The sequence below is a fragment of the Panthera tigris genome, chromosome B1 (genome assembly GCF_018350195.1).
Source record: "Panthera tigris isolate Pti1 chromosome B1, P.tigris_Pti1_mat1.1, whole genome shotgun sequence".
Taxonomy (NCBI): domain Eukaryota; kingdom Metazoa; phylum Chordata; class Mammalia; order Carnivora; family Felidae; genus Panthera; species Panthera tigris.
The window spans coordinates 44,714,096-44,853,245 of NC_056663.1; the positions used below are offsets into that span (position 1 = coordinate 44,714,096).

Here is a 139,150-nt window from a genome sequence, read left to right on the forward strand (position 1 = left end):
CAGAAGGACATCATTTGAATTTTCTGTCCCCACTACTAAAAGCTGCCGCCTGTTCCTCGGCACCGGGCACTTTTGGCTGAGTGTATGAGCAAGGTTCCTTCCTTGATCCCTCCACCCCAATCCCCCACCAGTTTCCTAGAGAGTGAAAGGTTCACTGTGGAGATGTGATTTGAATTCATATTGTGTTCACACTGCCCAAGATCTGGGAGCCAAATCCCTGGTTCAGTCAACTTGGTTTTTCCATTCCTGAATAGAGGGTACTGGGGAAGCACAGGGAATCTTCTCCTGAGCTCAGCTCTCCTGGAAGTCTGAGTCTTTCCTGATGAGGTGAGAGGTTGGCCTGCCTCCCAACCATAGTCCATGCTCCAAGGGCCCCGACCTCTTGAAAGGGAGGAGATGCTTTTTCTTGCCCTGTGATAAAAGTCACACTGTAGAGGGACAGAGGTGGGCCTGGTACAGGTACTGCCCTGTGAAGCCCCTCCGGGTGGGATGGGGGGGGCGGCCCTGAAGGCCTCCCTGGTTACCCCAACTAGTTGTCAGTGGTGGGGCCGCCATGTAAAGTGATATGAAAGCAACTTCTCTTAAACCACAGCTCTCCAGGTTCAATTTAAGAAAAACAAAAGGAAACAAAACCCTCTGGAAGGAGAGTCTTAGGGAAAGAAAGTTTCTTTATGCAAATGACCCTAACTTTTCCCTCTGAGGTCCTTCACTTTTTGTTTTGCAGTTGGTTCTGGCCCCCCGCTGTGGCCGCCAGACCCAGCCCTCAGGGGCAGGCTGCTGTGTCTTTCAAACTCCGGGCCTCGGAGGGACACAACTCTCTCCTTTCTCTGAAGTCTTCTTAGCTTAGCTGCTAATAACAAAAAACAAACAAACATAACAACAACAACCAGGAAAATACAGAGAACGATTGTAAGATATATGAACAGCATAAAGAGTGAAATTTCCCAAATCCAGGATTCTGAGCTGAAGGAAGTCAAGCCCCCCTGGACCCTGGGAGCTTGGGCGTCTGTCAGGCGGCTTCAGGTTCTCACCTTGGCTTCCCAGTTGGTGAAAAGCCCTCTCCTGTTCTCCCTCTGAAGGAGTGGTGTCTTTTCCTCTCCCCTACACTCCCTTGTCCACTCACTTGGCCTGTAGATTTTTCTAAGTAATGTCATACATGCTTACGCCCAGAACAAAAGAAATCCTAAGCTCCTCGCTACCAGGAGGTAACTAAACACTGTTATTTTGATTCTTTGTCCTGGCATTTTCCCTCTTATAGAAATAGATACACTTTATTTTTTTAAGAAATTTAATTTGTGATGGGTATTGAAGAGGGCATCTTTTGGGATGAGCACTGGGTGTTGTATGGAAACCAATTTGACAATAAATTTCATATATTAAAAAAATAAAAATAAAATGGCAGCATGACTTTCAAAAAAAAGAAATTTAATTTGGAGTTTTTTTTTTTTTTTTCCTTTCCTTAATTGAGGTGTAGTTGACCTACAATATTGTATTTGCTTCAGGTGTACAACTAGTGACGTGACATTTTATATACATTAGGAAGTGATCACCATGGTCCAGCTCTTACAGTATGCACTAGACTCCTGTTGCAACCTGGTGTCTTAATTATCTAGATACAATTTATTAACTTAAAAAAAATGTTTATTTTTGAGACAGCAAGAGAGAGAAGGGGGGGAGGGGCAGAGAGAGGGAGACACAGAATCTGAAGCAGGCTCCAGGCTCCGAGCTGTCAGCACAGAGCCCGACACGGGGCTTGCGCTCACAGGCTGCAAGATGATGACCTGAGCGGACGTTGGACGCTTAACCTACTGAGCCACCCAGGCGCCCCAGATACACTTTAAAATGAAGATGGGAGCAGGCAGTGCAGTAAGTACGGACTGCTTTGAACATTTCTGCGTGCCTTTGGATACTGTTCTGCAACCAGGACGGATAGTGATCCTGGGGGAGAACGTGCCCAGCTAACTAACCCCCCCTCCGCCCCCCTCCCCCGCGCCCCCTGAAACACACACGCACACGGAAGAACTGTGGTGGCCGCGGATACCATCCAGGTCACTTCCGGCTCCGCTTATCATCGGCCGCCTCTGGGCCAGAATAAACGCTTGCTGGGGAAGCACCCTGCCCCTCCGCTGCCCGTGGAAAGCAGTCATTTACCGGGTGTGGTTCTGACGCTTTAACCAGGGCCCAGACATCAGCAGCACAGGCTGCTGGAACCCAACGTCCACCAGCGAATGGATCCTGTTCCCATGGCTTCTCTCCAGGTGTTCTCTCTGGGGCTGTGCCCTCACTCTCAGGGGAAGGCGGATTCACATTCAAAACAGGCTTCCTGAGCTCTGTGAGCCAACGTGTCCCAAAGCCCCCAGATCTCGACAGGTTTACACAGAAACCTGTATCTGAGCCCTGGAAATAGTCCCCTTGGTGCCCTTGATAAGCCCTCAGAGGAGAGAGAAAGCTGTTGTCCTTGCCTATCAAGTGCCCTTCAGGCTAGCTTTGACTGCAACAGCATTTTTGCATTAAGCATTTGTATTCTTACTAGTCACTACACGCTGACAGGTACTATTTCTAATTCTCATCAAGGTAGATAATATCTCCATCATGCAGATGAGGAAACAGAGTCCTAGACATGGGGAGAGTTTTGGTTCCCCTGGGGTGGCACAGTGAGTAGTTAAGAACAGATTTCGGGCCACCTAGGTGGCTCAGTTGGTTGAGTGTCCAACTCTTGATTTAGCTCAGGTCGGTGAGATCAAGCCCCTCAACGGGCTCTGCACTGACAGTGTCGACCCTGCTTGGGATTCTCTCTCTCTGCCCCTCCTTCCCTCTCTGTCTCTCAAAAATACATAAACTTTAAAAAAAAGCAAAAAAAATTAAAAAAAGGAGAACAGATTTGAACTCCTTGTCTGTCTGACCTGGAGGTCTAGAACAGGGGTCAGTAAATACAGCCTGCTTCCTGTTTTTATATGGCCCTAGAGGCAAGAATGATTTTTGCTTTTTTTTTTTTTTAACATAAAATGAATAAGTCTGGAGATCTAATGTACAGAATGATGGGCATAGTCAACAGCACCACACCAAATACTGAAATTCTTACAATTAAAATAACAGTATTTCATGACACACGAACATTACATGAAATTCAAATGTCAGTGTCCACAAAGTTTTACTGGAATACAGCCATACTCATTTGTTCCCATAATTGTCTATGGCTGTTTCCACGTTATAAAAGCAGACTTGAGGGGTTGTAACAGAGACCTTACCATCTGCCAAACCTAAATATTTGCTATCTGGCCCTTTACAGAGTTTGCTAACCCCTAGTCTAGGATCACTTTGGGAGTCAAGGAGATCATGTTGTAATTCTCTTGGGATCCTGGAGGACTGGCCCAGGCGGGGAAACGGTATGACTTGATTCCCTCTCAAGATAAGGCCAGCTAAGCCACAGCCTCCCTGAGGAGGGACGTTCCAGGTAAGTAAGCTGACTGGTATTCATGCTCTCAGTCTGTGCAGCGAATGGTGGCCTGGGACCACCTTCTTAGAGTTATCAGATGCCTTTGTTCCTCGGAGTTCAAGAAATGGAACACATTAATCCTCAGCCCAGGAAAGGCGATGTGTGTAATGGGGATGGCATGAACAATGCAAAAGGAGAAGGCGGATATGAGCAAGGGGAGTTAGCTGGCACCAGGATTTAGGTAGTTCGTGCTGTAGGCCATAGCGGTCTCACCATGAGCGGTAGAGAAGATTGAGTTCCCACCAAAGAGCTGAGGTGATGGGAAGGCAATCCAGTCAGAAAGACTCCTCAGCCCGAGCCACCTGCCAGACTTAGTGTGACAGGAGAGTGTGTCCTCAGGGCTCCGAGTGAAACTGGCTCAGAGTGATAAGGTTTCCTTTCGGTCCAGTGAGCTGGGAGGAGCCCAGGGGTGAGGCCAAGATTAAGGAGCAGAGGCAGCCCAGCTCTCCCTGGTGATTTGTTCTAAATTAGAATCGTCTTGTCTCAGAGAAGTTTAGTCTTAGAAGCTGTTGCTTCTTACAGGCCCACCTGGGACAGGTGTTCATAGGAGTGGACTAGCTCCTCACTGAATGCCAGCCCTCAGTATAGAAGGTGGCCCCTGGACACCGAGATGACAAAGCCACATATTCCCACAAAGACTTGCAATCAGAGGGAGAGCTAGACGGGCAAACAACTAAGTAGAATACACACATCTAACTGAAGGAGGACGCGTGGGAGTTTCCTTCAACCCCCACAGCAGCAGTGTCTTCCTTTCCCCTCTCCTCTCTGGAAAGAACTGTGACTTGAGGTCTGTATTTCACATCTGGACCATGGTTGGGGCAGCCTTTCCAACAGCCTCCCCTCCCCAGTAGCTTTCTACTCAAATCCACACGTTCTGGGCGCTCTGCATTCCAGAAGCCCGTGTGCCAGGCACCACGTGGGCACTGGTTATACAGAGACAAGAAACATGGTTCCAGTTTCAGAGGCTGGGGTGGGGGTGGTGGTGGTGGCATGGGGGAGAGGGGTTTGAGGAGCATCTGGTAAACAGATCATCACTATCACTGAATGACGGTAACTCTCAGAAGAGTCTGTAACAGCAGGAAGGGCACTAGGAGGTTGTGTCGGTCCTAATTTCCAGAGAAAGGCAAATAAATGTACTTCTTCCTCAGAGAGTGGAGAACCCCAGACTTACAAGCCTTAAAATTGGTTTTTGTAAATCTTAAGTACAATCTACCCCCCAGTGGGGGGCCCAAACTCAGGACCCCAAGAGTTGCCGACCGAGTCAGCCAGGCGCCCCTGGACTTTCAAGTCTTACTAGAGAGCGCCATCTTCTGGTCTGGGTTCTGCCTACCTCCCAGCCTGTCTGGGGGCCTTGTGGTACCTTGGGGTATCACACACTTGTGACTGGAAAAGAGAACCACTCACTCCGCTACCCCTTATAGGCGCTGGTTGAAGGATCATAACACCGCTCTTCCATTTTACTAAGAGTAATGTTGGGAAAAGAAGAATTTTAAGGCGACTTTCATGGGCAGGGGACTCTAGTAAAATCCCACTTTTTTTTTTTTTTTTAAATGTAGTTAGGTTCAAGATCTGCACAAAATTGGGGGTGGGAGGAGTCTGATGCTGTTCTGTAGGGTAATGTAAAGAACCACTCCCGGTGCAATTATGTTGCTCTTGGGAACATATTTCCCCACCCCCGTAGGGATGTCGACTGTAGTGTCTAAAACTAATGGGTGGGGGCGCCTAGGTGGCTCAGTCGGTTAAGTGGCAGACTTCGGCTCAGGTCATGATCTCACGGTTTGTGAGTTCAAGCCCCGCGTCGGGCTCTGTGCTGACAGCTCAGAGCCTGAAGCCTGTTTCAGATTCTGTGTCCCCCTCTCTCTCTGACCCTCCCCCGTTCATGCTCTGTCTCTCTCTGTCTCAAAAATAAATAAACGTTAAAAAAATTAAAAAAAAATAAAACTAATGGATGTCTCTGAGGGGTGTTTTGTGCACACACAAGCATGCCGGTGTGTCTCAGAATTTATCTGCTGGACAGCCAGAAGTAAATCCTTATCACACACCTCGCACTAGTGGGCAAGTCTAGAGGAGACTTTGAATGCCAGTGCCCACCCAGAGCTATTGTGTTGAAGCCCCCTTGTGGTGTGGGGCTGGAGCGAGTAATTCAAAAGTAAGGGAATGAACTGTTGGGGATTACTGTATCTTGGGTTGGGGGAAGGAGGTGAATGCTCCAGTGTGATCCAGTCCTGGGGTAGTAGGTGGGACTTCTCTAAAAAGAAGAGGTCTGCATGCTCTGAGAAAGCAGTCTTTTGGGGATGGGGTGGTATATTTAAGTATGCACATCAAGGAAAGAAACTGGAAAAGAGGGGGGTGACAGCTTTTGAAGGTATTTTGGTTTGGTTGCTTTTTAAAATTTAGTTGTTATTATTATTATTTTCTCTTGAGAGAGATAGAGCGAGCCAGGGAGGGGCAGAGGGAGAGGTAGAGTCTTAAGCAGGCTCCATGGGTATGGGAGCCTGACACAGGTTCCATCTCATTGCCGTGAGATCATGACCGTGAGATTATGGCCGGAGTCAAAATCAAGAGTCAGAGGCTCGACTGACCGAGCCACCCAGGCACCCCTGGTTTGGTTGTTCTCTAAATGCTTACCTCTTGAACTGTGAGGAGAGTCTTAGGAAATTTCCCATTTTACAAACATACTTCTCATTTATGTTACAATCACCTTAAGTTCCTCCACCCTTCAGCAAGGTGCATGAACGGTCTCGTGATACTGGTGTGGAAAAGGAGAAAATGGAAGTCTGGCTGCTCTGTGCTCCCAGGTCAACTGACGATTGGTCAGTGGGAGAGCATGTGGCTAGCCCACAGAGATCCGAGGTGCAGGAAATTCTGTCGTGCGGTAGTAAGGGAGGGGAACAGCTGTGAGCAGAGGGGGAGGCGCTTGTGAGCCGGGGGGGCTTCCGTTGAACGGGCAATCCTTGTAAGGCACAGCACCTCCTTCCCAATTTATACTAAAGGTAAGCAACATTTGAAGCAGGGAAAGCTGATGCTTGGATTGCAGGTAATATGCAATCTTTGTGTCAGAGATGCCCTTGTTCCCCACTGTGGTCCAGGTAACTCACAGTCTCATTAGGCATACAGAGAGTCCTCTGTACCGACCACTGATTACAGCTCTTTCAAAAGAACCTACCGCCCTGTCTCCTCAGATCCCTTTCTTTTTTGAGGCCCCAATCCTTTGAGGTCTCTCTGGGTACATGGTCACTGTGTCGTCTGTCTCTTCAGGTTAGTAAGCACCATTTTTAATTTTGAAATCTTTTCAGTTCTAGGACGCAGAATTTATTAGTCTTCTAAGGAAGGCAGTTGTATCTTATCTTGTAACCTGTAACCTGTACCTTATTCCTCAAGGGAGTATCCCAATTTGTTAAGGGGCTGACAAAACATCCGTATTCCTCAATCCATTCTGCACAGGAGCTGTCCAAACATTTTCTGTTCTCAGGGAAAAGTGCTGATCTTACCTTCCGTCCCCAACCCCCAATGTAAGGTTGAAATTAAGCCCAGAACAGCTCCTAAAATCTGCTGATGCCAGGAGCCTAATTCTCCATTGTCGGCCCGAGAAACAGATTCCCCGCACACACTTTAGGCACGTGCTGTGATGACTCCCATCTGCGTTCTTGGAGTCATATGGACAGACTTTGGTGGTCCTTGTCATTTAACTCAACTTTCTTATTTTTCAGACACAATGGATTAAACCTTTCAGGCGTTAAAATCTTTATTCTTGAGTGTGATTACATGACTCTTTTGGCGACTTTTAATTTATATTCAAACATAACATACATAATTTTAAATTTGTAAGCTTGGTTTCTGTGATAGTATTACTAGAGGCACAATTTTGTTCAAGATTCTCTGAGTTATACTATAGCAAGCTAGGAACTTTGTAGCAGAATCTTGGAATATCTTAAAGCTCAGCTTAAGCTCAGTTTTAAAACATCTACATCTGCTTGAACCCTCCAGTTTGCCCAAAGCCTCATCATTCCATATTCTTTCACTATCAACTCCCTTGGATATTCCTTGCCTAGTCTCTGAAAGCATTTGAGTTTGCCACTCTGGATTTAAAAAAAAAAATTTTTTTTTAATGTTTATTTATTTTTGAGAGAGAGCGAGAGAGAGAGCGCGCAAGCGCTTGGAGGGGGGAAGGGCAGAGAGAGAGGGAGACACAGAATCTGAAGCAGGCTCCAAGCTCTGAGCGGTCAGCACAGAGCCCGAGGGGGAGCCTGAAGTCATGAATTGTGAGATCACGACCTGAGCTGAGGACGCTTAAACGACTGAGCCACCCAGGCGCCCCTTGTCACTCTGGATTTTAATTCAATTCCCTCATTCTATCGTTGAGAAAAATAGACTGCATAGACAGGAAACAACTTGCCTGGGAAAGCCACTCTGGAGAGTAGAACATAATTTCCTGCTTTCTCACCATACTTTGTACTATGGCCAAAATCAACATTTGTTACCAAAGAGTAACAGAGAATCTACGATTCCCCCAGCATTTCAGAAGTTAGACTTGTTTGGGAATGGCCACAATTTCTTGTCTGTTATGTGTGTCCACGTGAGAAGAAATCTCACCTAAATTCAACTCCCCCGCCCCGGTCTGGCCCACTTCAAACCGACCTCAGACGCCGGGGGAAGGCAAGGCGAAGACGCGGTCCACACCAGGAACCTTCTCTCCTAGCTCACGTTTCTACCCGAGCCCGCAGAGACCAGGACCGGAAGTGGCGCTCGGCCGGCGTACAGAACTGCCTATGTAAACCGCGTTTGCTCTGGCCGGAAGAGAAAGGTGCAGCGCTTAGAAGGCTCCCCTCCTAGTACCGGCTTCCGCGCTGCTGCTGTTGCGGACGTGCGAGTAGATATCTGAAAGCTTCCGAGACTCTGGGTTGTGACATGCCGGGCGGAGGCCACTGCCCCGATTGCGGCTCCACTGAGCTCGTGGAAGACTCTCACTATTCGCAGAGCCAGCTGGTGTGCTCAGACTGTGGCTGCGTCGTCACCGAGGGAGTCCTTACTACCACCTTCAGCGACGAGGGCAACCTCCGAGGTATTTGTGCCGGCCTTTCCAGGGCCGTGGGTATAGGCTGGGGTGGTGGAGGGATTGACATCAGATTCCTCTTATTCCTCTCACGCCCTCTCGTTGTCACGTGTACACTTAACTACGGGAGAAAGTGACCTAAAGTGAACGAGCGCTGCAGGAGGGCAGGGGCGGCCATTCCTCTGCGTTTTTCTAGCACCTGGTACGGTATCTGGCATGTATTAGGTCTCATAAACGTCGACCAAATGAAACAGAGAAACAGAGTTTCACTCAATTTATCTAGTTTGGGTGTGATGGACGGATGGAATTCTTTACAAGTGCGGAAAAAGTATGAGCCCGAAGGAGCCTTTAGCCGTAATTGACAAACACATCTTTTTTTTTCTTTCTTTCTGAGTCCCTGATCAGTGCAGCCCTCAAAATCAGCAGTCAAGAAAATTGCGTGGATTGGATATACAGGAGGGATGGCTGCAAATTTGGAACTCTTGAAGCCACTTTAGTGCAGTCTTAACCTTCCTCAGTCTCTGTATTTTTTTAAATTTTTTTTTAACGTTTATTTATTTTTGAGACAGAGAGAGACAGAGCATGAACGGGGGAGGGTCAGAAAGAGGGAGACACAGAATCTGAAACAGGCTCCAGGCTCTGAGCTGTCAGCACAGAGCCCGACGCGGGGCTCGAACTCACAGACCGTGAGATCATGATCTGAGCCGAAGTCGGCCGCTTAACCGACTGAGCCACCCAGGCGCGCCTTAGTCTGTGTATTTGATACTGCTTGTGAACGTAGAAAACCAGATGGACTTTTAATGTGCAAAAATGGGCACCTTCATGAGACAGGGAGCAGAGCCTAATGATATGAATTCTCCCTGGTTTTGTGTGGTGGGAGGCCAGGGGTCTGGTGGATAAAGGCTAAACAAAGCTATTTGTTGTCCCTTATCTTACAGAAGTAACATATTCCCGAAGCACAGGGGAAAACGATCAAGTTAGCCGCAGCCAGCAACGAGGTGAGACTCAACCTTTTATGATACAGTGGCCTTAAAGAAAATTCTTCTGATGGTCCAGCCCATCCTCTTGCTTTTCCTGATTTCAGCATTGCTATGTAAGGTAGAGTAGAAGAGAATGGTAGTCCGAAATAAAGAATGGAGATGGCCTAAGAGAGGTGGCAATTCAGTATACAGTGTGGGTATGTTAAAGGTTGATTTAAGCATCCCAGATCACACTTTGGCTTGGCTCTGAATCACACCAGCCCCTGAAGAGTGGTGGGTTGAAACGTGACTACTTTCCCCAGATTTCTTTGTGTCTTTAGAATGACCTCACCAAGCGTCACTTCTGTCATTGTAGAAAAGTACATCATTTGTGCAACTGGTATGGGAGGCAAGTGTAGCAGAAGTTGCTAGGAGCCACTCAGTAGTGCCTTTGACTCCTCTGACTCTGGCTGTGGGCTTTCTTAGGTCTCCGCCGAGTGAGAGACCTCTGTCGAGTCCTGCAGTTGCCATCAACATTTGAGGACACAGCAGTTGCCTACTACCAGCAGGCGTACCGACACTCTGGCATCCGTGCTGCCAGGCTGCAAAAGAAGGAGGTGCTAGTTGGGTGCTGTGTCTTGATTACCTGCCGACAGCATAACTGGCCCCTAACCATGGGAACCGTCTGCGCCCTGTTGTATGCAGATTTGGATGTGTTTTCTGGCACCTACATGCAGATAGTGAAGCTCCTGGGGCTGGATGTGCCCTCGCTGTGCTTGGCAGACCTGGTGAAGACGTACTGTAGCAGGTACCTGCCTACCGGGAACCCCCGGGACGGGATGGACCCTTAGCCCTCAATCTTTTTACCTTTCTGTCACTTTTTCACCAAAGCGCATCTAAAGGGATTTGGGAGGAAGATCTATGTTCTCCCTCCCTTGTGCTCTTGTAGTCTCTCTTCCTAGTACTTGGCGATAAAGCTGATTCCATTTCACATTTCTAAACTGTTTGGCATTTCCGAATCCCTTTGCCTTTATTGCATCCTGATGCCTGATGTAGGCAGCGCAGGTATCAGCCTTGTCACCGGGCCGCTGAGTTGCGGCTCTCACGTTGTGCGTGGCCTGCTTGGCTGTGTGCGACCGCCCTGCCTCAGCAGGATCATCTGCAAGTGGAGGTGACAAGATGTTAGTGACCGGGCCAGTGGTGGAAGCTACTGCTTTTTTTTTTTCATTTTATTTTTTTTAGGAGCCACGTTCTTCTCTTTTCTCTTCTCTTCTCTTCTTTTTCTTTTCTTTTTCTTTTCTTTTCTTTTCTTTTCTTTTCTTTTCTTTTCTTTTCTTTTCTTTTCTTTTCTTTTTTTTCTTTTCTGAAAATAGAGTAGAAGGCACAGGCTACCAGTGTCAAGTTGTGTTGGGTTTGCCTGGTTACTTCCTAGCTGGATGACTCTGGGCCAGATTTTTAACTATAAATGCACATAATGGGGCGTAGAGTGGATGATAGGAGAGCATGTGTAAAGCACGGAGAATACTGGCCGACAGGGTCGCTGACACATTAGCTTCCCCCCTGCATGCTCCTGCCCTTCACCTCACGGGTGGGAGAAGCAGCCTGTCTTCTCTCAGCACCTGTATAAACCCGCTGCCAGCAAGTTTGAGTATTTGTTCCAAGAGGACAGAACAGCCCACCTGGAGTGGACTGCTTTTCTTCACTTGGGAAGAGCAGTCCCCTCCCCCATGGGCATCGAGACCAGACTCTCCTTTTGGTCATTTCAGCTTCAGACTGTTCCAAGCCTCCCCGTCTGTGCCACCCAAATACGTGGAAGACAAAGAGAAGATGCTGTCGCGAACATTGCAGCTGGTGGAGCTGGCGGATGAGACGTGGCTGGTGACTGGGCGGCATCCCTTGCCTGTCATCACTGCTGCTACTTTTCTGGCATGGCAGTCGCTGCAGCCTTCGCATCGGCTGACGTGTTCCCTGGCCCGTTTCTGTAAACTGGCGAACGTGGACCTGCCCTATCCTGCTTCCTCCCGCTTGCAGGAGCTGCTCTCCGTGCTGCTGCGGATGGCCGAGCGGCTGGCCTGGCTGCAGGTTCTGAAGCTCGACAAGCGCTCTGTGGTGAAGCACATCGGTGACCTTCTCCAGCACCGCCACACGTTGGTCCGCAAGGCCTTTCGCGATGGAACGGCAGAGATGGAAGCTGGGGAGAAGGAGCTGCGGGAACGGTGTCAGGGGCCAGAGCAGGGAAAAGAGGAGGTGGCAAGTAGTTCCTTAGATTTGCCTGAGGGGAAGCGGCCAGCTAGTCCCACCCCTCTCCTCCCACCTTGCATGTTGAAGCCCCCAAAGCGGATCTGCCCCCCACCCCCAGTCTCCACAGTCACCGGAGATGAGAACATATCTGATAGTGAAATAGAGCAGTATTTGCGTACCCCTCAGGAAATTAAGGACTTTGAAAAAGCTCAAGCTGCAAGACAGGCTGCCAGGAGTGTTTCTAACCCTCCCTGATGTACATCCGGGGGAGCACTCACCACATTCTGACAGCAGCTTAATAATAATCCTGTCCTATCTGGAGAAATCAGCATATGTAAGTCCTTAGGTGTTTTCTTGTTTAAAGGAACCAAGGGACTCTGCAATTACCTGGACCCTGGGTCCTGGAATAGAAGTTGGGAGCAGTGCAGGGATGATTGGCTTGGAGAGAATTGGTCCTTTGGTGCCGGAGAAGTGGCCCATGTTTGTATTACGTGGGATGGCTTCCCTCCTAGACTGGTTGGAGGAGGTTAGGCTTCCTCCTGGTTTGAACCGGGTACAATGCTGCTGCTACAGGCCTGATGATGGGCCCTCACTGCTGGTGTGGAGCGGGTGGTATCTCGAACGGTATCAGCCCCCAGAGGACAGGAACCGGGCAGCTGTGGGCCCAGTGTCCACCTATAGGCATCGATGGGTTCTTGTGTATGAGGTCATGAAATCCTCCACTTCATAACAAAAGGACCGTGGGTGGACTAAGGTTATAGCTCAAGGGCTTTGCAAAATTTTAATATATTAAAACAAGAGGCATCTGCTAGAAAACATTCTATTGTATAAAACTCAAGCTTTTAAAAACATGTTTTCTTTGGCACTTTTCATCCCCTCCCTCCCTTTTTTCCCCAGCGTATTGCAAAAGCTCTCCAGTGCTAAGGCATTGGCAGGGTATGTAAACGGCAGCCAGCATATGTGGAAGAATAATACGAAGCTTTTTTTTTTTTTCTTTTTGTCTAATATTGTCTGTGCAGCAAGCATAAATAACAGGATTCATCCCAAGGTGTGTGGGTTTTCTCCCCTCCCTTATGTCTTTTGCCTTCGTGATCAGGCTGCAGTGACATGGACGCTGGGAGGGGACCTAGACCAGGTCTTGTTTTCCTGTTCTTCACCAGGCCCAGGTTTCCCTCCACCTTCACTGGGTCCTTTAGTAAAAGGCTGGTGGTGACTTTTTAGGTTGGGGGAAAATATGGGTGCTGGTGTTTAAAAGTAGTGAAGGCACAGGGCCCGGGTGAGCTGCAGGGACCCTACCTGATACCTTGAGGGATTCAGCTTGGGAGTCTGTGAGGCAGGAAGCCAGTTTGATGTTTGGGAGGTTTCTCCCTAACCTGACTTAGAGGTCAGTTCTTGGACTGGTCCTTCCATACGGCCTCATGGAGGCAGGGAAGTCTCTTCCTCAGCCCCATGGTGTTAGAAAGCTGAGACTAGGGGTGTGGGGCTTGCAACTGAACAATAAGTGCTTCCCCAACACTACCTGCAGCCTTGTGGTAGAGCCTCTCTTCGGAGCACTGTTTATAGGGCCAGGTTTAGGGCGTGACTGCCTTCAGCTCCAAATCTAAGCACTACGACTCTCTACTTCCCTCAGATCCTTCCCAGGCATCTGGCAGAGTCAGCTTCTCAGGTGTAGGGCCTTGGCTTTGTCCTGGGACGCCCCCTCTACAACCCTGCCATGTGGTGTGTGGACCACTCCTGTGGGAAGTGTCCCACCGTCCCTGATGGTGCAACCTTCCCACCTGCTCCCACCCCCTTCCCTAGAACTCCATCTCCAGAGCTGCTTTCACACGGTTCTACCTTCTCTTGCATAGTTTATCTTAAAAGCAGCACCTATAGGTCCTGGTCACCTGGTTCAACTGCTAGGCTGGCCCCCTGGTTGGCCAAGAGCAGGGTTGGGGAGAGGCCCTAGGATCTAGGCACAGAGGGCTGACTTCTGACGAGGGCAGTGAGGAGAGAACGCTGTTCTCAAGCTCCTGTCATCTGAGTCTTCCTGATCAGGCTGATGACCATCAGTGAGGCACGGTGGATAAGCTGTGGGGAGTACCTAAGGAGGAGCCCACCTGGGGGCTCTGGGGGGGGCAGTCTCCCACTCCACGGGCTGGCAGGACCTCCCCTGCTACCCTGGACGGCACCGATTTGACTGCCAAAACCAGCCTGGGCTGGGACGGAAATGTATCATGCCTGTGGTCCAGGGATTGTCCCTACCCCAGAGGGACTGCCCTCTTGGCGGTGGCAGGCCTCCCCCTGTCGTTTTCCCCAGCCTCCAGGACCAAAGCTGGTGTGCTGAGCCGCAGCCATGGGCGCCTCTACCTCAAACCCGTTGATGTACCGGTTGACGTCTTGAGGCCCCGCCCCCCCTCCCCCCCAGCAGCCTGGGTGACAGGGCCACATGGCCAGCCTGTCCTACAGCGTCGCCCACCCCCGCCCTAGACGGTGGTTTCGCTCTTCCACAGCCCCGTCTTCATGCAGGCGCCTCCGGCCGCCTCCGTGCCCGTCATGGTGATGTCGTCGTACTTGGCCCCCTTGGGCGCGCCGTTCAGACTGGCCGCGTTGAGCGGGTACGAGCGGCGCTTGCTCTCCCTCTCCAGCGCGCCGCCCCCGCCACCCTTGAGGTTGTCGCGACTGGCGCTGCGGCGCTGGCCTGGCCGGCCCGCCTCGGGGGGCGGCGCCGCACTCGTGTCGCTGCCCTCCGACGGCGTGAGCATGGGCTCGCCCTCGAGCTGGAGGCCCGGGCTGTTGCGGCTGCTGCCCGGGTAGCTGTCGGACGGGCTGTTGTGCAGGCTGCCGCTCTCGCTGGACAGCAGCTCCGGCGCCCCGGCCGCCGCGCCCCCGCGCAGCGCCTTGAGCCGGTTCTTGGCGCCGGCCTCCCCCGCGCGGTGCCCCTTGACCCGACTCTTGTGCACTCGGCGCCCGTGGTGCAAGTTGTTGGCGTGGCGGGGCGCGAGGCTCCCCCGGGAGCCCGTGGGCTCTGGCTCCCCTTCCCCGCGGGCCACCACCCCGGCCTCGCACACCTGACTCTGGGCCAGCTGCAGGTTGGTGAGCTTGCAGGGGCCCAGGGGCGGCGCGTGGCCGCTGCTGCCGCTCGGGGAGGACTTGAGGGAGGGAGGCCCCTCTCCGAACACGGGGGAACCGTCCTCTGAGGCAGCGGGCATGGCCCGGGGTGAGGCGCCGCGGGCGGAGGCGTGGGGGCAGCAGGCACGCCAGGAGGCCCTGACGTCTCTGCGCCTGGCACAGTGGTGGGTGAAGACGAAGAGTCCCAGGGCGGAGGCTGCCACCCCGTACAGGCAGCTGCACACCACCCGGGGCAGCCAGCGCTGGGACACGGCCAGAGCCCCACAGGCCCACATAGCCAGGTACAGGAAATGCGTGGTCACCAGCGCCCCCAGTTGGACTCCCGGAGAATAGAGGCCGTCACCATCCTCCGGGGGCCCGGGTGTCACCACCCCCGCGCTCCCAGTAGCCAGAAGGGAACCTGAGTCATTCAGGAAGGGGCCGCTGCTCCTGAGCCTGGTGGAAGCCCTGAGCTCCTCCCCTGGCTCCAGGGAGACCCTGCTGGTGCCCCCCTTTGGGCTCTGTGCCAGAGGACCCCTTAAGCGCAGCCCTGCACACAGGAAATAGATCCAGGTGATCAGCAGAATCAAAGCCACCGGGATGTAGAAGGCTCCTAGGCTTGGACGCCACACCAGCCAGCAGCTGAGGGGAGACACAGGCAGTGGATGAGGAGGGGGAGCACGTCTGAGGTGGCTGGGTGGCTGGGGTGATAGGACATGGTGAGTGGAAAAGCAGAGGTTGGCTGAGTCAACATGCATGGGTTTGGGGTGGGTCGCCGGCTGAGCGGGCCTGGCAGGTGCCCCTGCCAGGGAAGTAGAAGGTGTCCAGTGTCAGGGTGGGTGGGTTTGGGGCGGGCGGGCAGCGGCGCTCACTAGGGGCTGTGGTCCCGGTAGTTGTGGATGTTGACAGCAGCTGTGATGCCACAGATAATGAGTGGGATCCCTCCAGCGATCAGATAGAACCTGGGGAGGAATGGGGTTTGGGGGTCAGAGAGATGGGGAACCAAGGGAATTGGAACCAGGTGCTCGGAAACCTTGACTCAGGGTCTCTGTCCCATCCTCTTTCCCCTTTAAATTCTGTCAGAATTTTTTGCCTGGGACGCAAGGCCCCTATGGGGCAGGTTCAGTAGATTCCTAGGGGACTTGGCCAAGACTGTTCTAAGGGAGAGAGGCTAGAATTGCTCTCTCACCCTAAACACTGCAGAAATCAGGGTGCTGCTCACGTGGCCAGGATCCCTGTCCAATGCCCTTTGGAGTCTCTGCCTTCCCTGGCTTTGTCATGCGGGAAAAGCCCTAAGGGTGCACCCACCCCATGGCCTTGGGCAACCTGGTGCCACCTAGACCCTTCTCTCTTTGGAGCGTGATCTCCCAGGATCTTGGACCCACCCTGCATCCACCCTGGGAGGACAGAGCTTGGTGTTCTATACCCGCCTCTGAACCCTTCACCCTTGCAAAGCTGACAGTCGAGGCATGTACCGGAGCATGGGACGGGGAGCGGGCGGGGCAGAGTCCCCTTCTTGTGGAGGGGGTGCTCTCCAGGTGAGCTCCTTGTGGAGGACGCGGGCCTTCACACCCATCCAGAGCAGTGTGGACAGTGAAGAGTAGTGCAGAGTGACACCCACCTGCAGGGTGAGGCCACTGACGCTGGGGGACGGGGCCACTACGACTGGAGCCACCCCAGAGCCTCCGTGCGCAGCGTTCTCCCGCTCCTCCCAGGTTCCCATCCCCAGCTCTACCCAGATCCTCCTCAAGGTTCTGACCCCGTGGTCACCCTCTCAACTTCCAGCCCGGGGTTCTCTCCCACTCCGGAGACTTGACACCCCTGCTCTTGCTTTCTGGCTTGTCCCTGACCTCTCCTTGCAGACCCCATTCTCCACTTTGAAGACCCATCTCATAGTTTCTCTACTTCTTACCTCCCCTCCTCTCATGCCCCCGACCCCAGCAAGGTTGGACACAACAGTGGAGGTGGGGCCTGTTAGCATGAGTCCCCTTTTCCCCCTGCACCCACAGACTCTGTGCCTAGGCTGCCATCACTCATCTAGGAGCGCCCCCCGCCCCGCTCCAGCCCCTTCTCCTGCTTACTGCCTGGCAGACCGTCGGGTAGTTGGTGAGTGTGATGCCTCCTGCAAAGACGGCGGAGGTCATGGCCATGTGGAAGCACAAGTTCAGCAGCATGTGCCAGCCCTTCCGGGACACGTGGATGGAGCTGCCCCAGAAACAGTAATTAATGGGCCACTCAGCCCAAGATCAGGTCCATGGGGTCTCAAGGTAATTCATAAAGCAAGAGGGAAAGGCAGATATCTATGTGCATACATGTGTGTGAGTGTGATAGAGGCCCCAGGGCAGGAAGGGCTTAACCCCCAAGGTGTGTTTTCCAGCCCTAGACCCTGCAAATAAAATGCTAGGCAAGGGCCCAAGAAAGTCATGTGGCCCCACTGGGGAAAGGAACACTTGGCTAGTACTTGGTGAGACCCACAGCCCTCCCTCCTCGCCCACCCCTCCTGCAGGCGCTCCCACCTGTGGTTGAGGATGTAGGTGATGATGGTGGAGAAGAGGCAGAGCAGCAGCAGGGCGGTGCAGGGATACACGACAGGGTGCAGCCCTGCCCCTGAGCCCCCTACCTCCCTGGGGAAGGCACTCAGCTCCTAGAAAGAGTAGGAAAGAGGACGTATTAGGAAGCCAGGGGTAGAGGCCACCCCACGGAGTCCTGGCCAGCCCCCCAGGCCACTTTTCCTTTCCCCAAGCCCTGTCAGCTTTGGCCCCTAGTCCTTCCAGGTAGGTGAAGATGTAAGTGCTGCGAGTCCGCTCTTAGGAAGTCAGTCTTAGGCAGTGTTAATCATCTACTGCCTGCCTATTCCTCCCTCCTAGTCTCTTGCCCTTCCGGGAGCTTTTCTGAGCCTCAGCCTGAAAATCAGGGATGAGGAAAGAGCTGGAAGTTTCTATCATCCAGCTGATCTGGGAGAGCGGGCTGCAAAATGTGGTGAGGGAGTGGGGTGACCAGAAAGGAGAAATGTTCCCAGATTTTTTTTTTTTCCACTTTAACAATCTGGGTCTCAGAGAGTGCAGGATGTGAAGACCGGGGCTGGGGAGTTCCAGGTCCATCTCTTTCGATGAGCGGAGGCAGAACCTCCCTGTCTCCTGAAAGATGAAAAGGTGTGGGGAAGGCCAGAGGGACGTTTCCCCATGAGTCCTACAGTTACGAGGCCCGATAAGGCTGCTGTCCTCTCTGTAGTTCTCTGTGGCCCCAGGTGATCCGAACACCCCCATTCTCACCTCCCACACATTCCCCGGAGTTCTCCCAGCCTCCGGGCCCCTGTCGCACTCACCATGAGCACGGCCACGTTGCCCAAGTGCTGGCAGTGCAGGGAGCTGACGTTGGGCTGGCTGGAGCGGAGCTGGCAGCCCTCGGGGCTCCAAGCCCCGGGGCCGCCCGGCCCGTCCTGGCTCCATCGAGCTGCCATGGGTTCGGCCCCTTCAGCCCAATGCCGTAGCGAGACGGCCACTGGCTCAGTCAGGTTCCCCACACCACAGCCACCTGTGGGAGACAGGGAGGTCCACACGGGTGGAACCGGGCTGCGGGGAGGCTGGCTGTATGGAACTAGGTGGCAGCGAGTGAACAGCCCGAGCGTGCACTGAATGCCCGCGGGCCAGGCGCCGGCCGGACTTCGGGACATGGTTAGGTGCCAGTTCGGGCCCTGCCTTCCAGGTGGTCAGTCTCACCAGGGTGACACAGGGATGGATCAAAACAAAGCACCAGGGGGCGCCTGGGTGGCTCAGTCGGTTAAGCATCTGACTCTCAGTTTCGGCTCAGGTGGTGATCTTGCGGTTTCCTGGGTTCGAGCCCCGCATCAGGCTCTGCGCTGGCAATGCGGAGCCTGTGTGGAGTTCCCTCTCTCTCTCTCTCTGCCCCTCCCCTGCTCACGCTGTCTCTGTCTCTCTCAGAATAAATAAATAAACTTAAAAAAAATTTTTTTTAAAGAAAAATAAAGCACTGGGAGGTGGCCTGTTCCAAGTGCCGAATGAATGGTGGTGACCTACCTGAAAAGAGGGGACTCTGGGGCTGGGGTCAGGGACAGGAAAGTGGAAGGTACTTGTACTCAGGGAACAAAAGGTGAAGAGAGGACTCGGGGATGGAGGGAGTGGGGGCACCCGGAGAGGGAAAGTTGGCACCAGGTTAGGAGGTCGGAGGGAGGGAGGGAGGCCAAGGTGGGTCAAGGGTCTGTGTTTTTAACTCTTGCAATTTGACAAATCTGGGATATAAATCCCAATGTCTTCCTGAGGCTTTTCTCCAGAAACCCTTTACAGGATGTCTCTGTCCCCTATCCTCCTGGGAAATGGGGTGTGGTCACTCTCCTCTGCCACTCCCCCAGGCTCTTAGGGGGTGCTGTGGGTGAAGGAAGGGCAGGAAGAGGTGTGGGGAGTTCAGTGCCTTACTGGTTCCTGCAAAGATGACAGGGGTGGCCACGCCACGCCTCTTGCCAGGCCCAGGGGCTCCAGGACGTGAGGTGTTGCCGTGGCTGCGGAAGAGGCGGCCGTTTCGGAAGATGAGCAGTTGCAGGGTGCAGTCTGGGGGGACAGGGGGAGCCAGGGCAGCCGGAAGGGACGAGAACAGACTGGGCGGCAGCTGGATGGAGGCCAGGGCCACGCTGTTCTGGGGGGACATCGGAGTTCCTCAGAGACATCTAGGACCCCCTAGGACTCCAAGGCCTAACGGTTACCCCCTCCCCCCTCCCCTCTACCCCTTTTCTGGAGCAGCTTCCACTCACAGCACCCACTCCCACGAGGCACCTGCATCTGGGCACATCCCCTCTTAGCATCCGCCCCCACACGCCTCCCCCAGTGCCCACCTTGATGTGGAAGGACGACAGAGAAATGCTGGGCCTCCCCGTGGTACAGCGGAAGCGGAGCTGCTGATCGGCCAGGGGCTCTGGCTCCGGGGAGGGGTTCTGGCCGGGGCTTCCGGGCCGTATGCCCAGCACTCCCGCCTCCCTTCTCTGGAAGGCTGTGCAGGTCAGCCCCACGTAGCTGTGTGGCTTGATGAGGTAGGCCTCCAATGCCACGTTTCTTGAGTTCTAGGGACAGGGAACTTGTCACTCCCACCCCCCCCCGCCCCCATTTGAGATCTGGCGGCTCTCTCTTGGCTTCCTGCTGAGACCACACGGTCCCTCTCTACGGTCCCTCTCTGCGGGTTTGCTCAGGCTGTGTCCCCCTACGCATTCTTCCTTCCCATCTTCCCAAGGCTTGGCAGTCTTAGGTCTGCTGCCGAGTCTCCCCTACCCCTAGCGATGGCACCTTCTTCCTCCTAAGACCTTTCCTCCCACTCACACCCTACCTTGTATCTTGCTCACTTCTCAACAGATACTAGTTCTGCCACCCCAACTAAACCATGGAGCAGGGTCCACGTCCAGCCTCCTTGTACCTCCGGAAGTGCCTAGCACAGCATCTTGCTCCCCTGTGGTTGCTAATGGGTTCACAACCCACCCCTGGCGATGTCACCCTCTTTTCAGGGGACAGATGTCTCCATCACTCCTTGTTCCATCACAGTGCTGTCACCCTGATCCCAAGCCCCTCTAGTTCCTTGAGCTGGTGCTACGGTTCCATTCCCCACCGTGAAGTCTTGCACAACTTCTCCCTCTCACTGGCCCCCTCTCCTTTGCACTGCTCCTGACAGCTCGGAACTGAATTCCACTCCACTGAGTCATGCTCCGTGCTCTGGCTAGCTGGGCGCACGGCAGGTGCATACTTGGAGGACTTGCTGCCCGAAGAGAGGAGTGTGTCCGTCCTGGCTGGCGAGGGTTGGCCCCCGTTGATTCTAAGGCCCCTCCCAGTGCGAGGCTCCCCAAGGAGCTTCCTCCCAGCCGACCCATATTACCACAGAGATGTGCTGGGCATGGGGGCTGAGGGCAGCCCCCCCGATGCGCTCCAGGGCACCCACGATGCCGCTGCAGGCCTTGTCTTCACGCTGGGCCAGCCACAGCAGGTGCTCGTCTACCAGCATCAGGTTGCTGGCCATGTCCACCATCACCTCCACCAGCTGGCAGGGGGCAGGGAGTCACTGAGGGCAGGAGTCGGGTTTGGGGCCCAGGGGCTGGGACACAAGAGGCTTGAGCAAGGGAGGGGGTGGTTTCCAGGGGCCCCAGAGGCCGGGTTGAATCTCACCTCTTTGATCTGGTCGACATAACCCAAAAATTTTTGGATCATCTGAGCCACATAGACAACATCCATCATGTCCGAGAAGCTGGCCGCCTCAGCCGTGTACACCCGCAGCTGGTGGGCCAGGGTCAGCGCGTTGGAGGCGTTGATGGGCATCTGGGAGAATTGAGGGGAGAAAGGAGACCGTCCAGTTCTGCTCCTTCTCGCCGAGAACTGCCCCTAGGGGGCCCCCTTGTATGTGCTGATGCTCAGGGTGCCGGTGCCTGGGGAGAGGGGTCTAGCCCACCAGCTGGGTCTAATCAAGACAGGAGGCACAAGGAAGGAATGAACTCAGGACTCAAGGCTGTCCACTCCGAACACCACTGGCCTAAGGACGATGGGACCACCTCACGCTGTCCTTGTTTTCCCCCCTTAAGGCTGTCCTTGCTGTGTTTGGGACTAAAGATGCTCGGGGTGGCCCTGGGAGGGGGTGGTCTGAATTGCCTGGAAGAAGAAAATCGAGAGAACAAGAGCCCTTCACTGCGCACGCCCACAGAGAGGAGGGGCGGCGGAGTGGCCGTGAGGGGGCCTCCAGGCCCCGTGGGGCCAGCGGGCTTCTCCCCTTCCCGTTTCCCGACCCAGAGCAGACGGGATGCCCCCTGCCCCTCTCCTCTCCTGGCCTCACCAGCACAAAGGTGTAGAGCACGCGGGTGATGTCGTTGGTGTACAGACAGTGGGAGTAGTCCCCGGGCTCCCAGCGGCCAGCTCGGTCACACCGGCGGGAGGCTCGGGTGCCCGGGGCACCCCCGCTCAGGGGCACTGAGGTGAACGGGTACTGTAGGCAGGACTGGTAGGCTGTGATGCCGGCCAGGGTTCGAGGCCACCTGGGGGTAGAAGCAGGAGTGTGCTGTTGCCCCAGGCTCTTCCTTCCCTCAGAGCAAGGGTCCCTCCCCTGCCCTCAAGAACCTGGATGCTCGGGCCCCTTGGGACCTGGGGGAAGGCTTCAGAAGCGAGGGTTTGGACTGGCCTTCCAGGGGCTCCCGAGCCCCACCTTCTCTCTAACTCTGTGTGTGTTCAGAGTCGGAGCCCTGAGTTCAAGTCACTTAGCCTTGGCGCCCCTGAGTATTCTCAGCTGTACAACGGCGAGAACAGACCCGCCCTCGCTAACTGAGGGGGCCATTGGGATATTACGGCGTGTTTGTTGTGCGAGAGTTTTGTGTACTGTTAATGTAAGGAAGCAAACCAAAGAAACAAAAAAATCCACCCAAACTTCCTGTTCTGCACAGCACATCTCAGATGGGGAGTTCATACCAAAAGACAAGGGCTCTGTCAATACAGCAGCGGGACAGTGGCACTTGGAGCTGGACGACAAAAGTGCTGTCTGCATCTCAGAGCAGATGGGGAGACCCTGGTCACCGGTGTTGTCAGACGCAGGAGCGGGGGTGGGGGCTGGGAGGGGGTTCCTCTGGGGCAGCAGAGGCGGCCGCACCTGAAGTCCCCGCGGTTGTTGGCCACTCGCTCAGCCGGGCAGTAGGAGGCCGAGGTCTCCAGCACCACGATCTCCACCTTCTTGCTGGCGTTGCCCTGGGCCGTGGACACCGAGCACTCCCACTCCCCTGACGCCCACACGCCGATGTGAGACACCGTCAGCTCGCTGCAGGCGGGCAGGGGGAGGGCCGGCTCGGCGAGGTGCTCCAGGTGGCCGTGCCACTCTCCCTGAGCGCCCCGGCCCCGTCCACCCGCATCACCCTGGCCTAAGTGTGCAGGGCTTGAGCTTCGGGGTTCTTTTTCCTTTAACTGAGCGAGGGATATAAGTACATACTCCTTTCATTCCCATCGGCCTTAAGATATTGTTTTCCTGAGCTTCAATTTCCCTGTGCGTATCAGGGAGATAATAATACCTCTCTCGAAAGTCTATTGGAGAGATTAAGTCTGATAATAGAGTTTTTACATCATAAAGGCACTAAAGAAAAGTCAGATGTGATCCTTTTTTTTTTTTCTATCAGGCATTTAATCTGTATTCCCCTATCCAGACCGTGAGTCCTGGATTTCCAGGCACACACACAAGCACACTCTTAACGCCCATGAATGTACTCCCAAGGACATCTGGGCACAGGGCGTTGGGCGGGCGGGGGATGGGTACTGTGGCAGCAGGGCCTGTACCTGGTGATGAAGGTGCAGTCATGGATGAGGCTCTCGGCCAGGAGGATGCCCGCCTGCTCGTCACCCTCCAGGGGGGCCCGGTTGTGGTACCAGCGGATGCGGGTGTCTTCGCCCAGGTAGCTGGCAGAGCACTGGAAGGGCAGTCGGTCACCCTGGAAGACCACTTGGCGCAGGGACGGGATGAGGTGGTGCGTGTGCAGCTCCAGGGCCCCTTCTGTGGGGGGGGGACACCAGGGCAGTGAGGCCCGCGTGCAGCAGTGTGCGAGATGCCGGGGGCAGGGGCGTGGTGTGCAGAGCCAGGAGTGGAGCTGCACTGGAGCCCACTGTGGCTGGGGGGTGGGGGGGAAGGGGCAGGAGAAAGCCTCTGGAGATAAGAGCACAAGGAGGGGGCGGGAGGGTTTGGGGCAAGCAAAGAAAAGCACTCCTGTGGCAGCACATTTGTCACCCCAGGAGGTGGGACCAGGTGCAAACGCAAAGCAGCAGCCCCAAAGAAAGTTTAGGAACAGCTGATGGAGAAGGACCCCCAGGGGGTTCTGAGGGAGAGGATGCCCTGGAGAACGAGAGGCAGGGGGAGCCTCGAGCCAGTGGGGCCCTTCAGGAGCGCGTCTGCGCCAAGGGTGCAGGGTGAGGGCGTGCTTACCGCAGCGCAGCTGGGCCTCCTGGAGGCCGCCCAGGGCCTGGGCGTGGAGGGCACCGGGGTAGGCACAGAGCGTGTGCTCCGACAGCTGCAGGGAGCGATTCCGGGCCCAGGACAGCAGCCAGCGCAGGCGGCAGTCGCAGGTCAGGTACTCAGTGCCGAGATCCCTGCAGAATGGGTAGAGGGGCCACAGAGTAGAGCGGAGGGGGCGTGGGCTCAGGGGGCGGGGCTGGAGCCCTGGGAGGGAGACTGAGGCTGGGAAGGGCACATTTGGGTATGCGTTTGCCACCACCAGCCTGGCGATGGTGGGAAGGCAGGTATGATGCTTTCAGCCATTGCCTGTCCCGCCTATGCATAAGGCTGGCCACGGTGGTCATGATACTTGCATGTGTCCTTCCTGGGCAGAGAAAGGAAGCAGAGGTCTGAGTCCTTGGGCTGGAAATAGATACTCACACAACCTTAAGGGCTGGCAGCTCATCAAAGACCCCAGGTTGCAGACTGGAGAAGATGTTTCCAGATATGTTTCTGCAGGGGGGCAGGGAACAGTGAGCCCGGATCTCAGGGTCTCCCTGAGCCAGAGGAGGGAGGAGTGGGTGAAGGGAACACAGGGGACTCTGAGGGTCTGGTGCTGCCCTCCCTCCTCCCAGGCCCCTCCTCCCCACTAACTGCCCCTCACTTACAGTCGGAGAAGCCTGGGGAGGCCCTGGAAGGTCTCAGAGGTGAGACAGCCAATCCGGTTGTTGGAGAGATCTCTAGAGAGACACACACACAGCCTCAGCAAGCTGGCCGCGTAGCAACACGTGGATCCACTTGTGGGGGACACAAGTGTGTGGCCGGGGCTTGTGTGGGGAGTAGGATGAACAAGGAGATGGGCTTGAGGTGTCTCCTCCATCGGCGCCCCCCGCCCCAGCAATACAGCATGTTGGGGACAGGGGCGCTGTGAGAAGGGACCCAGGGGACCGGCCCCAGGGCTAGGGGAGCAGGACATGCCACTTACAAGCGCTTCAGCTCTCCCAGGCCCAGGAAGGCCCCGGGATGCACCGTGCTGATGACATTGTTCCTCAGGTCCCTGTGGGAGGCAAGTGGGAGTACTCACACCTCTGCCTGTCTGGGCCACATGCTCCCCTGGGGTGGAGAAGTTTCACTTTTACCAGACGAGAACTAGATTTCCTTCTAAATCTCCTCAGCGCTGGTTGGGAGGCTGGATGAAGGATCCCACCCCTTAGACGCGTCTCCGCGGCCCACCCCAGCAACCGTCAAGGGGTGCTGGTCAGAAAGGTGTCAGGAAGCATATGGAAGCCAAGAGATGGGGTGGGGCCACCTGGGACACAGAAGCAGCGCACGGTGGAAGCAAGGAGGGGAGCCGGCACTGAACTGGGAGCTGGGAGCCCTCGCTCCAGGTCGCTCCAATCTGAGCTGCCCAGGATCTCACAGGGGCTGCTGTGTGCACCACTTGAAAATGGATGTGAAAGTCTTTTGTAAATTGCTATCCAAAGGTAAGATCTCCTGGAGTGTGGCACTGGAGGAGGTATTTTCATAGCCATCCTGTCCATGTTGATCTCTCCATTTGACAGGTGTGGAAATGGGTCAAGCAGCTGATGACCACATGGGTGCTGACCTGGGTCTCTGATTCCAGGGCACAACCATTACCGTCCCCACCCCCACCCCGCCCAGCGATCCCTCATTCTTCAGGTGAGGAAGGCAAGGCTGAGGGGGTAAAGGTTTGTCCACCTGCCTTCCCCCCATGGTCTCCTAGGAGCCCACAGTACTGAGGGAAAGTGGCAAGGGAAACACCATCTCTGGGCTGAGCCCGAGCAGGTCCAGACAGAAGAAGGTGGTGCGCCCCCCCCCCACCTGCCCTCCAGGGCTCCACGGGGGCCAAAGGCCACCCACCGGGAGGAGCAAATTGTCTGTCCCAGGGTCTGGTTGCTCAAGCTCAACCGCACAGCCACACTCCAACCCTCCCTCCCTTTTATCACCTCCCCCAGTGGTGGCAGGGTAGAGCTGAAGGGGCAGTTCCTACCCACTGGGGACCCACCAGTGCCTACCTGGTCCCAGCTCAAAACCTGGCAGACTGGCAGCTATCTGGGACCACTGAGGACCAAAGTGAGCACTGGCCCACTGGCTACATCCCATCCTCTGCTTCCTGGGCACAGCCACTGGTGTCTAGACCACCAGCTGGCCACTCACCCAACTACTCAAGGACCACCGGAGTCTTTCCTGAGCCCGCCCAGCACGCGCGCAGCCTCACGGAGTAATGTGCCAGGAAACCTCCCTGCTCAGCCAGACTGCCTCCCCCTCCTGGGACCGTGGGCTGGGGGCTGCTGCCTCCTTGTTTGCTTCCTTCATTCCATGGTGCTCTCTGTGCATTCCCACCCCACCCCAGGCATCTAGGTAGATTATGAGGCAGAGGGCAAGGGTGGGGGATTCCTGGAGTAATCAACCTGTCAAGAAGGCCTGTGCAAGAAGGTTGAGATTGACAGAGATATCTGGGGCCAGCCTGCTTTCCAAGGCCCACCACCCTCCAGCCCAGAATGACACAGGGCACACTTGGCCCTGCCTGCCAAAGTCTCAGGGACATCTGTGGATTATGGGCACGAGGGGGTTAACTAGCCGCTCCCAGCTCTGGGAGAGGAAATGGGTGTCCAGGATGGAGGGGGGGGGGTGCCATCCCACCAGGGGGCCTGTTTTCACACAGACAGTCCCAGCTGGGGACAAAAACACCCAGAGAGAGAGAGAGAGAGAGAGGAGAAATAAAACATGCTGCTTAGTCCCGCCCATGGCCAAGGGTCCTCATACTGGAGCTCCCTCTCATACCGAGGACGTGGCCTCCATAACCCCGTGTCCCTTGAGAAAGAAGGGAAAGTCAGCAGAAGGGGCCAGCTTCCTCAAGAAGGGATGGCTTCCATACCCAGGCATGCTGGTAGTGCCCCAGTGGGGACTGTGCAAGTATGCAGACCCTAGATGCTCGCGCAGCATGGACACTGGAGAGGGACAGGAAAGGTGCCCCGCCTGGTCTGGGTTGCCCTTCCTGCCCGGCATCCCCCTTTTGGCTCCTTACTCTCACAGCACCCCCTCCAATGCTGTTCCAGCATGTGCCCCCTGGCCCCTGTTGGGGTCTGGCCATTCTCAGGGCTCTGCCTCCCACCCCCACGCGGGGGACGGGCAGAGGGAAACACATTCCTCATTGTGTCACTTCCCTTCATGGGCTGCCAAGGGGCTGAGGCCGCAGCCCCCCGCCCCTTCCCTCTCTGCTCACTGTGTTTATTCTCATTTCCTCCCCGGCCCCCCTTGAGAACCCCCACCCCGCCTGCCCCACTGATGCTCTGCAGATGGGAGCAAGGCGGCCACTCAGGCCCCAGCCCCTTCCTGCCCTGGGTTTCCTGCAGCCCAGAACCACGCGGGGGGGGGGGGGGGGGTGCTGAGAGGGGAGCTTCCCCCGGGCGCTGGCACTCCTTTTCCCTTGCCTCACACCCACAGAGTGGCTTTAGGGGTGACCAAGGCAGCCTTTCCAGAGCCCAGGCAGGCCAGGCCTGAGTCTTCTCCTGAGGAGCATAGGCCGGAGGCTGCTCACTGATGGGGCTGATGGGGTCACGGTCCCTAAGGCAGGGGAAGTGTGGCTCTGGGGCTGTACCCTCCCTAGCAGCAGGAGGAAATACTATCATAGAACTTGGATTTTTTTTTTTTTTTTTGGACCAGCAAGGTCCCTATAGGTTGCTTCTCGCTTTAGCACATCATTTTAAAAATCTGATGATGGCTATGGACTCCTGCTTCAGAAAAATGCACTACACCCAACACTGTATGATTTCTGAGGGCTTGTGGCACCCAGGTTACAACCCCCTGTTCGGGATTGTCTAAATCCGATCCCTTCATTTCTTAGCTGAGGTCATGAGGATGAACAGATGTTTCTGTGATGTGGAATCTCTCACTTTCTCCTTGCTTCCACAGAGCCCAGGTCTTGTAGGCTGGGAAAGTTGTGGTGTATGGATGGAGCCTCCCCTCCCCACCACCCCTCGCCCAACCCAGAGCAGGCTACCTTGACTCTAGGCAAACCCTTCTCCCTGTACCTGTGCCAATTTGGAGGAGAAGGACCCGATGGCAGAAATCAGGCATGGGGGGCGGGGGTGGGATTCCTGAGAGCAAAACATACCCTCTACCCTTCTTGGGAAAGCTGGAGCTCAGGAAGCTGAGTGTGTAAGAATGAGTGTGTGAGCATCAGCAATAAAGGGGCAGATTAATAAAGTGGACTTCATAAAAACTTAAAACTTTTCCTCTCTAAAGGACATCATCAAGAAAGTGAAGGACAACCCAGGGAATGAGAGAAAATCTGTATCTGATAAGGACCTTCTATCTAGAATATATAAATATATAAATGAGAGAAAATATATCTGATAAGAACCTTTATCTAAAATATATAGGGGCGCTTGGGTGGCTCAGTCGGTTAAGCATCCGACTTCGGCTCAGGTCCTGATCTCACGGTCCGTGAGTTCGAGCCCCGCGTCGGGCTCTGTGCTGACAGCTCAGAGCCTGGAGCCTGTTTCAGATTCTGTGTCTCCCTCTCTCTCTGACCCTCCCCTGTTCATGCTCTGTCTCTCTCTGTCTCAAAAACAAATAATAAAAAATGTTAAGAAAATTAAAAAAAAATAAAAAAAATAAAATATATAAAGGACTCTTCCAACTCAATAATGAAACGACAAACCTGCTGGGAAAAAAAATGGGCAAAGGATTTGCATAGACATTTCTCCAAGGAGGAGACAGAAATGACTAAATAATGCATGGAAAGATGGTCAGCACCATTAGTCATTAGGGAAATGCAAAGAAAAACCACGATGAGCTCTCACCTCACATGCACTGATATGGCTATAATACAAAAAACAGGCAACAGCAAGTGTTGATGAGGGTGTGGAAAGACTAGAACCCTTATGCATTATTGGTGGCAGTGTAAAATGGTGCAAGCCACTGTGAAAACCAGTTTGGCAGAGGAACTACAGAACCCAGGTGCATATCCAAGAGAAGTTCACAGAAACCTGAACGCAAATGGTCACAGCAGCATTATTCATAAGACGGCCCAAAGTGGGAACATCCCAAGTGTCCATCAACTGATAAGGCATTCCTGCTACATTCACGCAACAGAATATTAGGCCATAAAAAGGAATGAACTGCTGATATATGCTATAATATGGATAAACCTTGAAAACGTTAGGCTAAGTGGAAGAAGCCAGCTATAAGGGATTACACATGACATGAATCCTTTGATAGGGAATGTCCAGAATAGGCACATCTATAGAGGCAGAAAGCAGACGAGCGGTTGCTTCGGGCTAGGAAATAGCAGGAGGAATGGGGAGTGGCTGCTCATGATTCAAGGTTGCTTTTTGGAGACGATGAAAATGCTCTAAAGTGAGGTCGTGGTGACTGCACGACTGTGTAAATATGCTACAAAGCATCGGATCGCACACTTGCAGTGGGTGGACTTCACGGCATGTTAATTACACCTCCCTAAAGCTGTTAAAGAGCCGGTGTGCACGACAGAGCGTGCACGTGTGCGCGGGAGCGCGTACCGCGTTTGGACAGGGTTGGGGCGGCCCCAAGTTGGCTCCCTCTGGCCCCCACAGACCTCCCTGCCTGTGGGTTTAGAAACCAAATTATAGGTTCGGAGGCCGCAGAGCAGCTTTCCCCGGGCCCTCCAGGACTTCCAGGGTTCATTGGAAAGTGGGGGCTGGCCTCCCCCGGCGCTCCGCCCCGCAGGTATGGGGGCTGTCTAGGGGAGGGCAGGGAGAGGATCCAGCTGGGGAAACCTAGATGGTCTGGGGCTCTTCTTGTCTCTGGGGTCATCCAACAGGTATTTACCGAACATGTACACTATGCCAGGCATCGGTGCTACAACAGCAAGAGGGCTGTCCCCGAACCCGTAAGCCTCCCTTCCCAGCCCTCAGCGGCTCCCAAGTCGGCAGCTTCTCTTCTGCATTCCTCCCCAGTGTGAGTGGGGATGGGAAGGGGAAGAAGGCGGGGCCAGGCGGCCTTGCTCTTGGCCCCGCCCACAGATTAATGGAAACCACCTGGCGGGTGAGCAGCGCTCCACCCCCAGATCCCCCCCACCCCCCATTCCTTGCCATCGTTCCCATGAGCATCTGCTTCTAATGAGTGCCCGGCACTGCTGCATACCAGCCCCCGGGGCTCATTAATCTCATTAGGCAATGACAAATCATCCTGGGGCTGACCAGGCTCCCCTCACCAGGCCCTCTCCTCCAGGCATGCACAAGCCTCTACGGGCTTGTGTCCACACACAGCCACTGACTCGCCTGCATGCCCAGGCTCTCTCCCTTGGCCTCTTCTGGGGGCTGCCTGTCCTGTAGCCCACTTGGTCCCCGTTTGGGGGGCTTCTCACTGTGACCGTGGCACCCTCGGAGCCCTGAAAGGTCTTCTGGTGGCCTGTTCTCTGTTGAATGCGTGTGGTGGGGGATGTGGGCAGAGATGCGAGGGACCAGAGGAACGGGCCATCCGTGAGTATTTCTGGCGCCCACGTTTCAGCTACCTGACTGTCCACCCAAGGCTGGGGCGCTCTGGGCAGATCCTATGCAACGAGGGGCTGCCGACATAACATCTTGCAATTTCACACTCTTCCGAGAAGGGAACAGAATGGCCATTTACTGACAGCCCTTGCTGTCCCCACAACAGCCTGTCCAGGAGTCCCACACCGCCCTTTTCCAGGGGAGAAACCCGGGGCTTGGACAGACACCCGGAAAGTAAATGGTAGAGGCAGGATCCAATCCCAGACCTCGCTTACTCCAGAGTGGAGTTCTATGCCCTTCAAGACCTCCCCACCCCAGAAGTCTTTCCTCTGCAAAGGACAGGCTTGTCCATGCCGAGGGGAGCTGGGACACAGAGGGGAGGGCTCAGAGACAGGGTTTCTCACACCCATCTGGATGACTCTGTACACTCCTTGGCCATGAACTGCTCTGCTGGACTCTGTTTCAGGTTTTCTTGGCCGACAGAGCCCCACAAAGGGTGTCCCCCATCTCTCCTCTCACCCCAGGTGCTCTCTTGAGCACCTGTCCTCCCCTGAGATCATCTCAGGCACGTTCCCACTTGGCGCTCTCTCTGTACTCCTCCCAGCCTCAAGGTCCTGCTATGCATTAACCAGGCCTACTCCCCCCATACGCTTATACTTAACCAATTTTCAAAGGCCAGAGGGGCGCTCAGCACAAGGAGGCAATGATGGCATTTTTTGCAGCCTCGACCTGCCATTTCCATTATTAGGCCAGGCCCCAACCCTCCCACGGGACTTGCTGCTCACAGGCTCTGGGATGTTAGGCTGCCATGGATTCAGCTGCCCAAGCGTGGACGTCTGAGCTTGCCAGCACAGAGAGATCAGTGTTTCCTGGCACCAACTGCACGCCAGGCCACAGCATCTCATTTGTGATGAATAGGCCCACAGTCTAAAGGTCATCTGGTCCACTGGTTCCCAACCTCGGATGAGCATGAGAATCGTCTGCATACCTTGTAAAAAATTCCCAGCCCCCTTCCAACCTGATTCATTAGCATCTCTGGGAGTGGGGCAAGGATCTCTCCCCATCCCTGGGATAGTGGGACAGTGGTTTTTGAAGACTAGTTTTATGTGTTCACGTGGCCAGGCTATGGCACTTTGTAACTTACTCAAACATGAATGGAGGTGTTGCTGTGAAGGTATTTTGTAGATGTGGCTAAAGTCTACAAATCAATTGACTTTAAAGGAGATTACCTTTGGCAATATGGGTGGGCCTCATCCAATCAGTTGAAGGGCTTAAGATTAGCAAAAAAGTTTCCTGGAGAAGAAATTCCATCTCGAGACTAAAGCATCAACTCCTGCCTGACTTTCCAGCCTGCTGGCCTGCCCTACAGATTCTGGATTTGCCAGCTACCACAATCACACAGACCATTTCCTTAAATTAAATCTCTTTATAAAGAACTAAAATAAAATAATTTCTTTTTTTATTTTTTAAAAAATTTTTTAACGTTTATTTATTCTTGAGACAGAGAGAGACAGAGCATGAACGGGGGAGGGGCAGAGAGAGAGGGAGACACAGAATCCGGAAGCAGGCTCCAGGCTCTGAGCCCTCAGCCCAGAGCCCGACGCGGGGCTCGAACTCACGGACCGAGAGATAGTGACCTGAGCTGAAGTCAGACGCTTAACTGACTGAGCCACCCAGGCGTCCCTAAAATAATTTCTTTATACAGATACACACACACACACACACACACACACACACACCTCCTATTGGTTCTATTTCTCTGGAGAACCTGACTGATGCAGTGATCAGCTGGCCTGGAGATCCTGGGCTCCTCTGGCCCCTGCACTGCCTTCTATCCTTGAGAAGCATGAGCACCTACTGAACACAGCACACCCCTCTGCCCAGAGGCCTCCCCTCTTCTGGAAAGCCTGGCTGCATCATTGGGCGCTTTGATTTTTTTTCTTTCTCAAGCAGCACCTGTGGGTATCACACACACACACACACACACACACACACCCCAAGATCATAGAGTTTAAAATCCATAATGTGCCTTACAAATCACCCTGTCCCCCCTTTTGTTACAGATGAGGAAACTGAGGTCCCAGACCTGGCACCCACGCCTGCATCGCTCTGACTTCATTTCCTACTACCCCCCATTAACATGTCCTTCTTCTTCTGTTTTTTATGTTTATTTTTGAGAGAGAGAGAAAAAAATGATGAGTGGGGGAGGGGCAGAGAGAGAGCGAGACAGAGGGAGACAGAGGATTTGAAGCCAGCTTTGCACTGAGAGCAGAGCCCAATGTGGGGCTCAAACTCACAAACTGAAATCATGACCTGAGCTGAAGTCAGGCGCTCAACTGACTGAGCCACCCAGGAGCCCCAACATGTCCTTCTTCTGCTTCTCAGACCCACTAGGCATACTGTGGATGTAGGGCCTTCCCCTCCAGATTCTTCCCTTCCTTAGGTCTTGGGCTCAGTCACCTTGTCAGCAAGTCCCTCCTTGACCTCGATACATAAAGTAGCAGGCTTCCCCTCTGCCATTGCTTTCTCCCCCCTTCACCCTGCGTTGGGTTTCTTTGTAGTACTTATCATTTCCTGATATCTTTGTACATTTATTTGCTGTTTTCCGGGTCCCATCAGTTGAGGGTAAGTTCCATGAGGGCAGGCACTTGGTTTGCTGTGTTCACTCCCAGTGCCTAGAACAGAGCTCAGCACACAAACAGGGCTCTAGAATGAAGACCTTGGATGATTCCTAACCTCCAAGCAGGGCTCACACTCAGGATTCTGACTTCTCATCTGTCTCATCTGAGCCTAGAACAGAGCTCAGCACACAAACAGGGCTCTAGAATGAAGACCTTGGATGATTCCTAACCTCCAAGCAGGGCTCACACTCAGGATTCTGACTTCTCATCTGTCTCCTGCCCTGTGCGCCTGCCACACCACATGATGTGGCAGTCAGTCATTATTCTTTGACTACTCTCATCTTTCTCTGATGGCTTCCCATGCTTTGAAAGCACCTGCTGTGCAGTGACCTGAGTCCGTGGTGCTGGGGGGGGGGGGGTTCAGTGTGGTGGCATGGGTGGGAAGGAAAGGACTGTCTTTTTTCTTTATTAGAACATTTACTCTCATGAGACTGAAGGATGAGAAGCAGGGAGACCCCTGTGGGTCTTTGATAAAGTGAGAGGGTAAAGATGGGAAGACTTTAGTGGGGCCACGGGAGGCTCAGAGCAGCTCTCGCTGGAGCTAAGAAGGGAGAGCAGCTCTGGGCGGTGGTCAGCTCTGGTGGGGGCAGGGCAAAGGGCTGGAGGCAGCTCTAGTTTGTCATCCTCCAAAAGATCCCTGGAAGGAGCACGAGGTTTCCGGCCCCCCAGCCCTCTAAGACCAAGCCTGGGCTGAGTGCAGGAATCCGAGCATCCGCACGCTTAATTGCGTGTGGGAGGTAAAAGTTTTCCCTATTTGTTCGTACCCAAGGAGACTTTTTAATAGCAGCTTGGTGGCAGTCCTTTCTACCTTGTCTGGACCACCCTGCCTGTGAGCTGCAGAGCAGATGGTAGAGGGACCTGGTCACGGAGCTGTGTGCTTGCACAGTCAACATCCTGAGACCCCCTCCCACCCGAGCATGCCTCAGATCGGAGAGAACGTCCTCTGCCTTTCCACCCGGAACGTGGGCTTGCTCCTTCCACCCCTACTAGCCCAGCCAGGCCTCTGAGCTTTCCTTATGGCCCTGGGGACTTTGGAGGAGAGGCTTTCCCTTCCCCTGTGAAGTGGGTGGTAATAGAGATGATCTCATAAGATCATGGTCATGGTTAACGATCTAAACTCCATGTCATGTAGATACTGCATCCCAATTGCCCTTGAATTTTCCAGCCCTCACAGATCAGTGAGGTTCCTCCTTTGGGCATTAGGGAAACCCCAACCTCCTTAATTCTAACACACGTGGCATTGTCGTAGTCTCCACTAGACTGTAATCTCTGGCTCTTTGAGAGCAGGCTTCCCCCTGATTCTTCTGTATCCCCCATCACACTGATCCAAGCCTGTCGGGTGAAATGGTACTAGAGGGGCAGGGGCCCTGTTGAAGGTTTAGGAATGCCCAGCAGGGTAGGAGCAGAGGTAGGAGAGAGGGTGCCGAAGGGGCGGAAAGAAGCAAGGATAGGGCTCCAGGAGGGACGGGGGCCCAGATGTCCTGTGGGAGGCAGGACCTAAAGCTGTCGTACAGGCTATGGTTCCTGGAGCTGGTCAGCTGAACAGGGAGTTGACAGAGGGGCTCGTTTGGCAGGTTAAGTGGCTTGCCCTCGACTGAGTCAGGTCCCCAACTCTGTTAAAAAAGTTCTTCCTGGCCAGCGGGGTCCTTGCAGTCCTGAGTCCAAGGCCAGCCTGCCTGGGCCTGTAGGGCAGGACGCAGCTCCAGACCAGGGCAGTGCGGGTGGGGGCCTTCTGGATGTAATCCACTTTCCCACCCTCGGCCCAGGCGCTAGCCCCTTGGGGCTTTGTCTGTTGGTTTGTTTGGCTGGGGGGAGACAAGGAAAGAGGCCCCAGTCACACTAAATCCTCCTCAGCCCTTTATGCTGGGCCCCCAGCTGGATGGGGGAGATGGCATCTGGCCAGCTAAGGGGCTCAGCCCTCACAGCTAATTGCTCATTAAAGAGCGTTAATGAACTTCCCTTAGCCCCATCCTTGCCTAAACCAGCGAGGCTTCCCTACTTCTCGCTGCCGTCACTGGTTGCAGGAGCCGGTCTCTCTCTATACCCTTCACCTGGTGGTCAAGTCTCGCGGGTCTGACTCTGGACCCTGCTTAGCCAGCAGGTCCTAGGGTTGAGAAGTCCCTCAGCACCCAGTGTTCCCCCTCCTGCCTGGACTGACTTTTTGCCCATGACCGTTATCCCCCACCTCCGCCCCACTTTGCCCCAACACTTACAGCTTCTCCAGCAGGGACAGTCCCAGGAAGGATCCATTCCGCAGCCCAGTAATCTTGTTGTTGCTCAAGAGCCTGAAGGAACAGAGAGAACACAGACAGGAGAACGTGCTGTTACAAGCCAGAAAGTGTGGCTGGAGCGGGGATGCAGTTTCACCACTACAACCATGTTGCTTTCTGTGTAAATGGTGCCCCCTTTCTTGTAAATGGTGCAAGACAGTAGCCCCACCCCCTCTAGGAAAGAGCCAGTGAATGGTTCAAGCAGATTGGTTAGCCCACTGAGCCCCAAATTAGATATTCACCTGCCCTGGGTTCCCTGCCATGGCCCGCATCTGACTCAGGACTCTATGTAAGTGGGCTGAACAGGTGTCCAGTTGCGATGGCCCCTTTACACCTTAGAACCACTGCCCGAGCAGCAGCGCCCTCCTCCTGCCCTCCAGGGCTCTTTCTCAGGTCTTCAGCCCCATACCCCGAGGAGAGTGGTAAGGGGAATGGTCTGAATTGGGTCAGGGCTCTGGCAGGTGGAACAGGAGGTCCAGTAGGTATGGAGGCAGGTGGGAGGAGCTGCCCATCGTTAGGCAACACTCTGTGAGCCGAGGACTTCACAGGAGGGGACTGTTCCCAGCCCTCGAAGGCCCCCAGTTCAGAGGGACTGAGTACCCTTGCCTCCCTAAGCCTGGCTTCGGCCTCGACAGAAAACTGATAGAGCCCTGTGCCTGGTGGAAGCCCGGGCCTTGGCCTTTGCCTCTGCCCACTCTGAGTTCTGTTTATTTATTTGTATTTAGAGGGGGAGGAGAGGGGCCCCAAGCTACTGACTAAACCCACTCTGCCCACCCACTTAGCCTTTCTCTGCCAGACTCCCTCCCTGGGAGGAGGAAGTTCCAGACCAGCCAAAGGGCTCATCCTTTGAGTTAATTGCTTATTAAAACGCTTTAATGAGCCTCTCAGCCCAAACTCTTGCCTGCTCTGGGCTGAAACAAAGGGTTTCACTTCTTTGCTCCTATTGGTGGACATGGAAAGGCCAGAGTTGTAGGTCTGGAATCTTCTCTCGAGTGGGCAGCCTCTGGGATGGACAGTAAAAGAGATCTTGGGGGACGGGGGTGGGGACAAGGCATGCTAGCAGCTGTCAAGAGTTCTGCCCACAAGCTTACTGGAAGTGGGTAGGTGAATATATCAAGACAGGTGTGAGATGGCCCCAGACAGCTGACATTCCAATACTCCACCTTCAAGAGGCTCATGGAGGACAGACAACGGCCAGGATGGAGGCTAGAGTGGAAGGGGGCTCCCTCCCTTCCCTGCTCTCCAGATAGACCCCTCCCACCCTTCTGGTCCCCAACTAAGGGTCCTTTCAACAGTGACACTTCCTAGCAGGGCCTGAATAGTGACTGTGTGAAAGCGTTGCGGGGGAGGGGATGCTGGGTTTCCAAAGGGCTCGCTCACACACACACACACACACACACACACCCTTGACATTTCAAAAAGTACATCACAGTTGTCATTATATGAATAATTAGAACTCACATTGACCCCTTTATTCTCATTATTCTCATTTTATGGATTAGGATGATTTTAAAACTTTAAAAAGTTTACTTATTTATTTTGAGAGAGAGAGAGTGAGCAGGGGAGGGGCAGAGAGAGAGGGAGAGAGAGAATCCCAAGCAGGCTCCGCACTGTCAGCATAGAGCCTGATGTGGGGCTTGAACGCAGAAACCAAGAGATCATGACCAGAGCTGAAACCAAGAGTCAGACACTTAACCAACTGAGCCACCCAGGTGCCCCTGATTGATTAGGATGATTTTAAATCGCATTACACATGGTGGTTATAAATCATAAATAATCTTGTCAGTTCTTAGGGTCTCTAATGGTCTCATTTAGGCCCTGGTGGGGCTGCAGGGGCTCCCTCCATGGTGACGGGCTCTTGACGGTGTGACTTTTAAATCAAAGCCCATCTCGCCTCATCTCTTGTTCATTCCCTTCGTATGCTCAGAGTTTGAGGTTTAGAGGTTGCATTAAATGTCAGAGAAGGTGAGAGAGGACCCCTCGGTGTTTTTAGAAGTGTCAGGAAGAATAGTGGAGAAAGGGCATAGGTTTCAACCTCCCCCGCCAACCCCAAGGGTGTCCCCCAGGGACTGCCCCCTCCTTGGGTTTGTGGGGAATGGGATGCTGATAAGGCTGAGGGTACAGGGGAGGGGGAGGAGGAGGGAGAGGGTATGGTAGGAGAGAGAAACAGGGCTCCTGAATTATCACAAGCCTGTTCATGAAGGGGGAAGCCCGAGAACATTATTTCTCAAACTTGAGCAGAGACCTGGTAAAGGGAGGAAAAAATATCTTCTTTCCTGAGAATATGTCTGAGGATTCTAGTTTGAGAAATATTGACTTTGGAAATGAAAATCTTACACTATGAAAATACCTTCTAATAATTATCTCAAAATTATCTGCAAAAGAATTTTGTTTAAATATCATTGAACAGAAAATTAAAAAAAAAAAAAAGTCTTCCAACTCCCAATCCCCTGAGATTAAGACCTGGGATCCTAATTTGAGAATCCTGTCTAGACAGGTCTAAAGGTGGCATTGGGGTGCACCCCACATTCTTCAGACTCTTCAGCCTTTAACCTTTGAACACCTTTTGCATACCCCAAATTCTTTAACCCAGAGCTGGTCAATAGAAGTATAGTGTGAGCTGCATACGTAATTTCAAATGTTCTAGTAGCCACATTTTTTTAAGTTTAAAAATTAATTCTAATAATATATTTTATTTAACTCAAAGTATTAAAATGTTAGCATTTCAACATGCGATCGATATACAAAATTAGTAATGAGACGTTTTCCTTTTTTCTGTTTTTGGTACTCAGACTTTGGAATCTGCGAGTATTCTACTGTTCCAGCATATCTCAATTCAGACCAGCCACCTTACAGGTGCTCAGGAACCACATGTGGCTAGTGGCTTAACCCTTATCCAGTTTCCTTGTGGCCAGCACCTCCCCAGGAGGAAGTCTGGGTTGCTTGAGAGATACTGAGGAAATTGTGGGGGGGGGCGGGGGGGGGGGGCGTGTGGGGGCAGAGCAAAGGATTGGGGACCAGCCCAGAGTCAGGTGAGGATGAGCCTATGGCCCAGAAAAGGACCAACTCATCTCTTGGTGTCCTATCCCTCTCTGGCAGGGCCCCCTCTCTCTGAGACAGCCCCTGTTGTGCTGGGGAGGTGCGGGGGCGGGGGGTCAGCTGCAGCCCACGCTTCCGGTTTGACTAGCCCGGTGCAAACGCTGTCTTGAAATGAGATACTTTTCTTGTAGCAGAGAACATGTCCCTGATCTCCCCCATACCCACTCTCTATAAGCCATTCATGAAAGCAGGGACACCAGGCAAACAGTGGTTCACCCTTCTCCTCGCATGGGTCTCCTTCTTGCCATATTTCTAGTTCTTGGACAAACTTCAGGCAGATATCTGTATGATCCAAGTCCCCAAATACCCAGAATTGGATCTTTTGGTCTTTACAACCTAGATGGGGCTGAGGAAATTTTGCTTTGGATCCAGATTATCCAGAAAATGGCTTCGGCTGTGCTTGTTGGTTCAGTTCTCAGGAGGTGCCCTTTGTGAGTCTGGTGGGGTGGAGAGGGCAGTGATTTGGGACAGAAAGTGCTTGGGTCTAGTGTTGTCTTGGGCAAGTAGGAAGCTGGCAGTTAGTAGGGGTTGAAGAAGACATGCACAGCCTCTTCCAACGGGAAGAAGAATGTTCCCACCACGCTAGGCTGTCTCAAGGGGACAAAAACAGGCCAGGCGGCCCCGGCAATCAGGCAGGGAAGGATCGGGAGCCTTGGTCCATGGTTCCATCCAGCCTCACAGACACAGTGCCAGCTTGGGCCCATCTTAACCACCCTGCCACCCCTACCGGACAGATACTTCCTCAGCCTGCCCCAACCCCTCGCCCTGCAACAGCACAGGGAGCCTGCCAGGTGGATCTCCTTCCCAACCACGCTTGCCCCGCTGCATGGACCTCTGGCTCACCCAACCCGGCCTCTCCAGCTTTTCTTCCCTCCCTCCCCGTCTACCACTCCGACATCGTCACATAGTCCCAGGAAGGGGGGCTGGTCCCTGGAGTCCCCTGTTCTCTTACCCTAGGGTCTGAAATCTGGCCAAGGAGAGGGGGCATACTGAGTCTATTCCAGAACTCTCTCCCAGCCAGGGTCCTATTTTAGGGAAGAGGAGCAAGCAGAGTTACCGCTAACGAGGCTGGAGGCCAAGGGAGCGAGTGGCTGGCGTCTACAGAGAGGCCCTGTGGCCTTTGGGCAGCCACAGGAACTCACCAGATCCCAGCCCAACATCAGAGATGACCCCGTAGGGGTCATGTGGGCACCACTCCGTGGGACATGGGGCCAACACATGCCTGAACCAAATTGTTCTCTCAGATGCAGGAAGAGTCATACATGTCATAGCCCCCTCCTCCACCGTGTGAGGACCACACGTCTGGACACTTGGGGAATCTGTGCCCTCCAGGGAGTCTGAGCCTGGAATTCAGACCATCCTCAAGGCCCTCAGGGCTCAGGAGGACCTGTCTCCAACATCTGTTGCTGGCACCTTGGCAGTGTCTTAGGGACGCCATCAGTGAGGGATCTCAGGCCCACAGCCACTCTGAATGGTCAAGGGGAACCAGACTCCCAGCTCCTTCTGCGGGCACAGTGCCCAAGGCCTCTGAGCACTTCCAGGGCCCACAAAGATGTCTGAAAACGAAAAAATAATCACTGCCTCTGAAATATAAATGCTATAAAAAGCAAAATTGACATTAACAAACCCTTAACTAAATAACAACCAAATGTCCTACTATGTCGATTAGCAGTGATTGTTATGTTCCTCGCAGGCCGTGGGTGCATTTCAGTATGCCTGATATGACAATAGGGTCTCTAAAAGTGACACTGCCTCTGGTCCACAGGCCCTGCCTTGACACATACCCTCAGACGAAAGGCTGCCCTCCTGTGGCTTCCCCTCCTTTCCCTTCTCTTCAGGGCTGCCCTTCATGTCCATGCAGCCTGATTGCAGGGGACTTACATGTTGGAGGAGACATACAGTGCTCCTGAAATTCCCTGCCATCCCCTCCCTTGGCTGGAGGCCTGACTGGAAGGAGACCTAGGTAGGAACTTGCTTCCTCGGGCTGTAGGGGGTTGTGTCTGGATATGGTCTCTGATCTCAGCCTTGAAGCTGAACTGTCCAGGCAAGGGCCTGAGGTCAAGGCTGGGAAAGAAGATAGTCTTGGAATGGCCCCTATGTGTGGGGCCTTCTAGTCTCCTTTTCTCTAACCTACCCTCTGTACAAGGGCACCCTATCCTGGTGGGGAGCAGGCACGACCAAGAAATTGGGGCTGAGATGGGGAGGACTGACTGGAGAAGAAGTGCTACAGGTCTTTGTGGTTGGGTGGTCCGTGTGCCTTGATGGGGGTCTGGGGGCCCCAACACCCTAGCTTGAGCCCATGGAATCGAGTCTGCTATAATCATTCACACCTAGGCATTCATTCATTTATTCTTCAAATCTACACTAACGCCCATTGTGGGCTCAGCCCCGTGTAACACAATAGCACTACAAACATCAATGAGACACTGCATCTACAATCCTCCATTCACGAAAGGTGGAGGGCCATGTGTCAGACAGGATGCAATGTTTGTGTGTGTGTGTCCCTGGATTTGAAGAAACTGGGAAGTTACTCCCAGTCCACCCTAAGTGCTTCTTCAAATGGCCTAAAATCTCAGCCTGGGGTAGGGGTGGGAGGGGGCATGGTTTTGGGTGAAGAAAATGGATTTCTTTTCAAATGCTTTTCAAAGACAAATAAACCTGAAAGGATCAATCTGAAATCAGTCATTTTTACCCAAGTACAAATTTGTCCTTTAATCTTTCTACCCCTGAAGTTTTCCTTGGGAGCCCTGAGGCCCCAATCCTGTCCTGCTTTTGTGAGCTGGTATCCAGTCTCCATGATGAGACTGTAAGGCCCCTGAGGTCAGAGACCGGGTCTCTCGCCTCCTGGCACTGGCGCCGGGCTGGTCAACAGCAGGCGGTGGCTGAATGAATGGATGGGTATCCGGAGAGGCAGAGCTCCAGGGAATGTGGGGGTGGTGGATGGACAGAGTTCACACTGAACCCCGGTTTCCTCCTTCCTCCACTCCCCTCCCCCACCCCCGCCCCGCCCCGCCCCGCCCCCTACCGCTCCGTCTGGGCAGAGCTCACTCCTGACAGCTTGGAGACAGCTCCCATCCCTCTCCAAGCTAAGCTGGCTCCACAGTATAGCCCTCCTGAGACATCACCCACCCCCACAGGGGTGGCATCGTCCTGAAGCTGTGCGTGGTGCAAGCGAGGGAGAGAAACACCAGGAAGCATGCTTTAGACACCACTTGCCCTGGGTCCATCTGATTTCAAATACTCTGCAGTGATTCTGTACAGAGGTCCCCTAAGCACACAGGTATTTGCTAGGCTATTATCTACCCCTTAACCCTGGCTCATGTGTCCGTTTGGAGGAAGTGGATTAGTATTATCTCCTCTGCCCTGTCCCCGGGGGGTATGCGGTCTCTGATTTGTCACTATGGGAAGAGGCTGAGAGCAGGAACCCTGGGTCTGGCTCTGAGCTGTGTCATCTTGGGCAGTCAGCCCCTCTCTGGGGGTTTCTTCTCAGTAAAAGAAGGGTTTGGACAGAAGACTCCCACTCATTATATTTGATGGTTTTTCCCATCCTGAATACTGTGTCTCCTAGAGCCTGAAGTCTGAAGTTTCTGCCTCACCACACGGTTCCCAGCAGGCAAAGAGCCCTGGGTGGGTGGGTGGGGGTGCAGCTCTCGGACCTTCCTTCTCTTTCCAGCTGGGAGATGTCTGGCCCCTCATGGTCAGGCTGTAACTCCCTCCTCAGGCTTCTCTCCACCCCGTTCCCTGCTCCTCTGTGACAGATTGGTTCCCCTGCCCCTCACCTGGCCCCATCCATCTTGCACACCCCTTTGCTCCTCCATCCCGCCTCTCCCCACTCAAAGGGCTGGAGAAGCTGGGTCCTGGGAGGTTGCCTGACTTTGCTACACTCCACAGTTTCTCTGCTCCCCCCACCCCCATCACCAGTCCTAAAAGCAAAGGAATGTTCTGGAGTTTGGGAAGGATGGGGGCCCGCCAGAGGAGGGAGGAAGGGGAGGAGGCAGCTTTGTCCTGTCAGTGTCTGAGCTCTAAATAGAACAGAGCGGCTGGGCTGGGGGAATGAAAATAAACAGCCCCTCCAAGCAGCCCCTTCCTAGCAGTTACCGGACTTGCCTTCTAGTTCCTCAGCCCAGGGCCATTTCCCTCCCCTCTTCTCCCCTGCTCTCTGTCTGATCCCAGGGAGTAGTGGGGGGGGGGGGGTCTATACCTTAGAGGGAGTGAGGCGTACTGGTTCAGGCTGTGTGGCTTTGGGGAACTCACCTCCCCTCTCTGGGCTTCGGTGAGGAGAGCCCACTAAATGGAAGGATCAGCTCAGAGGTGGCTGGAACTTTTTCTCCCTCAAGAAAGGGTTCTTATCCCAGTGATTCTCATGTGGCATAAACTTGGAAACTCTCTCCCTTTAAAAACATGACCCCCAATTTCAGGGTCAATTTATGGTCAGGTTCAAATTACACTGGTTTGCCTGTGCCCTTGGGGGAAATTCTCAGACTCACCCCCAGGACTGGGGATTGCCCACCACCCCATCCCCCAGCACAGAAGGATGATCCATGGTAGTCAGCAGGAAGGGACCTCCTTGGGGATCAGGAGTAGCTGGGTTCATGCACATGTTCTGAGTAGTTCAGGCCAAATTACCCGTTCTGGGTCCTGGAACCACTGGGATGCTGAATTATAGGGGTTGTCTTTGGAGCTCAGTGCGGTGGCCTCTCCAGTCTCATTGGCGCAATGAGGACTCAACCAGTAAACCCCAGAGGGCTCTGGTCTCCGCCCAGTGCTTGCCCTGAGATGTGAGCAGGGACCCTAAGAGCAAGAGCCCTAAGAGCCCTAAGAGCAAGAGTCCCCAAGATCTCCAGGGAGGGGCTGGCTGCCTCCAGCTTCTCCGGGCAGGTAGTTGGAAAGTCAGGGGGCAACTTGGATTTCTTCTGGGCCCCTGATTTCGCACAGGCGGGGTCAGAAGCCCACACGGGCTTGGTGCAGCTGAGACCCTGCATCAGGAGGGGAAGGTAGTGTGTTGGGAGTCTTGTAGCCTCCTCCCACCTTCGGCCCCCAGCCTCTTCCCTCTTTTCTTTCCTTCTTTCTCTCTGCTCTCTCCCCCTCCCCCTCCTCTCCCTCACAAAAGCTCTCTGTACACAGCCACTTCCTCTGGCTGCTGTCTCTGAGCCCAGACCTTATGAGAACCATATGGGGGAAAGAGGGTGGAAGAGAAGGGGGTGGGGAAGCTGGCGAGGGCCCGCCCCTCCAGCCAACATCTTTCCACTCCCCTCAGGCTCTGCGCACTGGCCGTTGGCACACTTTGCCCCAAACTCCCCCAACTGGATCTTGGTGGCTGGGGTGAGGGGCACTGGGGGGAGGGCCCCGTCCAGAGCTGGGGCTTCAGAGGGAGATCTGTGTTCGAGAACCACTTTCCTGAGACTGGAGCAAGCGCAAGGGCTGTGAAGGGGCCTCCCCTTCCCCCATGCTGCTCCTAAAGACCACCAAACCCACAGCAAAAGGACCCAGCCACCATTAGGTGCGTCTGAATGGCAAATGCCCCTTCTCTTCCATGCGGGTTTTTGACGTGGTGGGCCGCCCCCTGCCCCAGAAACAGGAGGCGAGGCTCGGGTGGTGGTGCGGAGGGGGTGTGTGGGTTCTGGGAGAGTCCGGAGTGACCAGTACCGCGCCTGCCCCCTCCGCACCCAGCCTTGGAATGTTCCCAGGTCAAAAGGGCCAAGGTTCTGCTGGGAAGGAACTGGGTTTTTGAAAGCAGCTTTTGTGTCCGCTGGGTCCCAAATCCAGCCAGGTGAGCACTGAGTCCCTCACCTGAGAGGAATGGAAAGCAGCCCAACCAGCTAATCCTGGCCTCAGTTTGCTCAGCCTGTAAGATGGGAGATGCAGGGCTGGATTTGCTGATCTGCAAGGGCCTTTTCAGTGCAGACGGTCTAGGAATTTATGTGGTGGCTGGAATCCTCTGAGGGGCTGCTCAGATGTCCTGCAAGGTCCTCGCAGGAGATTTCCTTCTGGAGTTATCTGTTATCAGTCCTTTCCTAGAATTCCTTATTACCCCTTCCCCCTTCCTCTCACTCCCAGAGCTGCCAAGCAGAGGGCAGGCCCATCAGCTGCTGCCCAGGAATGGGTGGGGGGTTCACAGGGCTCCTCATCTCTCTCCCAGGCTCTCCCCAAAACAAGTCACCCACCACACCCCCCATGAGACCTTCCCCCTTGGGGGAGAGCCATAAAGGCTCCTGCTCCGGACAGGAGCCTCGGTGCCCATGGCTGTCCTGTGGACTGAGCTGAGGGGTGGGACCGATGGATCAGGAAGGGAGCCAAGAGTTCTGCTTTCCTGGAAAACTGTGCATGAAAATCCATTAGAAGGGAAAAGAGCAAAGGGTGGGGAGAGGGGGCACACGGTCTAGAAAAACAGAAGGCAGAAGTTAAGATAATAGGGGTGGAGGTGGAAGGGTTTTCAGTGAGGTAAATAGGGCTGTTCATGGAATTGCCTCAGAACTGCCTGCAAGCTCTCTCTGAGCAGAGACGGGAGGCTCCTTGCACACAGGCACCTGATCTAGAGCTTTCTTTGCCTGAGTAATCCCAGCACTGGTGTCTACCAGGTTTCCCAAGGGGGAGTCCTGGGTCCCCTTGAGCAGGGTGGGGTGTGAGGGGGACTGGAACCTGGTGGCCCATTCTGGAGGGAAACAGGGGAGGAGGGAGGTAAAGCCATGATGCATTAAAAAAAAAACAAAACCAAAACCAAAAAACAACAAACATTAGCCTAAGTCCTATTGTTTGTACCAGGTGACAGGCAAAAAGGTGAAAGGAAACAAAAAAAGTAAGGAGGAGGAGTTCGGGAGGGTGTGGAGAAGTTTTCCAAGCTCTTAGCATCATGCTTTGCTGCCAGGCTGAAGCCCCTTCCCAGCCCTGTCTCTCTTCTTCCCTCAAGAGGCATGCTGGGAAGGGATGGGTATGGCTGAACCCTGAGAAGAGAATCCCTGCCCAGCAACCAGGATCAGGATTATGTGGGGCCTGGAGGGAGAGCCTAAGAAATATGTCCATGGCTGGGATTCAGTCGCACTCTAGGCTGATGGGCCAGTGGGCTCTCAGGGGCTTCTAGGGCCTGCCCTGCCATCACTGTGGGGATGTCCAGCCAGGCTCAGGGGCTGTTCCTATGGAAGGTATCTTAAGCCAGCCAGATCAGTGGCCTGGGACAAAGAAGAGGCCCTTCCTCTGGGAATGGTTTGCGATGGGAAGGTGAGCTAGCAGTCACGTTTGCTGCTGCCCTGTCACAATATATTCTCACCAAGAGTTGGCTGTGCCCACTCACTCACTCCTTGCAGTGGCGTCGGTGGGAATTAGCTATGGCTGGAAAGCATTAGTTACCAAATCATTCTAAGATGTACTGCAAAACCACCTTTTAATGTTTCCCCCCCCTTTTTTCTGCCTTCAGTATGTTAGGATTCCCTAATCCCAACAAGCAGACATACAGAGCGACGGTGTCCCCCATATGTGTGTGAGCACAGCCACAAGAGCCAGTGCACAGACGCACAGACACACAGAGTCCTCTCTTGAACTGAGTTATCATTGCTCAGCGGGGACTCACACAGACTCCCGCCCAACCATTCCACACAGCAAGCATTTTTCTCCTCCAGAACTGAGTGGGCCGGGGAATGCCCAGGCCTGTCTGGACCCTTCAACACCACTGGACAATCAAAGAGACCAGGAAAGAGCAGCCACAGCTGCCTTCCCAGGCCACGGCCACATCCCAGGGCTGCTGCTGAGACATGGGAGCCGGCGGACACATTGCCTCCACTCCTCCCAATGCACACACATACACGCCCGCGCACGCGCGCGCGCACACACACACACACACACACACACACACACACACACACCCCAGCTGGGGAAAATGCAGGCCAGGCGGCCAACGTCAGAGGCTGACCAGTCGTGTCCTGTCAGGAAGCCGGCAGCCTCTGAACTCACCCAACCAGAGGCATTACTGTATTGTTCTGGACACAATCAGGATAGACTGTGAGCCAGCCCCAACTCTGGGCAAGGGGCGGCGGGGGACGGTTGCCACTGGGGTCAGGAAGCCAGGAAAGGGGAAGCGCATGCAGGTTAGGTCCGGGACAGGAAAGGCATGGGCCGCGGCTAGGGCCGGACCCTCCACTCCACGGCGTGCGTGGAGCTGGGAGCACGTGGTCAGGGCAGGAAATCGCTGCCGCGGGTCGGGGTCGCTAATTCTCCTGCGGTTGTGGGGGCTTCAGGCCCCCATCAAGGAGGCTTGGGGGCGGGTGGTGGTTCGAGCCGCGCTCGTAGCCAGCAAAGTGAGAGCTCGGGAGGGCCCTGGCTGAGAAAGGAAACAGGATGACGGAAGGAGGCTGGGAGGCAGCCGCCTCCCCCTCAGCCAGGTTTCTTTCTTCGCAGTCTTGGAGCGAAGAAGTCAATCGATTAACAGCCAAAGGTCGTGTTGTACCCAGGGGAGGTAAAGGAGAGGGCGGGATGCAGGACCCGGCGCACAGCTCACTTCACCGACGCGCGCGGAGGGAGAGGGGCCAGAGGGCGACCGGGACGCCGGGGTCTCATCCAGGCCAGAAGCGCCGCAATCCCAAGGACAGATTTGCCGAGCCCTCCCTCCCGCCTGTCCCGCGGAGACAGTCTGGAAGCGGGGCTGGCAGGCTCGTGGGGCGGGTGGGGCGCCCCCCACTGGAGGAGCCAGGCCCGCGGGGTGAACCCGGGAGATTCCTCCAGCCCGGCCGAGGACGCGTCCTCCGAGGTGACGACCACAGCCACCTTTTGGGCCGCGGGTCGATCTTTCCTGAGCCTTCTTCCCCCAGCCCACCCACCTCAGGTCCCCGAAGTCTGCAACACCAGCCCAGACTGGAAAGTCGAGGGGCGTGGGCATCCCGCCAGGGCGCATTCTCCTCACCTGTGCAGGTGAGTGGGCGCCCGCTGTCCCTCTCTCTGGGGCGCAGCCGCTCCCGAAGTCCCCTCCTCCTTCCACACCCCGGAGCCCTAATCCTTCCCGTACTTCTCCAAGCCTCCCTTCACGGAGCCTGGACGCAGGCCTGTCCTAAAGTCTCTGAAGCGGCGGCAACGTCCCGTCCCCCTCTTCCCGCCCCTCCCGTCCTGTCTTCCTTCTCGCCCTCGTCGGCGCTCGGGCCGGCCGAGTAGGGTACTCACAGGGTAACGGTGCCGTTAGGCAGAAGGCCGGGCTCCGGAGGCTCCGGGAGGTCCCCGCCGCCGCACACCACCCTCCTGCGCGCCGGGTTGGGGGCGCCGCCGCTTAGCCCCTTGGGCCGCTCCCCCGAGCATTTGCAGCTGCGGATGGGCACGGGGCAGCCGGGCGCGCCCCGGGTCTCGGGAGCCAGGAGCAGTAGCCACGGCAGCAGTGGCAGCAGCAGGCGCGCTGGCGCCCCCCGCATCCTGCGTCCCGCGGCGCCCATCAGCCCATCGCCCCGCGGGGACCCACAGCGCTGGGGCCCGTCTGCGCGCCGGCCACAGGGACCCGGGCTTGCGGGAGGCGTGCTCAGCGGGGGCCCGGGGCGTCCGAGGGCGGGGCGGGGGGCCCTGGGCGGAGGAAAGCCCCGGGGTCCCCGCCGCCGCGCCCCGGGGGCATGTCCGGCGAGCGCCCCGGCGGGGAGGACGCGGGCGCGGCTGTCAGCGCGGCGCAGGCGGCCCCCGGCGGCGCGGCCCGAGGCTCTGCGCCGTGCTCCCGGGCCGGCTGAGGCCGGACCGCTCCGCGACGCCTGCTCCCTTCTTGCCGGGCCGGGACCTAGCGGATCGCGCCGGGCTCCTGCTGCCGCCGCCGCCGCCGCCTCTCCGTGCCATGGATGGAGGCAGCTCCTGCGCGGCGCCGCTCCCGCCGCCGCCGGCCCCCGCCCGCCCTCCGCGGAGGGCGCCCTCCCCTCGCCGGCTCGCCCGTCCGCGAGGCCCTAGCGCCTCCCGACACGCAGCCAGGCCGCTGCCCTCCTGGGAGCGAGAGCGGGCCGGGCGGCCTGAGGCCCCGTTTGTCCCGCGAGCCTGCCCTGAACCTAGACTTTCTCCGTCCCGCCCCTCTTCTCCGGGCCGGGACTCTTCCTCTCCACACCCCATCTCGGACCTCAGAGTCAACCACCATCACTTTCCACAAAACCCTCCCTGGCTCAAGCTCATCCAGCCCGCGCCCCCGTGTTCTGGGTCTTTCATTGCCCTGCGGGTTTGGCCGGAGATACCTGGTGCTGCCTGTTTGGGATTGTGATTGAACTTCGTTCACCGTCCTGGGGTCGCTGAGACTCAGCTTCGCTTGGCTCCTGACCTGATGGGCTAGTCTGGAAGCCGGCTCTCCCTCCCACAGACCTAGGAGTCTCAGACCCTCCTCTGACGCCGGTGACCTCACGCAGCGGGGGGTGCTTGTCACTCAGCCAAGGAGGGGTCAAAGGCCAAGGCAACAGGCTAGATCTGGCCTCTTATGTGTGTGTGCGTGTGCGTGTGGGGTGGGGGCACGCGTGTGTGTTTGGGAGGCAGTGGGAATGAGGGAAATGGGAAGAGAAACAGCAGGGAACCTACCAGGGTGTGGAAAGAGCACTGCACTGTGAGTCAGGAGAGCCTCATTCTAGACAGCTCTATTTGACTTTGAACACAGCCTCTAATATCCTGGAGTATCTCTAGTCTCTGGGGTCAAAATGGGGCTCTGCCTGTCCCCTAGTTTATGAATGTCAGCTGTGGCATTTGAATGAGTGAGTGAGAGAGGGGCACTCAGTTTCCATAGGCAGAGGGCTGGGGGCTTTGGGTAGCGTCTGACCTTGACAACTGGGGATGGAAATGAAAGTTTGACCAAGGGTCTTAGATGCGCTGTAATGCAAGCTGGGAATGGGGCTGGGATCGGAGGAAAAGGGAAGTGTGGTCCAGTGTGTCTGCTCCCTCAGTTTCTCCACAAAGTGGCCGTACCTGCCACTTAATAGACCCTTTGCTGCTGAGGAGCAGGCTGCCTGGGTTGGGGGATCCATGGGCAGGAGTCCTGTTCCTCATCTTTTACTGTGTCACCTAAGAAGGTCGCCATCTGCCGCCTTCCTTCTGTGCTCTTGGCCTTGTTGGTGTGTGTGGCACCTTTTCCAGCACTGTGGCCTTTCATCCAGTCTCCCACCTCTCTCTGCGGGGAAGCGCCTTCTCTTCCTGGCCCCAGTGGCAGACACTGGGCCCAGACACTGGCTTCTTCACTTTCCCTCTCTGGCTCCACCAGTCTCTCCAGGCCGCAGGCTCTGGTTCCTTCAACTTCCAAAGATAAATAAATAGTGATTGCAAATGGAGTAAGAGAGAAGGGGCACCGACTCCCCAGCAGGAGCCCTCCGCGGGGCGGCAGGCAGGCTGAGACCGCATTCCTTTGGAAGGGTCGAGATAGAGCCACGGCCACAGGCACGGTCTGCCATTCAACTCTCCTGCTCCCAGGCAAGGAAAACTTCTCAGAGAGGAGGGGGAGAGGGCTCTGGCCTGGGTCACACAGCTTCTTTTGTCAATTCCTTTTGCTAAACGAAGACAGTCAGAAGTCTGGACGGGAGTTGCGCTGTGACATGAACTCTCTGAGGCTGTATAGAGGCCACATGACATTTAATGAGGCAGAGCTTCCCCACAGGTGGGACCAAGGTGCCTCACGGGGACATTTATAAAATGCTGTCCTGTCCTGCTTGGCATCACGTTTGACTTCCATACCCGCCCAGAGGAGGTGAATGGGGGCAGGAGTCACTTTCCCATTTTACAAGTGTGGATGAGGAAACTGAGTCACGAGCAGTAAACGGCCAGGCCTGGGAAGTTACCCTCTGACTGCTTTTCAGGTGCTCTTTCCTCTGAACCGCTCAAAGCTTTTCCCACAGGATGCTTCCTGGTTTAGCTGTTCTCAGAGGTGCAGGGTGGGATGAATGAGTGGCCTACATGAAAATCTTTTTGTTTCAAAGTTTGTTTGGGACAGAGGGAGAACTCACACTTAGTCCCAATCTCCAGAAGTCTGGCTAGGGAGTTTGGCCAATTCAATACACCCGGATGGTGTGATGAACTCTTCAATGGGATAGGGATAAGGTACCATGATAATAGAGAGGAGGCTGAATTGATCCTACCGAAGCAAGAGAGAGAGGGAGCTTACCAAAAGTTTTAGTCCCATTTAGGGGAGACTGACTCCACCTGACTCTACTAAACCATAATTATTCCCTAAGGGTCTGGGGCTCACATCTCCTCTGTCGCTCTCAAAAGAAGTTTGCCTTTGCTAGGTTCTAGCTGCTAGCCAACCTCTCTGTGCCCCCAGCTTCGATGCTGATCCAGTCCTCCTTGTCAAGGGGTAGCTGGGGCCTCTTGACATGGGTCACCCCACGGGAGACCAGCCCCTCCATTTGGAGCAGCAGTGAGTGGAAGATGGGGTGACGGTCAGTGTCCCCTCCATCAGAGACTGGAGCAGACCAGAGCCACCACAGGGGGACCTGCACAGAAGGACACCTAACATCTCCTGAGTGCTTATTATGTGCCAGGCACTTGTTGACTACATTTTAAAAAAATTTTCTTTAATGTTTATTTATTTTTTTTTTGAGAGAGAGAGAGAGAGAAACAGTGTGAGCAGGGGAGGGCAGAGAGAGTGAGAGGGGGGACACAGAATCCAAAGTAGGCTCCAGTCTCTGAGCTGTCAGCACAGAGCCCAATGTGGGACTCGAACTCACAAGCTGTGAGATCGTGACCTGAGCCGCAGTCAGACGCTTAACTGACTGAGCCACCCAGGTGCCCTGCTTGTTGACTACATTTTACAAGAATTAGCTCCTTTAGGCCTCCCAACACGGTGAGGAAGTTTTAGCAGAGAACTGAGGCGTGAAGAGGCACCTTAATAGTCCAAAGGATACAAGCTAGTAAGTGATAGAAATAGGGTTTGAACCCAGGCACTCTGGGCTCCAGAGTCCAAATTTTAAACCACCATGATCTATAATTTTTGGAGAGGAGAAGGGCTCTCAATAGTTCCCCCCACATTTTACTTCCCGTGAGTTTTTCTCATTTTTTTTCAATTCTGCTTTCTTTTCTTTTTTTTTTTTAATATGAAATTTATCATCAAGAGGTTTTCTCGTTTTGATTCCCTGGCCCTTTCAGAGCTGAACCTCTGTAGATGTCCACTCCCACACCATAGCTGGTAGTGGACCCAGGACTCCTATTCTGACAGAGTCAGGGAAGGCAGAAACTGTCCAAAGCGGTCTCCCTGCTCAGCTAGAAGAGAGTTACAGGTGAATAAAGACCGTAACACGTGTAGACTCTGAGCCGGCAGGAGCTAGGGTTCCCAGCTCCATGTGCTACTCTGTCCTCACCTCTATTGTGTGGGGACCCCCTCCTGGATGTTCACCTTTGAATTTTTAGGTTTTCTAACTCCCTCTGTGCCTTGTGGCCTTTCAGCGGCAGGATCCCAACACAGACCCAGGACGACAGTACATGAGATAATGGCCCATAATTGGGTCGATATGTCACGTTTCTCCAGGGCTCCACCAGCTTAGACAGATGCAATGAAGGCACAGAGCCCGTGACACCCCCATTCTCCCACCTCCCTCCCAGGAGGGCTGTGCCAGGCAGTCCTCTGGGCTCTCTGTCCCTCTTCCCTGTCCTGTACCTTCCTCTGGGGACTGGGCTGAGCTGCCTGTCCTGATGGAACATTCACACTATTTGTGAGACGGAAATGCTCGTGCCCCAACCAGAAGGAATGGATAAGACTTGGGAGAAGCCACCCAGATAAATACTTGGGCCTGCAAGGGCTTCCCATTGGTGATCAGATGTTACGGCACGTTAGGGACCTGTGTATGATTTCGGTACTCCCGCAGGAAGTGGTCATGATCTCTGTCTCTATTCAGATTGGACTCACCCTTTAAAGTAAAATCTACTCGCCTTCTCTCAGATGATGGACTGGCTCCTGCATTTTGAGAACAGTGGCTAAGATCATGGACTCTGCAGCTGGATTCAAATCCTGGCTCTCTGTTTTATGGCTCATGTGACTTTGGGCAAATCACTTAATTTACCTAGGCCTCAGTTTTCCCATCTGCGAAATGGGGGATAAAAAATAGTGTCCCCTCATCATTGTAATGATGATGTCAGTTGTGTATAAATGATGCCCGTGTGGTATAATCCAAAAATATACTTCGTCCTGGCTTCTGACCCAGAGCCCCTGAAACCCTCGGCATTTCCTCAGGGATAGGAGTGTCTTTCCTTATTCATAAGGAACCTCTTGGATCACACCTGAGTTTCTGCTAATGCTGACTGAAGGTGGAAATCTGAGGTAGCCTCCTGATGGGAGATGGGGCCTGTCACCGGAGAGAACTAGTGGTTAGAGGGTTGGAAATTTCAGTGCCACCGGCCTCTGCCTCTGGGAAAGGGGTAGGGGTGCTGGAGATTGAGGTCTATAAAGACTCCAACAATGAGGGGCGCCTGGGTGGCTCAGTCAGTTAAGGGGTCTGACCTCAGCTCAGGTCATGATCTCACGGTTCATGAGTTCAAGCCCCACATCAGGCTCTGTGCTGGTGGCCCAGAGCCTGCTTGGGATTCTCTGTCTCTTTCTCTCCCTCCATCCTTTTCCCACTGGCACTCTCTCTCTGTCTCAAAATAAATAAATAAACTTAAAAAAAAATGCCAACAATGAGATTCATGCTTCCAGATTGGTGAACACAGCAAGGTGCTGGGAGGGCCACACATCTGGGGAGGACAAGGGAACTTCGCCTCCTCTCCCCGTACCTTGTCCTATGCATCTCTTCCATTTGGCTGTTCCCGAGTTGCATCCTTAAAAATAAGCCAGCAAAGGTAAGTAAAGTGTCTCCCCGAGTCCTGTGAGCCATCCCAGCAAGTTACCGAAACTGAACAAGAGGTCATGGGAAGCTCCGATTTACAGCCAGTCAGTCGGAAGTATGGGCAGCCCAAGACTCCCAACTGACATCTGAAGTGGGGAGACTGAGCCCTCACCCTGTGGGGTTTGCACTGTTTCTGCGACCGGAGAGTCGATGGATGTCAGAGAACACCCAGCCTGGCACCCCCAAGTGCTCAGTAAATGTTAGCTATCCTCCTTCCCTGGGGCTTCCTGCTGTCTTCCTAACTGGTCGTGTTGAAAAAGAAACACCAGAGCCACGATGGAGTCACTTGTGCTAAGCCCCACATCAGCAAACCAAGACTTAATACCCAGCCTGATTTCTGTTTCAGGCCTCTCAGGAATCTGACCTTTGACCAGTCAATCTGGCATAACCTTGTCAGCGCTAGTGAGGTAACCTGTGTGAAAGACCCCAGCTTTTTCCCAAAGGAAGGAGACCTCCAGACTTCGCTAGAAACTTCCTTTTCCCACTCCCTTCTGCCGATAAGCCCCTTCAATTTTGTGCAGCTTTGAGGAGCCCCCGTCTGCTTGCTGGATGGGGCGCTGCCCTGTTCATGAGTCATTGAACACATTTATTCAGTTGAATTGCATTTCTAAACGGTACCTACTCAGTTCTGTCCTCTCTTACAGTTCACCGTTTACATATTTGACTCTTCCATTAGAATGGAGGGCCCCAGCAGAGGGAATTCTTTCATTTCTAGGATTTCCAGCCTGTTTTCGTGCCCAACAGACAGAAGAGACATTTATTTCATTCGTTCGACAAAGCATGACAGAAGTCTTAGTCATTTATTTAAGCAACACGTATGGAGTGGCTACTGTATGCCAGATATTGTTTCTGGCACTGAAGATACAGCAGCAAACCCAAAGAAAGTCTGTGGCCTGGTGACACTAACGTCATAGCAGAGGGGACAGATAACATGTAAATAACAAGTAAATAGGTGTAACCTGATAGATGGGGGTCAGATGAGGCAGCATAAGGCAATCAGGAATGATGAGGAAGACCCCTCCGACAAGGTGACCTCTGAGCAGAGTTCAGAAGGAACGGGGGAACAGGTCGCGTGGATTTGGGGGGACAGAGCGTTCCATGCACAGGGAACAGCAAGTGGCAGCAAGGTGGGAGGGCACTCCCCGTGCTCAGTCACGGAAGAGTTGGGGACCAGTGTGTTTGAAGCAGCCTAAGCCAGAGGAAGAGAAATAAGAGGTGTGGTCACAGTGCCCTTTGAGCTCATGTCCCCCTCACCCAGGGTATTGAAGACCCTGGGAAAGACTTTGAATTCTATTCTGAGTGAGAAGAAAAGCCTAGAAAGTTCACAAAAGAGAGTTACCTCATCTGAATTAGACATTTATTTATTTATTTATTTATTTATTTTAACATTTATTTATTTTTGAGACAGAGAGAGACAGAGCATGAACGGGGGAGGGTCAGAGAGAGAGGGAGACACAGAATCTGAAACAGGCTCCAGGCTCTGAGCGGTCAGCACAGAGCCCGACGTGGGGCTCGAACTCACGGACCACGAAATCATGACCTGAGCCGAAGTCGGCTGCTTAACCGACTGAGCCACCCAGGCGCCCCAGACTTTTATTTTTTTAATGTTTGTTTATTTATTGATTTATTTTGAGACAGAGAGAGCGTGTGGGGTTGGGGAGGGGCAGAGGGAGAGGGAGAGGGAGAATCCCAAGCAGGGTCCGTGCTGTCAGTGCAGGGCCTGACGCGGGGCTCGATCCCACGAAGCATGCGATCGTGACTTGAGCTGAAAAAAGTCAGATGCTTAACTGACTGAACCACCCAGGTGCCCCTGAGTTAGACTTTTAAATCTCCTGTCTGTCTGGCACATGGGGGATGACAAATCAGGGATGCAGGGGACCAGTTAGGTAGGAGGCCTGTCCGGTGGAGACGCTGTGGCACGTTGGGCCAAGTGGGCGGTGAAGGAGGCAGAAAGAGGTTGGATCCTGGATGTGGGGAAAGCGAGTCCAGCCGGATTCCCTGACACACTGGAAGTGGGGTGTGAGAAAATTTGTCAGGAATGCCCCCTAGCAGGTGGTGACCACACTTAGCATGGTGGGCCCCGTGTAATGTGTAAAACCGTCAGATCACTGTGGTGCATACCCGAGAGTAACATAACATGGTGCATCAACTACACTTCAATTAAAAGAAAAGAAAAAGATTGACCTCCTAGGCGTTCGGGTTGAGCTGTGAGAAGAATGGAGCCACCATTTACTAAGCTGGAGAAGAATCAGGAAGGATAAAGTATGGGGAGAAAATCAAGAGTTTGGCCCATCACTGTGTTGGGTGCTGGGGATACAATGTTAAAAAAAAAAAAAAAAAAAAAAAAGCTGTGCTTGCTGCCCCCATGGAGTTGATAGTCTAGTAGGAGAGGCTGTGATTGAATAAATAAGGGCACAAATGGCTCTATAATCAGGAATTGTGATGGGCTGTGAAAGGAAGGGGGCCGCTAGATAGAATGATGAGGGACAGAGAGCCCTTAGTTTCCACTGGGGGCCAGGAAAGGCCTCGCTGAGGAAGTAGTGGCTAAGGTGACCCGGAAGAATAAACAGGCATCAGCCAGGCAAAGAGGGAGGCCAGGAGCTTCCCTAACCCCGGGCAGGAAAAAGCTTGGTGCCCTCGAGGACAGACCCATGTTGCTAGAGGGAGTGATGGGGGGCCGGTGATGGAGGGGCGAGGGCTCTCCTCCCTCCTTCCTCTCCCTGGCCAGCCCTGAGGCACGTCTGAAGGCTCCAGGCTCCTCAGAGCTCTGGTCTTACAGATGCATCAGGATTCAGGAAGGCTTTCGATTCACAGCCTTCTCAGGTCACAGAGGGGGAGGGCTTTTTCTGGTGGACTGAGGCAGCCCAGCCCATCAGGAGCTATGGTTTCATGGCTCCTTGGGGTCTGTGACCCATTTCTTCTAGGCCCCCTTGGAGGACCCGCTCCACCCATCGCCTTTTTTTCCCCAGAGGCAGTGGAGAGGATGAAGCCAGACACAGGCTGACGCCCCTCTTCCTGAGCCCTGTGGGGGTCAGACTATTCAGGTGCCAGAAGGCAGGCAAGCAACACTGGCCAGAAGGAGAGTGTGTGAGTGTGTGTGGGTAGGGGTGGGATGGGCGGAGGTGGCTGTGCAGGGGAGAGAGAAGGTGGCATGGGGCCAGCATTTTTCCAAAGGTGTGTGGACGTGAGGCTTCAAGGTTGTAGGAAAACAAGCATAGAGGAGAACAAGAGTGACATTTACTGAGGCACTAAGGTGCTGAGCACATCGTGTGTGCTACAGCTGATCCTTGAACAACGTGGATTTGAACTGTGTAGGTACACTTCTGGGTGGGTTCTTGTTTTTGTTTTTTGTTTCTTTTCGTTAAGTGTTTTTTTTTTTAAGCTTATTTATTTATTAAATTTTTTTTTCATGTTTATTTATTTTTGAAAGAGAGAGAGAGAGACAGAGCATAAGTTAAGGAGGGACGGAGAGAAGGAGGGAGATGCAGAATCCGAGCTGTCAGCACAGAGCCCAACGCGGGGCTTGAACTCACAAACCACGAGATGGTGACCTGAGCTGAAGTCGGACGCCTAACCGGCTGAGCCACCCAGGCGCCCCAGTTTATTTATTTATTTTGAGAGAGAGAGAGAACAGGGGAGGGGCAGAGAGAGAGGGAGCGAGAGAATCCCAAGCAGGATCCGCACAGTGAGAGCAGAACCCAATGCAGGGCTCGGTCCCACGAACCATGAGATCATGACCTGAGCCGAAGTCAGAGGCTTGACCGACTGGGCCACTCAGACACCCCTGTGGATTTTTTTACAGTACAGTACTGTAAATGCATTTCTCTTTCTTATGATTTTCTTAATAACTTTTGTTTCTTCTAGCATACTTTATTGTAAGAATACAGTCTATAGCACGTATAGCATGCACAGCATGTGTTCACTGACTGTTTATATTACCAGTAAGGTACCTGGTCAACTGTAGGCTATTAGTAGTTAGGTGTTTGGGGAATCCAAAGTTGTATTCAGATTTTCGACTGTGCAGGGCGGTCAGTGCCCCCAACCGCCATGTTATGCAAGGGTCAACTGTATTTCATTTAATCCTCAGTGTCGCCCCCTATGGGGCTACTATATCGTCTCAGAGATGAGGACGTTGGAACTGCTCTTAACCAACTTAACGGCGGTTAAGCGACACGCATGTGTGGGCACGCGTGCATGTGAGGACAGCTGCGTGTTGGGGCTGGAGAGGGCTCATTTGGCCTCACTCCTTTCTGTGCTATGACAGAGTCCCTCAGTGGAGCAGCTGGTCGGGGAGGGAAGTCGGGCTCTCCCAATCCCCGCCCCCCCCACTCATGGTGGGTGAGGGCCTCCCCAACCCAGGGCCCAGGCTCACACATCAGCGTCCCTCTCAGCCCACGCAGCACTGAAGAAGACTGAAGAGGCGCAAAAAGCTACTTGGTGGAGAAAGCTGGCATGTGCTATTCCTGGTGGGAGGAGAGATCCAGATAAGCCTGGGGTATTTCGGGTCCCCCCATGCAGGGGGACAGGGCCAGCTGGGGGCTGGTGAGGCTGAGGACTGGGCTCTCCCTTTGCAAGGCATGTGGCAGGGGGCCCAAGGTTGAGGCAAACCTCAGACTTTGTCTAGAGCTAAGCTTGCTTCCAGCCCTCACCGCTATTTATAAAAATTATTTTTATCAAAGTAATGCACACAGATGGTTAAAATATGAAATCTCATGGAAGCGCTTGTAATGAAAAGGAACAGTCCCCTCCCAAACCAGCTCCCCAGAGGCGGCTTTCACCCGGTTTGCTTTTAGTTCTATGCTCTCTGTTGATGAAGCCACTGAGGGAGGTTTTTAGTCCCCTGGGATGGGGGGGGGGGGGCGTTCCTCTGGCTGAGGGTGGCTTTGCAGGTTCAGCTTTCAGGAGCGCCCCCAACAGCTCTCCACCGGATGGAGCTGCCTTCAGGCTGGTGGCTCTCCATAGATTTTCAAACCTGGTTCTCTGGGTCACTGTTACCCTCTCCCAGCACCATGGCCTGTCCCCGCAGGTCCCTCTGGCCCACTTGGAGTGTGTGGGAAGCCCCTCCAGTCGCGGGGAGCCTCATTAACACACATCTATGGCTGAGCCTCAGCCTGGCAGGTTGGGCTTGTAATCTGCATGGGACCCCAATTCCCTGAAGCAGCTGTCCTCTTGGTGCCTTGCTGGCCATGGGGGATTTCTGGGCTGGCCCTTTGGCCTTTGTCTCTCTTATCTCCCTCTGCTTCTTTCCCTCTCTGTGTCATTTCTTCCTCCTTTCCTTTCCTGTCCACTTTGTGCACCCTAAACCTCTCCCCCACCCCACCCCCCTGGACGGTCAAGGTCAGACTTCCGTGCAGGAGATGAGGCTCTATTCCCTAAGACCTGTCAGGCTGCCTTGGGGCCCTGGCAGGCCTGTGGCCATGGAGGGGGAGGTTGGGAGAGACATCGAAGGAGGAGCCCCCTCCCTGGGCCTCCCTCCTGGGGACTGCGCTCAGGGAGTTTGGGTGTGTCACTGGAGTCTCAGTGCCCCGGGTGTGTGAGCCAGAGTATCTAGTTTTGGTTTCACTCGGGGCTGATTTGGCTGTTTTTCTGCCCCAGTCCCTAGCTGGGTCTTTGGTTTAAAGCTATGGGGAAGGGAAGCGAAGGCTTGGGTGTCCGGATTGGGCAGCCTGTTAAGGGGAAGTGGGGCCTCTTAACCTCCCTGTGTCCAGCTTCCTCATGTACTCAGTGAGATGCCCATGAGGGCAGCTGGTTGCGGGCGCTCAGGAGTTAGTTGCCTCTTGGATGGTCTCCCTTCCTCCTCAGCCTTAGAGGATCATGTTTCATTTATGAAGGAAGGCAACAGTTTTCCCGACAGCCCTTATCTGCTGGGTCCATCAGGACTCCACCCCGGTTTTCCATGGAGATTCAGGCAGAACGCAAAGCCCAAGCGGGCTGGGTCCAGCACAGGGACACTAATGTCTACTGAGATTTTACTATGTGCCAGGTTCTGTATATAGCGTTTTACACGCTGGATCGCATTAAAAAATACGCATCCTTGATTTTTTTATGTTTAACTAGTCTCTACACCCAACGTGGGGCTTGAACTGACGACCCTAAGATCGCGTTGATGCCTTAATCACATTTAAACTTCACAACAACACCAGGAGGCAGTCATTCTTCCTATCACCTTGGGGCACCTGGGTAAGTGGCCAACTCTTGATTTTGGTTCAGGTCATCATCTCATAGTCATGAGATCGAGGCCTCCCCCCCTCCCTACCTTAAGTGCTCTGTCTCTCTCTCAAAAAAGTTTAATATCACTACTATTTACAGATGAGGAAACTGAGTCACCAAGGAGGTTAAGTCTTTGGCCGAAGGGAATTTGACTGGTGAGGAACAGATGTGGGAGTCAAACCCAGACAGACTGGTGCCAGAGTCTTGGAGCAAGCATTTTGGCTCTGTGCGTGCGTGCGCGCGCGCATGGGTACACACGTGTGCATGTGTGTGTGCCTGTGGGCAATAGCTGCTCCCCACCCCTGGCGTGGGCCTTCTCATTTCACTTCTGCAGCTCTTCTCCCTGTGAGCATGTTCCTAAATGAAATGCATAATGTCCTTTTGATGCCTGGGCTCCTTGAAGTAGACACAGTGAGAGCCCTGTTCCTCCGTCGCTGCCCGCCCCCCTCCCCCACCCTGCCACCGCTCCAGGCTTGGGCGTCAGCTCAGGGCTCTCAGGGGCACAGTGGCTGCCAGATTGGCCTGGGCCTCACAGGTGAACAGAGCCATACTGTGGACAGCCTATGCCACGGCCGAGACGCACAGTCTGGGAGAAGGCCCGTGACCAGGCACACAGACCCAGGCCCAGGCAGAGGAAGAAGGTGGCTCTCACATGCATCCCAAACCTGGACCTTTACAGTCCCTGCAGGCCCCAAAGTCCTCACACCGTCAGCAGCAAGGTCAAGTAGGAAAGCAAAGCAGGGACCCTGAGAGACCTCAGCTTTGAGGTTCGTGCCCTCACCTGCAGGCAGTTTGTGGGGCAAAGGTGATGAAAGGGATCAGAGGCCAAGGTGAGTAGAGACAGGATGCAAAGAAGGAAAAAAGGGGAGACAGGGAGAGGGCTGGGCTCACCCAGAGGCCCCCCCCAAATGGAGGGACACCCGCCCTCTTTCTCAGGTGGAGGAGATGCCCCTCTTCGGAAGCCAGCAGGAGGCAGGAAGGCTGTGCCCCACTAGGGTGAGACCAAGCGGGCTGGGCTGTCTGGTATGGAGGTGTCTGTGGGGAGCCCTGGGGGATCAGCGGCAGCCCCTCCAGCCTGAGGCCCAGCTGGTAATCTCTTCCCCGGGGGCCAGCCGCCCCAGCTGAGGAAAGCTGTTGGCGGAGGCTGCCTCTGCGGATCCTGGCTTTATCTTCCCCACACATTGAAACCATCAGGCCCTCCGACTGCAGCCTGCCTGGCCCTGTCAGCTAGAGACACCGCGCTTTCATCCAAACCAGACCTTCCCTCCTCTGGTTCCCCCCACCCCCCCCCCCCCACCACCGGGGCAGGGGGCAGTGAGCACAGCCTCACTCGTGCCCCCCTGGAGCCACTCTCAGAACTTCTTAACTAAAAGTTAAGATTTTGCTCTCCTCTCTGAAATGTTTACGAGGCCACCTTCCATGCTGGGCCCCTTGCTCCGCCCTCATTCTCCAAAGGGAATTTTAGTCGATGCTGCAGAAAGCGGGAGTTCTGGGGGCCCCCGAAGCACCAAGCTGCTCCATGAAAGCAGCGAGTGAACACTCTTCAGCGCTGCTTGTTCTGGGGAAGCCAAATCAGAGGCAAACCCTGAATTCCTCTTGCTCACGGCCAATAAAAACCTTGCTTCAGTGCCGGCTTCCTCTGCTGAAATCAGATATCCTAGTAATAAACAAGTCTGAAAGGCAGGGAAAGGCTCTTGCTTCTTTTTTCTGATTAGTTTTTCTTCCCTTTAAAAAAAGTTTTCTCCTATAACAGGACGCCTGCCCCAGAAACTTGAGCCCCGAATTGTGCCCTCTCCTGCCCCTGTACCCCCACCCCTTACCCTCTGGGTTTCTGCCGGCGGCGAAGGGTGGGGCCTGCCTTCCCCAACACTAGGCCACTAGGTGGCTGAGCTCAAAGTCAAGTCAAAGGGTCTTGGGGAGAAGGGTCTTTGCTGCGGGGGGAGTTGACTGCCAGCTTACAGGGAGAGCTGGGTTCTCAGCCTTCCGCTGCAGGTGGCGGTAAGCATTGGGAAAGTGAGGCAGGAGAGGTTGGGACCACTTTTTTCCCCCCTGAAGACAGTCCTTCTGAATCTCTCTCGGTGCATCACGGGGCCGTAAAAAGCCCAGCACTGTGGATTCTGGTGTTGAGGGCACAGGTGAGAAAGCCAGACAAAGTGCATCTCTGATGAGAGGGGCTCGTAGGGCAGAGGACTTGGAGTTTCCCTTCCTGGGGTTGTCCTCGCCTGGGCTCCCCTTCCTGTCCTTGTCCCTTCCCAGGGTAAGCCGTGTCTGCACACGTGGCCTGCTGTGGAGCGCCCTCCCCTACGTGCTGACATCTCTTCTCTCCCCTCCCTCCCCCAAATAGGTTTTTAAGTGACTTTGCTGTCAGAGATGCTATTCTGTTTGTTTTTCCTTCTGACACTATCTCTCTGGAGAGTTTCTGGTCAAGAGAATTATGTCGAGGCGGCAGATTGCAAAAGGATTGCGCCTAATGGGGAACAGACAGACAAGACACCTTTCAAGTCCAGCCAAGTTTTCCCCCCTCTTTTTCTCTCTCCCAACTTCTCATCTTCCCTTCTTGGCTTCAAAGTTGGCCCTGGTTTGTGCTAGTTTCTTCGGTACAGCTGGCGAGTAAGGTCACACATTGATTTTATTGTGGAGATTGGCAGCTGGGTCAAGCTTTGCTGCGGAGTCTGAGAGCCTCAGGGCGGCGCTGAGCTGGGGCGCCTGGGCGGGGTGGGGAGGAGTGGGGGGGAGGTGCTGGCAGGGGGCGCACGGAGCCCCGGAGTGCAGCTTAGGAAGGCACTCAGGCACCCAAGGAGTGGCTTCTGCTCCTTTGTGAGCTCGGAAAACCTATTTGAAATACAAGAAAGGTACCCAAAGCCCCCTCCCCTTTGTCCCTAGCATATTCCATTTTAAATGTTCATCTGTGCTGGACTTTACCAGGCAAAGAGTGTTAGCTCTGAGGTCTCTTGCACCCTTGAAGTGATTAAAGGACAGGAGGTGAAGTTCAAGGGCCCCCTACGTTGTGTAGAGCCCCTCAACAGCACGCGGCCACGGCCATGGCGGATGCCCATTGATGAAAACTGGCTGGAAAAGGAAGCCCTTTTCTTTTTTACCTATAGGCTTCTTGCAGGGAGAGGGCAGATTAGTACAACTTCTTGGTGGACGGTTTGGATTCTTTTGCCCTTAGTCATGAGGCTGATGTAATAGCAATTCGACTGATTTCATGGTAAAGACGGTCACAGTTCCCACAGCAAATCAGTTCCAATTGCACCACTGACGACATCCACCCTTATCACAGCCCTTCAGGAATTGGTGGGCGAGTCCTTCCTGTGCAGAGCTTTGGTGGGAAGCACGGGGCCACTGCTTTTCAGAAGGAAAGAAGTGCCTTGGGTTTTAAGAATGTCCCATTTGACCTCATTCCCCCATGTAGCCGTGGGGAACACAATTTCCTGCCAGTCTGGCTCAAAGGGGAAAAGGGCACTGCTCTGCACGACCCAATCTGGGCCTCGCGGCCCATGGGATAGTTTGAATCTGGGCGGGGGTGGGGGGGTGTGGAGATGTGTGTTAGGGAAACAGGATGACAGAAGGGAGAGGCTGGGTTCCACTCAGGCTGGGTTTAATTCTCTCCTCCCTGCTCATCCTCACTGCTTGTGGTTTCAGAGTTTGTTCTGCATTAAAGATGTGTCAGTTTTCCACAACTGCAATAGACTAAAAGCATACAGTTCTTTAACGGGAATACGCTTCTCTTAACTGAAACCTATAGATCTAAGAATATGCCGCTTACCAATCATTATAAGCCTGCTCTGGACTGGGAATCAAGAGCCCGGAGTTTATTTCTTACTCTGCCACTGACCCACTCTACCCTCAGAAGAGTGTGCAGAGGGGCACCTGGGTGGCTCAGTTGGTTAAGTGTCTGACTTCTGCTCAGGTCATGAGCTCACGGTTCATGAGTTCGAGCCCCGTATCGGGCTCTGCGCTGATGGTGTGGAACCTGCTTGGGAGTCTGTCTCTCCTCTCTGACCCTCCCCAATGTCTCTCCCAAAATAAATAAACATTAAAAAAAAAAAAAAAAGGAGTGCAGAACCTTCTCTGGGACTCCGCACTCTGTCCACAAAGGGACACCACCATGTAGCCTAAATTATCCTACCAACTTCTGTGAGGGCAAAATGAGAGAATATAGGGGAGAGCACTCTATGTGCCTGGAATGTTTAGAAAGCAGAGTATGATTCGAGCAATAGAGATGCAGTAGCTGGAAACTAGGAGGAAGTTTTCCAGGACAAAGCCTTGCGGGCTAATTGGGAGCCTCTGAGCATCCAAACCTTCTGAGGCAGACACCGGCCCTGGCAGCTGGTGGCACAGAGGATGCTAGGCTGAGTGGTGGGTCAGCCCCGAACAGCATGCTGTGGGGACCCGGGAAACTTGCTGGGGATGCTATCACTGATCTGATGAAAATCTGGGAGTGTTCTACCTGCTGCCTGTCACGTGTAACAAAACCAAAGTCACAATTTTGTTCAATTTTCTTTCCGCTGTGGGTACACTGGACAGACTTACCGTGGTTTCCCTTTCCTTATCTGCATTTGATCAGGCCCTGGCTCGCCTCTTTCATTGTTCTCAATCTCTAGGCACAATCCAGAGAGTTCTTTATTAAGCTTAGTTAGACCAGTTCCCCTCTCCCAAAGTGCTCCACGGCCACAGTCAGGCCACTAGCCCAGGTAGCAAAGAAATGAGGCATCTGGAAGAACCTAGCAGCGCCGCAAGAGTCAGTCACATCACTTGGAAAAATCGTGCTCTTTGGCCTCCACTCCTGCTCTCTGAAGGGGTGAGACTAAGGGTGAGGGGCCCCTCCCAGGAAATTTGCTGAGCTGGGAACCCCAATGCTTGCCCACAGGTTAGCCAATGTCGCCATCTAGAGGCCACTTAGAATACAGGTTCTTGCAGTAAGAGGTTAGTAAGCTCTTGATTTTGGTAATTCCTAAAATGCCAACATTTCCTTTTCTTGCCTTTAGAAGTTCAGAATTGCTCTCTCATCCACAGTGTGGCTTTGGCTGCATCTGGGACTTAAGGGAAGTCCTCCCCTGAAGCCAGGCTGGCACAATGTCAAGTGATGGGCACAGCTGCTACCTGTTGCTTCCAATGCCCCGCTCCTGTTAATACTCACTCGTTACACAGGGTCATAAAAAATAAATCTTTTAATTGCTTTGTAATTGGCACAGATGGTATAATTCAAACTCACATTTTTATTTACTAGACTCTGAGACATGTTATAGCTCTGACTGAAACAGTGCAGGAATCATAATGGTTTAAGTTTTACAAAATTACATTCAGCAACAGCAGCATCATGTTCTGAAAGTTATTTCATAAAATGAAGACTGGGGCTTGAATAAATAAGGAAAAAAACATCTAGAAAATAAACCACCCAGACGGAAGTCATCTGTTATGGATATCTGAGAATTGTGCTTTCTGGTGTTTGAAGACCTTGCTGCTACTTTATTAACAATCAAGAAGTTGCCAAATTCTGGCTTATATATATAGCAGGGCAGTGGGGACGAGGAAGGGCTTTAGAGGTGCCTGGAAAATGCTCTGCAGGAACAGGAACCTCAAAGCCAGGTCTTGTTGGAACTGTGGGCCTGAAATGGCCTTAAAGGAGTTTCTGGGGAGCTACACTCACTGTGGGGCTGGTCTTTGAGGCTGCCTAGAGATTGAGAAGGAGTCACTGGCCTTTGAGATAAGAAATCACCATTAAGAGGATTAGAGTGGAGAACAAATCATAGCATTTAATTCTCATTGAGGAGAGCCCTGTCTCTTCAGGAGGATATTCGAAAGGCCCAAGTCCCTTTAGGTTACCCCTGCAGTTTTCAGGGTCCACAGGGACCACCGAGGTAACCAAAGACATAACCTCTGATCATTGTGATTTGGGTTTGCAGCACTACCTTGAGCCAGCTCCTGAAGTTACCTGCACTGTCATTCCAGAGTAGGGACAAATATTTACTGAGTGGAGTCAAACCTGGGCGCAGAAATCACTTTGCCCCAGAGCAGCAAAGGTGATTACTCAGTAGGGGGTCTGCATGAAGGGACTTTCCATTAATGTGGATGACAAATGGGAATCCCTCTCACTTTGGTGATTATAGGCATGAGTGACCACATTTTAACCTGGGGAAGGCATTTGTGGGTTGGTTGGTGCTCCTGGGCAGGATTCAATACTGAACTCGATTCCTGGCTACTGATTTGATACCTGTTTTGCAGAAATGTCTGGATTTCTCAAACCCAATCCAAAGCCACTACCTGAAGTGAGCTTCTTATGTCAGATCCTAAGTACACACGGTTCCCATCAACACCCACAATCATTAGCGCGCTCTCTCCAGGTCACAAGGAGAGCATGGCTGTGCTGTGACACGGGGAATACCAAAATGGAGACCAGGTAAGTGCATAGTTAGTGTTCCTGGACAGGCCCACGGGCCACGGGCCACGAGCCACGGCTGGCTGTGCCTGGGCTCAGTGTGCCTGGGCCACCTCCACTGGGGCCTTCAGGTCAGCTGGGGACTTGTCCAGGGCAGGTTTCTTGGAGTAATCTCGCTCTCCAAAAATGGTGCTTCCTATTCGGACATTCGTAGATCCTACTTCAATCTGTGGGAAAGAAGAGAGAGTATCAAGGGCTGAGTTTAAAATCATGCAGCAAATGCTGAAGTCCCGCCTCTCGTTCTGGCTTTGGAGGGGCTTCTATGAAGAACAAGGCTGAGGCAGCTGAAGAGGGGTGCAGGGCAGGGGTTCCCTTTGGGACAACAGCACCTCCGGGGGTGTGTTTAAGAAGTCAGGATTTCCTTGGCTGTCACAGTGACTAGGGGACATGACTGCCATGGAGTTGGGGCTGTTAAGACGTGTCACCCTGTGTGACTGAGACACAGTGGCACAACGAAGGGTTATCTGACAGCCCACACCCCTTTCTAACGTTCCACTGTCAGAAGAAAAAACCTCCCAGTAATTGTTTGAGCACGGGACCGAATTCCAGTTCACTTATAAACACAAAGCATTTTTGCACCGTTTTGATATATATGATTTTCCGAGACTGCAACTACTGGATACACACAGTGAGGTTGACACTTTAGTTTTTAGAACTTGATCAAGTTATTTACTGTTCCAGAGCCACACACCTCTCTCAGCATATAGTTACAGCTGTTGTGAATCTACCCGTAAGATGAACTCCAGACTATTTCATTAGGACTCACTGTCACACATCCATGCCCAAACATTTATACAGTGCGATGCTTTTTTAAAAAATTACAGTTTAGGGGCCTTTGGCTGGCTCAGTCGGTACAGCGTGTGACTCTGGATCTCAGGGTCATGAGCTCCAGCCCCACAGTGAGTGTAGAGATTACTTAAAAACAAAGAAAGAAAGAAAAATAAATTAAACTATAATTTTAAAAAGTCTATTTAAAAAAAAATTTTTTTTTTAATGTTTATTTATTTTTGAGACAGAGAGAGACTGAGCACGAATGGGGGGAGGGTCAGAGAGAGGGAGACACAGAATCCGAAGCAGGCTCTAGGCTCCGAGCTGTCAGCACAGAGCCCAACGCGGGGCTCGAACTCGTGAACCACAAGATCATGACCTGAACTGAAGTCGGACACTTAACTGACTGAGCCACCCAGGTGCCCCTGAAAAGTCTATTTTTGAGAGCGCGCACGCGCGAGAGAGTGAGCCAGGGAGGGGCAGAGAGAGAGGGAGACAGGATCCAAAGCAGGCTCTGTGCTGTCAGCACACAGCCCAGACTCACGAACCATGAGATGGCAACCTGAGCCAAAGTCGGATGCTTAACCGACTGAGCCATCCAGGTGCCCCAAAAATAAAGAAAGAAAAATAAAAATTGAGCTATAATTTTTAAAAGAGTTTATTTATTTGTTTTTAAGTAATCTCTACACCCACCATGGGGCTTGAACTCACAACCCAGAGATCGAGAGTCGCATGCTCTAGCAACTGGGCCAGCCAGGTGTCCCTTCTGATTTTTCTTTAGAATCCCCTTAGGGAATTAGATGGAGTTTAGGAGAGTTATGTGTCAGGCTGTAATTTCTATACATCTCATTTCAGAAAAGAAGGGGGTGGGGGATGTTGGGACAGTTGAGGGCCACTGCTGTTGGCTGCTCTATTGCCATGATGAGGCGTTTCAAAGCTTTCTCCAGCAAACATTGCTTTCCTGCGGCCTTTCGGGCCCTCCCCTTGGGCGGACAGGGCAAGGAGGACACTTACCGCATGCTGGAAGTCCATGGACATGCCCATACTCAGCTCAACCTGCTCAGTGGGGACGTTGAGCTTTTTACACAGCTCCTCTCGGAGGGACAGTAACGCCTAACAGAAGGACAAGTGTCACATTATTTCCTCCTGCCTTCTCCAAGGGTGTCTGAGAGTGGCTGAATCTGAACATCTCTGACAAAGACTATTGGTTCTTCGTGGTTTCAAGCCCTGTCCAAATTTCCAGAAGTTACCTAAAGTTTTTTAGCAAATGCTCCTACTTTCAAAACAGTGATCAGTCACTGGAAAGGAGGAAAAGAGCTCATTTTCTCTAGAGACTGTGTTTTAGCCAGGTTCAAGGGGAGTTGAGGAGAGTTCAGAAGAGGGTCATAATACCCAACAGGCAATATCTGGGAAGGCTTTCAACTTTATTACAACAGCCAGCCCTGCAACAGCATTTTGTTCAGATGCTTCTCTAGTGCATGAGCAATCCCGCCATCCTTGGACCCCAGTACCTGGAAATCTGGGTTTGGTCCTTGACTAAGATCATGTCCAAAGCTTCCTATGGTCATCAGCCCCACGAACTCCAGGCTGGGGCACTTGGCATTTATGTGTTCCACCATGGCTACTGTCTCTGAAGGCAAAAGGCCATGTTTACCTTCACAAAAAGAAACAGAAGACACTTGTACCAAAATGTTTTAAGTAGCCAGAGGAAGGCTCAGTTTCCATCCCTTCCTTGTAACAGAGGAGGTGACTCTCGGACAAGAGGACTTCTTAAAAAACACATATCCTCAAGTCCTAAAGAGTAACCTAATTTTTGAGGTCTTTGTCTATGTTGCTTCCCTTCTGAATAATAACCATCTGAATCTCAGTGATATGAGCCGAGAACAGCTAGAGTACAGGGAAAAGAAAAAACACTGCTTTTCTTGGGACACCAACAAGACTCACATTGCCAAACACCAGATTTATCTGAGGATTCTTTTCCTAGTTCTGGTATTTCTACAGTTTCATTAATTTATTAGAATTGTAAACATTTTAAATTATTACTTTTTTAAATGTTTATTTATTTATTTATTTAGTTAGAGAGTGCAAGTGGGGGAGGGACAGAGAGAGAGAGAGAGAGAGAGAGAGAGAGAGAGAGACAGAGAATCCCAAGCAGGCTCCATGCTGTCAGCACAGAGCCTGATGAAGATTATGACTTGAGGCAAAATCAAGAGTCAGACTCTCAATCGACTAAGCCACCCAGGTGCCCCAAGACTGTAAACATTTAAAAATAAAGTATCTATCACACGGGTTTCACTATATATTTTCAAAATTTAATTGAACTTGCCAATTAACAACTAGAGGAGGAATCTGCAGCAAATGATTATTTGTTATGCAGTTATAAGGAATATTGATATCCTCTTTCCCTCATTTATCAAATGGAGATGCTAAGAACATTCACTTTAATCTTTAACTACAGCAAATTATAGCTAATTACCAAGAAATGATGTCACAGACTTGACCTGAAGTCAATTTCAGATTTACCTATATTGGTAATGTAAGATATAATCTAGGTATGTGTAGAAATAATGACAATTATTAAAATTTACAGAACACTTCTCTGCCAGGTACACATGCCAAGTCCTAAGAGCCTTTCACTTAATACAGTAACTACGAAGTAATAAGTACTCTTACTATCCCCCTTCTACAGATGAGGAAACTGAGGCACAGGAAAGCTAAGTACCTTTTCCAAGGTCATACAACTAGAAACTGTGCAACTGGGATTTCAGTCCGGGAAGCCTGACCTGAGGGCCCATCTAGAAAATAGTCTTGGCACTGTGCTCCTTCATATTACGGTTTGATGAACACTGGTCTGATGGTCGTAAGGAAACGACTAATCTGTAAACACTCAATCAAGTGGCTAACAAGTGAGATGGGTGGGGTTCTATGCCAACAGCTTTGCCCGCATTAAGACTTATAATCCTTACAACACCCTCTGAAGTAGGCATCATTATGACAGCACTGTCCACCAGGGAAACTGAGGTACAGAGAGGCTAGGTAACTAACCCACAGTTATGACGGACAGTGCTGGAGGTCAAACCCAAGATCTGATTTCAAAGCTCCTGTTCTGTTCACTAGGTTACAACGTTAACGCAAGCCCCTTGAAGGTATTCATTAATGGGTGCTCACGGGATTTTCTTCTGTTCTCTCCCAAGATAATGCTAAGTAAATTTTTTTTAACACTGGAGAAGTGTTATACAGGTAACTATGCCGTCTCTTTTAGGAGTGATGGTGACTTTTGGGAATTTTCTGGAAATCAAAATCACAATCCCCTTCCTGACTTGTCCAATTTTGGGCCACCAAAAAATTAAGAAATAACAACCCATGATGTTATGAAAGAATTATATGTGGATGGGCTTAGATGTCACTGTGCCTTCTAGATCCTACTTACAGGCATGAAACGTCTTACTTACAGGCCCATGATTTCCTTCTATAACCTTAGCTATCAGATACTTAGGCCTGCCATTCTTGCTGACCTTCAACCATCCTAAGGGAAGAAAAATCTATAGTTAGGTCTGGTCACTTACTCTCCTCTCCACTGGTGTTAACCTGGACCATAACCTTTAACCTTTCAGGAGAACCTTTTTTCTGCCATGAACTGTTCACTTTGTCTGCCAACTTCACAGAATCCACTGTTTCCAGCATGAAGAGATTGGGCACAGCTGTAATGAGAAAGAGGCAAGGTAATTCTCTACTCGTCCCAGTGTGGCAAGCAACGCGCAACCAATATTTGACTTGGCAGATGGGAAGACAGTTTTCCAGAAAAAGAACAAGACAGTTAAGTCTCAGTTCTGCTAAGACTCACATGACAGTTTTACTAGATGTGAGTTCGGATGTCGGCCCATTGCTATCTAATCAGAGAAGATGAACAGGGGGAACGCTGACGCACCACAATCCGGCAGCATGCCAACTCTAAGAGCTTCCTGAGGGTCGGGAATTGCAGAGATTCCTAACAGCAGGCTTGATCTGACTAAATTGCAGCTCACACAGCGAGAAACAGGTCAAGATGACAATAAAGAGAGGATAACCAATGGAGGCCAAAGTGCTTCCCTGGCATGCTAACACCATGTTCTTAAACTGTGCGCTGGGGGTGCTCTCATTCAACAAGAACATCAGTACGGAGAGCTAAGGGAGATGCTGACGTCATCAAAGCCATCTTCTTTTCCAGAGATGCATGTGAAATGAAGTATTAGTCTTGCCCAGGTAAAGAACGACAAAGACAGAAGCAGCATCAGCAGCTTGCATTTATAAACACTGAAATCCCCCAGGCAATTTGCTAACTGTTGTATATGCATGATTTCTTTTTAATCTTTTTCTTAATTATTTTTTTTTATTTTTTAAAAATATTTTATTTTATTCTATTATTTAACTTTTTTAAATGTTTATTTATTTTGAGAGAGAGAGAGAGATAATGAGCAGGGGAGGGGCAGAGAGAGAGGGAGAGAGAACCCCAAGCAGGCTCTATGCTGCCAACGCAGACCCCGATGGAGGGTTCGAACTCACGAACCATGAGATCATGACCTGAGCTGAAATCAAGTCAGCCACTTAACTGACTAAGTCATCCTGGCCTCCTAAAAGATTTTATTTTTAAGTAATCTCCACACCCAACGTGGGGCTCAAACTCACAACCCTGAGATCAAGAGTCACATGCTCCTGTGACTGAGCCAGCCACGCGCCCATTTCTTTTTAATCTTTATCATGGTTCATGAAACACTATTATTACCTCCATCTTACAGATGGGAAAACTGAGGCTCAGAAAGGATAAAGTTTATTCCAGTTTACAAAATTAACAAATATTAGAGCTGTGACTTGAAATGATGGCAAACTGACTCCATATTCTTCATACTGAATTTGAGTTCAGGCTACTTCACTTAAAAACTTACATATATTTTAAAAAACAGACTGAAAGTACGCATGCTTGATGTTGGAAAAAAAAAAAAAAAAGCAGCAGCAATATAGAAGTAAAAGCAATATATGCAGTAAAAACTCCAAGCCTCTCACCCTAGAAACTATCACTATTACTGCTAGGATAAGGATTCTTCCAGATCTATTTTAGTGTATTTCCATCCAAACGAACACACACACACACACACACACACACACACACTCCCCAGACATAGAATTTCCTGTTATTTTTTGAAATAACATACAAATTGGCTCCTACTAAATGTTTTATGGGTTGCTTGCTTCCAGTTAGCAATACATGTTGGAGATTGTTTACATCAGTACCATAAATCCACCTGTACTTTTAACAACTGCATCGTTCCACAGAACAGATGATCACAATTTATTTAACATTGTTCTTGTTAATGGACATTGTTTCTTTTTTACTATAGACCCAAAGCTTACACACAGGCCTTTGCGCACATATACATGTTGCTATAGGCTGCATGAGTCCGAGAATTGAAATTACTAGTTAAAAGAGGAAGCACAATTTAAATTGTATTGGATATGAGAAATTCAAAAAAGCCCTACCATTTTAGAGTCCTCCTGGCAAAATGTGGAGTGCTCACGTACTCATGCTCTCAAAACATTGCATGTTAGCAGCTTTTTAATTTTTTTGCAAACCTGACTGGTGAAAGGTAGAATTTTTTATTGTGTTTTGCATTTCTCTTACTGAGGTTAAGCATTTTTCACTTGATTCCTGGATTTGTATTTTTTATCCTTGTAAATGACCCGTTCATTTTTCCCTATGTTTTTCTCATTGATTAAAAATATATACACATGTTTCTTTATGCATTATGGACATTAACCTCTTTTGCTTTTAAAAACTATTATTTTAATACCAATCTGTGCTTTCTTTTTGCTTTAATTTTTGTGTAAGCAAATGTGCTAGTTGTTTCTTTTATGGTTTCCAGACTTTATGCTTTATTTAGAAAGGCCTTTCACCAGCTTGAAAAAATAAAAATATTTTCCTATGTTTTCTTCTAATACTTGTTTATTTTTAAAGTTTATTTATTTATTTTGAGAGAGAGAGGGAGAGAGAGAGGAGGTGCGTGTGAGTGCGCGAGCCCTGGAGGGGCAGAGAGAGGGGGAGAGAGAATCCCAGGCAGGCTCTACACTGTCAGGGCAGAGCCCAATGAGGGGCTTGATTTCATGAACCATGAGATCACGACCTGAGCCTAAATCAAGAGTTGGACACTTAACCGCCTGAGCCACCCAGGTGCCCCTCTTCTAACACTTTCAGGGTTTTGATTTTTCACATTAGGATTCTTTAATCTAGCTGGAATTTACACTGTGAGGAAGGGAAGCTAATTTAATTATTTCTCAAATTAAAAAGCTGATTGTCTTGCTGCGTTTATTAAGTGTAAATAGTCTCTCTACTTGCCCCATACCTAGTGTGAAATAGCTTTTAAGAATAATGTAGTAGACTTCTGCTTCCTGACAAGATGGAGTAAGTACGGGGCCCAGAATGACCATTCCACCTGAACAACCAAATGGACAAAATGTGTGAAACATATATGAAACAATGGTTTACAAGACCTGTGTATCATAGAGTGAAACATAGTGATCTCTGAGACATGAGAAACACATGAAGTGACTGCCCCACCTCTCTTTCCTGGAGAGTTTCTAGAATGTGTTGCAGAAAAGGGGAAGAGAGGAAGAGCGTGGGCCTTAGAATGAGGACATGAGCTAAGAATATGGAAAGACTATGCAGCTAGAGTTCACAGGACAGAATTTGGGAGAGGAGAGAGCTGCATACAGAGGCATCACCAGTGATTTGAAAAGGGCTCCCTTCCAGAACTCAGCTGGGTATAGACTGGCACGTGCATCACCCAGGGCTGGGGAGGGAACTATTTGAAAAGATTAGAAGAAACAGTGCCTGATGTTCACAGAGGGCATGGAATAGTGCCTGTTTCCATCAGACAGGCTGGAACATTCAGGATTCATGGGGCACTGGCTAGAGTATACAGAGGGCCTTGCCTCAGAAATGGGGAATAATTAACCCTGAGCTGAGCTCTCTCCAGTCACACCAACTAATCTTAAAAGCAAGACCTAAAAAGATCAAGCTGTTCCCGAGTAACTTAACTGTGTTCCAAAAAAGCTCAAAAATATTTATAGGAATACAAAACTGACCAGCCCCCAACAAGAAAATTCACGTTTGGCTATCCTCCCCCAAAAAAGCAGGCACTGAAAGACTCAAAGAAGCAGAAAATATGATATATTAAATCAATCTATTGAAACTGTTCCAGACTGTCAAAGATGATAGAATCAGTAGACAGCACATTAAAAGTTACCATAACTGTGTGCCATCTATTAAAAAATAGAGAGAGACAGGGAAGATATTAAAAAAAAGACCCAAATTGAACTTCTAGCATGAAAACCACATGTAGGAGATGGAAAATCCACTGATGGAATTAATGGCAAATTAGACAATGCTAAAGAAGATCAGTTACTTTGAAGATATTATCCAAAATGAAACAGAAAAAAAATCATAAAAATTAAAAGGGCATTAGTGAGCTGCCGAAACACCTCAAGCAGACGAACAGGTAACCGGAGTCCCCAAAGGAGAAGAGAAGTTGTGGTGGGGAGGGAGTGGGGAGGCAGAACATATATATGAAGAAACAGTGATTGAAAATATTCTAAACTTGACGAGAACTATAAACTCCAGATCCAAGAAGCTCCATGAACCCCAAGCACAAGAAATGTGGAAAATATTACACCAGGAAACATCATCATCAAATTGCTCAAAACCAGTGATCATGAGAAAATCTTGTAAATAGCTAGAAGAAAAAAAAACACGTTACATACAGAGGAACCAAGATAAAGATGACATCCTATTTCTCACTGGAAACAATGTAAGTGAAGAGAGTGGAGTGACATCTTTAAAGTCCTGAAAGAAAAAACCGTCAAGCTGGAATTCTATAGCTAGCAAACATTTCTCTGAAAAATAAAGGTGAAGGTGCAAACAGTTCAACGGACAAGAATGAAGCTGCACCTCTCTCTTCCTTAGGCTATACATAAAAATGAATTCAAAAAATCCCCAAAGTGAGAGCTAACACTATAACACTCTTAGAAGAAAACAGGAGTAAATCTTGGTGACCTTGGGGGCACCTGGTTGGCTCAGCTGGTAAAGCATGTGATTCCTGATCTCTGGGTCGTGACTTCAAGCCCCACATGGGGCATAGAGATTATTAAAAAAAAAAATCTTTGTGACCTTGGATTTCCTAGCTATAACACCAAAAGCACATGCCACACACACAAAAAAGAGACAAAGTACACTAAATGTACTTTAAAATGTCCATTTTACATTAAAGTGTACATGAAAATGAAAAATTTCTGTGCTACAAATGATACCATAAAGAAAGTCAAAAGACAATCCATGGAATGGGAGAAAAAAATCTGCAAATGATATATATCATAAAGGCCTGGTACCTAGGATATATAAAGAACTTTTACAACTCAATAATAAAAAAACCCAATTAGGGGCGCCTGGGTGGCTCAGTCGGTTAAGTGTCTGACTTCGGCTCAGGTCGTGATCTCGCGGTCCGTGAGTTCAAGCCCCGCGTCAGGCTCTGCGCTGACTGCTCAGAGCCTGGAGCCTGTTTCGGATTCTGTGTCTCCCTCTCTCTCTGACCCTCCCCCGTTCATGCTCTGTCTCTCTCTGTCTCAAAAATAAATAAACGTTAAAAAAAAAAATTAAAAAAAAAAAAACCAATTAAAAAATACACAAAAGATTTGAATAAACATTTCTCCAAAGAAGATGCACAAATGCCAATAAGCACATGTTCAACTTCATTCGTCATTAGGGGAATGCAAATCAAAACCACAATGAGAAACCATTTCACAAATTTTTTTATTATTCCAGCTGATCTCCTTTGCTGACTTATTAGCTATAATTCTCTGTGTTATTGGTTGCTTTATTTTATTTTTTAAATAAGTTCTACATCCAATCTACACCTTGAGATCAAGTCATGTGCTCTACTGACTGAGCCAGACAGGCGCCCCTAATGGTTGCTTTAAAGTTGAACTTATGCATAGTCTACCTTAAAGTGGTGTTATACTACTTCATATATAGTTTAAGAACCTTATAATTGTGTACTTCTATTTCTTAACTTTCCATTCTGTATGCTATTGTTGCAATGCATTTTGACTTTTTCATATGTTATAAATCCCACAATACATAATTATTTTTGTTTATATAACATATACTAATAAAACAATAGATAAAAATTATTGAAACTAAAAGTAGTTCTTTGAGAAGACTGATAAAACTGATAAACCTCTAGCCAGATGGATTAGGGGAAAAAAAAAAGAGAAGACACACATTACCAACATCAGGAATCAGCTGACATCACTACAGAGCCTACAGATATTAAAAGGATAATAAAGGAATATTACAAACAACCTAATGCTCACAAATTCATTATTTTTTTTATTGCTTATTTATTTTTGAGAGAAAGAGAGAGTGCAAGAGTGTGGGAGAGGGGCAGAGAGAGAGGGAGACACAGAATCCGAAGCAGGCTCTAGGAACTGAGCTGTCAGCACAGAGCCCAGCATGGGGCTCGAACTCCCAAACTGCGAGACCATAACCTGAACTGAAGTCGGATGCTTAACCAACTGAGCCATCCAGGTGCCCTATTAAATTCATTACTCTAGATGAAATGGACAAACTCCTTGAACCTTGAAAGCTCACCCAAGAAAAATCAGATTATATGAATAGTCTTAAATCTATTAATAAAATTGAAACTACAGTTAAAAACCTTCCCACAAAGAAACTCCAGGATTCACTGGTGAATTCTACTAAGCAGTTAGGAAAGAGACAATACCAATTCCACACAAACTCTACGAAAAGACTGAAGGGTTGGGAATACTTCCCAACTCATTCTGAGGACAGCATTATCCTGTTATCAAATCTACAAAAAGATATTATAAGAAAGGAAAACTACAGACCAATGTCCTTTGTGACTATAGATGCATACACTTTTTTTTAAGTTTAGTTATTCGTTTTTGAGAGAGAGCAAGAGAGGGGCAAAGAGAGGAAGAGAGGGAGAGAGGGAGAGAGGAGAATCCCAAACAGACTCCACACTGTCAGCACAGAACCCAATTCTGGGCTTGAACCCATGAACCATGAGTTCATGACCTGAGCCAAAACCAAGAGTTGGGTGCTTAACTGACTGAGCCACCCAGGCGCCCCTAGATGCAAACATTCTAAACAAACTTAACAAATCAAATGCAACATTATAGTAAAAGGATAATACTGCATGACCAAGTGAGCTCATCCCTAGTAATATAGGAGTGGTTTAACAATAGAAAATCAATAAATGTAATTCAACATGTTAATAAACTGAAAGAGAAAAACTGTAGGATCATTTCAATGGATGCAGTAAAAGCATTTGACAAAATCTAACATCTACTCTTGATAAAGCCTCTCAGCAAATTAGGATTAGAAGCGAAATTTCTCCTTCTGATAAAGCACATCATGAAAAACATGCATGTACACTCTTAGCCCTTCTACTCAACATCGTATTGAAGGTATTAGCTAGTATAATATGGCAAGAAAAAGAAATAAAAGGCATCCAGATTGGAAAGGAAGAAGTAAATTGTCTTTGTTCATAGATAACATAATTGTCTACGTAGAAAATTATATGCAATCTGCAAAAAAAGCTACTAGAATAAGTGAGTTTAACAAAGTTGCAGTATACAAGATGAATATACAAAAATCAACTGTATTATATATTAGCAACACACAATCAGAAATTAAACAGAATCAATAACAGTAAATAGATAGCATCAAAATATAAGAAAAACAAAGATATAAATCAGAAAAAAGATGAAGAAAACCTGCACAATGAAAACTACAAAATATTACTGAGAGAAAATAAAGAAGACCTAAAGAACTACTGAGCTGTACCTTGTTAATGTGTTGGGAGGTTCAATATTTTTAGTATGTCATTGTTCCCCATATTGATCTATAGATTCAATACAATCCTAATTCAAATACCTGGCAGGGCTTTTGATATATAACATATATATATATATATATATATATATATATATATACACACACACACACACACATATATATTTATACATGTATATATATTTATATATGTATATATATTTATATATTTATATATAAAAACATATGTATATAACATACATAACATATATTTATATATATAAAACATATATATAACATACATATATATAACATACATATATATAACATATACATATATATATATATATATATATATATATATATAAAACAAATATATATATATTTGGTAGAAATGGACAAATTGGTTTATATGGAAATGGGGAGGATCTAGAATAGCCAAAATGACTTTGAAAAAGAACAAAGCTGGGGGCTAACAGTACTCCATTTTAAGAATTATTATAAAGCTCCATGAATCAAAATATCATGCTTTCAGTGTAAAAGTAGATAAGTAGATCAGTGGAACAGAGTACATAGTCTAGCAATAAACTCACAGATAATCGATTTTTGATAAAGGTACAAAGGAATGCAATGGAAAAAGGACGGACTTTCCAACAAGTAGTGTTGGAACAATTAGATATTTATATGCAAAAAAAACCCCCAGAAAACCAAAAGAACTTGGAATCATACCTTGCACCACATACAAAATTAACTCAAAGTGAATAATGAAGCTTAATATAAAACTGAACACTATAGAACTGCTAAGAGAAAATCTGTGACCTGAACCATAGAGAAATATTTTTTAGACACAACACCAAAAGCACAGTATTGATAAACTGGGCTTCATTAAATTAGAAACTTGGGCCCTTCAAAAAACACTGTTAAGAGAAGGAAAAGACAAGCAACAGAGTGGAAGAAAACACTTGCAAAGCATGTATCTGATAAAGGACTAGTCAGAATATATAAAGAATTCTCTTGTCTTAAAAGTAAAAAAATCCAATTAGAAAATGGCAAAAGACTTCAACAGACACTTCACCAAAGAAGATAAACAGATGCAACCATGTGAAAAGATGTTCAACATCATAAGCCATTAAGGTAATGCAAGGACACTACCACATACCTACTAGAACGGCTAAAATTAAAAGACTGTGTTAAGTGTGGGCAAAGATGTGGAAGAACTTGAGCACTGCTTGTGGGAATGTACGACGGCACATCCACTTTGGAGGATGGCTTGGCAGTTTCTTAGAAAGTTAAACATACATGATGATGGGTACAGGGTTTCAGTTTTGAGAGAGGAAAACAGTTCTAGAGGATAGAAAGTAGTGATGGCTGCAAACAATATGAATGTACTTAATGCCTTTAATCTGAATACTTAAAAATAAAGGTGATAAATTTTATGTGTACTTTCTCAGAATTTAAAAAAAAATTAAACATATACTTATTGTGAGATTCAGCCATTCTACTCCTAGGTATTTATTTTAAGAGATAAGAAGAAGTCCATATGGGGTGCCTGGGTGGCTCAGTTGGTTAAGCGTCTGACTTCAGTTCAGGTCATGATCTTACGGTTCATGGATTCAAGCCCTGCGTTGGGGTCTGTGCTGACAGCTCTCAGCTTGGAGCCTGCTTGAGATTCTGCGTCTCCCTCTCTGCCTTTCCCCTGCTCGTGCTCTGTGTCTTTCTTCTTCTTCTCTCTCTCAAAAATAAATATTAAAAAAAAAAAAAAGAGTCCATACAAAGATGTTCATAGCAGCTTTTTTTCCGTCACTGCCATAACAATTTTATTTGTCATGGCCCCACATTAGAAGCAACCCAAATGTCCATCAGTAGGTGAATGGATAAAGCAATAAAAAGGAGTGAACTACTGATACACAAATCAACATGATGAACCTCAAAACAATTATGCTGAGTGGAAGAAGTCAGACAAAAAAAAAGTACATACTTTATATTTCCATTTATATAAAACTCTTAGCAAGGTAAACTAATCTACAGTGACAGAAAGCAGGTTAAGTAGTGCTGAAGAAGGGGAGTGGGGAGGAGCGGAAAGAAGGGGTTATTACAAAGGGCATGAGGAATCTTTTTGGGGTGATGGATGTGTTCACTATTTTGACTGTGGTGATGGTTTTACAAGTACAAACATACGTCAAAACTAATCAAATTGTGCCCTTTAAATATATACAATTTACTACAGGTCAATTATACTTCAATAAAGCTGCTTAAAAAAAATACAGGTTATTTTAGAAACCTTGAGAGAAATAAGTATTCAGTTCCTCAGACAGATCTCCACATGTCATTGTCATATGGTTAAGTTCTTTTGTAGTTAATTCTTAATTGTACTTTACTGTATATTGTGTTTTATATACAATATATACAATATATACTGTATTTGACTTACTGTATATTATTATATTTTATTTACCATAGTCTTACATCCAGAGGGAAAAGGAGAAAAATGTCTCCCTTGCCCACTTAATAATTTTATGGGATACAATTCCTTATAATTTATTTGAAAGACCACCAAATGATACCTAACACAAAGTAGGGTAGGTTTCCAAGTACATACGACCCAGTCAATGGTGAATTCATTCTATTCTTGGTATGAGGCTTTTTCCTTATACTAAGCACTAACATTTCTTTCTCCCAAAACTCCAAAACACAAACGGTGAATTAGGACTATTCTAAAAGCTGTTCTCTTTTCCACAGAAAGTAGTATAAGTAGTATGACAGAGAAATTTTGTCTTCATGTTTAGAATTTGATCTTACCCATCAATTTGTTGACATTTTGTTTCTGTAGGTGGCCAATGAAGTGCCATTTGATCTCAGGACACGAAGACAGAATCTGAAGGAAAAAAGGTAACCATGTCTGACTCAGAATTTATGAAGGCCATGCCGGCTCAAATACCTTACACACTCCCTTCTGACTTTTCATGTCTATGCAATAAACTGCTATCACCTTCTTCAGCTGGGCTCCTAAGGATACTACTACCTAAGGCTTCTGCTCTGTTCCTCTTCCTTATTCCCATCAGCTCCCTCCATCTTTTAGATATCATCCATTAAGGGCGAACTGATTATGGGGCACCTGGCTGGCTCAGTTGGTAGAGCATGCGACTTGTGATCTCAGGGTCATGAGTTCAAACCCCATGGTGGGTGTGGAGACTTCTTTAAAAAACAAAAAATGAAAAAAACCCCAAGAAAGATGAACTGAGTAAAGCTTTCCAATCTCAGAGGATCCAGGATTACAGCAAGCTCCTAAATTACCATATCCAAAAAGCTGCAAAGGAGATGACTATAGTCTTAGTTTTAATAAAGAAAGAAAATCTAGCTGAGATTTATTTGGAGCTTGAGGTGAATGGAGACATTTCTACTGCCAGTCAACCTTGCTATAAAACCCACCACCAACAAGGGTCTAACTTTCAACTGCGGAACCAAGATTAGATGCAAACTCAAGAATTCAGATATTCACTTACTTTGGGATTTGATGCTTTTTCTAGCAGTTCTTGAACCTGAAGGGTAAAAACAGAACAAGTGAGAAGCCTGGCAATCACAACTCTTCCAAAGGGAGTTTGGAAAAGGGATCTTACGTAGTTCTCCCCGAAAGTGCGCTGGCCATGACTGTAGGCTTCAATCACCATATCTGCAGGTTTGGTTTTGCTGACTGCTACCAGTCGGGGCTGGATGGCTGGGAGATCCTGCCAAGAGAGAAAGAGCCCAGTGGGTGAACGTTTAGGAATATTATTCCAGTGAGTTCTATAAGATAGACCCTGTAGGATCAGTTGGCATAGGTCTTAACTTGACATTTGGTAAGCTCCATTATTCTTATACTGGAGGGGGGACCAGTATCAAATAATGTTGATCAAATGTCTTTCAAATGCATGGCATCCAAATCTAATATGGTAGCTACTTTAATACCTAGTAAAACACAGTTCTCTCTCAGGAGACCTGGAAAGGTAAGTAAAAGCAGTATTTCTTTAACATGCGGTCTTTGACCAACTGCATCAGCATCATCTGGGTACCACTCCAGACTTACTGACTCTGAATCTTTGGGGCTGGAGTCTAAGAATTTCCTTTTTTTTTAAATTTGAGAGAGAGCACAAGTGGGGGAGGAGGGTTAGAAGGACACAGAGAGAATCTTAAGCAGGTCCCATGCCCAGCATGGAGCCTGATGTGGGACTCGATCCTATAACCCTGGGATTATGACGAGCTGAAATCAAGAGTCGGACTCTCAACCGACTGAGTCACCCAGGCGCCCCTGAGAATCTCCTTTTTAAACAAACTCTTCGGATGATGCTCTTGCATGCCAACGTTGGAGGTTTAAGAATCAGTTTGTTAAGGGAAGGCATTACTCTCTGACTAGAGGGGATACCACTTCTGGCTTCTGAAACCCCAAGATTAAATTTTGGAAACTCATTCTGGTCCTGGTATATTCAATAATATTGCCCCCCCCCCCCCCCCCCGCCAAAAGTGGCCTGTGTAGGGTAGCTATGTAATTTATTGTTCAATCTAATTAAGAACCAGCAGCAGAACTGAGGCAGGGACACCACAAACTCTGGACTGAGGGTTAGGCCCATATGACCCTCTTACGGCCATCACGTAAAGAGCAGGGCTTCCCTGAACTCTGCTGCAACCAAATCTATACAGAGGCAACAAGAGATCCACCTATCCTCACATAGCTCAGTTTTCACAGAGCCAATGATCCTCTGCAATTTTTACAGAATCACTGTATTTTCAAAGGCTCTAAGGATTCAGATCCACTAGCAAAAAGTTCCAGCTTCCTTCTGAGGGATGATGCATCACCAGCCTTTTATGAGACCATGTCATAGCTCCTAGGATTACATTGACGAATTGATGACTTCCAGAGAGAAAAGTGGAACAGGCGGCCCATCCACCTGTGGAGTTTTGCTGGGAGAACTTCCCAGAGTGATGTTTATTAGGGACATCCCTAGCTTTCCTTGGAGAATCGCCGAGAATCATAGAACATTAATGCCAAGGGTGGGCTGAAAAGGCAGTCAGAGCTCATTCCGTTGCCTAGCCAGGTGAGGAAACTCCCGGCCAGAGCAGTTGAGTGACTTAGTTCAAGGTAAGCCAAGGAAAGACTACACTGATATAGATCTTCTGTCTCCAGAAGAGCATTCTGAGTTCTGACACCATAAATGCTTGATGGGAGAAACTCTGACCTCTCTGTTCAGTTGTGTTTCACTCCACACCATTGGCTTAAACTTGCAGTGAGGGGGAGCAAAAATTCCCAGAGGAGACAAAATACATTAGAAGGGGGGGGGGGGGAGGGAATCTCCCTCTAGACTGCTTGGGATTGGATGTCAGCTCCCCTCGAGTCCAAACGTGCCATGCAGCTCTGGGGTCTCCAGAACCCGGCCCGTCCACCGTCTCTTTCACCTCCGGGTGGAGCCGACTGTTCCTGAGCACCTACTAGCAGTCAGACGCTGCCACACACGTGATCTGGGGATCTGGCCTCCTCTGGGTGCTCCTGTAGTAGACGTCTCCTCTTGTAGCCTCTGGGCACGGGACTGGCGCTGCTCCTGTCCGCTAAGGCTGTTGGCCACGACACGAGGTGGGACGGGCAATGGTCGCGCTGCTGGGGGACTGGTCATCTTCCCGGGTAGTGGATACCTTCTGCTCCAACTAAGCCAACCTCCAGAAAACCTGACAGACTCACGGCGAGGTGGCTGAGGACACCCTTCGCTAAGCGTTTTGGGGGCTCTGCAACCCGCGCCAAAGCCAAGGCGGAAGGACGGCTCCCGCCCCTCCGGGAGACCCCTCTGCGTCACCGTGACGACCCATTCCCACGCAGGTGTTTTCCCCTCCTCAAAGCAGCCGCCCACCGTCCCCACGCTGTCCCCTTCCTCACCCGCGGCCGCCGCGCCACCGCCTGCTGCACGCGCTCGTTCACTGCCCGAAGTGCGAACCCGACTCCCAGCTCCGCCGACATGCTGCCAGCTCTCCACATCCCCCGGGACGAACGCAGAGCCCCAGACCCGGGAGCCCCCCACAGGCAGAGACCACCTTCCGGTCCCGCCCAGTTCACGTCTGGTGTGACCCAATCGCAGCTCACCACTGAGTCGTCTCACCCAATCGACAACGGGCAGCGCGGGGGCGGGACGGGGGCAAGTGTGGCGGGAGGCCCCACCCCGCCGCGGCGGCCATCTTGGGGAGGTCGTCCCCGGCCTTACTGGGGACAGCCTGGCCTCGCTCTGGAGGCGGCGCTCCGGAGGCGGGGGGTGGGTGTCGGGAGGCCGGTCTGACGTGGTTCCGGTGCCCCCTCGCAAGCCTTGCCAGTCCTCCTGCCTGAGCCACGGTCCCCGTCCCCGCGGGAGCTTCTTGACGCAAAAAACGCGGCCTGTTCCGGGGTCCTGGTTCCTTTCTTAAAAGACCCACATTTTTGCCGGTCCCTGGCGTTGAGAGAGCTGTGAGCTAAGATTCCTGTGCGCGGGGACCAGGGTTCGAAGCTGCTAGAGCCGGAGACATGGCTGCTCAGATGAGGCTCGTGAGGAACCCTTAAGAGACAGAAAACAGTTTCTGAAGGAAACGGCACGATTCAATTATATGGCTATTCTTGTCATCCTTGTGACCAGTGCTGTCAAATAGCAATATGATGCGATCCACACATGTATTCAAAGAATTACCAATAGGCGCAGAAAAAGTAAGACATTTTAATGAATACTTTAAACACCACGTTAAAACCCAGTACCTCCAAGGTAAGGTTTCGGTATGTAACCAATAGGGAACCTTACTGAGATCTTTTTAAGCGTACGTAATTTACAAAACCCGGTGCAGAGTTTTGACTTACCGCATGCCCCAGTTCGGGCTATCCATTATTTCAAGAGATTGGTGACCACCTGCGGTAGCGCTGCCTTATCAGAGGGCACAGGTGGCCTTGGACCGCCTAGCATGAGCTCCGCACACATTCAGTCCAGTCTTGAGTGTCCTTATGTGTCCAGCTCTCGGCAGTGTGAAGGTCATAAACATGGCGAGGAGCCAAACAATGTAAAGGCTAACACAGTAAAATACGAAGTTTAATAGATGGTGAAATAGTAGGTGCTGTGGGTGGGTAGAGAGAATTCTGTTACGGAAAGTGCTTTTGGCTGTACTGTTTAAAGATTCTCAAACGTTTCAACTGGATGGAGTGGGACGCTATTATGTTGGAGAAAGGGCCAAAGTGCGTCCCCCAGGTTGTCTTGGGGTGACCGGGCTTACTTCAAATCTTCAGGAAATAAAGGGCAATATTCTTTCTTCTATTACCATCTCCCCAGACCCCAGGAACTGAGATAAAATTTCATATGTTGTGTTCCGGAAAATCACTTTGAGCAGAACCGAGGGTACTTGCCATCAAGAACTACTTTGGGGGAAGTTTCTGTTTACAGGTAACTGGGGGTATCTGTAAATTAGGGTTGTCAAAATGGCTCTGGACTTGATAATTTCTACTCCTGACAAAATGATAAAAATTTTAAAAATGACTAGAATAATTATTCATGGTGTGTATATAATAGACCTTTGCTCTAGAGAGATGGAGTTGAAAGGTCTGGGGCTAGGCAGCGGTCACTGGTGAAACAAAAGGGATTACAGTGATGGAGATCATGTTGAAGAGATGTATAGAGGAAGCATTGGGTGAACCTGACATAAAGTGACACGCTATTTGGAAAACATTTAAAAAACCATAAACACCTCATCAGAGCTAAAGGATGTACAATCCAGGTGATAGGTTATTACGATAACAAGTAGGAGTAACTTCATAGGTCAGGTGTCATCTTTGAATTCTAAGGTCAACCTCCCCCACCCCGGCCTCCACTGTTGAATGTGTGCATGGCTCCCAAAAAGGCATCAGGAGAGTGATTTGAACTTTCAAGTTAATAAGGATAGTGGTGCCAAGATTGGGTAGTGGTGGCACAGGATTGACACACCGAATTTTGGTTTCATTGTTGAACTGGCATCTTGGATAAGTTACTGAAGTTCTTAGTTTTTCTTTTATAAAATGGAGTCACAATCTCCTTCAGAGCTGCAGGGGGGATCAATCAAGATAACGTGTTAACACCCTTAGTAGAGTGCTCTGCCAAAGCGAGTGCAAAAACGTTCAACACATGTGAGTTCCCCCACCCTTCTTATCTATTCAGTCAACATTTATTGAGGCATTTCTCTGTAAAGGTACCTTTGGGGAGACCAGGATGAGTAAGACAGGCTTTACTACGGATTCATTTCTAAGATGCTTTTCATCGCTAACCTTCTATAACTCTACGGAAATAAATGGAAGTAAAGGCAAAAAGATCAAGGTGACCCCGGTCTCATCATTTCACATTTTCCAATTTCTTTACTTCTTAGCTATGCTTTTGAATGAATTGTATTCCACTTTTTTCTCCTGGTTTTCCTTTTTAATTTCTTCTCTTCCTCTTTCTGGGACATCAACCATGTAATTTATTTAACCTTTCATTCTTCCCTACCACCTAATCCTTAAAAAATGGAAGTCCACAATCACATCATCACCAGCAACTGTCTTTACATTGCTCTGACAGTTTGCAAGGATAAAGGGGAGAAGAGAAAGATTAAAAAAGCCAAATACCCAGAGGAACAGATTATATAATTTTATAAAAATCTAGTATACTTATTCATCCTAAAGGCCATCAAGTGTTTAAAACATTCACCTCTATAGTCTGAGGCCCTGAATTATGGGAAATGCATTCATGGATTTTAAAACTGTTTCCTTCTGCGCGTACTGTGATTCTATCGGGGATAAAAAGAGATAAAATAATAGAAAATTAATGTTGCCTGGTTACTTGGCTCTAAAGAGAAATGGAGAAATAATGTCTGTGCCCCAGTTTAAATGAATTGAGGTAGAGAAACCATGACAACAATCCCTCAGCAAACATACTGTCACATTTGGCTTTTGAAATGTGAATATAGATTCTAGAACCACAGACCTAGGGAGGACCTTTAGAGATCATTTGATCTTTCATACAGAATTAGAATGACATTTAAACCCTCCAAACAGCATAGAATCTCCCCAATTTTTGAAAAGCATCAGAGAAAATGTTATTCATGTTAATCCCTGGATTTATTTCCTATTTGCACACAACTATTTTTCTGGATTTCAAATTTTAGCCGGTCTTATCTCAAGTAGAATCTTTTAAAAAATACTTCATTCTGCAAACTAATTTCCTCTTCTCTGATCTCTGGGGAGCTAGAGGATACCTACCCAACCATTATGCAACTTCTATGAATGTGAAGTTGCTAAATTCCCCTTATGCCTTTTATGGGGTCAACCCATGGGGTTTATTTTCTTACTTTTTAAATTTTGGTCTTAGCATTTTGCTTTGCTAGCCTCAACTCTTATTTTTTATTAAAAAATTTTTTTAATGTCTTATTTTATTTATGAGAGATACAGAGCTTGTGCGTGGGAAGAGCAGAGAGAGAGGGAGATCGGGAATCCGAAGCAGGCTCCAGGCTCTGAGCTGTCAGCTCAGCGCAGAGCCCAAAGCGGGGCTCAAATGCACGAACCAAGAGATCATGACATGAGCCAGAGTCAGATGCTTACTACTGACCGAGCCACCCAGGTGCCCCACCTCAACTCTTTTTAAATCAGAGAACTGGGAGTTCTCCACAGGACCAAACCTGCTTACTTTTTACATATGCCATTTCTGTAGAAGCTGTATTCTTAATACTGTTTGCTGCATTCTGATGTTGTTCCCCTTTCCCTCTCTGTGCCGGGCAGTCTGTAATCTTATAGTGGTACCCACTTTATGGTTGTATGCTTCCTAGGCCTGTTTTTCCAAATGATTGAAAATGTTATTTCTGAGTGCTTACCCACAGTAGGCACAGGGCTAACCCCTTCACGTGCATTATTTCATTTCCTCCACTCAACCCATTTTATAGATGAGGAAACTAAGGCTCAGAGAGGTTAAAGAATTTAAGGCCATACACCTAAGAAATGGTAGAGCAGGGATCTAAATCATGGCAGTCTAACGTCAGTAACTACATTCTTAACTTACCTATTCAATTGTAAGTTCATAGTATTTGCGTAGCAGCTCTCAAACCAATAGAAAAAGTTTGGGAGCATCATTAAAAAAAAAAACTCAGAAAGCCTGGGCTAGGGTTGCCAAGTTTGGCAAATAAAAATATAGGATATCCAGTTAAGTGTGCATTTCATATGAATAATATTTTTTTAGTGTGTCTCATGCAGTGTTTGAGACATCCTTACACTAAAAATTATTAGTTGTTCATGTGAAATTCAGACTGAACGGAGCACCCCGTATTTTGTTTGGCAGCCTTAGGCTGGGCGGCTTTCCGGAGTAGAGACTGTGACTTTCTCACTAAATTGATATCAAAATGAGTTTTGGCTCAACTCAAGAAATCTCTGCCCTTTGGGGAAGTGCAGCCGCTATGGATTCTTTAAAATCAGCAACCTCTACAGCACCTACCCAGAATCATGCCAAGTTTACAGGTTAGTTGTTTACTGTTTCCACATTGATGATGGGGGTATTCGTCTGAATATATTTATGTATATATATATATATATATATATATATATATATATATATTTTAAAGTTTACTTTTGAGAGAGAGAAAGCACGCACAAGTGAGGGGGTGGGGGGAGGGAGAGAAAGAGAGAAAGAAAGAGAGAGAGAGAGAGAGAGAGAGAGAGAGAGAGAGAATATGAATCCTAAGCAGGCTCCATGCTCAGCAGAGCCAGAAGGGCCTTGATCCCATCATGAATCTGGGGTCATGACCTGAGCCAAAATCAAGACTCAGATTCTCAACCTATTGAGCCACCCACGTGCCCCACTAGTTTTATTTCTTTATATCACCTATCCTAACATGAGCTATTGCTGAATTTCACTTTAACAAAGAAGTAAATACAGGGGCACCTGAGTGGCTCAGTCAGTTAAGCGTCTGACTTCAGCTCAGGTCATGATCTCACTGTTTGTGGGTTTGAGCCCCGCGTCGGGCTCTGTGCTGACAGCTCAGAGCCTGGAGCCTGCCTCGGATTCTGTGTCTCTCTCTCTTCTTCCCCTCCTCTGCTTGTGCTCTGTCTCTCTCAAAAATGAATAAACGTTAAAAAAAATAAAAAGTAAATACAAAGACTTGTTTTATTTAGCAAGACTGAAAATAAAACTCAGATATAAATTCACACCTTTAGTGTTGTCTAAAACAATTCCTCCAGCTATCAACCTAAGGCAATTAATCCAGCATATAATTTATAGAGTTATTAATATAACAAGAATCATTTCTCATTTACAAAGGGGGTCATTAAACTGTTGGGGCTCTTTCAAAGTAGAGTTTGTTTGACTATTCAATTACCAGCTTACACAGAAATGGAAATACAAACACAAACTGATTGGCTATTAACTCTTTTCTAAGGAAGCAATAGAAACTGTGGCTAGAATCCTACTGAGCACTAAAGTAGAGGTTAAGTTCATGGACACAGAGCAGCCACTAGCCAAGATACAGGTTTATTTTCAACTGAGGGAGGTTTATCTTCAATCAAACTTAGAGAAGTCAGTAAATACGGTGATCTTACTTTCACTACTTACTCTCTGTAAATGGCAAAGTTATCAATGCTGAAAGATACACATACCCATAGAAATTACAACAGATCATGTATAAAACAACTTTTTTTGGATCAATATAGTGCTACAATTGTCAATTTTTTTCCTCCTTCAACTTAATATGACCACTGTTACCTTCAGATTTATGTTATTTTAGTCTTATAAAAATTATTAACAAACTTTGGCTTCCTTGCAAATATTCTGTCCTTATATTAAAAAAGTGATTAAAAACAGTACCGAATATGAACCACTTCTGTAAAGTTTAGTGAGAAACATTCAGCCAAGGTGACTTTTCCTTGGAAAATCCTACAAAAACTGAATTTTATAAACAGTTACTTATTTTGATAGAAGTTCCATTTATAAATAGCAGCCATGACTTTGCTGCCTACAAAATTGTAGGCTGTCACATTTTACATGTTTAGAACTCAAATGTTTTAAGATTGGATTTTCTAGTGAGTGTTAAAGAAACAAAGTCGCACAGACAGACTGGTTAGTCCCATGCTGAGGAAACCGCTGACCTCCATGATTTCACCATTTAGGCAGGTTATAGATAACCGTTGAATTTGAACCGAGGGCTACTGCAACATTTATACTTTGTGTTTAAAGAGGAAGCAACATTAGCAGTGAGGGGGGCAGGTGCAGCAGACTTTACTGAGGCTCTGTTGTGGTTAAAGTGTATCTAGTGCAAGGGACAAACTATCACAGAATGTTGGTATTAGGGAGACTTTCAAGTTAAGAACCTGAGCAAACGTACTGTTCAGAGGCTGAGACATCCTTGCCTTGGGTTCTGTTAAGGTAGCATTTTCTGAGGCTGAGGCGGCAAGTCTCAGGGTAGGGGGAGCTGACAAATATGAAAACTGGGGATGCTGGATGTCATGTGTCCTGTTGCTCCTAACAAGGGATCAATGGCACCGAAATGGAGGAGGGTGAGTATATCTTAATGACGGTTACCCTGTTGGCCTCGGGAGACTGACTGTCTTCTGCAAGCGCCTGTGAGCACATTAAAACCCATCATTCCCACGAACATGTGGTTGCCTGCACAAAGTGTGACCAGGACCAGTGGTTTGAAAATTCTAAGTCCCAGAGATAAGAACAGAGAAGGGCAGCATTTCAGAGGAGTTCACATTTTGTTTCTACCTAAGCAGGCTGATTGTTCCCAGGACCCTAGACAAGCCTGGTGCTACTTGGGAGCAAGCTGGCCCGAATTTTGGGACCATTCGATAAACCAGGTCTGGGCATGGGATCAAAAATGAAGTGGGGATCTGTGCCAGAAAGTATCATTCATAGTATCGCTGAGGGGGTACAGTGGTAGTTTCTTTGGTGGTGGGGGGAGGGGGGGAGGCTAATAACAAGGCTGAATTCTCAACCAGAGCTTGTCATGGAGAATACCAACGTGTTTGCAAGTTAACTCGAGACAACCTAACAATCTGGTGCACGACTCGTAGGCTACATAAGCTGAACACCACCCCACCCCCCATTTCAGGATAGAAGAAAACCTTTCATGTTTGTTCTCCTCCATCCCAAATCTCCCAGAGTGACTCAAATTTTTCCTACTTAGAAATGGAAAAACAAAAACAAAACTAAAACCAAACTCAAACATTTGAACAGATTTTGATGCAGCCCTTCCAACCCAGGGGCCGGGGCAGGGCCTCGGGCATGTACCCCCATCGCTGTCTCTGGAGATTTAGCACTCAGTCTGACCCCTGTGTGGCTGTCAGTGCCCTAGATTTAAAAACACGTGCTACTTAGAGAATGGGCTCCCTTTTTATCGCTGCGTCAGACTAATGCCAGCGCAAGCTAGAAGCATTATGACTAGGAGATCTTCCAGGGGACCGTCCTCCTCCCCCACAGGAGCTCTTCAAGGTAGAATCCCCACAATAGAAAAGACACTTGATCTCAAGGAACATACGCAGTTTGCCAAGCAGGTGCCACGGTGGCTGAGAGAGATGACAACCCCACGTCAGCAGCTATTAAGACACTTGGGTTGTTTGTTCCTGTCTTCCTGATGCCAAGTGGAATTAATGAACAGACGTGAGAGGAAAAAACCAAATCACAGAACAGGTGAAAAGTTTTAAAAAGAAGCGTGTGGTGGTGCCCAAAGCCTGACTCTGGAATGTAGTTGGAAACCACCGCTCTTTGAGCCCTGGGGCAAGGAGGGCAGTGGACAGAAAGGTCTGCAGAGCCGACAGCTCAGGTTCTTCCTTAAGAGGACTCCAGAAAAGCGTGCCAACGTGACTCACAGACGCCCCGAGAGAAATGCCAGCAAAGCCCAACATCCCCTGCAGCTGTCCCCCCGCAGCTCTGCTGGCAAACTCAAAAGCACACATTTGCTCAGTTGCTGGGCCTCACCCCCAGGTGTCTCCCACCTTGGAGGCAGGGGCGAGAAAACTGGACCCCGTTTTCCCAAATAAGGGAAATCAGATCACCTGGAGGCAACACCCTACGTTTCTCCCACTCTGTAATGACTGAGTCCCTCCTTAAATCTGCTTCAAAGGGCTAAAATTAGTGTCTAGAGGGCAAAGGTCAAAGCCATGGTTTCCCAGTCTTAACAGAAGTCATCTGACCCACTTACCTGAATAAAACCCCAAATCATCAACCCCTTCCCGTCCTTCCCAGGGAGGGGATCTATTTAAATCCATTTCTTCTTTTTTTTCACCACCGAATGTGGGAGAGAGTCAAGGCAGGTAATGTGGGAGGGAGGAGCATCCTGGTTCATCATTCAAAAATAAAGATCTCTTTTAAGTGTCATTTGAGGTCGTATACAAAAATTTCAATTCTCCTCAGGGTCTGCTTCCAAGGGGTCATCATCGAAACTCAGCTTGTCAGCTAGCCCCTCGAACTGCTTGCCCAGACCGCCTGCGGAGTCCATGAACATGTTCGGGATGTCTTTGCCAAAGTAAATCTTGCTGTTGGAAGCAATGGCTTTGTACTTCATCAGCTGCAAATACTCAGGGGTCAGCTTCAGCTGTAAGAAAAAAGGAAAGGCGGCTATGTGGAGGCAGATTCAAGAAAACTCTGGGTGGCACCCTTCACTTTTCACAAGGAGAGGGTCTTTGTTGAAGAAATGTGCCTTCCCTACCCCTTCCTGGTCTCACTGTTCTGTTAGTAACGGGTACTGATTTCCAAGGTCAGAGCTGCAAGGGAGTTTTAGGGAGTTTCTGGGTTTAGCACGACAACTGAGCTTCTATTGAGGCATGGCTAAGGAACAGGGGAGCACCAGGCCCACACAGCATGGCAGCCAGCACGTCTGGCTAGGAGGGGCTTTGGTGGCAGTGGCCATCCAACATCACAAACCCTCAAACCACATCAGCCCAAAGCCAAATATACCCTCTTGTCACCAGGTGCATTGGGCTTTACCTTGTTTGCTTCAGCGATTTTCATAGCGGTGTAGCACTCGGCATCAGCCTTTGCCTTCTCCCGGGCCAGAAAGGCAGCATCTGAGGGCAAGAACGCAGTGAACTGCAGTGTAGATGTTACCAGAACCCTGGGCCCTGTGACGTTCCCCTGGTTGCCTCTGTGACCTTGGGAGACTGCTCTTTTCTCTCTGTGGTTTGGTTTCCTCTTCCGTGAAATGGTGGAAAGAGGCATTTTTTCCTACTTCATAAGTTGTTGTGAAAATCAACCATGGGTGAAAAATGCTTTGAAGTCATCTCTGGATAGTGGGGACCAACTCTGAGCACGTCTGTTGCTATGCCCAGCGACACTTACGAAGGCAGTCTCGGGAAAAGTGCTGCCAAGGGACACTTCCTGTGTCCACAGGCTGAGTCCTTGTCGCTCCGCGTCTGGGAAGACAGGGGTGGGGTGCCACTTCACCCCTCTTGTGCTGCACAGCAAGAGCGCGAGGAGCCCAAAGAAGGCTCTAAAGACAGCCAGAAGTGGCTCCCCCTAAACCTGGATGCCACGAACATGAAACAGCTCGGTCCCTCTCCACCTTCATTTCTCTTTTATTTCCACTGACCATTTCAAAAAGATTCTAGTTAACACTGGTTAAGCTGGCACAACTCCCAACAGGAGAAGTCCATGCCATGGTCCAGACTAACACCTGTTTGGATGAAGACCTATTTAAACTTCCACCATGCAAGCAAAACACTTCCTTAATCTGCTGAGACCAGCTTTCTGTCAAGCTGATGCAAAACTTTTGATGCTTGCTCCCTTGCCTTGGGAATGCGGCCAGCCTCGTGTAATATCTGTAGCAAAAAGCCTGGAAGAAAGGTCAGCCTGTGGGTGGGTTCTTATTGCACACCCCCAGCACGGCCCCGGGCAGAAAGAGCGTGCAGTCTGGCTGGGGCGCTGGCTGCATGGGGCCCACTCAAGTGGTCTTAGCACCTGATGACATGTTTTTATAAGAAATAAAAATGCGTTGTTTTGCAGAGAGCTCCCTAACAAGGAACTGCTGGCCTGTAAAATCCCAGCTGGCTCCTCACTGGGCCCCTGCAAAGCCTGAGAGCCCCATGGTGAGTACAAGTTGACATGGCATTTCGAAGCTGGGCCTCGAGGTCCTATTTTTGTCCTAGAATTTGCTTGATATAAGGCACCACGTGAAGGAAAGGGCAGGTGGTGGGAATGAGCTGAGGGCTTAGGGGCAGGGAACTGAAGGTGAATAATATTCAGAAAAGCCAGTCAAGAAAACACTTTTCTCCAGCTCCAGTGTTGTTGGTACCGAAAAGGTGTCTTTTTCAGACCTGCCTCAGTATCTACCATAGGGATACTGAGAGCAGACTTAGAAGCCACAGCTGTGGGGGGTAGGCACGGCACAAGGAGGGGCTGTTCTGGCCTAGCCTCTGAGTTCACTGCCACTGAGACCCTTGCCAGACAGCAGGGATTTACACAATTTCCCTTTTTCTTACTCCTCACCCGAGAGCACCTAACAGCACTACATGGACATTTGTTGAATCAGTGAACGCTCTCTGAAGTGGAAAACGTATGCCAGCCTGGCCCAAATCTCCCCCAAACTTGAGTCAAAGCACAGTGAAAAAGGAATTTTCCAAAGAAATCCGGACATCTTAGAACAAAGGTTAAAGAGCCAAGGAAAAGGGCTCTCCCGACCCCACCCCCACCCAGCCACACAGTGGGGCGTGAGGAAAACTCAGGCACTCATTTCAGCTTTGCTCACCTTCAATTTCCGAAATCTTTTTCTCGGTCTCCTTCTCCATCACCTTCTGCCCATAGGTGATTTCTGCCACCTGAGCCACTTTTTCTGCCTCTGTAGTGACGATGTTGAGAAAAGGCTTAGAGCACTATGGATATCTCACAGGCTAGACTAAATCCCACCCTTCCTGTGATCAGAGTCCCTGATGCGGGGATGCGGATGTGTTCAGAGGGAGGGCCCCAGAGGGTGACCACAGTGGGCACGTGTGGACTGCACCCGTGAGTGCAGTACCCCGACATCGGCATGAGACAGTCAGCCGGGAGACCTGGGCCCTCCCACGAAAGCGAGGAATGACTCCCAACCTCTCTCCTAAGTCACAGGGGTGTTTCTCCCAAAAGAGTATTTTAAGGAATACGGTAGTGTCTAAAAAGGTTCTTCCTGCCACTTCACTCTGGGAAGCAGTCAGTAGTCGTTGATGATCTAGTGCAGAGGTTAGGAGCCGGGTTCTGGCCAGGGTCTCTGCGGGTGAACCCCATTTCCACCACTTACTTGCCATATGACACTGGGCACGTTAGTTAGTCCCTTCGTGCTTGTGAGGAGACGAGTCACATGTAAGTGCTTAGAAAAGTGCACGGCTCATGGTAGGTGCTTGAGAAGTATTAGCTACTACTATTATCGATTAAGAATTAACTAGGAAGGGATCCTTTCATTTCAGAGATAGGGGGAGACTCAAAGCTCACCGGCCCTGCCCACCATCTGACAATTTCAGCGTCGCTTCCGGGAGTACAAGTGCCGCTCCTGTGCGCGGCCAGGGTTTGCAGGACCGTGTGACCTAACCGCGCCCGAGGCTTCCTCGCCATCTGCCCGCCTTCCCCAGCCCTTCCACCCTGAGAGGGGATCCCAGAACCACATCCAGACCGATCAGGGCCTTCTTGCGCTCTGTCTCAGCTTCCTTCTCCACCACCTTCTGTTTCTGGGCTGCAATGAGCAGCTTTGTCTTCTCGCTTTCCCTGAAGGGAAGAACAGTATGCAGCCGTGAGGCGGCTGCGGAAAACGCTTCCGAGGAACTTCACTGTCCCCTGGAGGAACCAAACTTCTGCTGAGGAGAGGCAAACCTGGCTTTCTCACTCTCGCCTGGAAGGCTGTTCCCTGTCCCAAGTAAGAGCAGATCTGTTGCAGGCAGTAATGCGGCTCTCTTTCTCCTCCCAAATAACTCATTTGTGAGAAGTAAAGCATAATTTACTTAGGTAAAATGCACCTGCCTGCCCACTGAACCGCCTCTTCCTCCCATCTTCTTTGGCACGAGCCATGAAGCACAAACAATGCCCCCTGGCCCTTTTCAAAGCATCACTGCTTGAAAGGGCTTCTCCGGAGCCCAGGTGACTGTTGTGACACACCCGCCCCACCTTACAGTGCAGCGGGCTGTGCCGAATACTCAAGGAGGGGAAGAAACGCGTGGCACGGGTTAACTCTGGGATGGGATGAGGTGAGGGGTGTGGGACAGAGTGGGGGGTACAGGTTGGGCAGAGGGAATACTCACATCAACTCGTAGTTTCTGCGGATCGCCTCGGGTATATTGGGCTTTGTCACCCGCACGGCCTGGGGAAGGATAAAAATAGCACCTGATGGGAAGGTGAGGGTGGTGAGGGACCCGAGCAGCTGCCACTAGCCCTTGATCTGCTTGCACAAGAAGGACATCCCTTGGAAGAGTGGGGGATACACCTTTACCAGGGGGTGTCCCACAGTGGCCATGCTTACTTGGATGACGAGCCCGGGGGCCATGGAGGTCAGGTCCTGTTGCAAAGCCAGCTTGAGATTTTCATCAATCTGATCTGGAATCAAGAAAGAACGAAAACGTTGTTGTTACGTTTTTTAGGCAGGGTGGAGGAAAGTGTGAGGGCAGAGTACAAACTAACATGCCAGCTCAAGAATGCACCTGACAGGCCAAAGGTCTTTCCAAGGCAGAGCCCAGAAATCTAAAGATACCCTGCACGTCTTTCTTGTTTTTAAAAAATTTTTAATGTTTATTTATTTTTGAGAGAGAGACAGAGCACGAGCGGGGGGAGGGGCAGAGAGAGAGGGAGACACAGAATCTGAAGCAGGCTCCAGGCTCTGAGCTGTCAGCACAGAGCCAGACATGGAACTTGAACTCATGAACCAGAAGATCGTGACCTGAGCTGAAGTCAGATGCTTAAATGACTAAGCCACCCAGGCGTCCCCCGCCACCCATCTTTCAAAGTGACATCCCTGTGCGGCCCCTCTACATAAGCTAGATGGGAGAGTGTCCTTTTCCTGTGGCCTCCAGATAAAATCACCGAGGCTGTTCAAAATATCAACCTTGCCCAAAAGGAAACTGAGCTTTCAAAAGAACAAGTACAAACAACAATTCTAGCACATTTCTTGAGTCAGGCAGCAGCCTTCCCCTAGACAACAGCAGCGAAACAGAGGGCGGGCCCCCATTTTCAAGAGGAAGGAAGGTGGAGTGGCTGTGTTAGGTATTTCGAAGGGAGCCAAGCACATTAAATCTGGTAATTTTAGAAGTTTCTACCAGAAAAACAGACTCTGACGTCAAGGAAAGCCCCAGGGAAGACTATTTCCATTAAGAACTCCCATCAAATAACACAAGGGGAAAATGAAAATTTACGGTTCTGGAAATGAGCCCAAGTCCTCTGATGTGTCGTTTGCTTTGGCCCTGATTGCTCTGTCAGAATTCACATGGGAGTCGTTTCATAGGGAAGTTTAGGAAGAGCTCTAACTGGTTGCCCCTTCTGGCTCTGACTGTGCGGGGCCACAGCTGCCCTCTCTGGCCTGGGGCTTCTCTTCCTGGCCCTCCCCCGCCGACCACCCTCCCGAGGTCTTCTATAAGACCCTGCAAGGCCCTGAGAAGACTCCATGAAACCTCGAAATCTGGCTGGGACATCGGAACTGAATCACCTCTCTTATTACTGTCAGCTGTCACCTGCTTGAAGTAGCCGTTCTTGGTCACCTGTGCCCAAAGAGGAGCCACTGAGGAACAGCAAATGCCTTTAACAGATGCCCAAATGGAGGCCCATGGAGGTTCAGTGATGTGCTCAAGCGAGTTAGCAGTCAAACTAATAAACCTGTTTGGTCACTATGCTTTAATTTTTAGGTCTAAAATGGCACTTTCTTCAGCTGTCATATCGGTCAGCAAGGAATTTTAACATTTCTATGGACTGGATATGCTCTCATGAGCCTGTCAGCGTGAGGGAGAAATGCCCCAAAGGCAGCACCTCAGACCTGATATGTGTTTAACAATTTGACAGATGGAGATAAACATCACGTTTCATATTTTCTATTTTAGATAGATCAACCAAATTTGAGATGTTCTGTGCCCTCCCTAGGTTAATAATAACATTGTCATTTATTAGTGGACACCTGTGGTCCTGGGCTAGTAACTTTCTAGGACAATCTGGAAGAAATATTTTGCAAGGTGGTTTATTATCAAAGCAATACTAGTAAGTTTTTTACACATTATAGTTCTGCAGATAAATTCTGATTAGGTTATATTACACAAAGAGGTTGAATCAGGTCAACTTCTGAGCAAGTACCAGGTAATGTTTTTATAAAGTGGGCAGACTGGGGGGCCTGGGTGGCTCAGTCAGTTAAGGGTCCTACTTCGGCTCAGGTCACGATCTCATGGTTTGTGAGTTCAAGCCCCGCATTGGGCTCTGTGCGGACAGCTCAGAGCCTGGAGCCTGCTTCAGATTCTGTCTCTGTCTCTCTGCCCCTCCCCTACTCGCTCTCTGTCTCTCTCTCAAATATAAAAAATAAAACATAAAAAAATTTATAAAGTGGGCAGAGAGGACGCAGCAGGGTAAGCAGTGATGAGAATTAGGCCACGAAGCTGAGTCAGGGCTGTGAGTCCTGAGAGGACAGAACCAGGAGAAAACCTCCATGCCTAACGAGTGGGATTTGAGACATGAATTTCTCTTTTACAGATGCAAATAGATTCTAAGCAAGACAGTGATCTCCCAAGACTTAATTTTTCTAATCAATTGATTAATTTTTTGAGAAAGAGAGAGAGCATGAGCAAGGGAGAGGGGCAGAGGGAGACAGAGAGAATCTTAAGAATCTAAGCATGGATCCTGACGTGGGACTTGATTCTACAACCCTGGGGTCATGAGCTGAGCCAAAATCAGAAGTCAGATGCTCAAGCAACTGAGTCACCCAGGCACCCCAAGACTTAACTTTAAAAAGAAAAACATTTCAAAGCAAATATATTTTCTGAGCTTCTCTGTAAAAGAAGCTTCACTAAGCTACTAAGTTTATCTCTATGACAGTAAGTTTTCTTTCTTTCTTTTTACTTTATCTTGAAGATTTTATTTTTAAGTAATCTCTACCCCCAATGTGGGGCCCGAACCCATGACCCTGAGATCGAGTCACGTGCTCCACTGACTTAGCCAGCCAGGCGCCTTGACAGTAAGAAGTTTTCTAACGCAAAATGATGTCACATTTTCATTTTCTCTTCATGGAAATTAGACCCCTTTGCCTTTTGTTGTTTCAAATGCTTTAAAATGTTCATTTAATGGCACAAGTTCTAAAACAGTGGCTCTAGAGAAAAGTAATGATATTTTATAAAATGCTAATCAGTTTGAGGTAAAAAAAAGAAAAAAATAAGGCAAACTTACTGCATTTTTTGTAAAAGCATGCTGAATCCAAACCCTCTAAAGTGAATTTAGATTCACTTCCTATTGCAGAAAAATTGAAAGTGACTCTGACGATTTCCCAAATCTGGAACACCGTGTGCAGGGGGCTCTGATCGCGGTCTCCGGCAGCACCAGGCGCTCCTCCCCTGTCTACTCTGAAACGTCCTCACGCACGGTCCTTTTTCAGGAAGATTCCTGGGAAAAGTCACTGTCTAGTCCTCATATCAAGACTAGCTGTACCATCGTTTACTTTCGGCACCGGCTACTAGAACACTTCCGGCAGCAAGCTGAACCAGAACGCTTCTTGCGAAAGAGCTTTAAGGATTACTGAACTGTTTCCCTCCCTTGCTGCTAAAGTCACACTATGTTTATTTTGGTGGCTAAAGAGGACAAAAGGTATCCACTTAAGTATGTGGATTCTTTTAAGGATTCTCCTATTCATCCCTACAGGTATAGGGTTAAAAAGACCCACCACCACAAAGCTCTGGGAACTTTAAGTAGCTATGGTCCTTGTCCCCCTTCCAGAATTAAATGCGACTCCTGCCGTCCTCCTCGCCTTTCCTGGCTTCCCTGCATTCGGTGTGGTGTGGTGGGAAGCAAGGTGAAGCGAGAGTTCTAGCTTCAGCCCTGCCATTTGTCTCTTTGAGCCTCACTCAGTACCCTTATCTGAAAATGAGGCTGCTGGGTTGGATACTCTCTCAGGTTCTTGAGAACTGACCCTGTCTTATTACAGAAGGGTGTTTTAGGGACAGCAGGTGTTTTAGGGACTGCCATTCCAGTCCTGATGTGAACCAGGAGGCCTCCAGTCCACTGTCATCCGTGTGCCCAAACTTCACCTGTCTTCTTGACCTTCTGCTTCTATCAGCACAGACCGGTTCCTGAGCACTGGGCTTGCACTTCCTGTCCACCCGTACCCATCCTGCCCTACGGTGGCTCGGAAGTCGGTGGTGGGGGGAACAGCTGCCAAGGCATACCATGGCCAGAAGAGGCTTCCTTACCAAAGAGCTCGATGTAGACCTCCTGAAGCGTATGCACGCTGCAGAACTGGTTCAGTTCGTGGTGGATCTTGTTGAAGATGAGGGCCTTGTCGTAGTCAGCAGTGTAGTTCTTCACTATGTCATACACTGGGAGGGAGGGTGGGATTGCAAGGTAAGAAAAGGCAGCCCCCCCCCCCCCCCCCGCCTGACGTGCTGCAGCAGACCCTGGTGGTGGGGGGCGCGCGGGGGGACATGCTGGGCAAAGTAAGCCGGTGGAGAAGGGAAACTGGAAAAAACGTACCTGCGTTTGGGACCAAGAAGTTTACCACTTCAATTCTGTCAAAGTAGATCATTACACCACCACTGTTGGAGGAAGAAGGGACAGAGAAGTCACCAGTAGGCTCTGGAACACAGTGCAGTCCCAGGGCGATGGCGTAAGAAGTGTGACTCAGCAGGAAAGAGTTCGAAGGAGGTCAGAAGGCAGGAGGGATCTCCAAGTAGGAATCTTCCAAGTTTGGAGCAAGAACACAGTCTCCCAAGAAATCACACCTCCTAAAAATATCTCCAGACGGAGAAAAATGAAACTTTTGGGGGTAACAGTAAGAAAAAGAATAGTCTGTATCTTTTGAATCTGCCATGCCTTTTGACTGAAGCAATCAATTGCAGGGAAAAGTCAAGGTGTTCTCAGAACTTAAAGGTCACAGTGGGATTTTCCGGTCACCATTTCTCATGGTCTCCACCCTCACTTTGGTTCAGCCCTTCCCTTTCCCTGCAAATATTCGTTTTTATAAACAATTTTGGGTATACAGGAACGGTGAAAAGAATAGTACAACTAACGGCCATACACGAACACTAAACTTAACAACTGTTAACATTTTACCTTCTTGATTGATCTTTTTTATGCTGAACATTTCAACGTTGCAGTCATGATACTCTTTACCCCTTCATACTTTAGTAAGCAACACTCACCTAGGAGTAATGACATTCTCCTATGTAGTCCTAACTCCATCCCCAAACGTAAGATAATTAGCAAGAATCCCTTAACAGCCTCTGATACCTAGTCCTTATTCCAATTTCCTCACTTGATCCTGTTGTGGACTGAAGTGTGTGCCCTCCAAAAAGCCATAAGTGTAAACTCCAAAACCCCCAGGTGACTGTATTGAGAGATGGCCTTTCAGGTGGTAATTAAGGTTATGAGGGCTTAGGGGTGGGGCGCTCACCCAATTAGAGTGGTAAACGAAAAAAGGCAGCCACCAAACATCTTTTTCTCTGCATGTACAGAGGAAAGGCCGTGTGAGCACACAGCAAAGCCACCATATGCAAGCGAGGAAGAGAGGCTTCACCAGTTTCCACCCAGTCTGTGGCACTGTGTTATAGCAGCCCGAGCTGACGAATCCAGGCCTTCTCTGTCTTTCATAGCTGGTATTTTTGAACCAGGTTCTAATCAAGGCTCACCATCCACCACATTTATGTCTTTTAAGTCTCCTTTTCAACCCAAAGCTCCTCCTTGTGATGAGATCAGGCCCATTATCCCATGAGATGCCCTAATTCTGGATTTGCTCCCATGTTTCCTTGTGGTGGTGTTTGTCACCCTGTCCAGTTTAGATCTCCTTTACTTTCCAAGCGGACCACTAGAGCAGTGTTCTGTTTGGATCGCCAGACCCTGAGGTCTCCCCTACCTTTTTATTTATTTTTTTATTATTTTTTTAAATGTTTATTTATTTTTGACACGGGGAGACTGCAAGCGGAGGAGGGGCAGAGAGAGAGGGAGACACAGAATCCGAAGCAGGCTCCAGGCGCTGAGCTGTCAGCACAGAGCCTGATGTGGGGCTTGAACTCACGAACTGTAAGATCATGACCTGAGTCGAAGCCGGACGCTTAACTGACTGAGCCACCCAGGCGCCCCTCCCCCTACCTTTAAAACATTCTCCATAGCTGGTTATACAAAACCTATCTTCTTGTATCGGGTCATTTGCCTGCTGAAGGCCTTTAGTGGATCTTCACTTGTAACAGAAAAAGTCCAAACTTATCACAGCATTCCAGGCTCTCCCAAATCTGTCTACCTCCCATGATTTTCCCCGATGCACTGCACCGCCTAGTCAAATTGGAGCCTAGGGAGCTAGGAGGTGGGGAACTTGGTAAAACTACCAGGAAGGAATGCATCCCTTTTCGCTATCTCTTGCTGCAGTCAGCCAGACAGCCCTTCTGTTGCTGCAGGTGTAACTGCTTTATCCCGGGGCCCTTACCTAGTCCCGCAAGGCACGTTCTTCACCTCATCTGTCTGCAGTGTGGTCTAGAAATGGAGGAGACATAAAATGCTGTAAAATGGGCAGTGACAAGCAAAGTAACTGCATTTTAGAATCCCAAATGGCCTGGTCCTTGAAGTTATCTGGGATGAGCTTTGCTCTTGTTAAACATGAATGTTTCACCTAATCCTCCTTACTTATAGGGTGTGACACCCAAACAAAGGTACCTACCCACCTCCCCCCCCTTCACTGTAAGTGAATCACCATACAGATGAGCTTAGTAATGACTTAGTAAAAAAGACCCTGCATTAGGAGTCCTAAGACCTGTGTTTATCTCTGTCTCTTCCTTTACCAGTCTTGAAACAGCGGATTCTTTATTTGGCTCAGCCCATTCTCAGCCTTATTGTAAGACTCGTGAGGTCATGTGCACAAATGCACTCTAGAAACCATCGAGCAGAGGAAATAGCAGAAGTGATGTACAGGGAGAATGCTGAGGAGGTATCCTGGGATATTTTCCTGGGTTAGTTTTAAAGTCATTCTCTAAATCTTATTCCTCTTAGCTGGACATACTTCAAAGATGGCTAGTCTAACTTAGCCAGGCTTTTAGATCTGTCATAACTAATCCTACTTCTACTTAGATGTCATTTCCCTTCACTGAGTCCAACTCCTCCCACCCCAACCAAATTATGTTCACATCTATGAATTTCAAATAAGAACCAGCAAATTTACCATGTTTTATTTCTATTTATCTTGGTAGCCTGTGATTTAAAACACACAGACACACGCACCCTACTTTTCCTTCTATACATTCAGAACATATTCTTCTTTGGTTTTACCTTGAAGTGAAGAAATAATTCCCAGCTGGGGCTGCTGGGCCAAGGCAATGACCCCATCCAGCTATTTCAACAACCAAATAAAGCTCTAGAGTACATGGTTCATGGAGCCTCATTCTCCATTAGATATATATACATACACATATACATATATGTACACATATACATGCATATATGCATACGTGTATATAAACATGTGCATATATACATACACATGTACGTATGTATGTATACACATATATATATGTGTGTGTACGCGTTTGTGTGTATGTTTGTGTGTGTGTGTGTGTATGAGATTCCTTGGAAAGGCATTACACTGACCTAATGGTAAGTAATTACAATCACGCATTTGTCAACACCCCAAATCTGCAGTGGTCCAAACATACCCCATAAGCCAAGTATACCTGCACAGACTTATATGATGTGATGAAAGGGAGCATGAGATGGAAACCAGGGCCACTGGTGGAAGTCAGTAGGGCACCGCCTCTGCAGAGGAAGAAGAGAGAGGCAGTTTAGCAAGAGGTATCTATTACATCAATACTATTTGCACCGGCCCCATAAACGTTTCATATAGAGTGCCATGTGTCTCAGCCATGTCCACAGACCCCTTCCTCTCAACTCGACCCTAATATTCTAGGAAGTTTGATGGTAAAACATAAAACCATTATTTATGCTTTTGTGGCAAGAAAAATAGGCACATGGGCCAAGTGGAATAAAGACGGCAGAATCCCTGGCAATACTTAACGTAAGAGGAACTCTGTCTTTGTCATATCTGTTGAGCTTGTGGCAATCCAGGAGGGCAGTTAAGTCCAGTAACACATTTATCAATTAACTGCACTAATGCTGGATCCCAGTGACATGAACAATCAAAAGAATAATTTTAAGAAATGCTTTAAAAATCATTTACAAACAAGGGGCACCTGGGTGGCTCTGTCGGTTAAGCATCCGACTTTGGCTCAGGTCATGATGTCACGGTTCGTGTGTTTGAGCCCTGTGTCGGGCTCTGTGCTGACAGCTCAGAGCCTGGAGCCTGCTTTGGATTCTGTGTCTCCCTCTCTCTCTGCCCCTGCCCCACACACCCCCCACCACACTCTGTCTCTAACTCTCAAAAATAAATAAAAATGTTAAAAAAATTTTAAAAAATCATTTACAAATATTTTCCAGGCGGTAGCATTACTTTATAACCAAGTTGTATGTAAAGGGTAACAAAGTTAAAAGCCTTTTTGGGGGGACACATAAGCAGAAGGTGGGGAGAAATAAAGGGGAGAGTGGATCCCAACGAGACTTTTAGAACTTGCTATCAGCAATCCAGGAATAGGCATCTTGAGCATATATAAGAAGGAGTTCATAAAGACTTAAAGCAAAAAACCTGGTCATGGAGGTTACTGAAAGGAAAGCAACCCAAGATTTGTAAGTGCTTCTTTGCTTTATATTATGAAGGAAAAAAATACATTATTATATTTTTTAAAAAGAGCAATAAAACAGCTACCCAATGGAGCTTTCTTGTAAGAACCACTATCCTAGCGCTTGCCCGAATGGTTATGTATCAATCTGCAGGATTTCTCATTTTGCCTGAAACGTTAATTTTAAAGAGTGGGTACAAACTGGCAGATCAGGCTAGCTCAAGTTGCCATCAAGAACTGGTGCTCATCGGAGGTAACCTTGTGGCACCAAGATGCCGGGAGGGGGATATGAGAAAACGAGGTTTCAGAGATAACCTGCAAGCACTGGTTTCCTGTGGATTTTAACTCTAAACCTCTATACACATTTATCATTCACCATCCACAGCATCAACTTGAGACTACTAAGTTTTATATTTACATTTATGTATGTATATAAGCGTGTGTGTATATGCCCCCCTCCCCTGGTCACTGACACAACAGCTCAGTCTAAAAGATTCCTCTATTCAATGTACACAGATATTCAACAGAATCTGCTAGACAGTGAGTAGGAAAGAAAGTCATTTAACAGGAAGTTGCAAGCTTCTCCCTGTCCCTTCCTTACCTGTAATACACCCCAATATGGCCCTCTTCTATCTTGTGCACAGCTGAGAAAAGAGACGCACAAAAGAAACTGGAAGCCACAGCCACAACTGCTCCCAACTGAGCCATCAGTGAGCCTTTATCCTAGGGAAAAAGATGCAAGAAAATGTGTGTGGTCCGACATGCAGGAGAAAAGCCATGACAAGCAGAGAGAGCACCTTACTAAGCTGGGCTCCCTGCAAGTGGCTACTATCCAGCCTGCTGTAGTATGAACACAAGGCTAGATCTACAACTCTCTTCATCCCTGTTCTCAGGCAACATTCCCACTCCTTCCTTAGCTGTGGAATTATACTCCCCACCTCGCTGGAGAGGCAGTGGCTCCAGATACAGCCGGGCCCCAAGAGAGAACCAGTGCCAATTGGGCAGCGTTCAGAACACAGCCTTCTCTTCCTGTGAACACGAATGTGCTGTCACGGGAGCCACTCACGCTAGTAAAAGGGAAGAGAGGCAGCTGCAGTATGTTGCCCAAATTACAGAGGATGTCAAATGACAGGCAGTTGTGGCTATGTAATTCTGGTCAGAGCCTCCCAGTCCTAATTGCCTGCCATTTCAAAAGAAACCATTATTTAGTCTTTCCAGATGCTGGAGCGACAGACACAGCATGTGAGCAGAATTCCATGATGGGATTCTCTGGCTTTTCGTCCACCTTCCCAGTTATTCCTTTGGATCTAAATGGGGGAGGGCTCTACACTCCCTCCCATACACTTGACTGGCACTTTGCACCCGACAGGTCCCCAAGCCCCACGGTTAGAGAAGAAAGAGGGTTCCCAAGGGTGGGAAGACTGGGCTCCTGGGTCCAATTGGGTCCAGGCACCAGGATGAGAAAGAGCTGGCATCTAGAGACTCATTTTCTGAACACCGAAGGATCTGGAAAAACGATAGTAACTGACAGCAAAGTTCACAGGCGTGCCCGGGCCCACCCGTGCAGGGCGTGGATTCTGCCTCCCAGGACTAACATAGCTAGCTAGGGCTCAGACATCTGCAAGGCGCTTATTTTACCGTAGCGGACTCCAGCTACCGATCTGCAGCTGCGTCCTTTCTGCAAATGCCCTCCTCCCCGCTCCCAAATCGCGCCCCTTCCCAGCCCCCTTCCGAGAGAGGGTCGCGCGTCCCAAGCGCCCTGGGGCTGAGGGGGAAGGGACGAAACAGAAAGGGGTTGCTTTCTAGCTCCTGAGGGAGAGAGGCTGCTGGGGTTCGAGCCCGGGAGAACGGCTGATCAGCTCGGGCCGGGAGCCTCAAACAGGCCCAGCGCGCACACTAAGGGGCGGGGGCCGCGTACCAGGCTGTCCCTCCAGGCGCTCCGTACTCGTCCGAACCCCCGTGCAACCGTAGAAACCGCCACGCCCCTCCACACGCTACTTCCTTCCGGGTCCGTAGCCTCGATGACGCCTTTAGTTCACGCGAGAAGACTCCCGCCTTCTTAGCTTGTCAGCCCCGCCCCCGCGCTCCCCGAGTTCGTTGTCCGCGCGTGGGCGCCAGGGGGCGCCCTCGGCTTGGTCCGGCCCGTTGGGACCTCTGGTTAGGGTTTCCAGGGCGGGGACGGTGCGGAGCGCCTGGAGAGTGACGAGCGGGAGGAAGCTAGTAGCGGCGGGTGCTGAGTGACTGAGCGTGTAGCTTTCCGAGGTTTTGACTTTGGAATTTGCCCTGGATTCCCCCCCGCCCCCCCTCCCCCCCAGCCCTGCCATTAGGTCAAGTGTATTTTTCGGGGCAGGTACCAGCGAGTTGCAGCCATTCTAGCCCTCTGCTCGCGCTTTCCTGTAGCACCGGTGAATGAAACACGTCTTTTAACGCGTGGATTAGCACCTTTACGTCGTTCATCAACAAACAGTCCCTATTTTGAATTGCTTTCCTAGGAGCCTTGGCCTTTGAGGTCCCCACAGCACCATACAGTAGACAAAAAAAGGAGTTATCCCAGTTTTAGTAAATAGGATCCTGAGCTCAGTGTGGTGCGGGGGTAACGGTGGATGAAAGCCTCCCTTGCGCTCCGTCAACTTCGGGAGCTTAACTGCCTTTATAACACCTAACTGCGGTACACAGAGGCTGGTGCACTCTCCTTGGAGGGACTAAGTTCCCTGAGGGCAGCTTAGGTACTCAGCAAATGCAGACTGAAGGCATAATGGCACCAGGATCAGGATCTAGAGCTTGGGTGTTCTGGTCTCAGGGCCTCACGTTGTCCGCAGCTGTGGCTATTCAACAGCAGCACATCGGGACATTTCTCATTCAGCCACTGAACTTATTTTGTTTGCAGAAGAGAAAAGAGGCCAGTTAATTGCAGCCCCCAGTAAATGAAAAGCCTTTACACAGAGAAGATGGCAAGATGGTGCTGTTAGACAGATTTAGGACACAGGGAAAGAAAAGCGTAGGTTTTCCGGGCATGTCTGCTTGGAATTCATCCTGGGTTTGCCCTGGATGAGTCTGTGCTGGGATGTTTCAGCATTACATGGTTAAGCCCACAAGTGGGCTGCCTGGTGCTGCCTTGGGGGCTCTGTGCCCACCTCCATCAGCGAGGACCTCTTTTCTCCCCATCCTGTCACTGCAAATCTCCCCTCCTCCCAGCTGGTCAGTCTCCTGATGGATCCTATCAGAACTTAAGAGCTTTTTATCTCCACCTTCAGTGAAATAATTCACCAGGGCACACTTAGTAAGTTTATTAAATGGTTGAGTGGATGAGTCAGAGAAATAGAAATATTGGGGTTTATCAGCCCAAGGAATGGGGCTTAGCCTGTAGTATAAAGGATTTGAATTTGTTGTAATTTAAGAATATCTTGACTGTTAAGTTTTGGAATGAACTATGAGTGAAAGCTTTGGGATTCTGTTCTCAGGAAGTTTTTTTTGCCAGACCTGAGTAGTTTAACTTTGGCCCTGCCTAGAGGCAGCAGGTGGACTTCAGATGATCTAGCATTTCCAAAAATCCCTTTCTTAAGACTTCTGTGGTTTTTCTGACAATATCCAGTATTATCAAGCAGGTACATCTGTAATGATTTGTTTAATGAAAGTATTTAAAAATCCATTTTTAAAAAGTTTTTAAATGTTTATTTTATTTATTTTTGAGAGAGAAGAGAGCAAGCAGGGGAAGGGCAGGGGGTGGGGGGACAGAGAATCCATGCTGACAGCAGAGAGCCCTGATGTGGGGCTTGAACTCAAGAACCAGGAGATCATGACCTGAGCTGAAGTTGGACACTTAACAGACTGAGCCACCCAGGTGCACATTAAAAATCCATTAAAAAAACCTTGCAGTGTAGAGTAGTGGTTAAGTGCAGGTACTCCACAGTCAGACTGCCTGGGTTTAAATCCTGCCTTTTCACCACCCTCCCCCTCCACCCTGCCTCTTGTTAGCAGTGTGACCTTGGAAAATGATTTATTCTGTGCCTCAGTTTCTTCATCTGTGAAATGGGAGTAATGATAGTATGACCCTTATAGGACTTACAGGACTGTCATGAGCATCAAATGACAGATCAAGAAAAGCACACACACACACACATGCACACAATGAGGTAACACCTTGCAACTGTCAGAATGGGTAGACAAAAAAAAGACAAGAAATAACAGGTGCTGACCAAGATGTGGTGCAAAGGGAACCTTCGTGCCCTGTTGGTAGGGGTGTAAGTTGGTAAACCACTGTGGAAAGCAGTGTGGAAGTTTCTCAAAACATTAGAAGTAGAAATGCCATATGATCCACTACTGGGTATTTACCCAAGAAAATGAAAACACTAATTTGAAAAGATACATGCACCTCTATGTTTACTGCAGCATTATTTATAATAGCCATGATATGGAAGCAGCCCAAGGGGCTGTGTGTATGTATGTATGTGTATGTATGTGTATATATATGTGTGTGTGTGTGTGTGTGTGTATATATATATATATATATATATATATACACACACACACTCAGTAATGGAATATTACTCAGCCAAAAAAAGAATGAAATCTTACCATTTGTGACAACATGGCTGGACCAAGTGGGCATTATGCTAAGTGAAATAAGTCGGACAGAAGACAAATCCCATATGATTTCACTCCTAAGTGGGATCTAAAAAACAAAAATGAACAAACAACCAGACTTTTAAATACAGAGAACAAACTGGAACTTTCCGGAAGGGAGGTGGGTGGGTGGGGGACGGGTAAAATAGGTGAAGGGGATCAAGACATACAAACTTCCAGTTATAAAATAATTAAGTCACGGAGATGAAATGCACAGCACAGGGAATATGGCCAATAACATTGTAATAATGTTGTATGGTGACAGATGGTGACCACACTTATTGTGGGGAGCACCGCGTAATGTATAGACCTGTCCAGTCACCGTGTTGTGTACCTGAAACTAATATAACATTGTATGTCAACGACAATTAAAAAAGCACACACAACGTTTGGCACGTTTTAAGTGTTCAATAGTGTTAGCTGTCACTGTTTTAAATAACAAATCCCTGTAATGTGTTCTTGTCTGTTTGCGGATTTGGATTATTAATGTGGCAGAAATTGAGAAGGATAAGCTTAAAGTTATGTGGCATTGAGTAATAACCAAATGAAGACTTGTCAGAAGGAGAGATAAGGGACTCTGGAATTACACTTCAACGGATATTTATTTACAATACAAATTTCATAAAGCACGATCTAGTGCTTTCCATGGACCAGGCCCTATGCCAGTCTCCTTTTATTTAATCTTCAGGTCAGCCCTTTGAGTTCAGCTCCACTTTAGAGGAGGAAGTTGAAGCTGAGAGAAGTCAAGGGATTTCCCAGGAGCACAAAGCTTGTAAATTGCAAAGCAGAATTCAAGTGATCCCAAGTCTGTTTCTTCCTTACAGCAAATGATGAGAACATAATGATTCAACTAAAACACATTCACACACACACACACACACACACACACACACACACACACAGAGTTACCACATTTATCTCTCGCACGTAACCTTTCAGGAATGTAGACCAATGGTCAGAAATTGCAAAACTTTACATCAGGCCAGTTCCTTTTATAATTGTAGGTTGAAGCAGGATAAGAAGGTGCTCCCACCCCAGCCACCCACATCTCCCTATCTCTGGATTGTTGTTTGTTTAGTCCTCTTACCAAGCTCCTTGTTGGTGAGAGAGCCACTCCAATGAGAGAAGAGACCCCCTTTGTGCACAGTCAGAGCCCTAATTATTAATAACCAGGTTAGCCCCAAAGGAACCAGGCAAGTCTTAAAATCTTGGCTTCACTGCATTTACATCACAAGACTGGAAGTTGCTGGAAAAAACTTTTAAAAAAAATTTTCTTCCTCATGCCCTCAAACAGGGAATAGAGGTCTTCTTTCAAGACATTTGATACCAGTAAGATTTGGGTGAGGTTGGTAGACGAGGAGTGGAAAACTACATCCTTATAATAATCAAGGGGGTTACAATATTCCCCTCTTATTTTCAGTTGGAATAACCAGGATCTGGGTGACTTTTTTTATTAACATGTTTTATTTTTATTTTTTAAAAATTTACATCCAAATTTGTGAGCATATAGTGCAACAATGATTTCAGGAGTAGATTCCTTAAAGCCCCTTACCCATTTAGCCCCCCCCCCCCCCACAACCCCTCCGGAAACCCTCAGTTTGTTCTCCATATTTATGAGTCTCTTCTGTTTTGTCCCCTCCCCATTTTTATATTATTTTTGTTTCCCTTCCCTTATGTTTATCTGTTTTGTCTCTTAAAGTCCTCATATGAGTGAAGTCATATGATTTTTGTCTTTCTCTGAATGACTAATTTCACTTAGCATAATACCCTCCAGTTCCATCCACGTAGTTGCAAATGGCAAGATTTCATTCTCTTTGATTGCCGAGTAATACTCCCTTGTATATATCTACCACATCTTCTTTATCCATTCATCCATCGATGGACATTTGGGCTCTTTCCATTCTTTGGCTATTGTCGATAGTGCTGCTATAAACATGGGGGTGCATGTGTCCCTTCAAAACAGCACACCTGTATCCCTTGGATAAATGCCTAGTAGTGCAATTGCTGAGTCCTGGGGTAGTTCTATTTTTAGTTTCTTGAGGAATCTCCATACTGTTTTCCAGAGTGGCTGCACCAGCTTGCACTTCCAGGATTTGGGTGACTTTTAAGAACAAAAGTATATTTGCTTGGGGCTAAAGTTTTTTTCAAAGGACAAAGGGATCAAAGGGATCAAAGGGGAGTCATGAAAAAATGGGAGTTGGGAGTTGGTTGGAAGTCACCTGAAGATCATGTTGTGATGATGTGTTTTTACAGCCTTCTTGAGGTATAATGGGTATAATAAAGTGCATATAAAGTGTATAATTTGATAAGTTTTGACATATGTCTACACCTGTGAAACCATTACCACAACCCAGATAATGAACACATGCATCATACCCCCAAATTTCCTCATGCCCCTTTACAACTCTCCCTCTTACCCCTCTCTCTCTGTGACCTTCCAGCCCTGATTCCCAAGCAGCAACTGATCTTGTCGCTATAGATTAGTTTGCATTTTGTACAATTTTATACAGATGGAACGCATACCATATAGGCTCTTTTATGGGGGGAGCCATAATGCTGGCTTTGTTTTTCCCAGAATATTTAGAGACTCATCCACGTTGTTGAGTATATCAACAGCTCATCCCTTTTTTACTGTTGTGTAGCACTCCATTGTGCCATGAGACAGTTTGTTTACCCATTCATCTGTCAATGGACCCAGTTGTTGCCTGTGATTTTAATACAGCCCATCTATGTCACTCTTGGAAGAACAGAAGGCAAAGGGGAGGAAGTCTCCAGAGCAGGGACTCGGTCAAGGTCCACACTGCATTCGGGGAGTGAGAAAAAGGCCCTGTTACTCTGGGAAACTGCCAAGATGCCTCATGGTTGGAGGTGTGGCTTGGCCTGTTTTGCTGGGATGACCATTCTTTTGACATCTCTGAATCCATAATAATTTTAGGAATTAAAGAAAAAGACGTTATAGAATTTTGTCTGCATATATTTTTCTAGATATCTCTTTGTTTCACCGATAGACTCCTTTTTGCATAGACAGAGATACCTTATATACTTGGTGTGTGCATCTCAAAGGATAAGGGAATCCATGTTTCATTCTCGGCCAGTCTGTTTCCACCTGGATTCCTAAATTCATCCCTCCTTTCTCCTCGGGGACCAAGAGCCTTCCATGACCTCCTCACTCCACCATCTCTTTGGATGTGGGATGGGGCCAAACCAATCATGTTGCAAACACGTTCCCCCCAGACATACTCCTCCCGTGAAAGGTGTCACCATGCACTCAACTATGCAGGCCACCCAGCCTCTATCTTAATCTGCCCCCTTCATTTAGATACGAAGCTCTAATTGTTCCTTTATGCTGCCACCCTCTTTATGCATTGCCCTGGTTTGGGGCTTTATCATTTCTCACTTGGATTATTGTGAGAGTCTGCTGTTAGTGACTTCCTTACTCCGCCTAAAAGCTTACCCTTAAATCAGTGCATCATCCACACTGTGCTCTGTGTGACCTTTGTGCACCTTTTCTGCTTTGAAACCTGATCATATCGGGGGAACAACTTCCCATCTCTTACCTCGTCATACGTGGCCTTCAATGATGTGATCCCCTACCTTCCCCTCCAGCTTTTATGATACCATTCCATTGTGTGTTTGTGTTTTGCTCGACCAACTCTTGCTCATCCCTTAAGACCCTTCTCAATGCTTCTTCTCTGTTTTCACAGAGTCTTGTGCATTGTCCCGCACACGCTTTTCTCGTATGGCACACCCTTTAATATGCTGAAGTATTCTGGTTATGTCAGTATGTGCCACAGGAGTGTAAGCTTTGGGAGGGCAGGAGTGTAAGCTTTGGTCAGTATGTGCCACAGGAGTGTAAAGCTTTTACCCGTCTTTGTGTCTCCCACACCCACCCCAGAGAGTCTAACATAATTCCTAGTATATAAGTGGCACTCAAAAAATGCTTGTTGAACAAAATAATAAACATCGTATGTCCCTTTAGGACATACATGAGCTCACGTGATCCTCACGAGAGTCCACCAGGATTTTATGACAATAACCCCGTTTTACAAACAAGGACACACAGGTTAGATGGGTAAGTCACTTCCTCATCTGATTGTTGATCCAGTATTTCCCCTCTCCCCCATATTTGTGAATGTGGAAAATGTCAATGCACCAGGACAAATATTTAGTTCAATTCAATCAACCTTTATTAAACACCTCCTAGCCATGAGCCACAGTCCTAAGTGTTGAAAGTATGGAAGAGTGAGAGAGGCCACCTGTGCCTGCTAAGTTCCAATGGCAGGTTTCTCAGCCTTGCTGCTATTAACATTGCAGGCCAGATGGTTCTTTGGGGATTCCTTGGTGGGGGGGAGGGCTATCCTGTGCATTGTGGGATGTTTAGTGGCATCTCTGGCCTCTATCCCCTAGGGGTCAGCAGCAGCCCTCTTCCTCCCCCATACCCAGTTGTGACAACCAAATGTATCTCCAGACATTGCCAACTGTCCCCTGGGGTGGTGGTGTGACAAAATTGCCCCTAGCTGAGAACCACTGTTGTAGAGCAAGACATAGCAATGGGGTTCGAGAATGAAAGAGCAAGCTTTTCCGGGCATTCCAGGCACGACAGATGTGCCAATGCAGTTCTGTGTGGGCTAAGAGAGTCAGGGGAGCGGAGCCTGGAGGGAGAGGTCATGAATGTGGAGCCCAGGAGTTAAGCATGGGGGGCAGGTATTGCTGGTGGGGTCCTAGGGAACCTACCAGGATAACCCCCGCTGGCTGTGGGATGGGAGAGGTGGAAACATTTGTGTAGATGTTGGAAATGTAGGTCTCAGCTGACTTACTGAACCGAATTCCAAAGAGGGAAGCTCTGCCTTGGGGAGAGGCTGGGCTGTAAATCCTAGAGGGGAGGACTTTAATGCCACTTAGAAATCAGGCCTGAAACACCCGTAATGTTTGTCAGTCCACATTTTAGTGTTCTTAAGTAAGTGTGCAGGGTGTGGGGGATGAATTATGGCAGGTATTTGATTTAAAAAGCCTGCACAGATTTAATGTCCTGATAAAATGTATTAAATCTTTTAAGGTTTTAATGAATCTAGTATGTGTTTCATAAATCAAGAACTCTGCTAAGCCGTCTCCTGGTTTAATAAGAGTAAACTAGGAAATTGCTCTGAGCAGAAGCAAAATACATTTATATCACATTGAAAAGTAATAGAGTTTTAAGCTGAGGGGGTCTTTCTGGGCCTTTTAAGCTGTTTGCTTATTACATTGCTCCTACTCCTTCAAATATTAAACCCCAGGCAAACACGTGCTTAACCGTATCAAGATGTGAACTAGCACAGAGGTAAAGATTATTTGTAAGAGAGCAGAAAACAAAGCCAGTATATTTCCTTACCCTGAGACCTCGGACCAAGTTGATTTCTTCTCTGAAACCTGGCTTTGTGTATCTAGGTTCGAGGCGGTTGGTTAAAAATCATTATTAACTGTTATTAAACCCTTCTTCCTAAATTCCCTCACCCCTCCATCCTGGCCTCCTCAACACATCTGCTGGATTGAAGTGGTAAGTGTGTAAAATTCTTGAATTTTACAGCTGACTGTGGAGTGGCTTGTGAAGGCTACTGGTCAGACAGTCCAGAGCAAGCATGCAGAAACGTCTTCCCCCTTGTCTTAAACCCAAGGGCTGTAATGTTTGCTTTTGTTCCTTTCCCTTCCCTCCACCCAGTCCCACCGCTCAGCTCTAGCAGGGCTGGGGAGGAGGCCCTTAGGGGTATGGGTATAATAGATGGACCTCTGTGAGCAGTCTGGAGATTGGAACCCCCGTTACTCTGCTTCCTTTGTGGATGGGGCAGGTTCTGGGTGAGATAGGTGGTTCAGGGCATTGTGGGGGGGAGGTAGTGATGGAGGAACAAAGTTGGGGTGGGGGGGCTGGAACATTCCTGTGCACAAAAGCTGGCAGGGCTTGTGAGCTCTGCAGGGGAGGGAGCCGGCCCCATAAAGCTCAGCGTGGAGAAGCCTGTCCAACCTCATTAGCTGTCACGGGCAACAATACTGATCTGGCAATAAAGGCGATTCCAAACCTGTTGGTCATTAATCACTCGCCTGACAGTTTCGAATGGAAGTGGAAAAACCTCATCCCCCTCTACCCTTCCCCTCCTCCTCTGGCCCAGCTCCGGGGTTTCGAGTTACCTCTCTGTATATATGGGGTTCGCTGCTGGGGCGGGTTTCTTCCCCCTTTGGCTTTTCAAGGGAACCTTTTCAGTGTGGAGAGGCCACAGGTTGGCCAGAGCCTGGCAGGCCATGGCTCTACACAGAGATGGAAGACTGAGGAGGAGAAAGGAGGTGGCCTCAGAGGTCAGCCCTGGGCTGTGACCCCTGTGGGATCCAGGGCTGGGCCTTGGCAAGACTGCGGAGTTGGGGAAGCTTGTCATCAGCTCTCCAGCTCCAGCCTCGTCTTTCTACATCCTCCACCTCGTTCCCTGGCACTCTCCTCCCTCCCTCCTTCAGCCACTAAGTGCCAACATATTTCCCTGTGCATGTTCCTTTACCCTCCCTTTCCTGCCCCCCCCCCCTTCCTGAATAAGCAGATCTAGCACTCAGGACAAGTTTGCATCTAAGACCTTTACATCCTACCTGAATGTAAGCACACGTCCTTTTCCAGAGGCATGGGTATTGTTAGCTTCATCCCTAACAGTGGCAGGTGGTGAATAGTGACTTCCAGTGACTGGAACTTTAAAAAAAATTTTTTTAATTGTTTAAGTTTTATTTATTTTGAGAGAGAGGGAGAGAGAGAGAGGGAGAGAATCCCAAGCAGGCTCCACGCTGTCAGCACAGAGCCTGACTCGGGGCTGGAGCTCACTCATGAAGGGTGAGATCATGACCTGAACTGAAATCAAGAGTCGGAGGCTCAATCCACTGAGCCACGCAGGTGCCCCTGTGCTATTTTGTGGGTGGGGACTGGGGTCCGGGACTGGGGTGGGAAGGCAGGCCCAGGCTGCACTGGCGCCCCTGCAGGCAGCTCCCGGGAAGTGCACCTCGGTTGCTGGTCTGCGTTTTGTAGGTCAAGGAAATGAAAAGAGGAGAAAAAGCGGTGTGCCAGAGAGCATCTACAGACCAGAACGGGCGAGGACTCACATAGCCGCCAAGTTCCTGGCATGCTCTTCAATGCCCTTGAGCCGGGCTGCCTTTTAGAGTGAGGAGGTGTAACTTCTGCTCGATTTCAGAGGATGTGGGGGCAAGAGGGGTGTGAAGAATTAGGCAAGAATTTCTGAACCGGCAGCCTGAATATAATTGGCGTGCTTCTTGGCTCTTTGGATGGGCAGGCACAAGAGAGTAAACTGAATTCTAACAACCTGGGAAGGGAGACATTGCAGTATAAGTTTCTCAGTGATCGAAAATACGTTTCTAGCTTCCCCAAGCTTTTCTGATTCCCATGGGTACCCACGGACCCTGGCTGGGCCCACATATGTCACTGCTGCCTATTCTCTGCGGGGCAGGGGGCAGAATCATCTGGCCACAGCGCTGATCCATCCGGACTACTCCGACAAAGACAAATTCCCATGACAAATTAATAGAAACAAAATAGAGAGCGAGAGAAAAAAAAAAAAAAAGGACAGGCACAACAAGAGGGTTTTTTTTGGTCTGTTTTCCAGTTTCCTTGACACCTCTTTTACTTTTACTCATTCCCCCACCCCCACCCCCCGCCGCCCCAATAGTGTGGTTGTTCTTAACTCTTGCTCCAGAATAGAATCACTTGAGGACATCTGCAAAATAGTGATGCCTCGGCCACATTCCCTGACACTCTGATGAAACTGTCTGGGATCAGGCCTCCGCCTGGAGATCTTGGTAAAAAGCCCTCTTGGTGATTCAGATCTCAGCCAGGCTGAGAACTACTGGCGTAATATCTTGAAGCTCATCATGTCAATTCACGCCACTCTATCTTTGCTTCTGAGGTTTCCCGTGCCTGCAATACCTTCCCCTTTTCTCTCTGACTGTTGACCGACCAATGGGAGCCACTTGGGTCAGGAGCCACTACCGGACAGGGCTGGAGTTGTTCAGAGAAGCAGCCAAAGACGTCCTTAGTAATACCCATCACACAGAGCGTTTCTATTTAAAGACTAAATGGTCTGATACAAAAGATGTGTGCCACGGGAGCTCAGAGGACAGAGATTTCAGGGAGGGCTAGAATAATCAAGGAAGATGGTATGGAGGAGGGGGACTGGGGCTAAGCATTGATGGGCGGGTAGGGTATAGGTAAGGGGGCAGCGAGGGTAGAGGACTTTAGGCAGAGTATTCCCAAGGCTGAAATGATCCAGGCAGGTGTTGGGGACAAGGACAAGGTTTGCTTGACCAGATGGAAGCCTCAGCCTCCTTGCACCTGCACCGACCACTGCTCCTGCAGCCTGACTGAGTCCCATGTGCACTGTTCAACTGCTTTCATGTGCCTGCCTCTCATTCTCTCCATCATATCTGTCGGCAACTGGTAGGCAGGGACTATACTTCATGTAAGTTGGGACCTGTCGTTCAATTCAGTTGAAATCAGTTGAATTCAACTCAACTCAATTCAATTCACTATGTATTTAGTGAGTACCAACTAAGTGCCAGCTCTAAGCTTTTGGGATTCAACTAAATAGGCAAAGACATTGGACCTTCCTGGGCCTGGATTCTAGCAGGGGGACACAAACAACAATAAATATAATAAATAATACATAGGTAAATTACATACTTTAGTGAAAGCTGATATGTACCACAGAAAAGAGAAACAGAGGAGTAGGATAAGGGGAACATGTGTGTAGCCGAGTCTTCATCTGTGTCTATGTGTGTAGAGTTATCACCTGGAAGGTATTGAATAGAAGGTTAGGGGCGCCTGGGTGGTTCAGTTGGTTAAGCGTCCGACTTCGGCTCAGGTCATGATCTCACGGCTTGTGAGTTTGAGCCCCGCGTCGGGCTCTGTGCCGACAGCTCAGACCCTGAAGCCTGCTTCAGATTCTGTGTCTTTCTTTCTCTCTCTGCCCCTCCCCCACTCACACTCTGTCTCTCTCTGTCTCAAAAATAGATGAACGTTAAAAATTTTTTTTTAGAAAAAATAGAAGGTTAGACTAGGTCTCCAGGAGAAAGTGAGAGTTGATCAAAGGCTTGAAGGAAATGAAGGAGTTGGCCACGTGGATCTGTGGGAGAGAAGCTTTCCAGAGAGAGGGGACAGCTAGGGCAAAGCCCCTAAGTGGAATCCTGCCTGACAGGCTTGAGGGATGGCGGGGAGGTCACCTGACTGGAGCCCACAGTGGTGGGAGAGGAGCCAGGAGGGAATGGGAGCTGGCTCACGTGAGGTCTCAGAAGCCACCCTATGGACTCTGGCCTCCACTCTAGATGAGACAGAAGCCTTTGCAGGGTTTCAAGCGGACAAGTGGCATGATCTGACTCTTGGGTGCTGTGTTGAGGGTAGAGGATGGGGGTTGGGGTGGGCTGTAGGGCAATGATAGAAGCCAGGAAGTCTACCGCGGGATTGATTGTTACCCACACAGCCAAACGCACACAGCTTGGTCAAAGACCTTCAAAGTATTCGCAGGCAAAGGCTGCACAGTATTCCTGTATGCTCATTAAGAGCTTTTTTTTTTTTGTATGTGGCTCCTGGGTGGCCCATTCGGTTAAGTGTCCAACTCTTGGTTTTGGCTCAGGTCATGATCTTGTGGTTGGTGGGTTCAAACCCTGCATCGGGCTCTATACTGTTAGCTGCTTGGGATTCTCTCTCTCACTCTCTCTCTCCCTCTCTCTCTGCCCGTCCCCTGCTCATACTCTCTCTCTCTCTCTCTCTCAAAATAATAGCCTTCAAAAAAATTTTTTTTGAAGAAGCTTTTTTTTTTTTTTTTTTTTTTAGAAGATGCACATTATTTAGATTTTTGACCTGACTGCATAAGCCTGACCATCCAGCTTATTCACCAGGCTTGGCTTCAAAAGACATTTCTCTCACCTAATCAACACATTAAGATTTGTCATTGTCAGTAAAAAATGCAACAGGGTTTGGAGATGGTTTTCAAAGAATGCCAAATTGGTTAGAGCAAGATAAGGTATTAGAATGAGTATATATCCTTTCCAAAGTAACTGTTTTGAATGGGACGGTATATATTCTGATACCTAATTCCTGCTACGTTTGTTGCAAACGTTCTCTGACTTGATAGTGTTTCTTCTGTATTTCCCCTACTACTGAGAGGGGGCTTGGCACTCAGCGCACAGTATACTTAGTAAGAATGGAATTAAGCCGCTGGCATGCTGGTTTGTGCTAATTTGCAAGGCGTTATTAAAAATTCCGCTTGAATTTCCAAATCCAACTAATTTTAAGGGGGCAAACTACCTTTTTCCCTCAAGGGAAATGAGACATGCCTATTTCAAGGTCCTTTACCTTCCCCTCCTAAAAAGCGAAGGTGACCACTTTTCTGTTATTTTCTTACAAGTCCACTTAAGCGAATGAGCGGCCTGGAGGGTAATCAGTCTGTCACCCAGTAAGCAATGCTGGTGAGTGGCCTCTGTGAGCATTAGTCACTGAGAGAGCATACAGAAGAAATCGAATCCGCCAGCTCTGCCCTCACGTTGCCCCCAATCTGTGGAGAAAAACTGGAACCACGAGAACAATGGGACACTTGCAGAGACATGCCGGTTGGCGATTGGAGGAAAGGAGACTCTTTGTTACGCTGTTTGGGGATCATTTTAAACTTTTCAGTCTATCATAGTATCTATTATCTCATTTCATTGGGCCCTCACAATAACTCTCTGAAATAAAACCATGGACTGTTACAGTCAAAAAGGGCCTTAGGATCATCCCTTTTTATCCGATCCCTTCGATCCCTTCACTCTACTGGGAGGAAACTGAGGCACAGATGTGTGAAGTGCTTTGCCCCGGGTGGGGGGCCCAGAGGGGCCAGAAGTGAGACCCAGTTCTCCTGGCTCCCCTAGGCTCCCCTCACTCCTACACTGTCAGCGTGGGGTCGAGTTACAGGATGGAAGGTCATGGGAGCATTTAATGAAGCTGGGGGAACAGCCTAATTTGGCGAGGGGGAAGAAGAAGCAGCTAGTGGGAAAAGCCCCTAACGGTTTGTTGCTGAAAAGAGGAGAGGCCTCGGCAGGGAAGATTTGGTGGCTCCTGGACAGGGTTTGGAAGGTCGGGTCACAGGAGGGGCACCCCTAGGCACAGAGTCACAAGAGGAAACATTAGCTTTTAGTGATTATTTTCTGAGGTGTTGCAGCCGTGGTTCAGAGGGCCACAGGGCAAGGGCACGGAGGGCCACAGGGCAGATGCTGTAGTCCTGGTCTCCTTCCAGGCTGAGGGGGCCCCAGGGGATATTGCTAGGTGTTGCAGTACCGTCAGTGGGTGAATGTCGTACCGTCAGTGGGTGAATGTCAGGGGACTTCCGGGCATATCGGGTTCTGGGGCCAGGGCTGCTTCTGTGTGTGGCTTCCTGCCCAGGGCATTTAGAGCTTTGCTTATCAAACTTCAACATGCATGCAAATACCTGGGGTCTTGTCCTAATGCAGACTGAGAGCCATAGGTCAGGCCTGGGGCCTGAGATTCTGCATTTCTAACAGGCTCCAAGGCCATGGTGATGTTGCTGATTTTAGGGTCACACTTTGAGGAATAAGGCTTTGAAGGGGAATTAATGAGAATTCAAATTTCCAAAGCCCTCACCTGGATGGTGGCCTTGCCACCTCTTTCTGCCTGAGGACTTCCATCTTTCAAACATTGTAGGTATGTTTTTTGCCTTTTCTAGACATTTCCAGCCCCGGACTCCACCTGACCCTGAACCGACCTCTCCTTTGCATGCTGGTGGCACTGACCCCCTCCGCCGCTCCTTTGGCCCTTAGCGTCCACTGTCCGGGCTGTTCTTATGTTTGTTATTTCCCCAGCTAGCGTGCTGGCTACCTGCGTTCCACCTACTTCCCTCCGTCCAAGCCACAGCATAGTGACTGTAGCCAGGATTCCATGAGTGCAGACGCCTTGCATTAGATCCGCCCTTTTGGAGCCAACATCTCCTTTTCCACACCCGTTGTCACCTTGCTCAGCTGGCCTACAGAATCCTTGCTGGGCCAGTCCCTCTGTCCCCATTGCCGGGGACTCTTTTTCCAGAACAATAAGATGGATTCCGTTCCTCTCCTAAGAGAGTGTTGAGTTCCGGAATGGGGGTAACAGTTCTCTCTTGGCAGGGGAGGAGCCGCCCAGGCAGGCGGGCCAAGGGGCCATTGATCTGAGTCCAGTGAAAAAGTGGCTTCTCGGGAGCCCTGGATCCAGGCCCACTTCTAGACAACTTCTTCTTTCAACTCTCTTTCATGTGTTCTAACTTCACAAACATGCCAGTTCCCAGCTGCCCCTGAGAGACAGCAGTGATGGTGGTGGGTGGTGTGGGGGGACCGCAGCAGGAGTCAGATGCGTTGGCGGGGTGGGGGAGGGTGTGGTGGCCCGTTCCACCATATCAGAGACTTTTCTGCTGGGGGCTGCGGTTGCATTTCAGGTCTGCGGAGACAGTCGTGTGGACTCACTCCACCTGACTTGGGCGATCGCACCGCTACACGTATTAAAATAGAGATGTCCTTGTAGGGCAGATTCACCCACCAACATCTCATCCCTTTCTTCTGCCCTTTATACCTCCCCCCCCCCCCCCCACACACACACACACACAGACACACACACAAATACTTAACCAATTAAATCTGTTGAGCGCTATTTGCAGATGATGGTGTGGAATTGTGCTGGACTTGTGTCCGGCCTCATTAAATGTCAGCATTAACAATACGGCACTTGGCAATCAAGGCTGCTCTGTGGCTGTTAGTCATTAATCACCATCTGACAGTCCTGAATTGGAAACGAGGAGCCTGTTCACATGTGCTCTGTGTACCTAGTTACCCTCTTGGTAATCAGTCTCGAAAAAGTTTTCTTTGACTCCCTGCCTGCGAGGACCTCTGTCCTGGCAAGGGGGCACGGGGTCATTAGGCTCTGCTCCCCTCTCCTCCTCCTCCTCCTCACTGGGAAAAGAGGTTGAGGTCCTAAAGAAACAGGGGGGAGAGGAGCATATTGTTTTTGGCCTACTCTTTCCCTCTTAGGCCTGTTTTATGTAGCCTTGTTTTTATATTCTGGCCCAGTGGCCAGGAAAATTCTCTTTCTCCCGGAAGAAATCCCGAAAGACAGCAGGGAGGTTGGTTCTGTTCCAAAAGCCAGTGGGGTAAGTGTGCAAATGCGTCCTTTCTAGGCTGCTCAGCTGTGGACCTCTGTCTGCTAGATGGGGGTGCTTGGCTAATTTCAGGGATTGCTTCCCGCAACGTGGGTCTGAACTTCCACAGGTCTGCTGGATCCCTTTGCAGAATTGAGAGCAAGGACCAGCTTCCCCTTGGGACCCATCCCCAGCACCTTCCTACAGCCATATTAATTTATTTGTTGATTCAAGAAATACCTGTTGAGGGCCTGTTGCGTGCCAGGCACGGACTGGACACTGTGGGTACAGCAGTGAGCACGGGGTGGGTCAGCACTGAGACAGGAAAGGGAAGTCCTTCTGGCAGCATTCTGGCTGCCGGGTGCTCCCCAGGGACACCAATCCGGGAGCTGCCATTCGTGGGGAAATGTTCATGTTGCAGAGCTTTTCGGACCTGGCTCCTTCCCACCCCTCTATCTTCTGACGTCTCATTCCCGGGAGCCCTGCTCTCTGTCTACTTAGGTGTGGGCTGCTCCCAAACAGGTTTGGTGAACACTGATGTATTAAGGGGGGGGTCTCTTCTCTCTTTCCCCCATTCATAGAACATTGTTATGATTTTTCCCCCCAGGACTTTGCTCCTTAACTCCAAGAAATGAGTTGAGTGGGAGAATGCCAGCCACCATGGCAAGTTGGGAGAAGAAGGAGGGTCTCCTCTGCCTGCCTCTAGGGTTTGCCGCCCTACCCCAAATCATGTGTCCTCAGGAGCACCTCTCCTGTTCTGGGCATGGGGAGACAGAGGAGAGAAGGGAAGACTTCTGGAACAAGTGGCCATTGGGCCACTGATAAAGGACTTGCATCTTTTCTCTCTTGCCTGATTGCCTTTTTTGTCTCTCTTGTTCCTTTGAGTTTTACCTCCTGGGGGGTCTCTTCTCTCATCAAAGTAGTGACTTCAGTTTAAAGATGTTGACAAATGCTTAAGCTCTTTAGCTCTTTTCAGATTAAATGGAATTTGGCAAGCATTTATGGATGGCCTGCCTTGTGCCTGGCACTGTCCTAGGCATACAGGGGGCATGAGTATGCATAAGAGATCCTTCTTGCCTTTAAGGTACTCATGGTCCAGTGAGGGGTGGTGAGGGGTCCTCACATAGACAAAGACTATCAGAGAGATAAAATAAGGGGCTCAGAGGATTCAGAGCAACCGATTGGGGTGAAAACGAGACCAGTGAATTTGTGAGAGGGGGTAGGCTTTTTAGGAGGAAGGAGCAACTGGATGCAAGAGCTGGATGTCTAGGAAACAGTGAGCCGTCATGTTTGGCTCCTGTGAAATTTCCGGCAGGGATGGGTGGAAAGGTGTCAGGGCCATTCCGTGGAGGACTTGATTTTTAGGTTAAAGGTTTGGCCTTGATTAGAGAGGGGCCGCTCAGGGGGGAGCCAATGAAGTCCTATGGGTTTCTAAGAGTAAGTAACACACTCTCCAGTATTTCATTAAAATATTATCTTTCTGGAAGAGAGAAAGCTGAGTCACCCTCAAGCTTCCCTCTTGGGCAAGAATCTTGTAATTATGTATTAATTTGTGTCATCGTTCATTTAATTTCTGTCTCCATCAGCCGTTGCCCACATCACAGCTCCAGGAGCTGGCGAAGCTCAAAACTCGGCCTGAGAGCATCCCTGAAACCCTCCTGAGAGGGCCTGTCAGCCCCAGACCAGTCTCCAGTTCTCCCTCTTGCTTGCCGAGGTAACCACCTTAGTGGTGCCCTGGACTGTGGGGTGACTGGGTGGTCAGTGCTCTCCCTCCACACCCCTTCGCTGCCCTTCTCCTCCAAGCTCCTCCCCGTTCCTGGTTTTTCCAGGGCTCTGGCTGAGTTACTGAGCTTTTGTCCTTCCAGGGAGGCACAGCTGCAAGGGAAAAGGATCTCCATGACAGGAGAATTTGGCTGATGCCCGGGCATGAATTTCCCCAGCCTGAGACACTCTTCCTTCTTTATCTGGCTGGCCGTGCTCAGCCTTCTGGTCTCAGCTTCACGATCATGGTCCCAAAGAGGCTCTCTCTGACCTTAGTTCTAAACAAGCATTCCTTGTTACACCCTCTCTGTATGCGCGGTAGAACACTCCTTTTCCTTCATTGCTACTACCACGATGTATAATCCTACATTGAATTGTTTAATTTTGTTCTCCTTATTAGTCTATAAGCTTCAGGAAGGCAGGGGCTGTGTGTCTTTTTGCTCACTATTTTACTCTGAGAGTTGAGCCCAATTCCTGGCATGTAACAGATGCTTAGTAGATGGTACTGAAGGATCCTACAGATGGTGCTAGGTCCATCTAGGGGCTGGATGATCTCAGAGCTCATTGGACATCTACCCAGTGGCCTGGGGTGGGTAAACTATGGTGTTTTTTTCTTTTTCTTTTTCTGTTTCAGAAGGAAAGGGGGAGAAGAAAATATAGAGTGAAGAGAGTACGTATGGCTTGGTATTCTTGGAGACCCTCTCTCATGGACTGGCTTAGCCTACTCCACAGGAGATCGTGGGTGGGTTGGGGTTAGGACCCTGCTTCTCCTCTGATAGAGTCCCCAGACCTTGGAGCCTGGCTTGAAAACAACAACAACAAAAACCCCTATGGATGTTCCATAGGAAAAAACCATGTTCCATGTTCCAAAAAGAAACAGCACTTTTCTGACCCCAACTACCTTTCACTGGCCTGTTCCTGAAGGATTCTGAGCTTGGAAAGCCCAAAGAAGTTTCAGGCAACATTTTTTTTCACCTGAAGCATGCATAAGCTGTAATCTGCTAGGAAAAATAGGACAGCAGGAGAGGAAGGCAAGAGGACAGAGGTTAAAGCAGGGCTGGTTTGGGGCAAGCAGTGGAGGAGAAAAGTTAGTATTGTGGTGGGTGGGAGAACCTCCTTCTTTCCTTCTTTCCCCTCCTTCAAGGTGTTCTCTCCACTGAGCGAGCTTGAGGGTGTGAGAGCAGAAGGAGGCAGAGATGAGGACAAGGCCCTCAAAGCATGAGGGAGAGGGGAGACTCGTCCCTCTAATGGTGGTTCTCAAGCAGGGCTGGACCACCCCCAGGGCTGTTTGGAGGTGTAGGGGATAGTTTTGGTTGTCTCCATGACTGGGGGGTGGGGGGATGCCAAAAACAAGTCATGTCTTGAGACCAAGGATGCTAGACCTTCTGCCCTACACTGGAGGGTCCTGCCCAATAAAGAACTCTCTTGGTTAAAATAATCGTGAGAAACAGTGAGATGAGGAAAAACAAGGACTTGAAGGCTTTATCTCTCTGGGGCATTAGACACCCCGCGGGTCTTGTCCCCAGAATTCCTGAAGTCCATGGAGAAAAAGTGGAGAGGCCTACCCTGCCCACTGGAGCATGTGACGTGGCACTCAGGGGTCACTGTCCTGTTTGGTCCCCTCTCAGCACTCCCTCCATGCCCCTCAAAAACCTGCAAAGCTGTCCAGCGGGCCCTGTTAGCTCAAGCCGGGCCTCCCTCAGCTGCGACAGTTAACTTTTTCCATATGCTGGGGCTGCTCCTGCATCAGACGAGGAGGATGGGGAGAGATATGCGGTCAGAGTGGTTGCAGGTGGAGGCGAGGGGCGGCCCGCGGGAATGTCCAAGGGTTGGTGGGAGAGGTTTTTTGGGGGGTGTCGCCTTGTGGGGGAAGTACTGGGGGAAGTCAACGGCAACACGTTCTAGCCTGTTGGGGGGACGGCCGTTGGCACCAGGAGAAATCCATCCAGCGGAGCCAACCCTCATTAATCATCCGGGCGGCTGAACTGCCAGCTCCTTTCAAGATCTTTCAAGAAGGGTTTTCACCCAAAATAGAGTTGAAAATGTGCTGGGCCCTACTCAGAATCTCATCAGTCTGGGCATTATGGGAAGTGTCAGGCAGGCTGTGACAGACAAGGCCCACTCTGTTCAAGGGGTCCTGACTCCCACGGCCTGTCATATCAAGCGCCTGATCAAATTTGACAGCTTCATTTGTACCTACAGAATAGATAAAAGGGGCTGTTCATTGAAACAAATGGAGGGGAAGGGGTGGGGGAGGGAAGGGAGGTGAGAGGGAGTGTGTGTGTGTGTGTGTGTGTGTGTGTGTGTATGTGTATTGGGGGGAGGAATGACATTGGGGGTAGGACAGGGGAGGGTGATGTTGGGAGCAGGGGTGCAAAGGAGGATGCTCTCCATGAGCATTTGGGTCAACACCCCCAGAAGAGGGAATAGGGGTCAGGGAAGACAGGTGAGTATCAGGAAGGGGATGGACGTGAAGGTCCCACCTATCACCGTCACCATCAAGAGGCTCCTGAGACCCTCTCTGTGCTCTGGGTCCTGACACTGTATAACCGGAGCCAGGAAGGTGGGCCCTGGGGGTGAGAGAGCCCAGGGTGGGTGGCCGTGACTGGGAGAGCAAGGCCAGCACAGGTGATGCATGTTTCAATTCCAAGCCTTGAGCTGAATTTTGCAAAGAGCCTTCCTTCCCTCGGAAGCAACCCCTTCACTGTGCTGTGTCCGCAGTGAGGCTGTCGTCCTCCTTTGACTGCTTGCCCACACCTGCGCTGGTGGCCCCAAAGCCCCGGCTCCCTTAAGTTACTCTTGCTTTCATGCTCCCTGCAGGTGGAAGCTGGTTGGTGTGCACCGGAGGGACATCCTCCAATACACTCTGGCTTTGGGCTTTGCTCAGGCTGTCCCACTGGCCTCAAAGACCTCTCTCTTCCTTCCCGTGGGGGACTGGGTGAACGAATGCATCCTTCCAACTCCCAGGGTGCTCTGAACGCCTGGCACTTTTTAGGAGTCCCCTTCATGTGTTAATGTCATACTTTATTTCACATTGTTAGTAGGTGTTTATACGGTCTTCCCTAAGAGATTTTAAACAGTGTGATGTGAGGGGCCATGTCTTATGCATCTTCTCTTCTTTGACAGCATTTAGCACAGGTAGCAGTTTCTCAGGAAACATTCCCACAAGTACACCTACACTGCAAAGTTCAGCTGTGACCAGCAGGGGGTGAGCTGGGGATCAGGGGATTTAAAGTTCTTTTCTGACCCAGTCTTTAGAGGAGAGGGTCTGAGGTTGACAAGTCTCCACCTATCCTGCCCCCACCCATTTAGAGCCATTGGGAGATTTAGAGAAAGGCCCTCTTGGACACGGATGCGGCCCAGGCTAGGTGTCCTGGGGCCGCCACGGAGACCCCACATGCTCCGCTTGGCCAGATGCTCTCGTGCAAGGCACCAGCCTCACCACAGTACGTGGTGGCTCCTGTGGCAGGAGTATAGGTTTTTGGAATCAGAGAGACTTGACAGGGATCTTGCTTCTACTGTTTACTGGCTTTGTGTCCCTGGGCAAAAAGTGTTCAATAATAGACTCACTGCAGAGACTTGCTGCCAGGATGAAATGAAGTCTTGTATGGAAAGCGCTTAGCACGGTGCCTGGCACACAGCAAGCGCTCCGTAAATGTTAGAGAAGGAAAAGAAGCCACATCTGACCCCTGTTGCCCAGACCTTTCTCGTCTCAAATGACAGTACATACTGTTGATGGCACTTGTTTGTCAGTGACCATTGATCACTATCACTTTCGGTCCATCCTGAACCTTTTTGTAAGTTTCACAGATGAAAGCATTCCTAGAATCCAATACATGGGAGGTCTCCACCCTTCTTGTAAGGAGGGCTTGTTAATACACTGCCTTGATGATCCAAGAGGAGGTTGTTTGCAAGCCACCTGGTGGAGATCTCGGGACTACAAGGTATGCAGAAGGTCACAAATCTCTTTGAACTTCAGGGTCTCATAGGTCTGAGATGTCTGCCCTAACTGCGAGGCCAGGCTTGTCTGGCTAGAGCATTCCATCCCCAGAGGCACCTGTTTCCTGTGATTTCAAGTGTAAACTTTCTCCAGGTAAACAGGGCTCAGTGGGTTTGGAAGGAGTTTCTGTTTGTTGAGGCCCGAGGAAGCAGGGTGGAGGTGAGCTGGACGGAGGGAGAGGAGAATTCTGTCTCACTGTGGCCATGGACAGTCACGCATGCCTTCATCACACTGCAAACTCAGTTTCCCCCTGTGTAAAATGAGCATGGGGAGGGCAGGGTGGAAGCTGGTCAGAGTGCCCAGAGAGCACCCTCTCCAATTCTCCTCTCCTTCCCGGGAGGGTCAGTGTCCTGCCCTTGGCAGTTAGGAGAGGCTGGGTGATCAGTTCTAGCCAGAGGAGTATGAACAGATGAACAGAAGTGACATATGTCATTTTGGCCTGAAGTGTTGTTTGTACAAGATTCTTCAGTTCTTCCCCCGCTGACCACCAAGGATGTTCCTGTTAGTCAGTGGGCCTGATAAATTATGTGCAACACTGTGATGCTTTCTGATGATGGGTCACCTTGGTTAGACTGAATGACAGTTCCCGGTTAGCTAACCAAACATGAATCTAGGTGCTTCTGTGAAGGAATTTTGCAGATATGATTCAAGTTCTTAATCAGTTGACTTTAAGTAGATCAAAAGGGAGGTTGTCTGGGGTGGGCCTGACCTAACCAGGCAAGCCCTTTGAAAGAGGGCTCAGGCCTTCCCTGAATTTAGAGACTCCAAAGGGCTCATGCCAGTAGTTCCAGCCTTGGATCTTCCCTGCCTGCGTGTCCTACAGACTTGCTTAGCTAGCCACCACAATCGCATAAGCTGATGCTTTGCAATAAACGCCTTACTATATTACTGGTTCTGCTTCTCTGTTCAAACCCTGACAGATACAGAGATCTTTGTCAATGATGGAGATGTAGTATAAACGAGAAATAAGCCTTTGTTGTTAAGCCCCTGAGATGGTGGGGCTCATTTGTGACCACAGCATACTCTGGCCTGTATTGACCATCGCAACACGAATAGAGCTGTTGGTCCATCATATATTTCAGCTCACACGTCTGCCTCCTACTGGACTGGAAGCTCCCTGAGGCAAGGTCCGTGTCTCTCCCATCTTTCTTGTCCCAGAGAAGACCGTGGTACCTAGTATGTAGTGGGCACTTTGTTAATGTTTACCGAGTTGCAAACCCACTGCACCGAGCAGCATCTTGGCTCTTGGAAGGGAGGGGCAGGACTGAGGTAGTCACTCCATTTCCTTATGGGCTGGCTACAAACCTGTGTGTAACCCACACCAGACACATGTACATGGTCGTAATTACACACACCCAGGAGAGCAAACGGGACGCAGGGAATGTGCACTGACAGGTTCCAAATTACTGTTTCCACTCTAAAATCTGGCTCTGATTTAAACTCCAGAAGGATCACTTGATTTTATGTTCCAAAGAGCTGTGGAGATACCCGCTGCCCACTCAGAGCAAAGGTCCCCCCAACTCCTCCATGGTTTGATTTTTATCTGCTTTTCACTTCTTCTCTTGCCAGTTCCATTTTCCAAAAGCAATTGGCGGTAGGTTATGAAACATGATTCTTTCTGTAGACCTTGATTTAACCTCACAGGATTCTCAACGTTATTTTCAACAATCATTTCTGACCCGCTTAAGTACCCAATCAGTCTTTGAAATACCCGCATCAAAACTAAACTACACTCAGGATCTCATCAAATTAAAAAAAATATTTTAATAATCCATTTTGTTGAAATGAAAAAGAGAGTCCCTTCTCTGGGTGAAAATTCCACATTACAGTATTTTTCTTCTGTATGCTCCCCTGCTCCCCGCCCCCCCGCCCTCCCCCCCCCGCCATTATTGAGGTAAAGTCATGACATTTCTTCTTCTGGACCTTTCACACTCACTGTCTTGATAGGAACTTTAGAACTGTACTTGACTGGGGATGAGTGATGGAGCATTCTAACCAGCTCTGACCTCCATAATGCTTTACTCTAAACATTTTATAAACTCATAGAATATTCCAGTTGGAAAGGGCTTCAAGATTAGAGGGCCCAATAGCTTCATTTCAGAAATAGAAAAATAGATTCAGAGATTAAGTGACTTGTTCAAAGTCACACAGCAATTAAGTTTCAGAACTAGAAGAAAATCCCAGTTTTCTGGCTCCCATTTCTATGCTCTTTCTCCCCAATATGCAATGACTAGACATCCTGGACTTTCCAGGACAGTCTTAAAGTACACTGTAAGTGTACTTAAACTTTTATCTCCGTTTTAAAGTTTATAAAATACAGTCGCTTCATTTCTCTCAGCCAGTAGGTTCAACTTCTTTTCTCTTAAGAGAGAGTTTTCCCCGTTCATCTGTGATCCAAATCCACTGACAGCTTCTCCTGTTTTAGTAAGTGCTAATAGTGCTTGGAAGTCTTGGGAAGTCTTGGGAAGGCACCCTGGGAAGACTTGGAAAGGCCCTTCATTCAGGAAGAGTACAAACCATTTCTGTGCCGCGAACGCTCTCTGGCAGGTGCAAGTTGATTAGGAAGAAAGGAATGGAAGAAAATTCAGATGTGCCATATACAGTGTCAGTAAAGCGTCTTCCTTCATCTGCTTCAGAAATGGAAATTATGGGCTCAGGGGCTCAAGTTCCAGCTCTCTTATCACTATGGAATGAAGGCCTCATCCATCTTCAGCCTTCAGAAAAAGGATGGGCCTCCAAGGAGCCTCCCAACAGATTGGATGGCAAGGTGCCCCCCATCAGCCCCAGTGGTCTCCCCCTCCGGCTCCTACAGCCCACCCATCTGGTCCACACAATTAGTACCTTCTTACATCCTGTCCTATCCTCCACTGTCTGCACAGTACGATTTAGCACTTTATTAGATCAGCATAAACGCGCTTATATGTAACGCTATGTTGCTCCCTGACTCACGGGTGCGTCTTATCTCCCCCAACTAAATCAGACAAGAATTTCGTCTGAGTTTTCTCCTGTGTCTTATGGCATCCAGCACATAAACAGGAATTCTGTAAATCCTGTCCCTTTGATGATGACCTCCTGGAAGTATTAATCCCCAAATACCAGCACTCGAATTTCAAGCTGCCATTTCTCTATTTTTGTCATCAGGTGCATCATTTGTCAAAACATTAAGTGTACCAGCGGAAAGAAGTAGATATCACTTTTGTGGTCCCCCTACCTCTTTTTAAAAGTGGAAATCAACTGTTGGACTCCATCGATTCCCCATGAAGCCCCTGGCCTGGCTCCCATCCTGGACCCAGGCAGAGGTAGGTGTGTGTGTGTGTGTGTGTGTGTGTGTGTGTGTGTTCGGGTGGGAGGATGCTTCAGTTCTCTGTTTCTGGCCTCTGCAGCCTTCCCCTCTGCTGGGTGCCTTTTCTGTACTTGGACCCAGTGGCTGACAGCTGTTTTTGGGGGACTGGAGGAGAAAACGTGGGCATGCCGAGAGTTACAATAGGACAGGCTTTGTCCAGGGGCCGTGGTGCGTCTTCACTGACCTTGGAACTGAGTGACCGGGGACAAGTGAGGGGAGGCAGCTTCCTTCCCTTTCCAGGCTGCAGGTTTTTAATGTCTCCTTTGTTGGTCTGGGCCCCTGGAGACGGCACTGAAGGGAGAGACTTTAGGCTGTTCCCTCCCTCCCGGACAAAATGGTGCATGCTTTTCCTGTTTAAACAGGGCGCAGTTGTGAAGTGCCCTGACTCCGCACACACCAAGGCCCGGCAACGGCTGCAATAAATCAATAGGAAAATAGAAGCTGCCAGTTAGACTAAACAAGTGCATTTGCAAAGACGGCTAGCCCTCATTAATCACTCTGACAGTCCTAAAAACACATTTCCCCTTTAATGACTGTATTTGGATAATCAGTGCTTTTTCCTCCTCAGTCAGAGTTTGAGTAACAGACAGCTGGTGTTATTACAGCCATTGGGGAGGGAGGGCTGGGATTAGGGTCTACGGAGAGCCATCCACTGGCGGTCTCCTCAAACCGGGTCGGCTGCAAAAGCTGTTGTTATGCAATAATGAGAGGGAGCTTTGTACTGCCATCGATGGCTCCCGGGCAGCCATGTGCAAGTTCCCCCCCAAACCTGGACACCCACCTGCATTATGTGAAACACAAAAGCCTCATGTTGGGTTTTATGAGCTTTGGCAGATTTAACCACAGGCTGGGAGGCAGGAGTTTCTCTGGCAGCAAGGTAAGAAGATGGGTCGATGTGATCTGGCTTTGCTTCCTTTAGGTGACTTTGGCTTTCAGGAGAAACTTTGAAACCCAGCACATTCCTCTCTATAAATGATGTAACACATTAATGCACAGCACATTATGAAAATGATAATTCAAACCCATAGTGCTCCAAATTAAACCATACATTATCGGATGCACTCAACCATCTATTTTGTAAAAAGACAGGACGAATGAAATCAAATCAAACAGAAAACTGGAGTGCAGCTTCCCCTACAGAATGATTAATAAAGTACAGAGCCTCAGGATTATTGCAAGACGAATTCCATGGTAACCCAGACATACATCAGGCAGGACTTAGCTCATATATCGAGAGGCACGTCCCAGTACGCCGGGTAGGGCAAGGCAATTGTGGCTGCCTAAAGAAGGGCGCCACACCTCCTGAGCTCCCCAATTTCTCTGGAGGTGGGTTAGCGGAGGGGGGGGGGACGACTGGCAAGTTAAAAACCCAACGCCATGCAACTCTGTTCGTGTCAACCCTGTATCTGAGAAGGAGCCTTTCCCCTCCCTCTCCTCCTCCCTTCCTCCCGCAGCTGCCCACGAGGCCACAAAAATAACCAGGCAAGAGGTGTGAAAATCTGACCTGGGGCCAGGAACGTCCAGTGTCTCAAGTTCCAGCTCTTTGCTTCCACCCTTCCTGGTGCCTTGGGAACACAGGCCCCATTTCTGGCGCCTGGGAGAGATTAGGAGGAAAAGAGGGAGGAGGGCTAGGAAGAGAATGAGGTGGAGAAATAGAAGGTAGAGGTGATTCTCAAAGAAAAGAGTGGCTAGATGAATTAATTATGCAAATAAGCAGTTGGTGGGGAGTATTATCTCTATTAAAACAGCAACTTTGTCTAATGAGAATTTAGCTATTGAAAGTAAGCAACTCCCCACCAGCTAATTAAAACAGCCACATTTCTTTGGAACTGGCACCCATTTATGGTGGGGAGGGCTGACATTTCAGGGTGAGAACTGGGACACTCCAGACCACAATGCTTGCCCTTTGATGTCACAAGGGTAGTTGGGGGCAGCTTATTCCAACTACGCAAAGGGCATCCTTCCCAGTCTGCAAAGGCCACAAATACATTTTCTGGGGAAACTCAATGGTCTGGGGGGTTTCTAAGCTCATGCATAAGCCAAGAAGCTTTAGAAACACGACTTTTGCTATACAGAGAGTTCACTATTGGAGACAGTGAGTCTATTCCTTTCTCTTTCCCAACAAGAGGAACGCTGTGGTCCTTAGCTAGGGAGGTCTGAAGCCCATGAAGTTTAAGAAAAGAGAAAAGTTTAAGTCTTCCTGCAGGGGGAGCAATTTCCAGAAGTTTTAGCAGCCATAAAAAAAAAAAAAGGTATCTGAAGGAAAGAGGACTTGAGAGGAAGGGAAGTGGGAAATAACCAACAGCAGACAAAACAACAGAGAGAAAGAAAAACAAAGCAAGTCCCTACAGTTTCAAGTCATTTAAAGATTCTGACCAATTTGAACTTTGAGAACCCAGATAATGACGACTCCCCAGGAAGGTCCTGAGTTGGTCCCAGGGTGACTTCCACAGCCTGTTTAGCCTCTCCCGGACTTGCCCTCCCCCACGTGCCCAAAGACACTAGCAGCCGAGGTCCCTTCCCCTGGGACACACCTAAGTTCTTTTGGTGGCCAGCACGGACACTTTCTGCAGAAGAAGCCTGAGGTCCTCTTGACAGAGAAAGGAATTTTGGCCAGAAACAAAGATATAGTGGCAAAACTTCAAAGAACCCTAATCAACCCCCCCCCCCCGCCCCCGCCACCTCCCAAGAACATCTAACGTTGAGGCTTTGTCAAGTCCAGAGAGCGTGACACCGGGTGAGGGAGGCCCCCCCCCTGTGATTCTCTAGCGGGGTGTGGTGTCTTCCCAAACAGTGCGGACCGACAGAGAAGGCATCCCTCCCACCCCACCTTCCGTCCTTGACCTCGGGTCTATGGACGGACGTTTCAGACGCACGAAGCTTGCGGAGCACGAACTGCCCAGTTAAGTCACAATCCTCACAGAGAAAGCAAAGCAAAACAGCAGCGCCAACAGCAGATCCCCAAAGCGGCGCGGGGCCAACGCAGAGGAGAGCGGTCAGGAGGGGGCGAGGCAGACCACTTTGAAGTGCGCCCAACAGGAGGCCCGTCGCGTCCAAGAGGAGCAGGCCGAGCGCCCGCGCGCCCTGGCCGGGTGCACCGGGGAGCCAGCGGCCTTGGTCGCTCACCGCCCAGGGTAGACGTGAGGGCCGTCCGTCCCCTCCTCCGGCCTCGCGGAAAACCCGGGCAGTGGGAGGTGCCCGACCCTGGTCCCACCATCCTGGCAAAGGGCGCCCCATCATCGCCTGCCCGGGGATGCCCCAGCGGGTGTCAGTCGTGTGAGCTCAAGACAACAGGGACCGAAGAGTGGTCTCAAAGTCTTGAGTAAACACCGCGTCTTCTCAGCAAAACCGAAACCCCTCCAGAGAAGTCTCTGGGGGCGCAAATGACTCGGGTCGGCAACTCAGCGCTGGCCTTGGGGAGCCCCCAAGCTCTGCAAAGCACCCATGTCAGCAGGTGCATTTGGTTTCAAGGAGAAAAGGCAGTCAGGAGGAGGAAATCATTCGCATTTCCAGTGGGAAGCGCGGAAGGTGTCGTCGGGGTCGGCGCCAGTCACCTGTCTTTCTGCCACTAGGTGGCGCCAGAGGCACGTCGACTTTGCATACCTACAGGGCTCGGGGGACGGTGCTGCCAAGTCTGAGCCCCGCGTCCTGGTTCCCTGCTCAGCTCCTTGTACCTCGAATCTAGGCCCAGAGGAAAAACCGCATTTACACACTCCCTTCACCCTGTCCCCAGGAAATATCAAGGACTTTGAAGCGAGGCTGGGAGCTAAACAACCAAGTGGGAGAAACAAACAAACAAACCCATAAAGACGGCTTCATGTTATTTGTAATGCGTTGGCATAAGTTTTGTTTTTTTCCCTCCCCTCCCCCTTTCTTGAAGAAAGGCATTAAATTCGTCCTTGAACGGAAATTTCAGAAGGAAACCATAAGGTATTTAAGCAAGAATAAAAGGACATCTGCTTAGGTGTCTGGAAGCAGGACAGTGGGTGAGGCAAGAGAGAAACACACCACGGTGTGAATATAGCCAAGTATTCCATTTATTAACAAAATAAGTCTTACCAAGGGAGAGCTCTATTCATCCCCAACAGGCCCCACAGCCCCCGCACTGCTGCATAAGACCAGGAGGGAGGGTAGGTGTGGGGAGAAGACCCAGGGGTGGAGTCTTCAATCCCAGTCACTGAGGGAGCCCACGGAAGCCCACGGCCAACTTTGGGGATTCTGTTGGGTCAGGCCTGGGAAGGGGGTGATGGGGCTACTGTGATCTGTGTACTCCCTGCCCCCCCAACTGTCCCCTAATGGAGCTAACAAGGTTGTACTGCCCTCTGATGTTGCCACTGGTCTGCTTTGGAAGGATCTAGCAAGCATCACTGACCCTACCCCTATCAGGAGAGGGATCCCAACAATGGAGAGAAAAACAAGACTATAAATGCACTTTGCAAAATATAAAGAGCAACCAGCAGGGCCTTCTAGGACTTTTGATTGAATAAGACTAGCCGTACAAGTCCCCCACCAGCAGGCAGTGGGACTACCGGGTGTTTGGGGCCACCAAGCATCTGAAAGGTAAAAAGGCTGTCAGAGGCCTTAGGGCCTCTCTTTCAGGGCAGAGCCTGCTGGCAGGGTCAGGGCTCTCAGTGCTCAGAGCAAGCTAGAGGAGCAAGGCTCTAATTTTGGGGGCCAGGGTGCAGACCAAGGACCCCAGGAGGAGAGGGTTGCAGGGGAGGAATCACAGAGCAGAGTTCTGGGTCAATAGAACACAAGACCTCTTGCCACCAAGGCGGATCCCTAGACCCCCCAAACGCGTTACAAAAAATATCTCCTCTCTGTTACTTGTACAAAGGATAAAACAGAACCTCAAACAAGAAGAACTGAAGGGGAACGAGGGGAAAAGAGAAGGGGCAAATGTCGTTTTAACGGTTAGGAAGCATGCAAGAAACTCCCCACGAAGGGAAAACAAATAGAAGAACCCCAGAACCCCAACTCTCCCTCCTCCCCCTAAAACCAAACCAATCCAAAAAAAAAAAAAAAAAAAAGCAAAAGGAAAATAAACCACTTACATCTAAGAAAAAGGAAAGAAAAATAAAAGAAAGGAAGAGGGGCGGGGAACATGTAGTTATTTGTGTGATTAATATTATTATTTGGGGAACACAGACTTTTTGCATACCATTGACTCGTGTGGGCCGTTAATGCACTTATATTCCCAGCTTGTAAGCTAACATTATAGTAAATAAATACACAGTCCGGTGGGGAGGGTCTGGGCGGGGAATCCCGGCAGGGACAAGCAGTAGTGGAGGTTGCAGCGGCGAGGCGGCCGGGGGGGGGGGGGGGGGGGGGGGGGGGAAGGGAGGCGGAGGGTGGGGGGGGAAGGAGAGGAGGGTTGGGTGGGAGCAAGAGCTGTAGTTACTGGTATCCGAGTGCGGAGGCTGAGGCTAGTCTCTGTCCGTACAGCGCATACGGTGAGTAGTAGGGTCCGGCTGTGGGGAGGGACGGCACGGCCAGGCCCCCGGCTGTGGATAAGTGGCTCTTGCCATAGGGGTGGTACCGGCTTAGCCCCAAAGTGTGTGGACTCCGCAAAGACAGCGACCCGGGGCTGCCCGGGGCGGTGGGCGGGGGGAGGTGCAGATGGCAGGAGGCTGCAGCTGCGGCGGCTGCGGCGGCGCTGCCCAGGCCGGAAGCCCCGGGGTAGGCGGCCAGAAGTTTCTCCGCGCCGGGCAGGGCCGTGTGAGTCCGTAGGTGGCTGAGCAGCTCCTCCGAGGTGGCGAAGCGCTTGTCACACGGCCCGCTGGCCGCCACCCAGTTGCAGCTGTGTGGCAGCGGTTCGTTCTGCAGCATGAAGCCGTAGGTGTAGAGCGGGTGGCCGGGGAGCGCGGCCTGAGCGGCGCTGGAGGAGAGCGCAGCGGGCTGTAGCGGGTGCCCGGGGTACACCAGTGGGTAGCCCCCGGCCTTCAGGCTGGGCCCGGCGGGGTCGTGCGCGCTGCAAGTGGAGCAGCTGGAGCCGCCGAGGTGCGAGGCGCTGTGGTAACCTCCCAGGCAGTAGGGGTCACGGCATAATCCCTGCAGGAAGGAGGGCGGGGAGGCCCCGGTGAGCGGGCTGGAGCTGGGGGGCTTGCCGGGTGGCAAGCCCAGGCCCCCCGACAGCTGGCCTCCCACGAGGCCAGACTTGCTGGGATCCAGGCCAGGCACGAACTGAGACGGGTAGCCGGCGTAGGCGCCCACGATTGAGCCGTGGTAGCCGATGCTGGAGGGTGGCAGCGGGAACACCGAGTGGCCCGGTTTGTAGGGTGACACCGGCGCCACGTGGCCGGCCCCCACCAGCGCCGAGGGCGGCTCGGACTTGCGCCCAGAGGCCCCAGCCTCCGCACCACCCCCGTGTACGCCGGGCTCCCCACCGCTGCCACGGCTCACAGCCGCAGCCTCCGGGCTGGGCTTGGGCTCCTGGTCTTTCTTGTCCAGCTCCCCGCCTCCACCCCCGCCGCCGTTCTTGCAGTCAGAGTGGTGTGGGGAGCCGCCCCGGGAGCCACCGGGCGAGGACGAGGACGACGACGCAGAGACGGGCGCTCCATGCGGGGGAAAGGGCGTGCAGGCGGCGCTGGGGACCCTGAAGCCCGCCTTGTCTCCCGGGGACAAGGAAGATGAGGAAGAGGTGGAGGACACGGAGGAGGAGCCGCTGTCTTTGCGGGAGTCGCCGCCGCCGGAGCCCTTGGAGTAGGGCTTGAAGCTGGACTTGTCCTCGGCTGGGGAGTCCCCCAGCTGCTTGAGGGCCGCAGACGCGGAGGCGGCACCCGTGGCGGAGCGGCCAGGGTCCTTCTCCCCTCCCAGCCCGTTGGCGGCCGCCGCTACCGAGTTGAGCTTGGACGAGGGCGGCGGGTCGGGCTTGCCGATCTGCGAGCAAGTCTGGGCCAGCAGCGCCAATGGACTCTTCTTGGCGTCCAGCTGTGGGAGACAGCGGCAAGGGGAGGGAGAAGGGGGTGAGACTACGAAACTGACGGAGCAAGTGGGGTGCCTGGGGAGCAGGGTGGGTGCGGAGGGCCCGGGCGGCGGCGCGACGGGGCGGGAAGGCCTGGGGAGAGGGTCTGAGAGTGCGGGCGGGGCGGGGCGGGGCAGCTGAGCAGAACTGCGCGCGCAGGGCCTGGGGTGGGGTCCCTCGATCCACCGCGTCCCAGAGTGCGGCACGGGCCGGGGGGAATGGGGCAGTGGAAGTGGTCCACCAGAGGCCGCCGCGGGAGCAGGTGACTGCTGTGGAATCGGGGCTGGGGGAGGGGCTGTGACTCGCCCCCTACCCTCTAATTTCCCCCTCCTCAGTGCCCAGGAAAAAACTTATTCTTTCAGTTTGGGGAACTTCGCTTGGGACGGGTTTCTGGCGGTGGCGCCGCGAGGCAGGAGCCGGGCGAAGCGCCTTCTGAAGCTAGGGGCTGCCGTTGGCGCTCTCCTTGTAGCCCCTCCCTCCCGGGGAGGGCACGCAGGGAAGTGGGAGGAAGAAAGACCTGGGATCGCGAGTGCCTGGGCGTAGAGCGCTCTAACCGGATGGGACAGAGGCGGAGTGGGACGGGGGCGATGCGGCTCCAAAGACACCAGACCGGGGTGGGGTGTGTGTGTGTGTGTGTGTGTGTGTGTTGGCGCGGGGAGGTGGGGGCGGGAAAGGCAGAGATCATCTCTAGCCTGAAAACTGGGTGCCACAGGAAAAGTAAAGGACCCAGCGGAGACTCCAAGAGCAAACCCAGTCCAAAATACGTAGCTCCGAAAGGCGAGTGTGGACTGGGAAACCTTCCACGGAGAAGCCTGGGGAGAACTGGGTGGACTCCGATCCCTGTTCCCTCGGTCCCTCCTCACCCCGTGTGCCGGCGTGGCCGGACCTGGGCGTCGCACCGAGCCCCGGGGCGCAGGGAGTAGGGCCGTGGGCCCCGCAGTGTTGGGCGGAATGGGGCCGGCAGCGACCAGGAGACTGACCTCAATGGGGCTGACGGGGGTGGAGGACAGCGGCTGCAGGTACTCCGGGTGCAGGAGGTGGCCGGTGTGAGCGCTCAGCATCTTCAGAACCCT

At 50.1% G+C, this 139,150-nt stretch overlaps 5 protein-coding genes, 2 long non-coding RNA genes and 1 other non-coding gene across 14 annotated transcripts in view; 3 read left to right on the plus strand and 5 right to left on the minus strand.

The window, feature by feature from the left end:
* The first annotated feature begins 7,783 nt into the window (after positions 1 to 7,783).
* Positions 7,784 to 12,078, plus strand: BRF2 (BRF2 RNA polymerase III transcription initiation factor subunit). Its single transcript, XM_007097086.3, has 4 exons — positions 7,784 to 8,558; positions 9,488 to 9,547; positions 9,995 to 10,316; positions 11,275 to 12,078. Exons 1-4 carry the CDS (start codon positions 8,405 to 8,407, stop codon positions 12,002 to 12,004), a joined length of 1,266 nt encoding a protein of 421 aa, XP_007097148.1. The 5' UTR covers positions 7,784 to 8,404; the 3' UTR covers positions 12,005 to 12,078.
* A 475-nt stretch (positions 12,079 to 12,553) lies between these two features.
* On the minus strand, positions 12,554 to 47,834 carry ADGRA2 (adhesion G protein-coupled receptor A2). Its single transcript, XM_042983491.1, has 19 exons — positions 47,474 to 47,834; positions 35,174 to 35,245; positions 24,768 to 24,839; positions 24,451 to 24,522; positions 24,224 to 24,295; positions 23,774 to 23,937; positions 23,134 to 23,347; positions 22,460 to 22,624; positions 21,656 to 21,854; positions 20,998 to 21,147; positions 20,711 to 20,872; positions 19,686 to 19,910; positions 19,273 to 19,489; positions 18,165 to 18,373; positions 17,356 to 17,483; positions 16,921 to 17,044; positions 16,315 to 16,460; positions 15,712 to 15,801; positions 12,554 to 15,481 (listed from the first exon to the last, which is right to left on the minus strand). Exons 1-19 carry the CDS (start codon positions 47,734 to 47,736, stop codon positions 14,215 to 14,217), a joined length of 4,011 nt encoding a protein of 1,336 aa, XP_042839425.1. The 5' UTR covers positions 47,737 to 47,834; the 3' UTR covers positions 12,554 to 14,214.
* A 16,655-nt stretch (positions 47,835 to 64,489) lies between these two features.
* PLPBP (pyridoxal phosphate binding protein) lies at positions 64,490 to 84,606 on the minus strand. 5 transcript variants are annotated; one of them, XM_042983496.1, is made up of 8 exons: positions 84,262 to 84,606; positions 81,041 to 81,148; positions 80,927 to 80,962; positions 80,223 to 80,298; positions 70,108 to 70,242; positions 68,053 to 68,195; positions 67,556 to 67,654; positions 64,490 to 65,940 (listed from the first exon to the last, which is right to left on the minus strand). In XM_042983496.1, exons 2-8 carry the CDS (start codon positions 81,089 to 81,091, stop codon positions 65,809 to 65,811), a joined length of 672 nt encoding a protein of 223 aa, XP_042839430.1. In that variant the 5' UTR covers positions 81,092 to 81,148; positions 84,262 to 84,606; the 3' UTR covers positions 64,490 to 65,808. The 5 variants fall into 5 exon arrangements, with proteins under 5 accessions (XP_042839430.1, XP_042839428.1, XP_042839429.1 ...); XM_042983494.1 differs by lacking the exon at positions 84,262 to 84,606 and adding an exon at positions 83,645 to 83,721; XM_042983495.1 differs by lacking the exon at positions 84,262 to 84,606 and adding an exon at positions 83,527 to 83,624.
* Positions 80,537 to 80,609, plus strand: TRNAT-UGU. The gene has a single exon. It is a non-coding gene; the product is annotated as a tRNA-Thr (tRNA).
* A 3,925-nt stretch (positions 84,607 to 88,531) lies between the features above and the next one.
* ERLIN2 (ER lipid raft associated 2) lies at positions 88,532 to 106,227 on the minus strand. Of its 3 annotated transcripts, none has more exons than XM_007097087.3 (12): positions 106,142 to 106,227; positions 104,825 to 104,946; positions 103,225 to 103,306; positions 101,988 to 102,034; positions 100,043 to 100,104; positions 99,763 to 99,888; positions 95,856 to 95,929; positions 95,638 to 95,696; positions 95,016 to 95,107; positions 94,122 to 94,211; positions 92,366 to 92,445; positions 88,532 to 91,973 (listed from the first exon to the last, which is right to left on the minus strand). In XM_007097087.3, the coding sequence occupies exons 2-12, from the start codon at positions 104,929 to 104,931 to the stop codon at positions 91,779 to 91,781; spliced, it is 1,014 nt and encodes a 337-aa protein (XP_007097149.1). In that variant the 5' UTR covers positions 104,932 to 104,946; positions 106,142 to 106,227; the 3' UTR covers positions 88,532 to 91,778. The 3 variants fall into 3 exon arrangements, with proteins under 3 accessions (XP_007097149.1, XP_007097150.1, XP_015399724.1); XM_007097088.3 differs by lacking the exon at positions 106,142 to 106,227 and adding an exon at positions 105,862 to 106,130; XM_015544238.2 differs by lacking the exon at positions 106,142 to 106,227 and adding an exon at positions 105,162 to 105,259.
* A 15,247-nt stretch (positions 106,228 to 121,474) lies between these two features.
* Positions 121,475 to 135,006, plus strand: LOC122237903. Its single transcript, XR_006216646.1, has 4 exons — positions 121,475 to 122,021; positions 123,596 to 123,723; positions 130,912 to 131,069; positions 133,908 to 135,006. It is a non-coding gene; the product is annotated as an uncharacterized LOC122237903 (long non-coding RNA).
* On the minus strand, positions 131,920 to 133,713 carry LOC122237904. The gene is made up of 3 exons (XR_006216647.1): positions 133,648 to 133,713; positions 132,618 to 132,741; positions 131,920 to 132,079 (listed from the first exon to the last, which is right to left on the minus strand). It is a non-coding gene; the product is annotated as an uncharacterized LOC122237904 (long non-coding RNA).
* Positions 135,007 to 136,468: 1,462 nt separating the features above from the next.
* ZNF703 (zinc finger protein 703) overlaps positions 136,469 to 139,150 on the minus strand; it is a 2,861-nt gene continuing 179 nt past the window's right edge. Inside the window, exons 1-2 of the mRNA XM_042982659.1 lie at positions 139,058 to 139,150; positions 136,469 to 138,043 (exon numbers count right to left, since the gene is read on the minus strand). The exon at positions 139,058 to 139,150 is cut by the window's right edge and continues 179 nt beyond it. Coding sequence (XP_042838593.1) covers positions 136,511 to 138,043; positions 139,058 to 139,150 — 1,626 coding nt within the window. The 3' untranslated portion in view covers positions 136,469 to 136,510. The remainder of the gene's footprint in view (positions 138,044 to 139,057) is intronic.

Coding starts and splice junctions, on each gene's coding strand:
- PLPBP (XM_042983497.1), bottom strand. CDS start 83,421: ATGTGGAGAGCTGGCAGCATGTCGGCGGAGCTGGGAGTCGGGTTCGCA. Junction 67,655..68,052: donor GACCAAACCCAGATTTCCAG/GTACTGGGGTCC, acceptor TCCTTCTGTTAG/GCGTTACTGTCCCTCCGAGA. Junction 65,941..67,555: donor CCATGGACTTCCAGCATGCG/GTAAGTGTCCTC, acceptor TCTTTCCCACAG/ATTGAAGTAGGATCTACGAA.
- ERLIN2 (XM_007097087.3), bottom strand. CDS start 104,931: ATGGCTCAGTTGGGAGCAGTTGTGGCTGTGGCTTCCAGTTTCTTTTGT. Junction 99,889..100,042: donor CTTCTTGGTCCCAAACGCAG/GTACGTTTTTTC, acceptor CCTCCCTCCCAG/TGTATGACATAGTGAAGAAC. Junction 91,974..92,365: donor AAATCGCTGAAGCAAACAAG/GTAAAGCCCAAT, acceptor TTTTTCTTACAG/CTGAAGCTGACCCCTGAGTA.
- ADGRA2 (XM_042983491.1), bottom strand. CDS start 47,736: ATGGGCGCCGCGGGACGCAGGATGCGGGGGGCGCCAGCGCGCCTGCTG. Junction 17,484..18,164: donor GCAACGTGGCCGTGCTCATG/GTGAGTGCGACA, acceptor TACTCTTTCTAG/GAGCTGAGTGCCTTCCCCAG. Junction 16,461..16,920: donor ACCCGACGGTCTGCCAGGCA/GTAAGCAGGAGA, acceptor CTCACCCTGCAG/GTGGGTGTCACTCTGCACTA.
- BRF2 (XM_007097086.3), top strand. CDS start 8,405: ATGCCGGGCGGAGGCCACTGCCCCGATTGCGGCTCCACTGAGCTCGTG. Junction 8,559..9,487: donor CGACGAGGGCAACCTCCGAG/GTATTTGTGCCG, acceptor CTTATCTTACAG/AAGTAACATATTCCCGAAGC. Junction 9,548..9,994: donor TAGCCGCAGCCAGCAACGAG/GTGAGACTCAAC, acceptor GGGCTTTCTTAG/GTCTCCGCCGAGTGAGAGAC.